Below are 129,936 nucleotides of genomic sequence, written 5' to 3'. Positions count from 1 at the left end.
CACACACACACACACACACACACACACACACACACACACACACACACACACTTGTCTATCCCCTCCGGAGTATGAAAGCTCCTTGAAAGCAGAGTCTGCTTTTTGCTTTGACTTTGTATCCCCAGGACCTAGCACTGAGCCTTGCATATATAGTAGGTGCTTAATAAATAATTATTGGATTGGGGTAGAAGAAACTAAAAAAGTGGTTATGCAATGAATTTCTTCCATTTCCTCTTACTCTTATGGCTTGATCATTCACTGAATCCAACACTGAGAATCTCAATTTGATCTCTAGCCCCCAGATAGGAGGCTAAAGATGACTGGGTCAGAATGTAAACTGTGGGGCTCCAAGTGTTTTCAAAGTTGCAGGAGCCAGGGAAGGTGTTGCTTTTGGCATGAAAATGTGTACTTAGGATGCTGGACTAGGACTATTTAAGTGTAGTACATACTCTGGAGCTACTCTCTCCAAAAACGAACTGGCACTGTTACTGGTACTGGCAGGTTGGGACCTCAGATTTCAGCTGCTGTCCTCCCCCCCACACATACACCCCAAGCTCTAGGAGTAATCCACAGTATTTATGTGGTCTCTTTCTAATGTTCCGGTTCATGAGCCCCCACTGGTGTACTCCCCCCATGCCCCTTGATTATTAATTGATATCAATTAATCAACCAAACAATCTTTAAAAATGGTTATTTACTATGGTGGTGGAGTTGGTACCAAAATCCCCCAAAAGTCTATGACCCACTGTCCACTAATACATAAAAAGTCCAGGGGGAAATTCAAGTTTAGAGAACATGTGGCAAAGGGGATAATTCGCAGCTCCTGGAAGTGCTTTTGCTGGAGTTCTCAAGGTATTTCCTTTGGGTATTATGTAGCTTTTCTGCTCGGTTCCTTGCGGTGCCTTGCATCTCTCTTTCTTCATACTGTCCAGTCCCAATGCAGATACTGCTGTCAGCTTTTCTGGGGTTGTTCAAAGGCCCCAGTTGGAAGCCCTAAATCCTCTGGACCCTTCAAAGCCCACGAGGCCCACCTCTGTCCAGAGTGTAGTGGGGAAGAGACTGGGATCAAGGCTGAGACACTTCTGTTCTCTCTACACCCCCTCACTAAGTGATTCCTTCTCAGGGGCTTGGCTGGAGGCTTCCAGGGGATGGAATCTCTGGGTTCTAAACTGGTCTGTTATTTTATACAAAACTCACGGGGGTGACTGAGGCTGCTCAATCAATCCAGACACACTTCCTGCATATCACTCCAGCTCATGCAGTGACTTTCAAGTATATCCAAATTGATCAAAGATGGTTTCCAAACTTAGTCTAAAGCCTATGATTGATTAATTCACCCAATGTGTTCTCACTTGGTTATGGTATCAAGGTTTATCATCTGGTCACTTACTTTAGGTGGGGTGGTGTGATTGGTTAATTCAGTCAACCTCATCCTTAGAGAAGGACACAAAAGAACCCAGGCTGTGAAGAGAATAGGCCCTTCAGCTGAGTCCGGTGGCTGCCATCCCAGGACAGAGTCATAAAGGGCAAAAAGATTCTTTTAAGGAATTACGAGGTAGATGTGATGTGGTGGAAAAGTACAGGGGCTAGGGACACAACCTGATAAGAGGGATAAAAAGAACAAGGAGAAGTACTGCTAGATGGTACAACAGAGAGAGTGCAGGAATGGGAGTCAGGAAGATCCAAATTCAAATTCTGCCTCAGATGTTAGCTGTATGACTAAGAAATCTGAGTCAACCTTTCGGTGCCTCAGTTTCCTCATCTGTGAAATGGAAATAATAATAGCACCTACCTTATAGGGATTAAAGAATCAAATGAGTTAACAAATGTAAAATGACTTTGCAAACCTTAAAGTACTATATAAATGCTAGCCAAAAAAAAGTGAAAAAAACAAACAAACAAACAAGTGATTTAAATTAGAATGGGATGGAATAGAATAAAATCTTGGAACTAAACCAGACCCTGGAAGGAATCAAGTCTAATCTCCTTCCATGTTCCACAAGTTCTCCCTTTTGATTTGGACCGGGAAAGGAGCATGACAGGAGCAGAACTCACGTTAAAGACTGGCAAAAAGAGATGGTTCACCCTGGTGCTTCTGACTCCTAGGTTGGGTTCGTCTTTTACAAACCCCACTGAACCTTGTGATAATAGCTAACCTTTATATAGTGCTTACTATGCGCTAGGCACTGTGCTAAGTGCTTTATAATTATTATCTCGTTTGATCATAGCTTGTGATCATATCCACTAGGGCCGTTCCTTCCATTCTCAGACTATAGAATTGTGATTGGTTTGGGTTTATTTTTAGAGAAGCTGTTCCACCCTTCAGATCATTTTGTTTCCTTCTCTGCACTTTTCCCAACTCAGTTATTTATTTAAAATCAAACAAACAAAAAACAAATCATATCTTTGTCTTTTGTTTTTTGTTGGGTTTTTTCCAATTCTAGTCCTCCAATGGATCTCCTCAATGCAGGTACTCCCTCCAATAATGCAGATCACAACCCATTCATGTCTCTCTAACTTTTGTTCATGCCATCCTTGCTTTCACCAGGCTACCAGTCCCCTCCTCTTTTTCAATTATACATTTCTTTTTATCACAGCTTTTACAGTACAGTTGTTACAGTAGTCATTTCCCAATAGAAATATACCTGCTATTGCCCCCATCCCTCACCCCAAAACGTTTCCTTTTAAGAAGAAAAGCAGTCAGGGTATACACCATCTGGCATCTCTAGTTCCCCACCTCTAGGAAGGAGACATGTTTCATCATTTGTCCTCTAGAACCTCGGATTTAATCCAGCTCAGTTCCTTCTTTCAGCTCACTCTTCTCCTTTCAACCAGGGTTTTTGGCACCACCCGCATTTCCATACAGTTGTTTATCAGTCATTAGTTATAGAAAGCAATTTCAACTTCTCCCTCTCAGACAATTTCTTATCTATGGCTCCCTCTTAATGGTTATTGACATTGGCTTCAGATTTCACTTGAAACTGCTGAAAACTTCCACCAAGCCATCAAACTGGAGATTTTGCTCAGGGCTTTCTGATATTTTCTTCTTTTTCTGCATACCAGTCTGCTACTGTGTATAGTGGAGATTCTCAAATTTTGCTGCCTAGGATCATTCTAAATCTATGATATAAACAGTATTATATACATTTTTATTTCTGTACATTCAGTGTGACAGATTGTGAGTGGATTAGAACACAGTGGGGCCCAAATCAGATTCAAATGTAATTGAGAAATATTTAACAAGATAAATAAAAATACAATAAGACATAGATAGTATCACATTTTAAAACACAGTCATTCTGTGGCCAACAGCATACCTTAAGGATGGTTTGTTATTGTTCAGTTGTTTTCAGGCATGTCTGACTCTCTGTGACCCCATTTGGGGTTTTCTTGGCAGAGATACTGGAGTAGTTTGTCATTTCCTTCTCCAGCTCATTTTACATATGGGGAAACTGAGGCAAACAGGGTGAAGTGAGTTGTCCAGGGCCATACAGCCAGTAAGTGTCTGAGGACGGATTTGAATTCGGGAAGAGTCTTCCTGACTCCAGGGCTGGTGCTCTATGCGCTATGGCGCCACCTAGCGGCCCTGTATGTGGTTTAGCAGCCCCTGTTTCTATTTGAATCTGGCCCTACTGGAATGGACGGTGTTGCCAAAAGTTTCGGGGTTTTTTCTTTCGTTTTCATGTATAAATAGCCTCCACTACAACCCTTCTTTGATGTGTAGCTTAGAGGCGATGCTGGGCTCTTGGAGGTTCTGTTACTGAAAAACAAACTGTGGCAGGTTTTCAGGATTCAATCAGTAAGCATGTATTAAGTGTCTACTGTATGCCAGGCACTAAGGATTGAAAGACTAAAAGGAGGTTACAGTCTATCTGGAAAAACCTGTATATAAGTCGGGAAATACCAGATATCTACAACAGGGGTAGAACGTAGTTTTGGGGGAGGCATGAGCAGCTATGGGGCTCAGGCAAAGCCTCATTTAGAAGGTGGTGCTTGAACTGAGCTTTGAAGGAAAGTAAAGAGTGAAGTGCATAGAGCATCAGGCACGAAGTCAGGAAGACTCATCTTCCTGAGTTCAAATACGTCCTCAGACACCTACTGGCTGTATGGCCCTGGACAAGTCATTTCACCCTATTTGCCTCAGTTTCCTCACCTGTAAAATGAGCTGGAAAAGGAAATGGCAAACCGCTTCAGGACCTTTGACAAGAAAACCCCAAATGGGGTCACGAAGAGTGGGACTCAGTGCCCTCCAGTGGCAGGCAATAGTCACATTATTGTATGCATTTCTATTCTATACATTCAGTATATCCAAGCTACATAATGGAGCCAGGTCAGAAAGGCCTTCGCATGCCAAACAGAGGTACTTGTACTTGATTCTGGAGGCACCACCGGAGGGTACTGAGCAGTGGCTAACATGGCTGACAGCGATGTGAAGGATGGACCAAAGGGGGAGAGCCTGGGAGACGGACATGGAGAAAGAGGTTCTTTCTAGAGTCCAGGAAAGACGTGCTGAGGGCCTGAGCTGTGGGAAGGGGGTGGGTGTGAAAGATGTGTGGAGGGAGGCATGAGAAGATTGGGCAGCCGAATGACTATGGGGGGAGGCGGGGCCTGAAAATAGCCTGTGCCTGTCATCGGAGAACTAGAGCCATCCTTTTGACCTTAACAATTACTGAAGCTCTCTACTAAGAAGACACTTGAAGTATCTAAGTATAGATCTTTTTTCTTATTTAATATTTTATTTTTCCCCAAACAAGTATAGATCTTAAAGCCTGGTACAGCAGGAAGCCCATTGCACCTGCTGCTGTTAAAGGTCTTGGGTTCAAATTCTGCTTCTGACACTTATTGCCTGTGTGACCTTGGGCAAGTCACGTCACTTCCCTGGGCCTGTTTCCACCACTGTGGACTAGATGGCCCTATTAGCTCTAAATCTACGAAATATCTGTACCTGCTACCCCACCTTGCTTGCTACCTATCCCACCCTTCAACTTTGCTACTCTTGCACTCTTGACTTAAACTGTGCTCTCAGAGGTCACCAGAGAATTCTGGCCTGTTCTAATAGTTTGGGGATCTATGCATGCTTATGCACTTTTCTCAGTGATTTCATGTGTCTTGACCACTCAGAGGCTGTTGGACACCTTCTTCTCTTGCCGGAGACAGCCTGCATTCTCCTGGGTCTCCCTTCTTCCTCACTGTTCCTTCCTTCTAGCTGGAGCATGTTCTTGAAGTATCACCCGTGGCCATCTCTCTCTCTCTGCTCTTTTCCTCAGTGGCCCCATTACTCCCCCAAGCTCCCACTAATCACCTCTTTGGAGATGATTCTCAAATCTGCCCCCAGGCACATCGGACAAATCACCCTTTGTGGGTGGGTCTCCTGCTTCTCTTCACCTTGGTAATATTATTCTAGATGTGAAATGGGGTTAAAATGCACATCAAAAACAGCTTCGAAGGGACAAGCCTGGGGAGCTGGGTCACTCCCCACGATAGAAAATATAAAAAACAATAACAATTCACCTGAGTTTTTCTTTTCCTGCTGTCCAGCCAGAAAAATGAAACTAATTAGCTTAGTTAGTTTGCATTTCTTCTTCATTGTTGTCATTTTTGTAGAGAATGGGGGACCTGCCATTTCTGAGAGTCAGAATGGCATAATGCATTAACCCCTGGACCTTGAGTTGGAAAGAATGAGGTTCAAATGCTTCCTCAGACACGTACTGGCTCTGTGACCCTGGGTAAGTCACTTCACTTCTACTGAGATGTGCCTTCTTCACGTGGAAAGTGAGAATAATCATAGCACCCACCTCCCAGGGATGGTGGGAGACTCCAGTGTTCGTAAAGCACTTGTCAGACTTCTTATTACTGTGACTCAGTATTTAAAAAGCATCTCCCTACATTTCTGCAAAGTAACGCTGGCTATCAGTGGGTCCTGACAAGGTCACCGGCTCACAAAATCCTAGATTTACAATCGGAAGGGATCTGAGAGATCATTACATTCACCTTCCCCCGCCCCCTCGCTCCATTTTACAGATGAGAAAACTGAAGCCCAGAGACGTTAAATGACCTGTTCACAATCACCTAGGAAGTAAGCAGCCAACATAGTTTGGAACTCCTCTGACTCCAAATGCAGCACACTTTCCACCACACCCCTCAAAATGATAGCATCCTTAGCAAACACTCTGAGAATTGGGCTCTGTGTACCAAAGCATATGCACAGTTTTGTTATGCTTATTGTATATTGCCAGATTGATTTCAATGATGATTGTGCTCATCCTTAACTTAACCAACAGCAGAATGAAGTGGCTGGAGGAAAGAAAGAACCAAAAAAGTCCCAGCTACAGATGGACCCTGTGGAGAGAAACCAGGACTTGTTCAGAAATCCCTTTGAAAACCATTCTGTTCTAAATGTGTTTTAAAAGTTAAGTGCACAGAGAAGGGTCCCAGGACACTGGGTTCAAATTCTGGCCTTGAGCACATCACTTTCTCTGAATGACAGAAAAAACCATCCTCGTGCTTATCACATGCCATGTATTGTGCCTTACCCTAGGCTCCTTCCCGCATCACTGTACATCTGGGTATTCTCCCCGGGGATCAGAAGCCCAGGACCTCTGGGTAACAAAGAGGGGATTGCATAGATGCTCCCTTCCAACTCTGAGTCTGTGTTAGCTCCCCAAACCTTCCTCTGTGATCCCGTGGTCTGGGATTTTTCTAATGCCATCCATAGCTCCCATTTATACCCAGTATAAAGAGCCAGCTAGAGCCAGCTCATGCCAGCTTGAGAGAGATGATTATTATATTTTCAGGAATTTTTCAAGCCTGTTGTTAAACATAGCTATTATTTTAAAATTTAATTATATAAACATATAATTAAATTCTATTAAAAACAAAAGTAATAAATACTCAAAACTCATCACTACCTAATTATTTTACTACATTTTACGATTATTTATGCTCTTGAAGTTATTTATATTTATTGTGTCTGTACACTGGAAATACTATATAATGGGGTACCCCGGTGCTTCTCTTCCCAACTCTGGGTTCAGTGGTGTCACCGTGATAGCTTTAAATAGGCCATGGTAGGCCCCTTTACATCATAAAAACTGACAAATCAGGGCTTGATTTATTCTTTTGTTGATTTTCTAAACTTAAAAAAAATGATGGAGAAAATGTTAATAATAGAGATTAAACTTTTAAGTATCATGTCACATTGAGAGTAACACACAAAAAATCATGGACATATTCTTCCAGTATTTGACAATTATTATCTAATTCAACAAAGAAGTTGCTCAGATCATTGATGAACATCACAGTACATCTTTGTTGTTTTGCTTTCATCTTACTCATTAACATAAACAAAAATATCAACCAATATTTATGTCAAAATGGCACTGGTTCATCCACAGCATGAGCAATTTCTTTGCGGAATCAGATAGTAATCAAGCATTTATTCATAGTCTGATTTTGTGACACTATTGTTAGCAACAGAATTATAAAAACTGATGGCAGATTTTGCAAGAAACAGCAAGTTTGATTGAAGTTAGAGGCATAAACAGAAAAAACAAGGTGAGTTAGTTTTAAATGTGTTATTTCTAAAATTGCATAAAGACATCATTTACAGAAATTTACACCCTCAAGTGGTATTGGGAATTGTACTAACGTAATATAAACATATTTCTCAGATTCTGCTTCCTAAAATAGAAGAATGACAGAGTGACCTATTGAGGTTTTTTTTTAATGTGAAGAAGATGAACTAACAGAGAAAATAATGATAGGAATGAAGATTCCTGTGGATCAAAGCCAAATTTTGAATCTGGTGAATGACCAATCACTGGAGAAAATTCATCATGTTTGTCAGAGGAAGAAATAGATAAATCTTGTGCTTCAGGATTGTTGGAATGAAAATAAGCATATTTATAGAACAGCACAAATGGCTTGAAATGAAAGGTAATTTAGGATGTTCTAAAGCTTGCTCAACAATTCCACATTTAAGGGGTAGCTAGGTGGCGCAGTAGATAGAGCACTAGCCCTGGAGTCAAGAGGACTTGAGTTCAAATGTGCCCTCAGACACATAACACTTACTAGCTATGTGACCCTGGGCAAGTCACTTAACTCCAATTGCCTAGCCAAAACAAACAAACAAAAAACAAAACAAAACACAATTCCGCATTTAGAAACAACAGCAGGAAAGCATGTCCCTATGTTCAAGGAATGGAATTTATATTTAGTAACCCAAAGGACAGTGATAAAACTACTAGGCAAACTTCTCTGCGGAATTTGTTTTTTTTAGAGAATATGATGTTTCTAAAGCCCAGACTAAAATTCAAAATATGTTTTTAAAAATTGACTAATGGAATTTGGAACTCGAAGTTTTAAAAATGAATGTTAAAAATTGTTTTTACATGCAACTGGGAAATAAGATATACAGGCAATGGGGTACAGAAATCTATCCTACCCTGCAGGAAAATAGAAGGGGAAGGGGATAAGAGAAGGGGGGGTGATAGGAGGGAGGGCAGATTGGGGGAAGGAGTATTCGGAATGCACGCTGTCTTGGGCTGGGGGGAGGGGAAAGATGGGGAGAAAATTTGGAACTTAAAATCTTGTGGAAGTGAATGTTGCAAACTAAAAATAAATTAATTAATAAAAAAAGGAAAAAAGAAAACATGGGAGGAGAGACTAAAAAGAAATTTACATGATAACTTTATTATATATTTAAAAGCACTAACAAATTGTACATAATAGACTTGCAGGTTCATGTGCAACCATCTTTTTTATTATACTATATTATGGAAATGCTTCTTTTATTCCACGAATTAAAAAATAAAATAAATTTAAAAAATAAAAAATGACTAATGACTCAACTTCTAATTTAGTACATAAATGAAATAATAAAATAGTGATAATTAAGTAATGAAAATACCATAAAAGTTTTCCATACTGTTCACAGCTTAATAGAATATAGTAGGCCTTTACAGGATATTGAGGTGGCAATCTTACATACATAAGATAGTGCAAAGCAGAACATACTGCACAAGAAATTGAAAAGAAAATATTTAAGAATATTATAGAAGAGAATGGGGCAGCTAGGTGGTGCAGTAGAAAGCACGCTGGCCCTGGAGTCAGGAGGATGTGAGTTCTGATCCAGCCTAAGACACTTCCTAACTGTATGACCTTGGGCAAGTTGCTTAACCCTGTTTGCCTCAGTTTCCTCATCTGTAAAATGAACTGGAAAAGGAAATGACAAGCCACTCCAGCATCTTTGCCAAGAAAACCCTAAATGGGGTCACAGAGAGTGTGATACAACTGAAACAACTCAACAACAACAACAAAGAGAATACCAAAATTTGTATCATCATTGACAAGGCATCTACAGTTTGGAAGAAAAGTACCCTAGCAATTTATCTTCAATGTACAGTTTGATCAGCTCCATCATCAGTAATGTTCTTTGTTGCTTTAAATGAATCAGCATCAACCACAGCAGAATGTATTTGAATACATTATTGTCTATTTGAAATAATTGTGTCTTTAACAATGAATATTTGAAAGCAAACTTCACAGCATTTTGTTCTGCTGGTGCTAATACAACACAGGGAGAAGGTCTAGAGTAGCTACAAGGTTGTTTGGAAATTTTCCTAAAATCATCAGTTGGCATTGTTTAAATCATTAGTTGTAATTACCACTTGACAATTAAATATCTGAAATAAAACAAGTTAGTCATTTTTAATATGTTTGGATAAAATTTATTCTATTTATCATCAATCTAGCTAACAAAAAGCAAACTGAACTAGAAACGGTAGCTAAAGAACTTGAACTTGAAATTAGGAAAACTGGTCAAGTCCTGGGACTGAGATGGGCAGCATGCAGCTTAAGATCTGCTACTTCTGTATGATGTGAATATCCTGCATTTCTCCTTTTCTTTTCTTTATTATGGTTTACAAAGTGATTAGCTAATATCAATGTCTTGTAAGACATTGCTGTAACAATTGACATTCTTAAAGCATTTTCATTGCTTTTAACTGCACTGCACTCAAGATCAACTGAGGTTTGGAAAACGAAAAAATGAATCAAATGCACTATACGAATTTTGGGGAATTTGCAGACTGGCACTGGAAAGCATGAATCTCAAGGTGAAGATCTGGTAAGTCTGGGAAGTTTAAAGATATTCCATTTAATAAAAACAATAAACTGAAAGCTCTTCCTAGGAATGTCACTAGAAAATGTAACCCAACACATGAACGTGTCTTTTACTGGATGGAAACAATAATGAAAATATTTTCAATTATTTATTAGAATCCTCTACGTGGCCTTATAAAGAACTAACTTCACCATAGCTATCTGGGAAAAATAAAAATGTATCATTTAAGAGAACTTTTCAAGCATGAAATTAATTTGAATGATTTTCAGGATTTTGTAGATAATAATATAAATCAAACCATGTTCCAATCCCTGTAACTACACAAAAGGCCAACAAGATCATTAGCACTACTACAGTCAGTAGTGCTGATACTGGAAGAGGTTTCAGTTTAATGAATATAATTTCTATGAGGATGACAAATAATTTAACAGCAGATCCCATATGAAATTTAATGACAATAAGCTTCATGGGAAAAGAGCAAGAGGGCTGGGATGCAACTCAAACATTAAATGTACTATCAAATCATAGATGAATCACAACCACAGCTTAGCTTTGGATACAAGAATTCAGCAAAAATCACTGAAAGCATTCTGTAAGAATCAAGTGGCTCTGTGGAATTTACAATACAGAGTACTGTATACTTATTTGTAAACTGTGGCTACACATCCTTCGTATCAGTAAAATTTATAACAAACTTATGTTCAAAATAGATGTGTGTATGTGTGTGTATATGTTTGTGTGTGTATATATATAATATATATTTTAGAGAACTACTTGTTAAACATTTACCAGCACACCACTGTTTATATAGCACTTAAGATTTGCAAAGCACTTTACATCCATTATTTCATTTGAGCCTTATGATAACCTCCTGAAGGAGCTGCTGCTATCATACCCATTTTACAGATGGGGAAGCCGAGGATAAGAAAAGTATCTGAGGCTGAATTTGGTCTTCCTGATTTCAAGTCCGGCACTAAGCTATGGTGCCTCTAACCAACAACCACTACAATAACAATTCCCATTTCTGTAACATTCTAGGGTTTATAAAATACTTTCCTTATTGCAACCCTATGAAAGAGATGCTACAGGTATTGTCACCATTTCACAGATGAGGAAATGGAGACTCAAAGAAATTAAGCTACCTGTCCATGGTCCTGCAGCTATATGGAAAAAAATGTTAAGCTCAGAACAAGAAACTGTTTGGCCACATCTAAAAAAAGTAGAAGCAGATTTGAGGGGATTTGAGGGAATCTGGGAGTCTTCCAGAGTCCAAGACATCAGGAAAAGCACTGATTTTTTTAATATAACTTTTGGGCTTCTATTGACCTGAGTTTCAAATGGAAGAAGAATTAGATCAGATGGAAAGAAAGTCTCTTCCTGATTGGAAGAAAACAGTCACAGAGAACTATGACCAGTATGTAACTGTGATCATTCATTATGCTTCTGATGGTAGAAATGGAAAGATAGATTTTGTCCAAGGCATACAAGAAAGTAAGTTGTCTATTTCTTTCCCGAGATGAGCAGAAAGCTGTCCCAGGTAAGTGATTTGAGGGTCTATGACAATTAGAGCTAGTAACAGAGGGAAAACAGCCTTGCCTAGCATATGCCAGAGTCCCCATGGGGTTCTGTAACTCTCCATCTCCCATCAGTGGCTCTGCTCTCTGTGACTCCAGGGAACATCCTGCCTCCCCCAGGATAGGCTGATCACCTGAAATCTCACCATCCCGAAGATTGATTCGTTTTTGATCCTTAACACCTTCTCAACTCCCTCAGTTGTGTTTCCCCTCTGATTGGAGGCCTGGAGGACAGAGCGGTAAACCCCTCCCAGTGCCTTCCTCGTAGCAGAACTTTCCAGGTAATTCCACTTTCCATCAGCCCCTCAGTCACCAGTTGCACCCTCATGGTCATCTCCGCTACCACAATTTGCCTCTTCTGTGCATTACCTTCCCGTTAGACAGAAAGCTCCTTGAGTCAGGAACTTTCTTTTTCTTATTTATATCCCCAGAGCTTAGCACAGTGCCTGGAACATAATAGGCAGTTAATAAATGTTTACTGAATTACTGAACTGAAGACTAGTGGGAGAAGCCTTGTGGTGTAGTGGACCATGAGCTAGACCCTGAGTGACAAAGACCTTGATTCAAATCCCATGTCTGACAAGAATCAATGTCGTGACCATCTTCTAGTCCAAGGGTGGGGAACCTGCGGCTTCGAGGCCACGTGTGGCCTTCCAGGTCCTCCGCTGCGGCCTTTTGACTGAGTCCAAGTTTGACAGGACAAATCCTTTTATTAAGGGGCTTTGTTTTGTGAAGTCTAGATTCCGTCAAAGGGCTGTACTTCAGGACCTAGAAGGCCACACGTGGCCTCGAAGCCACAGGTTCCCCACCCCTGTCTAGCTACTTAAGCTTTGTAAGCCTCAGTTTCTTCACTCATAAAATGTACCACCTCTGCCCCTCTCCCCTCCCCCAGGTTACTGTGAGGCTCAAGTGTGATGTTAAACTCTAAAGCATTATATCCATGCTACTATGATTTCTGCTTTTCTTTGCCTTTGGGAATTTTGTTATTTTAGCAAACCCCTGCCTAACTACGCAGGAAGCTAGAGATTGATGCTGAGCACAGTCTACCCTGCCACCCCACAAATCATTCTATTAAAAAGTTCAATAAATCAACAGATTTCTTCAATACATCAGAAACAGAGGGCATGAATGTTTTTTTCCCCTCCTCTGACTGCTTGGTTTATTGAGGCTTCACACTATACCCAAGTGTAATCAGAATCCGACTTCACTTTGCTCAGAGAAGTCCGGAAGGGAATGTCATCAAGAGAATTGTCCTTATCGGTGCTTTCCAAACGAAGAGGCAGCCAGGTCTGAGTTGAAGCTTGTTTGACTCAGTGACCAGAGCTCCTTGTTCTTTCTCCTTTCTTCCTAACCTGGGCAGTAGCCTCTGTTCTTGGAAGAGTTAAGACTGTGAAGTGAACAGCCCAGGGAATTTTAGGAACAGAAGTCGACCTTTCTTCCATAAGCTGGTCTGTAGATTTTGATTTCTAGAAAGCAACTTAACTCATAAGACTATAACACAGACCGAGAGCTGCCAGGGACCTCAGAGGCGATCCAGCCCAACACTTCTCATTTTATAGACAGCAATTGGCAAAGCCAAGATTAGAGCTTGGCTCCTCTCAGTTCATTGCACTTTCCACTGTACCATAATGAAAGTCTTGGTCAAGGATGGCATGGACCTACCAGGGGGTAGTAAAAATATATTTGCCTAAAGTCCTACAACTTTAATCAAGGGGTCTCTAACCTGAAATACACAGGTTGAACTCAAGAGCCAAATTAACGCAAGGAGGCAAATTTGCAGATAGCACTGAGATTTATTGGGAATGATTTCTATCCTGATTCTAACCTGCTTGTAACACTTCTAACGCTTCTAGCACGAATGAACAAAGAAGAAAAAGTAAATGAAGTAGAAATAATACTAATAATAGCTGGCATTTTTAAAGTGCTTTAACGTTTACAAAGCACTTTATGTTTTCATCTGTATTTCTAGTACTTAGCACAATGCCTGGCACACGTTAAGAGTTTAATAAATACCTGTTGACTTGGCTTTATGGATATTATCTTTTGATTCTCATAATAACTCTATGTGGCATTATAGTTACCATAATCCTTGTTTTACAGATGAGGAAACTGAGGCTCAGAGAGGTTAAGTGACTTGCCTATGGTCACACAGCTATTACGTATCTGAGTGGGATTCCTGGATCTTTCCTTTTTTTCCAAGCCCAGTGCTCCTTCAACTATTGAACCCTATTTATTAGCATTCCTGCCACAACCCCCTATTAAATGTGAGCCCTAGAATGTCAAGAAACCAGTGTGACTTATCTTTGAGGCCCTCTTCTCAATTCTAGCAGCCCCAAGCACAATGTTCTGTGCAAAAAACCCCCAAGCCCTCAATACATAGTGATCACAGCTGTTTAGAGGAATCCCAAGAACCACAGGAAGCTGCTTTTCTGCTTTGAAAGTTGTTTCAGTCTGTCCTTCAATAAAAGCAAGTTTACTACATTTAAAAGTATTTCTTAGCATCTCTTATCTACTAAGAGTAATTCCGTTTCTTTGATTCCATCGACCGTGTTTATATTCTCGCATTGGGGCGGGGGGGGGGGGGGGGGGGGGGTATATGTCTGCATACTTCTAAACGGCTGAGCTTCATCATCTTGTCCTGAGATGTCCCTTCCAGTCTCTTCCTTATTGATTTATTTTGTTGTGATTGTTCCTTCAGTGTGCCTACGATCCATTTGATTGCATCTTTCAAAATTTCTAGCTTTGTTGCCAGTGCTTTGGCTGGCTGATAGTGTTCGAGTACCTTTTTCTTTAGACACTTTTGCTTCTCCTTTAAAAGATTCGTCCCTTTTTTCATTGTATTGGTTTCATTTTCTTTGGCTTGCTCGTGCTTCAAAGTGATTGCATTTTTTTTTCTTTTAAGCATTTCTTGTAGTTGTACTTTTGCCAGTGTGGGGGAGGGGCATTTCTGTTGCTATTTTTGAGGGGGATGTTAAGAAGGTCAACTATTTCCCTTGCACCCTCTCACTCTGTCATCTTCCCCCAAGTCTTGAACCATTAGGAAGTTGGCAAAGATTATAAACCACTTATCTTTCTGAATTCGGCCTTCTGGAATTGCTTGTTGGTTCTGACCTTTGGGGTTCTTTCATCCACTTTATGTTGGCAAACATACTATACATTAGCATTCTCTTTGGGGTTTAAAAACTCTACTGGATTCCAAACTGCCTTCTAAGTCACTGAAGATATTCAAGGCCATGGTTCCTTGCCTTTTGGCTAGTTCCTTTTTTCTTTTCCAGAAGACTTTTTTCCCTCCTAAACAAAAACTAAAAGCCATACAATAAATACTCAGTCTAGTAAAAAAAAAAATTCCCACATTGGTCATGTTCAAATATGAATGTCTCATTCTGGATCTTAACTCTTTCTGAGAGGAGGTGACTGGTATGATTCATGTTCGGTCCTCTGGACTTATGGTTTATAATTCCACTGATAAAGTTCTAAAGTTTTCCAAAGTTATTTTTCTCCATAATGTTGTCTTTATGTAAATTGTTCTCCCAGTTCTGTTCATTTCACTCTAAATCAGTTCATAGAGGGCTTCCCATTTTCTTTCAACACTATCCATTTCATTATTTCCTATGGCACAATAATATTTCATTACATTCACATGCCATGATTTGTTTAACCAGGTGGGCAGTCCCTTAGTTTCCAGTTTTTTTACTATTATGAAAATAGTTGCTATAAATATTTTTGCATATTATGAGGCCTTTCCCCCTTTCTTTGATCTCTTTGGGAAATGGCACGAGTAGTGGTATAGTTGGGTCGAAGGGTTAGTAACTTTTGAGGCAAAGTTCCTAACTGCTTTCCAGAATGGTTCAACTGATTCATAGCTCCACTAAGAATGCACAAGTGTTCTGGTTTTCCCACAGACTCGCCAACACTTGTCATTTTCCTCTTTTGTCACTTTTGCCAATCTGATGGGTGTGAGACGGAACTTCAGAGTTGTTTTAATTAATTTGCATTTCTCTAATTAGTAGTGATTTGGATTTTTTCATGTGGCTGTTAATATCTTGGATTTCTTTCTTTGAAAACTGTTCATATCCTTTTGACTATCAATTGGAGAATGGCTCTTATTATAAATTTGAATCAGTTTCTTATATATCTTAGATATGAGACCTTTATCAGAGAAATTAATTGCAAAGGTTTTCCCCAATTCCATGTTTTCCTTTCAATTCTAACTGAATTATATTTTTGTACAAAATCATTTTAATTTTAGGTAATCAAAACTGTCCACTTCCTCTTCTGTGATCCTCTCTCTTCCTTGTTTCATCATGAATTCTTCCTGTATCATGAAAGGTATCTCCTTCCTTGGTCCTCTAATTTGTTAATGATGTGACCTTTTATGTCAAAGTCATACATCCATTTAGAGTTTCTCTTTTGGGAAGTCTTGAGATCAAAGAGAAGGGAATGAGGTGTTTGGGTGCAAATGGACAGTAGACTTTTCACTGAACTGAGCAGGGGGCAGGTCTCCACTCTGCTATCCTCCAAGGGTGCTTGTTGGGAAGCTCAAACTAGAACAAGTCTCTGTCTGGTGAGGAAGGTCTTATAGGCATCTCATCTCTCTACAGACATTCAGGGAGGTTTAAGTGACTTGTGCAGAGTTGTGCCTGAAACTGACAAAAATCAGGTAAAGGGGAAAGTGGAGAAAAGAGACATAACAGAGAGAGTGAGGCCTAGCTTTGGTGACCTGCTTCAGGCTAAGGCTTCAAGATTTACTAGAAGTCAGTCTTTTCTTCTGCAAAAGCCTGGGGCATTACTAGCTGTGTGACCCTGGGCAAGTCACTTAACCCCGATTGCCTCACCAAAAAAAAGCAAAAACAAAACAAAACAAAAGCCTAGGGCAAATATAACTCTAGTTCTTTTATTTGCCCACCTTGTAGCCTTAATCATTTGCACAAATGAAAGTGACGGCTATTACCAAACCTCAGTGCAGTCATTAGCTTTGATCTCCTCTCTCACCAAACATTTCTTCCAGAATGGATCAGAAAAAAAAAAAAGGTTAATTGATTATAGAGTTTCATCTCCTTTCCCTTCTCACCCTCTGGTGGTGTTTACCAATAGTGAAAGACTCAAGGGGTAGAGAGCAGGAGGCAAAGACAACAAAGAAAACGAGATCATTTACGATTGTACAATTTGTCAAACACCGTATTTTTCCAGAGTGAATAGTTTAGTGGCAAGATTACAGAATGCCAATTGTTTTTCAAGTTTAAATATCTTTATCTTTCCAGAAGGGCAGCTAGGTGGTACAGTGGATGGAGCATTCTAAAAGGGCCCCCGCTCCTCTAGGTCAGCAAGTGATACTATGACCCAGAAGTAGATATAGGCAATGGAGCTAGCACAGGGGTCCCCTGGAGTCTCTTTCCATCAAGCTGCCAGATCCCCTTGCTATCTCTGAAGCTGCTGCTGCTACATGGGCTACAGGCCAGCCTCCACCCCAGTGTCACAGACCTCTCCTTCTAACCTCCTAAGTTGCTTTGGGCTGGGAAAACGTAAATGAGATATGTAAAGCACTTTGTAAATCTTCAAGTTCTGTGTAAATGGCCGTTATTTATTAAAGAGTCAGCTGGGTGCAGTGCATAGATGGGAAGAATTGTTCTTGAATCCTGCCTCGGACACATCCTAGCTGTGCGACCCTGGGCAAGTCACTTAACCTCTGATGATTAGTTTCATCATCTGTAAAGCGGGGATGACAATATCCCTAGGGTATTTTCAGGGTTGCTGTGAAGTTTAAATGAGTTCACATATGTGTAACTGGAGATTGTCCCTATCTCAGTCTGAGCCAAAATAAGAATAGCTAACATTCCACAGAACCTATGTGCCAGGCCCTGGGCTAAGCACTTTACAAGTTTTATCTTGTTTGATCCTCATGACAACTCTGGGAGGTAGGTGTTATTATTATTATCCCTGTTTTACAGATGAGGAAACTGAGGCACAGAGGTGAAGTGACTTGCCCAGGGGTCACACAGCTAGTAAGTATCTAAAGATGGATTTGAACTTAGGTCTTTATGACTCCAAGCCCAGTGCTATATGGGCACTGTGGAGCCTCCTAGCTGGCAGCATGAAGCTGAGATGCAATTCCCCTGTGGACTTTGGAGTACGTGAAGACTCTGTATCTGGTTCCAGTCCGTTAACCATGTGGTGAATAAGAAGCCTCTTTGGCTGTGACTGTGTAGTTGGAAGTGGGGGCCAATTCTAAAGGCTACTAGTCAATCTTGTCCTTTCTCTTGGCTTGACTTTTTCCTAATGATTGGTATTCGTGTGTATGTGTGTGTGTGTGTGTGTGTTGTGTGTGTGTGTGTGAGAGAGAAAAAGAGAGAGAGAGAGAGAGAGAGAGAGAGAGAGAGAGAGAGAGAGAGAGTTAGTTTTTAGGATTTTGTTTGGTTGCCTTGGGAACAAGGGCCTAGAAATGCCCCTTTAGCTAATAATAGATGGAAGAGGTTTCTGGCACTTGAAAAAATCCTATGCACCCTCCTATGGCACATTATTCTCTAGGTAACAGCTCCTATTGTTTTAAGCCCTGAGCCTGCAGTCAGAGGACATGAATTGCAATTCCTATTATGTGACCTTGGGCAAGTCACTTCCTGGAATCTTTGAGCTAAAGGGTCCCAGGTGGCCATCTAGTCTGAGCCGTACCGAGGAAGAATGCCACCAAGCAGTCTCTACTTTGAGATCTCCAGGGAATGAGAGCCTGCCATGTTCCTAGGAAGGCAGATCCACTTTAATGAATTTAAACCAGCTCTAATGAATGAGAAGAGCAGCTAGGTGGCACTGCAGTGGACAGAGTGCCAGGCCTGAAGTCAGGAAGACCTGAGTTCAAGTTTGATCTCAGACACTTCCTAGCTGTGTGACCCTGGGCAAGTCACTTCACTTTGCCTCAGTTTCCTCATCTGTCAAATGAGCTGGAGAAGGAAATGGCAAACCACTCAAGTATTTTTGTCAAGAAAACCCCAAATAGGGTGACATAAGAGTCGGACATGACTGAAAAACAATTCAACAACAAAAATGAGTAGGTTTTTCCTACCATCAAATCAAAATCTGCCTCTTGGCAAATTCCCCCTATTTTTCTGGCTTCTGCTGTGTGGTTCCCAGCAGTACATGTGTGACCCCTTTTCCACGTGACAGCCTTTCAAATATGGAGAGCACTACCCTGCTCACCTCCATTTTCTGGTCTCCAGGCTAACCATTCTCATGTCAGTCACTTGTCACAGTTCAAGGCCCTGAGGCCCTTGAACATTCTGGTTGCTCTGTCCCAGCTCCCCCTCCGGCCTCATATCCCTCCTCTGTAAAATGAGGGGGTTGGATTAGATAATCTCTAGTCTGGATTAGGATTATTTGTCACCACGCTATGTATGATGCTTATATTTAGTGATAAATGTTTGTTGGAGGGGCTGAAACATCACTTACCCTTACTTTATACTTTTAAAGTCACTTTCACACCTATCATGTTAAAACCTGGACAAAAACCACATGCAGTGTAGATGGTGACCCTGCCACTGGCTGTTTGCAAACAGGTTTCTGTTCTTTGGACTTCCAAGAAAGCCTACAAAATGCCACGTGACCAACCTTCTGGTAAAATAGGCACCCCAATTCTCACCATACTGCTTCAAGGCTCTGAAAGCCTGGCTGTTCCTACCCCCAGTACAGACTACATCATCTAGAACTCAGTAGACAGTCTCTGCGAGTTGTTCACCACCACTGGGCCACCCCACGAACCTAGCTGTGCTGATCCTCTCTGAACCTAGCTGGGTAACTCAATCCATCACACTCCCTAGCTCAAAGCCCTGTTGGCTTGGCTGGACGTGACAGGTTTATCTGTGCCCCTTGGATAGTCTTCAGGCACACAGGGACTCTTTCCACACTACAATGAGGCATCCAAACAGAACTTTAATGGTGCAATTTATATCAATTCAGCAAGCATTTACTAAGTATCTACTGCATGCCAAGTTCCTTACTAGGCCCTAAGAATACAAAGACAAAAATGAAACCATCTTTGTCCTCAAGGGGTTTACATTCTTTTTAAAAAATTAAACTAACAGGCATTTCTTTTCTCTTCTTCCTCCCAGGAAAAACAAAACAAAATCCTCCTAACAAATATGCACAGTCAAGCAAAACATGTTCCTACAACTGGCCCCATCCCAAAGTGTGTGTGCCTGATCCTTGGTATTTACGCCACCATTTCTGTGTCAGGTGGATAGGATACTTCATCAATGGTCCTCAGATCTTCAACTGGAAGGATACATGGTCTCAAGTAAGTAGATGCTAACTATGTATAAAGTAATTTCAAGATGGAGAGAGGCCTAAAGACTGGAGAAATCAGAAAAGGCTTCAAGTAAGAGTAACATTTCACTTGTGCTTTGTAGGAACCTAGGGATTGGGGGAGGTGCAGATGCTGTTCTTTCCCCATTTCACACATAGGGGACCGCTTTGTGCAAAGCCATGGAGGGAGATGGAACATCGTGTATAGGGAACAGCAAGCAGGTCAGCTTGCCTTGACTAGAGTGGAAGAAAACCAGTAATATGATATGACTGAAAGGTAGGTGGGAGCTAGATTATGCTACATGCAACAGGGAGCCATCGACTTTTGAGTAAGGGCGTGACATAATCAGCTTTTAGAAATCTCACTTTGGCAGCTATGTGGTGGGCAGACAGACTGCCCAAGAGAGACTGGAAGCAGGAAGACCAGTTTTTAGGAGTCTATTGCAATAGCTGAGGTGAGAGAAGGTAAGAAAACGACTATGGTGCCTGTGTGAGTGGAAGGGAGGGGATGAACACTGAGAGGTGTCATGAAGGCTGGCTGGATGACACCTGATTGGCTCCAGTTGGCCTTCAAACCACTCAACTGGGATGCAACAGGGTTGACCACTGAAGGTTCTCTGTCTGAGAGGACATCTCTGCCTGCATTTCAGAGAGCAGCCTAAACAACCAGAGGGTCTATGTCCACTCTCTTAGAACACCATATTCATGGAATCTTAGTGCTAGCCAGGGGCTTGGAGTGCTTACATTCCGAGAAAGAACCAGCACTATTTGCAATACAATCATCAAGGGAGTACGGAACTTTTGCAAAATTGACTACTTATCAGATTCCTTAAATATGGTTTCAAAACTGTCAGCCCCCTTATATAAGCAGAAGGGTGTGTGGAGGGGGGAACCCAATCTAAGGGGAGAGGCCATTGAGAGGAAACAAACAATTTATTTGGATCTTGCAGAAGTACAAAATGTTCTCATAGAATTATTTGCTTGTTATTAGCTTAACAATAAATAAGCATCCTAATACAGGTGCATGCAAGGCAAACCAAATACCCATACCCTCCACGGGGAGGGCTTCTGAACTTCCATGTACCCCCTTTTCTTTTTTTTAAACATTTTGATATCTGCATTTTGACAGTTTCCTTTGTAATCCTATATGTTTTATACATTTAAAAATATTATTCTGAGGCCTCCCTGGACTGCCAAAAGGTGTCCATGACACAAAAAAGGTGTAGATCCCTTGCTCTGTGGGGACATTTTCCTTCAAGCAGGGTTTCTGGGTAAATCACTTATCTGGGCAACCCTCAAGAAACAGTAGCAGAGCAGGTGTGGCCCTGCATCTGTAGAGGGAGTTTCCCGATTTGAGAGTTCCCCATACCAATGAAATCACAGGTCTTGGCTCTATTTTTATCCTATCCCCAGCTCCTAATAACACATTGTAAGTGCCTTACGAGACGTTGGTAGAATGAGAGTGAACTGTGGCTTTACCGTGTTGGGGTTAAGATGTCTGCTGTTGCCCTCTTAACTCACTGGTCCTCACCAAGGCTGTTTGTCTACTTGGCATTCCTCCTTGACCACGTCCAACCTGGCATCACACAGCTGCCCCCTGCCCCCACCCCATCACCTCATCCAGAACTGAGCAGCTCAGGCTCTACTTGGAGAGGGCATTCTAGCAACAGATTTTGCGAATGACTTCCATCAAATAGGTCAGTTTTATTTTTATTTTATTTTTTGCATCTTTAGGTTAATTTTGTTGCAATTCAGTGAAGTCGGAGATTGGAATCCAGTAGAGTGAAGTTCATTTCAGAGTTGTGATGGGAGAGAAAAGCCACGACCTCCCTTGCAATGACCCCTGCCCATGCTAGAGAAGACGAATGCCTCCAAGGCCTTCTTCTCTTTGTCTCCTCACAAAGGCTGAGATTTTGGCACCATCTAGAGGAGATATGTTTAACCAGCTAAATAATGTATGTATGTGGAGGAAAGAACCAGGAAATTTCCCTTTGGTGAAAAGCTCCAAGTCACGCCAGGTATCTAGTCCAGGGACTCTAGGGAGTCCCCTAGGCCTGAGCTCCTAGGTTAGCCCAGTAGTTACTAAGTGTGCCCTGTCAGAATGGCAATGTGCCATGGGCTATCAAAAAGCAGAGGACCTGCCGAGGGCCAGGAAACCTAGGTTTGAATCTCACCCCCGGACACTTGCTAGCTACCCAGATGGGACTATACACTTCAAAAGCCTCAGTTTGCTCATCTGTAACATGGGGCTAATGATGCTCACTCACCTCAGGGGTGACAGTCATCATCACGCCATCACAATGACGAAGGTAGCAGCAAGAAGGGCCTGCACTTGCTTTAAAGGTACGGGGCAAGGGCAGACAGTGGTCAGGTTGATGGTGCTGGTGGGAGGCACCGTCGTGAGCTCCAGAAGTGGCAGAGGGGGATGTCCGTAATTGCAAACACTGGGCCAAGAGCCCCCCATTCCCTGTGCTTTTAGTTATTGGTGTCCAGCTTCATTGCTCAGCTAATCCCTGCGAAGTTAGAAACTGATTCCTCCCAGGTGCAACTGCATTTTTATAGGGAACTGCAGAAAACAGAAAAAAAAACCCAAACCCCTTCATGAGGCAGTGAGGGGACGCCACAGTGCACAGAGCAAGAAGACCCAAGTTCAAATCCAGCCTTAGACACTTACTAGCTATGTGGGCAAGTCACTTCATCTGTTTGCCCCAGTTTCCTCATCTGTAAAATGGGCATAATAACAGCACCTTCTTCCTAGGGTGATTGTGAGGATCAAATGAGATAATATTTGTAAAGTGCTTAGCACAGTGCCTGGCACATGGTAAGAGCTATATAAATATTAGCTAGTATTATTGTTCCTGAGTTTATCATGGGTGGAATGAAAGATGAAAAGGTTGGCATTTATGGGCAAATGTCACCTACTCTTTACTCAGAAAACTCAGTGCAGGAAACTGGATCTAGGATGGTAGAAAGAGTAACAGCATGGGAAGAGAGGGCGAGGAGCACCTTCCCTCGACCCCCAGCCACGGCTCTTAGGGTGGCTACTATATTCTCAGTGGTCTCGTCATGCCTCTGGCAAAAGGCTGTGTCATTCAAAGGAGTGTGGAACTTGGGGGTATTCCCAACATTCCCATGCTCTTAATGCCACCTAGTTTTGAACACTGTCTCAAATCAATCATGCCACACCACACTGTTCACTCAAACTGAATTTGCAGTCCACCAAAACCACAAGGGGCCGCTGGGTGGTGCAACAGTGGATAGAGCGCCAGGCCCGAAGTCGGGAAGCCTCATCTTCCTGGGTTCAAATCCGGCCTCAAACACTTCCTACCTGTGTGACCCTGTGCAAGTCACTGCTTCTCTGTACCTCAGCCTCCTCATCTGTATAATGAGAGTTGAACTCAATGAAATCAACGGCCTCCAAGTTCCCTTCTGGCTTAAAATTTATGATCCTCCATTTTGTGCTTGCTCAGTTTAAGATTTTACATTTAACTATTAAATCCCATGGTGCCCTTCCAAGTCTTCTCTCCTCCAAGCTAAACACACTCAGTTCTCTCAGCTCTAAACCCAGACTTTTACATCTTGTTTAACAGTAAACAAGACCCAGCTGGAGAGCTCAGGAAGGCACTGAGTGGAAAAAGGTTCAAAACAAATCACCAGCTCTCAAAACAGTCATAATGGCACAGACGCCTTGGAGCTGAAACCCCCTTGCAGTAATTAAACACTTAGGTATCTAATCCTAGAACTCTTGGGAAAAACAAAACAGCTACACCTGTGTAGGAAATCAAGGAACTTTCTGAAGTGTTTCAAAAAAGCAATGGAAACCTCAGAAACTCATGATCTGACAGGAAAGAGCACCGGGCTCAGAACACGTGACCCTGAGTAACGCCTTTACCCTCAGAGAGCCAGTCACATGTCATTTGCCAAACACAAGTTCCACCTCTCAGAATTCTGATGAGGAAAGAGCTTTGCACCTGCAAAGGGCTCTTAGTATAGCTGAACAGTAGGAAGAGGCTGGGAAAGTACCTTCATCTGATTTCTTCAGACCTCTGCACTCAAATGCACGACTCCTCCCTAGGTATGGGACATCCTTCCTCCCCCTTCCCCCAGGGCTATGGCTCAGCCCTCACGTGGCCAGCTGAACTGAGTCTGGGGAAGGCTCACTGGGAAAGCATTGGGATGCTGTACCATAGCCCACTTCACAGGAGGGTTATGCTTGGGAAAGACTGATCTAGATGCCTTGGGTCTACAGAGCCACCAGACCCTGGCCTTTAAAGCAAAACCAAGAAGGGGAACTTCTTCAGAGCCATTAGAAGAGGGCCTCACCGCCCACAAGCTTGCATCTAGAACTCCCCCAAGGAGGCATTTCCCTACCCCTGCAACAACTGAGAAGAACAGCAACTTTTCAAAGATGTGGGGAAGACAGGCATCTTATTCTTAGGATGGCCTGGGGTATGTGTTAAATACCAATTTCACAGAACATCAACTCAATGCTAAAATTATATATAAGGCATTTGCAGTTGTGGTCAGTCACTACATCTGATTTTCAGTGGCATTTAAATTCAAAGTACGGTCAAGAGGAGAGAAAAAATGCTTGATATGGTTCTTGAGTCAGCTCTTGGTAGAGCTAGGGGCTTGACTCTGGCCCATCTGATTCACTGCTGCCTCTGCTAAGGTCAGGAATGAATATGTGTTTAGAGTTCTGCCAAGTAAAACTCAAAGCTACCTTATTTCTACACTCATCACTTGGTAGGGAGAGGATTTCCCAGAAGAACATTTAAAAAATGTTAGTAGCCAATTAATTCTGACAAGACTACTAACCCAGAGGGGTTCCCAATGCTAACTATCTTTTCTTTCAAATTAACCACAAACGCTTTCAGGAAATATTTATACCGGAAACCCTTAAGCTCCCAGGCAACTCTAGAGCAACAGCCCCGAAGTCACAAGCCGAAGGCCCAGAAGGCCAAGCTGCCCTCCAAGTCAAAGACATGAAGTCAGAAAAAGAAACTGGCTGTGAGAGGATTGCCAGCCAGATGAACCCCGGACAGAGGGGTACACCAGCTTAGCTGGTCAGCAGACTCACCGCACAGTTACAAAACCTGAGCCTAGAGGGCCCAAGCCCAGGACAATGAACACGTCACAGTTAACAGGAAAAACTAGTGATAGGGGCCAAGCTCTGTGTGAAACATCCAAGGGCCAGACTAAGCCTTGGCTTCCTGGCAAACCCAGCCATCCACAACTCTCCACCGTATAGGCATACTTTGTTAACTGACGTGTTTGTCACCTGTTGCTCCTGAGGCCTCTCTGACTTTACAGACTGAAGATGACTATGGTAAGTACTGTAAGAAGGTCTTGTATCCAAGTAGTCATTTTGCAACTCATTTTCAACTATGTACCCTTCATATACAATAATGCCCCCAGAGTCCAATTCTGAGCATTCTGGTCCTCAGTTAATAAACTCTACTTACCACAACAAATTCAACTAAACTGATTAACACAGTAGTTAGAGAACCGTAGAGAGAGAAAAGGGGCCTTCAAGATAACCCAGTCCAATCCCCTCATTTTCAGATGAGGAAACAGGCTCTGAGTGGGCAAAGGGCCTTGCCTACGGGTCACCGAGCTAGTTTAGGAACAAGGCTGGCACCAGAAGCCAGGTGTTGCAGGCCTGCTACGAGAAACCTGAGTCATCTAAAAACAAAATGACATTTACCAAACATTGGGGACCAACTTTTAATTATACATTTTTACTTTCTGAGACACAGGCTAACCGTCAACACCACACTTGGGGTTCATTGGTACAGTACAATATTTACAAAGTCTTTCAAATTCAGCAACTCAAACCAAAACAGCTTAATTTTGGAAAACTCCAATGCCTTAAAAAAATGTAAACAGTTCATTTTTACATTGTTGTAGAAAAGAATTTCTAACGAGTTCATCTTCATTTCTTTTTAAGTGAGCTCTCACAGAGCCTAGTGCCCACAAATAAGGAATGAAGTGTTCTTTACATAGAAACATTGTGCTCCAGTGTGCAAAAAAGAAGAAATGCTATTTCTATATACACATACAAAGAAAACCCTAAAATCCACAACAAGTTGGGCCACAAAAACAATTTGTCCTCAAATTGAGAAATTTATGAAAACATTTACACATAGTTGTTGACCTACTGGAAACCTGTATCACCTTCTCCAAGTCACTCAAAGAGTTCAAAGGTACCACCTTCAAAAAAAAAAAAAAAACCAAAAAACGGAATTCTGTGCAAAAGAAAAGATTTTTTTTTTTTTTAACTCTAAACCAAAACCATTTTCCTGTCATTGAATGGCCAAAAGAGCCTCTGAAGAACTGAGCTGTTAAATTCAGGGCATGTAACCAAAAAAAGGCACACACAGGAGATTCATAGATGAATATATTTCATGCAGAAACCTTTGCATGTTGACAACTATATAGCAAAACCACAACCATTTTTAAAATGTCAGGCCAACCACTGGGCAATTCTCTTCTTGCACGTACGTGCCCTTTCTAGTCTACCTGGCCCAGTTACTAGCTCCTTGACACTGCCTCCCAAAACATATTAGATCTGAACAGCTTAAAAACAATGTTAGCCTGCAACACTACTCCAATGTTTTTTCACTCAGGATGCCTACAGAAATGTACTCATCTCTGTTTATTTTGAATTGCTTTCACACAAGTCAAGCTACAAATTTCTTTTTGTTGATAAACACTTTGATTGCTCCAGTGAAATCAGCAGACAGAAGAACTTCCGTATGGTCTGTCTTCAGGGCACCTGAAAAGCATTAAAGAAAAAGTGTTACTGAATTCTAAAGAAACGGAAAACCCAAAGCCTGAACGGCCCGTCATTCATAGCCTTCTTCCCTTTCCCTCATGGCCTGGCATACAACACAACTCATTCTACCTCTTGGGGGAGAGGCCACCAGATTCTTTTCTCTGGAAGCCCTTCACTTTACCACAAGCCTTTCTTTACCTTTTTTGGTGTCCTGACCCCTGTTCCATGGTCTAGGGAAGTCTATGGCCCCCTCCCCTTTCTCAGAATGTCTTTAAAATACAAAAGGTCTACAAAGGAAACCAAAGGTCAATGAAGGCCCAAGGTCACAGATCCTCTGAAATCTATCCATGACCCCCCCCCCCTTAAGGTGCCCACGGACTCCAAGCTAAGACTCCCCTAGTTTGCTCATCATCAGGGGTTTACCTTTACTGGGCTTTATCTTAGTCAGTTTTCAAAGACCTGCTGAGACAAGCGGCATCTTGCTACAGTAACCATAGTTTCTAAACCAAAATTTGGAACACAGAGTCCGACAAAAGTCATTCCTCTTTTGCAGAGTCTTGTTTAAAAAGCCACTAGCTTTCCCTGAAATTGGGACCGCCCCCAGAAAATGGAGGCTATTCATACACGCAAAGGTACATAATCCAGAGCCCTCTCTCTTCACCCCACCCACCCCCACTGCCCCCGCAGAGTCGGGACTGACGCTAGGGTTTGCTACAGCTAACCACAGTTTTGGGTTTCACAAGATGGCAGGAAGCTGGAGGGTTTCTCAGTCCTAAGAGTGGGGGGGGGGGGCGCGCCGTGGTCCAGTTGGGTCTCATGACCAAACTGAGCTCTAGCTTCTGGGTTCTACTTGTCCGTACTGAAACTGGAAGGAAGATTCAATGCAGCCACTGTGAGGGACAGTGGCTCTGCACCTGCTCACAAGTCAGTCTGCTCAGTCTAATCATGTTGGATCACAGACTCGAGAATGCTTGCAATCCACAGGGGAAAATCAGTGCTTCATGAAGAAGCTGAATGGGACACAAGGGAGCCAGTTCCAGTTAGCCCTATCACACACATGTCCTAAGGATCTGAAAATACTCTTTCCCTTTCTTTCAGCCTTGAATCTCTGGAATGAAGGGCAAAGGTCTTTGGGATATGTGAAAGGGGAAGAGGGAAAAGGGAAGCACAGGGATCAGATGAACTGGAGCCACACTTAAGTTTCACTTTTCCTCCCAAAACGTGGGCTGCCAGGAGGAGAAAAGAAAGAAGAAAATCAGATATAACTTTTTGCGCCATACCCTGGGATCAGTCAATCGCCCCTAGTCAGTTGCCAAGAAACAAAAAGAAATCCCAGCAATCTATGAAAAGTTCTGCCTCTTAAAGAGACCAGAAGATCCCTGATATCCTGGGAAGTACTGAATGTGGAATCGGGTCTCAGTCTGAATCCTGCCTTTGCCACTTACTACTTTCTCTGGGCCTCAGTTTCCTCTTTTGGCAAATGAGGGGATTAGACTTGATCAGAGGCTCATAGCCTGGGGTCCAAGGAAAGAATTCAGGGCGTTCCATGAATGTGGATGGGAAAAGCAATTATATCTTCATTTTCACTAACCTCTAACTCAAATGTAGCATTTCTTTCAATTAAGAATGTAGGAAACAAGCAGAATTCCAATCAGGAGTGAGTGCAGAGGCTGCTTCACTAGCCTGACGGAGCTAGAAAGGTGAAGGACCCCTCCAAGCTCCCTTCAGTCTCTCCAGTGAATGATCTGGTGAAAATGGCGCGTCAAGAAAAGTCGGCCAGCTTAGATGGTGGGCATTGGGGCTTTTCTCATTCTCTTTTAAGATATAGAAAGACTCCTTCCTGATTCATGCCAAAGAAAACCACGGCTCATAAACATGTGGAAGGGATGAAAAGTAAAAACAATGACAAGAGATGCAAACATTCTCGATCAGCTGAGATGGAATCAGGGAAGAAACTAAGTTGAGAGTGTTTATCTAGACATGAATCAAGTAGAACCTCATGAACTAATTCTATGAATTTGAAGTGAATGATCATGCTGACAGAGGCTAATCCGATGGTGACTTCTGCTGGAGAGCAATTATTGATAATGGAGATAATATTGCAAAGGAAATGTTTGAAATTCTTAGAAAAACAAAAAGTCTCTAAGTGACAAAATCAGGATAGAGTTCAACAGGTATTAAGCACCTATGTGTAAACCACTGTGCTAAGAATATAATTTTTTCTTTTTTAAGGCAATTGGGGTTAAGTGACTTGCCCAGGGTCACAAAGCTGTCCAGTGTTTAGTGTCAAGTGTTTAGTCTGAGGCTGGATTTGAACCCAGGTCCTCCTGACTTCAGGGCCGGTGCTCTATCCACTGCGCCACCTAGCTGCCCCTAAGAATATAAATATTTAAAAAATGAAATGGTCCCTGCCCTCAAGAAGTTCAGATTCTATTAGGGAGAGGGAGAGATACACAGTAAGCAAATAAATATCAGGCTACTTGAGGGAGAGAACACTATCAACTAGGTGCGGGCAGCTGAACTGAGCCTTGAAGGAAGTGAGGAATTCTGAGAGTCAGAGATAAGGAGGGAGTACATTCCAGGCATGGGGCATAGCTTGTGTAAAGCCATGGAGGTGGGAGATAGAATGCTGATTAGTACAGCCAGCTTGACTTGGGCCTTGGTGGGTAAGGAGTCTGGAGGGCTGGGCTGGGGTCAGACAGTGGCGTGATCTACATGCCAGGTGGAGGAATTTGTATTTAATTCTAGAGCCACGTGGGAAAGCTTCCTCTAGGAAGCTTTGGGCAGCTGTGGGGCAGGTGGCTTGGGAGAATGAATAGATGGAAGGAGGGAAATGATTACAATAAGCAAACCTATCAATTTGTTTTGCTCAATTACACTGCTTTGTTAACAAAGGAGAGCTGGGCTTCTGCTGGGGAAGAGGGACAACTGGTGGGTAGTGATGGTGACAGAAAAGGAAAAGAATGTCAACAAAACATTAAAAAACACACAAAACAGAGCAGAAGAAAGAGAGTAGCACTGAAAGTTTTGTTACTATCATTTACATCCAATATGCACCTAAGAAAAACACCCTCCAACTGTTTTGTTCCCCATACAATCCTCTTTTTGCGCCCTCTTCGAATCTTGAAATGTTCCTGTTTGATGATGTCTGTCAAGGTCACAGTAAAAGGTCCAACTCCCAAATGGTCCAGTTGAGAAGGGCTTGATGGGCCTAACCTAGGGAGAGGCGGTGGGGATGGAATGAGCAAAGAGCAAGTTGGGAGAAGGGGCTCATTTGTTCTGTTCCGTTTTGTTTTAGGGGGAGAAGATGAGGTGGTTTGGGATATACTAATGGAAAGGCCTGACTATGCTATCCAGCAGCTGGCTGGCAACGTGAGGCAGGAGTTCAGAAGAGAGATTTTTTTTTCCACAGACCTATGATTTCCCTGGTATTGGGAACTCCTGATGAGGAAATTCCCATTGCCAATGTAAATGAGCACTTCCCACGCAATTTCTTGGTTTAGAGTGCTCCCTGGGGGCACTGAGAGATTCAGGGACTTTTCCAGGGTCAAACAGCTAGTAGATGCCAGAGGCAGAATTTGAACACAGGTTTTCCTGACTCTATGGTGAGTCCTCTACCCACAAGGCCACACTGCCCCTCATGAGAGCTTAAAGATGGACATGTAGACTTGGGAATAATGAAATAGTGAAAACTGAGTTCATGTTAGTGGATGAGATCAAAGGAAAAGAGAAAGATGCAAGTGTAGAGAGAAGGGAAGAAAGCCCAGGACAAAGCTGTGCCCTTGGCGAGAGGAAATGGGTGATGATCCGCCAAAGGAAAAATACAGAGATGAGAGAGATTGAAGGGGAATAAAAAGTGAGGTTGGCCTTAGCAAGAAAGGCCACCTATTGCTCAGAGACTGGAGCCAAGGATGGTCTTCATTTCCCCTGTCAAGCAGGGAGTGAGACAGATACCAGAAGAGGCCTTGAAGAGACAGCTTTCACACAGTCATGGAGAATGATACTCAATTGAGGGAAAAATACAATGATTATGGTAGAGCACTGAGGTCTCAGTTGAGATTAGATAGCAGATTAGGAGTGGGGGGCCTAGTCAACAGTGGTGCAACTTCCTCCAGAAGCACCTAAGTAGGAAGAGATAAATGAGACGGTAGAGCCAGTTTAGGGCTGGGCTCTGGTTAAGGTGTGAGTGTGATACAAGATAGTCAAGATTAAAACTGCACCAAGACTTTGGGGACATCCTGCCTATAGATAAATTAGTAAACTACAGGCTCAAGTTTACGGAGGTGAGGCACTGAGGCCAGAGCAGGGCTAACGTGGCAGGATAGTGTTTATCGAAGGCCGTACGGTTTGCCAAGCGTTTTACGCACATTGTCTCGTTTGATGCTCACAACGATGAGCAGTAGGTGCAATTATTATCCCCATTTTACAGATGAGGAAACTGAGATTGAGAGGGGTTAAATGACTTGACTTGCTCAGAGTCACACATCTAGTAAGTGTCTGAGGCAGATCCCGAGTCTGGAGCTCTATCTACTTGTCAGCCTAGGGAAAACAGGAGAGGATGGATGGATCTGAGATTACAGTGATGGTAAAGAGTAGTTTTAGGAGGAGTGAGACGGGGGGTGGGGGAGGGGGAGGAGAGGGACAGAAGAACAAGAAGTCACAGGGAGGGACACTTCAAAGTAGGAGATTAGGAAGGCAGCAGAGTGATGGTCTACTCTAAGGCACAACCACCCTATGAGTGGCTGGGATGGTACCCTGAGAGTTAAGGGGGTTAATGAGCCAGGAAGAGATCAGGTTGTTGGAGGAGTCAACCAAATACATCCTGGGGCAGCTAGGTGGCGCAGTGGATAGAGCACCGGCCCTGAAGTCAGGAATACCTGAGTTCAAATCCGACCTCAAACCAAACACTTGACACTTACTAGCTGTATGACCCTAGGCAAGTCACTTAACCCTAACTGCCTAAAAATTAAAAAACAAACAAACAAAAAAAACCAAGTACATCCTTAAGTCCTCAAGCATAAGGGCAGGTGGAGATGACTAAAAGAGCCAGGCCTCAAAGGTGGGTGAGAGAGCAGCCAGCTCAACACCGAGCTGGTCTACACTTACCTAACTTAAGAAAATTGTACTTTACAAGCTTTTCTCTAATTCAAAAAGCTTATTCTTTCCAACGGCTTTGCTTCCAGTTAGGTGCCACTTGGGAGACTTTACTATATTTCTTTCTTCCAATTTCTACCGTCTTTTGCATCACTAACCCTGTCACACCCAGCACATTCAGGGGTAGATAGGAGGTGCCCAATAAATACTGCTGACTAATTCCTCTCGATTCCAAGGCAGAGTGTTTTCGCTCATCCCAAGGAGGCACAGCCTATGTAACAAGTAGCCCCTGATGTCACACTGCTAAGGAGCTGCTTCTGTTCTGTGACAGAAGGGCCGCTGGCAAGGAACGGGTCCAACCTCCTCCTACTTCTCCCTGTGGCTCACCCTTCCTAATCTATCTCCTTTTCCTCTGGCTCCTCCCCCGCTGCCTGCACACGTGCCCGTCTCTTCTCTCCTTCACTAGACGCTGCCATCCGCTTCAGAGGCCAACCAACAGCTTCTCCCTTCTGCAGCTCAACTCCTAGAAAAGGCCATGTGTACTCCCTGCCTCTACTCACTCACTCACTCACTCGCCTCTCAAGCCCTTGTAGTCTGGCTTCCAACTCTGCCCCTCAACTCAAGCAGCCATCCCCACGCGCCCCGGGATCTCCCAACCGCCAAATGGAGCAGTCGTTTTTGGTCCTTCCCCTTGACTTCTCTGTGGCCTCTGACACTGCTGACTCCTCCCAGACTTTGGCCTCTTTTTTTTTTTTGACACGGCTCTCTCCTGCTTCTCCTCTTAACCGCCTAAGTGCTCCTTCTCAGTCTCCTTTGCTGAGCCATCCTGTGTACTCCAAGCTCCACCCTCAATGTAGGGATGTACCGCAGGGCTCCTCTCTATGCCCTCTCCCACCAACAGCCTATGGCACAGACATCTCTAGATGGCCCATGGGCAATTCCACCTCAAAGTATCCAAATGAAAATTCTCTTCCCCCTCACACTCACCTCTCTTTCTAACTTGCTTATTTGTGTCAGGAGTACCGCAATCCCTTCCATCAGCCATGTTTGCTAATTCCAAGTCATCCATGACTCATCGCCCACATGCTGCCATCTATCCAATCAGCTGCCAAGTAACATCTCTCAGAAGTGTCTCTTTCTTTTCACTCAGTCCCCACTCTTGGACTCTCAACACCTCTAGCCTGGAATGAGCAGTGGCCTAAGTCGTGGTCTCCCTACCTCTAGTCTCATCCCCTTTCCAAGCCATCCAAGCTGCCAAATGGATCTTCCCAAAGTACAGGCTGAGCATAGCACTGCCCTGCTCAAGAGGCTGCAGTGGTTCCCTATGGCCTGCAGGATAAAACAGACTCCTCTGTTTGACTCTCAAAACCACCCCTAATCTAGCTATCATCCCAGACTGATTTCACATTCCTCTCCCTTACACATTCTAGGTTCTGGGTCTGAGCCAAACTGGCATCTCCAGCTTCCGGGCCTTTGCCAAGGTTAGCCCCCATTCCTCAGATGCTCCCTTCACAGCTCAGCTCAAGCATGGACCTCCCAACAAGAAGCCCTTCCTGATCCCCCAGCTTTTAGTGTTTTCCCCATTGCCTCTTAAGACTTCATAATCACTCTGTATTGTATTACTCTTGTGCTATCTGCATTATTGTTGTCTTTACTGATCTGTGTACCTGCTCTTTCCCCTAAGTAGAACGTAAGGTCCTTGAAAGTGGGGCCTGTTTTCTTTTTATCTTTGGACCTCCAGCACCTGGCACGGGGCCTGGCAACGAATGAGTGCTTAAATGCTTTCAGAACTGAATTAAAAGTGGATTTCTGAGAAATATAAACCTGAGAGGATGAAGACATGCTAGGAAAGTATTCAAGGCTTCGTAAATTCCCTGCATCCACCAAGCAGGGGACACAGTCTTCATAAACACCCAGGTCCTATCAGGTGTCCCCTTAGCTATGTGGGCCTGGGAAATACCAAAGGGACCAAACCGGTCAGGCCAAATTCAATGTAAGCACCTACCAGAAGGCATGGCATCTGATACTTGAGAATCATTATCTTGATCATTAGCTTCAGCCTTCTCAGATGGCATTTCCAACGATAACATCAAACTTGGGTTTGGAGCAAAGATTGCTGATGTGACAACTGCATTGTGTGCTAGAGGAAAGAAGACATTTCAGGAAGACTAGTACGTCATCAGAAAACAAAGCCAGATTTTGAAACAACAAATGTTAGGGTGTAAATTATACCACATTTTTGCTAAAACGTTCTTCAAAGTAAGCATCAGAACTAATTCTAAAAACTAGGCTATTAGAAATTCTTGAAATGAACTCCTGAAAAATTTTTGATATTCCAACACTGTCAAATTTTAATGAACTCAACTGAGTTAAGATTAAAGTCTTTCCACTTTAATATTTCTAATCGAAGCTGATGCAACAAAGTCTAAGTAAGTAGACTTACCAACTAAAATAACAGCTTAACTCAAAATTGAGAACTACTAGGAGCAGGCTTACAGTTCTCTTAGAGACACAGAAGCAGGATTTTACCTTTAATTCCTTCCCAGAAGTCATTGCGATCTCTTCGGACTGATGTAAACTTGCTTAGGTCGTGGTAAGTACTCCAAATATAAACATATTTATCTTCTGAGCCACTAACAATGTACGTAAAATCATGGCTAAATTTAAAAAAAAAAAAAAAAAAGAACCCAATACAGTTAGTATCTAGCAACAGGACTTTTTTTTTTTTTAAAAGACAGCACTGTAAGAGGAAGTAATACAGGCTGTCCCCAAAGTCTTCCTTTTACCAAATCTGGCTTTGGGGACATCCAGTATGATTCTGAAGTTTTCCTTTGGCTGGCTATGAGGTAGTGCTTTTATCCTCAGAGAAACCACCTCTACTATGTAACCAGGCCCAGACCTATGATTCATCCAAGTAGAGAACTCCTGGTATAGAAGCTTCCTACACTGGCTGGGGATTGGTAACTTCTCACATTTACAGGCTTCATGAGTTATTGGGGATGCTAGGGGATTAAGTGACTTATCCACAGTCACTCAGCTAGTATGTGTACATAGTTATATAGTCACAGTTAGTATAGAGGCCCTGAACTCAAATCTTACTGACTCCAAGACTGGCCCTCCATCTACTACTTTGGTAATTTAGCTTTATACATTATGGTTTAATTTGAAGGTTACAGATTTAGAGCCAGAAGACAGCTTACAGGCCACTGAGTCCAACCCACTTCCCTCATTTTGCAGATGAGGAAACTGAGACATATAGAGGATAAGTGACTTGCCCAGGGTCACATAGCTAGTAAGTATCTAAGGCTGATTTGAACCCAGGTTCTCCTGACTGCAAGCCCAGGCTACGAGTCACTGCACCGCACTGCCCCTCACCTCACCTACCCTACCCTACCTTACCTGAAGAGGGAAGTCCAATGGACACAATGTACTTGGATTTATGTTGGTCACTTTCAGGCTTCGGTTTTTCAGATTAAGTGACATCATTTACATAGTGCTTCCAAGTTTGTAAAAGATTTAATAAACATTACCCTGTGAAGCAGGTGTTCTGGAGGTTTATATGATCTCCGTTTTATAGATGAGGAAACTGAGCCTTTGCCCATAGTAAGTCATCTAGCTGAAGTGTTTTAGGATGAAAAGCATTCAAGGCCTCCATTGAGAGGAAGTCCCCTCTGCAAAATCTCAGAATATCCGAGCTCATCCAATCCGTAGCAGAAGCAGGCGCCGGCTGGTGCCCACAGGTTCAGTTACTTGCCTGAGACTGCCCAGAGAAGTTGGGCAGAATTGAAAGGTGCATACCTGGGGGGTACCCACTTCCAAGGCTGGAGCTCATTTCTCACCAAGAGGCCTTGGGTCCACTCCTTGCGGACACAAGTGGAAAATGCAGGGCCAGAGCCTGCAGGAGCTAACTTGGATTGTATCCTCAATCCTGTCAGAACAATCAGTATAATCTGGGGCAAGGCCAGCCTTCTCTGGACCTCAGTTTGCTCTCTCTACAAAATGGGGATAGTTCATTGCCTACCCACCACTGGATTTGGGGAGGATAAAAAGAGATCAATGATGTGAAAGTGTTTGGAAACATCAAAAATACCTGATTTCTAAGAGAGGGGGGAATGCTCTGACCCCTTCTGGGCATTGGCCATCACCAGTTTACCTGAAACTTGCTTTGATCTGGCTGCTGCTGTTGACATAACCTTTGTATTTCATAGACAATGACAAATCTCTAAGGTCATACAGTCTAATTCGGGAGTCGTTGGAGGTCACCAGGATCTAAAAGCACATCAAAGAAAAAGTTAGATTGAAGGATTAACTTTTTTGGGGGGACTTAACTCTGGGATTTGCTCCCATGGAGTAAATCCAGGAGAATGTAAGCTTGTGGAGGACAAGGATAGAGGGCTATTTCCAGTGTCTTCATAGATGTTTCTTGGAAAGACAAGTAAGGCAATTGGTGGCATTGAATTTACATGGCAAGGATAAGGGATGACAAGTGAATAGTGCAAGTTACCACTTTTATTCTTGGGATAGGCAAAGAATAGATGCCCCATTGAACACATGCATCCCATTCTTCAACAGAAGAAAGGGAAGAGACTCTCCCATAAAGCCCTGAACTTTCTAGTGGATGGCCCCGACTGTGGGCACACATTTGGGATACAAGTATACAGTACCTTATTTTCTCCAGGCAACGGTTCAATGCCAGTAATTTTTCTTCCAACCCTGTTGCGTCCTCTGGTAGATCGTACATGTATTTGCGTATGATATTTCAAATGCTAAAAGGAGATTTTGAGTGTCCCTGTTAATTGTGATAACCTTTTAAAGTAAAAGCCAACATTTTCTAACTTCCCACAATGAAACGGTCACCTCTTGATGCCACCATACCAGCAAAGCACTGACCTCAGTGTCATAGAAAATACATCGTCCATCATAGGTGCCAATGACGGCATATTTGCCATTCTGACAGAAATTGGCGGCCGTGATCAGCTTGGTTTGGCCATCCACCTCATTCCACAACGCCACTTTTTTGTCAGGAATGTTCCAGAGTCGGAGTTTTCCATCCAAGGACCCACTCAGAAAATACCGGTCGTCCTAAAAAAGAAGAGAGCTGACCTCTTACTTCAACAAGTGCCCAACTCACACAAATATTCTAATTGGGTGTGAAGCAGTGCAAGGCAATGGAAAGAGTTAAGGAAAGCACATCTGAGTTTGAATCCTGCTTTCTGATACTTCAACTATCTGGCTATGGATAAGTCATCTAGCTTCTCTGTGCCTCAGTTTACCCCAGAGGACTCATTATGAAATAGAGAAAATAGATTATAGTTGATAAAAAAAATAATAATAATAAAATGAGGAAAGTTGGATTTAATGACCTTTTAGATCCTTCTAGCTCTGAATCTATGATAATCTTTGGGAGAAGAAAAAATAAAGCTTAAGAACGAGACTAACAAAATGGGAACCGGAGCTCTTGCTGTACATAAGCTTTGCTGAAGACTTACTCATTCATGGAACTAATTTCCAAGAGGGAAGCTCATTTTTATCAACTGTCAGATCATAGATTCAAAGCTGGAAGGGATATGATAGACCAAGCCTAACTCTGTCATTTACAGGGAAGGAAAGTGAGGCCCAGAGACTGGCGTGACGTCACCCAAGGAGGTCTTTGGATTTCAATCCCAATGTTCTATCCAGGGAAGAGTTCACAGTAAAGCTTGTCTGCATTGCTCTTGAAATTCTCCACCTTGAAAACCAGATTCTTGTGAATTCTCTTAGCTAGCTCCGACAACTCCCGGAGATACCTGGTTCACTTTAACTGACACTGTAATTTAAGAAAATGTCAACTAGAACCCAACCCAGCCCCACTGAACCCAAATTTTCAAAACAAAAACTGGTCTGAAGTTCTAAAAAATTAAATAAATACAAGTTTGTCAAAATAATGAGCTGTTTGTGATGAGCCCCATCAGCCAGCCGCTAGAAGGATCCACATTCTGCCTGCCCCTACTGATGGGCATCATTGGCCATCACATGACCCCCTTCCATCTGGGAACTTTTAAGGGCTCGACGGTCAATTCTAAACAAGTATGAATAAAAGTGATTTAATTTCTATAAGAATCATCTTCATAAACACAGTCCATTATTCAACAGCTCTTACCAAGCCTTCCAAAGTTCAGAGAACAGAACTAGAGCTGGAAGGAACCACTAATGTCGGCTAGTTGAACTCCTACAGATGAGGTAACTGAGGCCCAGAGAGGGGAAGGGATTTATCTGAGGTCACACAAGTGACCTCTGGCACAGCCAGAATTTGAACCCAAGTCTTCTGCCTACAAATCCAATTTTTTTTGTTTTGTTTCATTTTTTCTCACTTAACCACTCTATTGTCCTTTGAAACAACTGATGCCTGTGCAGCCTTGCCAGAGAGGAAATTTAAGACGGAAAACAAAACAAAACAAAAAACCAAACCCCAAATCTTATTTCCCTCTCAAAAATGAGATGGACAGAAAGACAGAAGAGATGGAAACAAAAGTACATCTAAACTACATAGAAGTTCAAGGCTGCATCAAAATTACAATAAAGTTGAAGAACAGAGTTCTCAGATCATTAAGCTTTGGGTGGGGAGGGGCAGTGCAGGCCTGAGAACCAGTTCCACTTGTTGGCTTTCTTTCAACTGTATCATGGGGCGAGTATGAAGAGGCAAAGCTTGGGAAACCTCAGGACAGCTCTAAGCAGCTCACAGCTCCATCTTAAAAGGCCCCAAGAGAGTGCTACAATGCCATGAAAATATATCTTTTTTCCTTTGAGAAATGGGTTTCAATTCTCCCCACTTTCCCACAGATAGTTTGGGGTTTCTATCGTTGAAATGAAAAAGGCAAAGGATTTTAACACTAAAAAGACCTGCATTTCTAAACTTTCAAGTAGGAATGAATATACGTTCAAGAAATCCTGGTCTCAGCTTCTCTTCCTCTTCCTCACTTGCTTCTGTCTCCATCTGTCTGCCCCAAGTCTGCCTTCCTTAGCTCTCTACTCTCATTTTCTTTTAGCTTCCTTGTGGCCCTGCCCCCTCCAAATATTTTTATTTTATTTTGTTAAATATTTCCCAATTACATGTAAATTTTTTCTAACATTCTTTTTTAAAAATTGAGTTCTAAATTCTCTCCCTCCTGCTCGCCTTTCCCTCACCCATTGAGAAGGCAAGAAATATGATGTCAATTATACAGATGAAGTCACGCAAAACTTTTTTCCATATTACTATGTTGCAAAAGAAAACACACACAAACAATAAAGTTAAAAAAAAGTATGCTTCAGTCTACACTCAGAGTTCATCAGTTCTCTCTCTCTCTGGAGGGTGACAGCATTTTTTCAACATGGTTCTTGGAATCATCTTGGATCACTGTCTTCATCAGATGATGTCTTTCTGGTATCAAGTCTTTCACAGATGATCATCCTTACAATATTGCTATTACTGTACACAATGTTCTCCTAGTTCCACTCACTTCACTCTGCATCAGTTCATATAAGTCTTCCCAAGTTCTTCTGAAACCAATCTGCTCACCATTTCTTATAGCACAATAGTATTCCATCACAATCACATACCACAACTTGTTCAGCCATTCCCTAATTGATGTGCATCCCTTCAATTTCTAATTCTTTGCCACCACAAAAAGAGCTGCTCTAAATATTTTTGTACAAATAGGTCCTTTTCCCTTTTCTTTGACCTCTTTGGGATACAGACCTAGTAGTGGTATTGCTGGGTCAAAGGGTATGTAGACTTTTATAGCCCTTTGGGCATAGTTCCAAACAGTTCTCCAGAATGATTGGATCAGTTCACAACTCCATCAACAGTACATTAGTGTCCGAATTTTTCCACATCCCCTCCAACATTTATCATTTTCCTTTTTGTCATGTTAGCCCATTTGATAGGTGTGAGGTGGTACCTCAGAGTGGTTTCAATTTGCATTTCTCTAATCGGTAGTGATTTAGAGCATTTTTTTCATGTGACTATTGATAGCTTTGATTTCTTCTTCTGAAAACTTCTTGTTCATGTCTTTTGACCATTTATCAATTGGGGAATGGCTCATTTTTTTTTATAAATTTGGCTCAATTCCCTATGTATTTGAGAAATAAGGCCTTTATCAGAGAAACTTGTTATAAAAATTTTTATCCAGTTTCTTGTTTTTCTTCTAATTTTGGCTACATTAGTTTTATTTGTGCAAAACCTTTTTATTTCATGTAATCAAAATTGTTTTACTTCCTGTGATCCTCTTATCTCGTTTGGTCATAAATTCTTCCCTCATCCATAGATGTGACAGGTACATTTTTCCATGCTCTCCTAATTTGCTTATGATATCACCCTTTATGTCTAAATCATTTATCCATTTTTGACCTTATCTTAGTATATGGTGTGAGATATTGGTCTAAGCTTCATTTCTTCTAAACTACTTTCCAGTTTTCCCAGCAATTTTTATCAAATGGTGAGCTCTTACCCCAAAAGCTTGTATCTTTGGATTTATTAAACACTAAATTACTATGGTCATTTATTACTGTGTATTGTGTGAACCTAATCTATTTCACTGATCCACCACTCTATTTCTTAGCCAGTACCGGATTATTTTCATGATTACTGCTTTGTAATATAATTTGAAGATCTGGTACTGCTAAGCTACCTTCCTTTTTTTCTCATATATATTTTTTTATCATATTTGCTCAGCCTACCCATGATCAATTAATATTTCTCTAATTGTTCAGATCTGTCTTTATTTGTGTGGAGAGTGTTTTGTAATTGTGTTCATACAGTACCTGGGTTTGCCTTGGCAGGTAGACTCCCAAGTATTTTATATTGTTTATAGTTATTTTAAATGGAGTTTCTCTTTCTAGATCTTCCTTCTGGGTTTTGGTTGATAATATCTAGAAATGCTGATGTTTTCTGTGGGGCAGCCCTGCCTTTCTCTCTCCCCTTCCTCCTCCTCCACGCCATCCTACTCTGTCCCACCTTTCTCCTGTAACTTTGACATAATAGACAGATAAAGTATTTTGTTGTGTTATATTTACTGACTACTTTTAGGTTAGCTGTGCTCAAAAATCAGATAAAGCAGAAAAGGTTTTATACGTCCATCCTAAGAGCAAGAAAGTACTCGCCTATACCTGCCCCGTGCAGAGCAAAGCTGCTTTTCACTTAAGAAGTCCTCAGTTTTTTTCCCATGTGCCAGTGAGTTCAACAATCCTGGCCCTCGATTCCCAGAGGAGAGAATAACGTCAACCCACACTTACTCTTGGATGGAACGCGATAGCGGTGACAAAGTCTATATGTTGAAAACAGCAGAGGCATTCTCTTCTGGAAATGTGCCATAACCTGACGGTTTTATCCATGGAAGAAGAAAGCAAGAAGTAGTTCTAGGAGAGAAGCCAGTAAACGTTTCAGTGCTCTGATGAGAAACTATGCGCATAACACAAGGTATCTGCATATTTGCACACATGCTTCTTTCTAAGGTACTATCAGCAAAAGGATTATGGACATAACCAGAAAGGGAGATGAGTACAGGGTTCTTCTGTTGCATATTCCAGGGGTTACTAGGACAGAGCATGTGAGTGCCCGCCCAAGCACAGAAGTAACTTTTCTAGTTCCCTCACACCTATTTTCTTAGACCAAATAGTGACTTTAAAAGAAAAAAAAACCAGATTATGAACTTTTCCTCTAATTTGGCCCATCAACTGAGTGGTCACTAAAAGACTCTCTGGGGGCAGCTAGGTGGTGCAACGGACAGAGCTTCAGTCTTGGAATCAGGAGGACCTGAGCTCAAATCTGGCCTCAGACACTTACTAGCTTTGTGACCCTGGGCAAGTCACTTAACCTTGACTGCCTCACCAAAAAAGAAAAAAAAAGAAAAAGAAAAAAAAAAAGACTCTCTGTCTCCTGGAGCAACCATCACGATGCAGAAAAATGCCAGTGAGAGAACTTGCACCACCAATGCGGGGAAGACCTCCTCAGCAGCTGCTTGCCTTACTGAGTTGCCAGGGGCACTAGCGACAGGTTGGTTAAGTGACTTGCCCAGGGTCACACAGCCAGGAAGATACGGAAGTTGGACTGGAGGCCAGGTCTTCTGACTCCAGGACCAGCCACCATCCAATATACCATGTTGCCATTCCAAAGTAATGAATATGGATCATTATAAAAATGATGACTGCTTTCTGATGAGGAGAAACAAAAATCATCTTAGAATCTTGCTTGAATCTATTATCAAATTCCAAACCGAATTTTTCTACTTTAGCAAACATTTTCAGAGCATAATGTTGACACGCTGGCTGATGGATAGAGAAGAGACATTTAAAATGCATGTGGAATAAGCAACCTGAAAAATCATATACCCTAAGTAATATCATTGCTGGGTTTTCAACCCTTTCCATTTGGTGACACTCTTGGATATTTCCTGACAAAAACCCATGGTGAGAGTGAAAGGCAGCACGTGAGTGAGTCCACTCACGTTTCAGTCCGACGTGAGTTCCAAAATCGTCTATGATTCTGGAAGCTGGAGAGGGAGTTGTTACTGACGGGAGAGTGAGGGAAAATGGATGGGGTAGAAGCAGAAACAAGCCCAGGAGTTACGGTAGAGATTAACTGGGGCCACGATGTCCCGCTTGCCACAAGAACCACCAGCATGAGGTCTTAGTCACAAACTAGTACACGTGGACACTGAGCTAGAAAAAAGCCAGGCACTTTCACCATCCGTGACAGGATTTGCTAACTCAGCTGAAACTTCTCAATTAAAAGCTTGTCTGTTTTTACTCTTTAATTTCTTAACAGACCTTGCAACTTGAAGGAAAGCAAAGGCAAGACAGGTGATAAGAAACATGAACAAATGCCAAAACCACATAATTTCAGTGGTCAAAATGACCCTGGAAATTCTGAAATCATAGGAACAGCTCTCATTTCACCCACTAATTTGTGCACTGGGATGTGAGCTTCTGAGAACCAGGGCAACCCCGAGGTGGCTGCAGGGCCCTTGCTGCCTTCCTTCCCAAGTCCAACCTGGATCTGTACCTGAATAGGAATCATCTTGACTACCGCCAAGCCAGTAGCAGCGAAGGCCCCGCCAGACTTTGCTTGAAGACCTCCAGTGACGGGGAACCCTCTCCCTGTGTCCTGTTAGCAGGCCTGTGGACAGGCCTCGTGGTAATCTCCAGCTGCTACTCTATGGTCTGTGCTCGGGTACCAAGCACAGTGAGCCAGGTTACCTTTCACAGGACAGCCCTTCAAACACTGGGAGACAGCTCAGATGGTCCTCCACACCCGCTCTTAAGAAACTTCAACCAGTCTTCCCATGGTATCATGTCATCCAGCTATTCCCTTGGCCATCTTGCCATCATCTTGCCATCTGCTCTGCTAGCACCTGGACCAGGAGATTCTAGACTCCAGAAACCATGCCTCCAGTCCTTAGGGGAATGAATCCAAGAATTCATGGAGCAACTGCTCTGGGACCGAGCTTCCCCGATTGGTGAGTGAACCAGACCAGCCTGTATATGTCATCAGTGCTCTGCCGCTAGACCGTCTTGTCACCTCTCCTCTCCACTTGCTTTCCACCCTTTGCTCTGGGCACAGTAACCACATGAACAGTACCACTGCTTCTGGAAAGAGTATGTGGCTCAACAGGCCTTAGGACCGACGCACCACCCCCGCGCCTCCCCAGACTGAAACTCCCCTCCTTGGCCAGCAGTCTCCTCCTCTTCATCATCTAGCACGTCTGAAGTGGTAGAAGGGCAGGGATTGCCTCACTCTGGCATTTGTATCTCCTGTGCTAAGCACAATGCCATGGCACACAGTAAGAGCTTAATAAATGCTTTTTCATTTATTCATTCTCATTCATCCATCTCAAGGCTCTTCACTATTGTGTTTGCCCTCCCCTGGACGGTGTCTGGAGCTTGTTCATGTCGTTCCTAAAATGTGGAATCTAAAACCGAGCACAACGCTCCGTGTTTGACTAGCAGCTCTGCATACCAGCCCTGCCCCCTCACCCACCACCCTATGTGCTTTTCTTAATGTAGCCTAAGATCATAGCCAGTGCTTGAAATGAGTTACCAAGGCCAAGAAAACCACCCAAGACTTTTTCAGATGAACCACAGCATTTAGCCATGGCCCCCTAGCTTGCACCTGTAAATCCAATTTTTTGAATGCAAACTGAAATAGAATTTCATCTGATTAGATTCAGCCCAATGTTCACGCTTATATAAGATCTTTGGGGATACTGGCATCCAGTCCGCTTGCTATGCTGTCTAGCTTTGTGCCATCTACGCCGCTGATAGGGAAGCATGCCGACAACGTCTTTACCCAAGTCAGTGAAAAAATGTCAATTAGTGCAGGGCCATTCACCAAGTCACGAACATCTAGTCCATTTTTCACCGGCGTGTTCACATGAACAACTTGAGAAACATTATCAAATGCTCTGCCACAATCTAGAGCCCTGATAACCCAGGCTAGTGAGCCCATTGGAAAAGGAAACAAGGCAAGGCTGGCATTGCCTGTTTGGTTGGTGAGAAGGCCATGGGGGTGGCTCCCTGTGGGGTCACCGCTCCATTTTCTAGATGTTCACTAACCACTCCTTTCATAATTCTACATTTCTGTTACAGAGTTCTGCTAGGAATCTAAGTCAAGCTCACTGGCCTAAAGTTCACAGAGTTGACACTCTTCTGTTTTTTTGGAAAATCAGGTTATTCGCCCTTCTCCAGTTTGCCACAACCTTTCCAATATCACTGATGGTGTTTTGGCAATCACATCTGCTATTTCTTTCAGGACCCAAGTATACTGCTCTTCTGGCCTTGGGGCTTCAAACCTCTTTGCCAGCTAAGCATTTCCTTCCTACTGTCCTGCCTTCTTGGGTGCATCGACTCTCTAATTAGCTCTTTTGTTCTAACTTTTCCAGTATAAAGATCATTCTCCTTGGGAGAGACAACAGAAACAAAATTGGAGCTGAGCAGCCCTGCTTCCTTTTCCCACACTAAGGCCTTTTTTCTTGTCCTTAGCTTGCCTTACCAGCCTCAGTTTGTCCTGAGCTTTAGTACTTGTGGCACCCCTCTTACAGGACTGGGCCAACTTTCTGTATTCATCCTCTACTCTCACAGTTTAAGTAGGTCAATGAGTACCCAGGACATTTGTATTCATCTCCTTAGACTCCATCTCTTGCTTCCCCGCACCACTTCTTACTCAATGGAATTGTTTCTCTTCATGTTTTCATAATTTCATTCTTGACGGTTCCCCATCCTTCCCAGGCTAACTTCCCACGTAAGGATCATTTTAGGCCATGAGATCCTATCTATCCTCTCCCTAAATCCGCTAAAAACTTCTCCCCCCAGATCGAGAGGGCACAGCAGGCTCTCCTCTCTGCTCTTTCTCCTCTCCAAATCCTCTTCCTCACCTTCCACCATTTCCACCTCAGCAACTAGCTGCTCCTTTGGGATAAGAATCAGCTTCCACCAACTTTTGAAGCATGGAATTAGCTTCGAGCCTGGCCAGACACTTTGCACATCAGCCCCAAGAGGAGCTGCGATTTGCTGTTTATCTTGGACTTTGCATGGTGGAATCCAGATCCATTTTGATGAAGACTACAGTCATTTTTTAAAATTAAAACAGGCAAAAGGGATAGGAATATTTAGGCAGAACTAAAAGCCAATTTGTGAGACAAAAGTAACTTAAGAGTCTTAAGCTTTTGACTGTATTTTCTTTGTAGCATAACCACAAGCAATAAACACATAAACATCCACAAACCAATAAGCACATGAACATAGATTTCATCTTTTTAAATAATCACAGTAATGAAGAACATTTGTTTAGTTGTCTTAAAATCCAAATGACAGGAGCAAGGCTGTGGAGTTGAAATAAGCTTTTCTTACTTTAGACCAGGAAAGATCAAGAAGATCTGCCGTGTGTCCTTTGTATTTGCAAAAGGGCCTCTGCCGAAACGGTGCATTCTTATCATCCGGGTCCTCATCAGCACCGCTGTACACCTATTTAGGCACACAAGCACATAAACCAAGAGGCAAAATTTTACAACTTCTTACATCAAATAGACAGATGGCAGGCCCTCACCCACATAACCCTAGCAGATGTCAGTCTCCTCCCCTGCTGCCCACTGCCTTCTCCTACCTCCTTTTGTTGGGACACTGGGGATAAGCTCACCTCCTTCCTGGTTACTTCCTTCTATTCTGTGGCCCTAACTGCCAGCTGGCTCATTCTCCTAGAGACCACATTCCCCCTCTGCCCCATATTCTGCCCTACCCCAAAGTCTTGCCAAGGCCCTTGGTTGGCTTTCAGTTATGTAATCTGAATTCCCTAAATTAAAAGCAACATCTCACCCATGCTGGTTAAGCCCATCAAACAGAGATTCACGCAAGAAAAGTATTTAATTGTTCATGTAAACTGCAAATATGCTCTAAATACATACCACGTTGGTGTGTACAGGCATGTATATGTATGTATATATATGCATATACACACACACACACGTACTAACATATACTAATCTGAATGTCAAGGATCATGAAGATACTTTCAAATTTCAAAAATATGCATAGTACATTTATGGCAGGTATATGAAGCTTTACATAGTCTTAGAAACATTCTACCATTTATAATATTCCATAGCAACAGAGTTCTTAACCTTTTCTGGAGCCATGGATCACACCCCTCCTCACTTTGGCAGTCTAGTGAAACCTATGGACCCCTTCCTGCTCAGAATCATGTTGTTAAATGCAAAAAATAAAATACAGAGGAATACAAAGGAAACCAATTATGCTGAAATACAGTTACCAAAATATTAGAAAGAGACAAGTTCACGGACCCCATGTTAAGAACTCCTATTCTATACCATAACAACATTCTCCATATAAATTTTTTTTTCAGAAACAGAAAAAATTGCCTTTTAACTTTAGCTCAAGGATCCAACTATTATCAGCATGTCTCTCTCCTAAATGCCCACAGGAGAGCACTTTACCGGAAGGTTCTGCTGGCACCTAATGTCACCTATCCAAATGCCAGTTCCCTATCCTATTCCCTTAAATGGGCAATGCCTTTTGACTGCTGACTGCCGAGGGTACCACTCCTCACTCCTGCTTCCTTGTTAGAAACCTATGAGTTAGGCCGGCCTCTTGCCTCCCATCACTGGTTATCAAAGACTGTCAATTTCACCTCATCTGTCAGATCCAGTCCCTGCTCTCTGCTCCTGTTGGTCCAAGCCTCATTCAGACTCTCCACCCGCCCCCTCAACCTGGTGGTCTAGACGAGCCCCGGAAGGAGGATCTTCCCAATGCCACTCTCTCCTCCTTCCAATCCAGCTGTCAAAATTCTACCAGAATGACTGACTTCATGTATGGAGGTTTAGCTGTGCCACACCTCCGCTCAAAAATGTTCACTGGCTTCCTATTGCCCAGCATGCCAGGCCCTCCATAAAGTGGCCTCACTCTGGCCAAACTGGCCTGCATGCCTCAGTTCCCCCTGCTCCCTGTGCTTGCAATGGCCTCCCTGCCTCCTCTCTGCAGCCTTTGGGTAGCACTGTATTTTGTACCACTTCTCGTGGAACGTCCTAGCCCACTCCCTGTCAATAAGTTCCATAAATGAAGACTAGGGCTTATGTAAACTTTTGTTTTGCTCAGTGCCCAGCACATAGTAAGAACTTGATAAATGTTAGCTGAAATGAACTGAAATCCTTTCTGCAGTTTATAGCAGGAGACAGCATGGTTTAGTGGAGGAATGGGCTGAGAAAAATAAGGACACCTAAATTCTAGGTGTAACCAGATGAGTGGACTTGGGAAAGTCACATGACTTAAGCCCAAGTTTTCCCACCTCTGCTATGGGGAGTAACAACCTGTTCTACTTTACTGGGATTTTAAAGGGTTATATCAGATGGACAGCGGTCCTTTAAAAGCACTGAAGAAAACATGAAGTATTACTATCATGGCCAGAAAACATCATCGGAAGAATTGTTACATGCCATCGCTACATGACAGTAGCCACATGGCAATATCCAACCAGCCTGTGGACCCCAAACATTTACAGTCATCATCTTTGCTCTCACGGGGCTCATGGTCCAGATAAGGAGAAAAGATGAGTACTCAGGAAATGAGCAGAGGACATGAGCTATCACAGCAAGTTACTGTTTTTTGTGGCCAGGTTCTTGGAGTCTATACCATAAAGCAGACTGACACTTTTGGGTTAATATACACTTAAAGTGACCCATTATCATCACCAGAAATGGCAGAGTACATAAGTTAGTTGTGTGAAAAAATGTCATCACTCTGTTAACCAATGAAAGAACAGACAAAGGTAGCTTAAAAAAAAAGGGACAGCTGGGCAGTGATTAGACAGCATCAGATGCAGAGATCAGTCAAACCCCAGAACTGACTACACATGATTAAAGCCTAGAGCAGTGGGAGGCTTCCACAACATGAAGGGGCTGGAGCCAGGACCTCACAAATGGACATGACTCAGGTCAGTGACGAAAAAGCAACGTAACCAAGGCATGCCGGCAGGGATCACCAGCACCAAGAGAAGGCCCCAGTACCAAAAACCAGCCAAGAGTGACAATGAGAGGCAACATACTCCTGCATCGGTGTCAGATTTGGATGAATTCAGACTTTCTTGAGAAGGTGAAGGGGATACGCGTCCTAAAAAGAACAAAGAGAAATGCTGAAAAAGACACACACGTGGGAACCACTGTGAAGCCAGTATAGTCACCCCTCGTTTACCCAGCATTGTCAGGGAATGAGATAGATCCTCTGATTGAATGAGGGAATCTTTACAACTGATTTAACCTTTTACACACCAAATTTTGCCTTAACCACCTAGAATGAAAACCCAAACCTTATTCCCTGCCACAGTAAACAAAGGCTAGTAAATCCTCATTATTCACAGTGTATACAATCCTGAGGGATAAATACTGGTATGCTAAAAAAAAAAATTTAGACTGGGGCTGGACACTAAGAGACCAGGCTTCTATTCCCCGGTCTACTGCTAACTAGCTGTGTGACCTTGAACAGTACATTACTAACCCTGTCCAGGCCCCAATGTCACTCCTCTACAAAAGGAAGGTATTAGACTAGGCCACCTCTAAAGTCCCTTCCACATCTACCACTCAATGAGTCTAGAACCAACAGGGCCGAATGACCCACCCAGTGAATTGGGATATATGAACCTGGGGCCTAGGTACGGCTTTGTTGGGGTCACTAAAGGTGAATTCTCCTTCACGAGGTAGGACCACAAGATATGAAATGGCTGATAAGGGCAAGGAACAGCAAGGACTTGTTGCACTCTCAATCTAATCTGACCATTTCTTGACAATTCAGGTGATTACTACAAACATCAGCTATTACACTGGATTGTGCTTACTTTAGGGTTTGAGTAGCTAGACTGTTGGACTCTGAGAGTCGCTAAGTCTGCTGTTTCCTCCAGGGCAGCCTGCTCTCTTCTCCACTGTCACTGGGCCTTGCCTTCCTGCCTCTTCCTCTTTTGCACCCTCAGGTGTTTGGCCCCTGGCTCTCTCATTTAACCCAAGAGCAAAAGGTTGCCAAAGGAAGGCCCATCACCTTGGATACAACATCTGGGCAAGTCCTTTTTAGTCTGTTGACTGAACGCTATTCTGTTGGGTTCCCAAGGGCTCGTTTTCATTTCCTTCAAGCTAAATGTCTAGGGTGGAGGCTGTTCTGGCAAGGAGCAGCTGCTACAGTGAGGGGACTTTGGGGGAGAGACAAGGTAGCACGTTACTGCACTGAGAAATCCAGGCAAAATAAGGCCCCTGTTTAAAGAAAACACCAGCAGAAAGTGTCAAGATACCTTCTGTATTGTATTTCATTCGCATGTTGTTGAAATAATCAAAAGCATTTTTTAATGCCCATATCCTCACAACGTTGTCTTGTCCAGCTGAAGCAAGTAATCGTCCACAGTGTGAAAACTTCATGGTCCAAACCGCTCCCTAGCAAAACAAAGGAAGATGCAAATTTAACAGGGAAAAAGTTGACATAGCCACTACACTTTGGTCAAATATAAAGTTAGAAACTATATCCTTTGGGATGTGTGCTAAAATACAGTATACCATCACTACCATGAAAGGTGGCAAGTTTGCCCATTGTTGTGGCAATTCAAGGACATGTGGCAGTGATAGAAGGGAAGGTAGAGACAGTCAGGCTATACCAGCTGGCACCCAACACAACCTAAGACTAGAAGACCCAAGGCCTTGTGTCCAAGGTACCACAAGCCCAGCTGAGCTTCCTAAGTGGTTTGAAAACACAAATGATTAATGATCCTAGTCTCAAAGGGGATGGGGGGGGTGGTCCTAGCACTCCTGGGGGGGGAGGGGTCAGAGAACTAGATTTCCCATTTGAGGAGCAGCACCCCTACACTCTGGGGCTGATTATGGATAAGGGGGCAGGATGGGGATTGTCCTAGTCACTTCTCCAGAAGCAGGGTTTAATACCATGCGTCCTACTATCCCTAGGAATTGGCATGAGGCAAATGAGCCCACATGCTTCAAATGGACAATCTTCAATTAGGTTCAGGGTAAATAATGTTATGGCAAAGAGCACTACAACCAAAGTCTCTTCCTAGTTTTTTAGGCAGGCAAAATCTCTTGGCAAGAGTCGCCAAACTGTAGAAAACATCATTCAAAGCATTACTGCTAGCTTTATGGGGAAGCACTGATCACCAGTCAGATAGCCAAGCAGCCTCTCCATCTGTCGTGTAGCATGAGATGCTGTTGGAGGTGACAGGGGACCAGCCTCAAGATACTTTTGCCCATAACATATAGGTGTTGCTATACAGTGACCTTTCGTAAAGTCTCCATCAGAGTTGAATTCTGTCTTAACAGCTGAAAGTAGCTGGGTTTGATGGCAGCTGTGCCCTGGACACTGAAAAGGTGTTTCAGGATCCTGAAATGGCCATCGGTACTAAAAAGTTCTGCACTGTCCTTGGGTGAGGAAACAGATCCTGCTTGCAGTAAACAATGTTTTCTTAAAATGACTCAAACCCGTAGTTTGCTCAATACTTTGCTTACTTAATAAAGAAATTTATTCAAAGATTTAATTATTATACAGGAAGAAAGTTTCAGAAATTCAGTGTCACAACTAATAAACCCCTCTTTTCTTGAGCCTGGTTCAAGAAATCCATGTTCCTATGGAAGAAGGCAAGTTTTTTTTTAATCCACCTCTTTTTCACTGAAATGAAATTAATCTTAAGAAATCACTTGAAAAAAAAAAAGTCACTTGACATCTTGATAAAGATCTTGCCAAGTGAGGGCACTAAGAGGCATCTAAAGCATGGCAGCTGAGTTAAAAAGATTGGGGGAAGGCCTGGCTAGATAGCAGTTTGTCTGAAAAAGAGCTGGAGTTTTCAGAGGACAACAACAGTTCATTAGGAGCTGGCAGTGGGATGGAGCAGCCGCTGCACAAAGGCTAAGGTAGCGAGTGATCTTGGGCTATGTCATGAGTGGCAGATCTCCTGGGATGAAGGAGGTGATGGTCCTCTGACCTCAGCCCTGCTCAGACCACATCTGAAGCACTGGGTTCAGTTACAGGGGCATCAGTTCAGGCTGGACAGTGCTTAGCTGGGGGAGGGCAACCTGGATGGGGATGGGCCTGGAGTCCTGTGCTACATAAGAATCAGATGAAGGAACTGAGCACAGTTAGCCTGAAGCAGAGAAAACTCCAGGGGAACATGACAGCCATCTTCATGTATCTGATGGAAGTGGGATCACACTTGTTACATCTGGCCCCAGAGGGCAGGACCAGGCAGAAACTCTGAAGAGGCCAACATACCTGGATATCAGGAATCGCGTCTTACCAGTTAGAACTGCCCCGAAGTCGACTCGGCTGCCTTGGGAGATGGGCTCTCCCTCGTTAGAGGGCTTTAAGCAGAGGCTAGATGAGGACCTGGCAGATATGTTGTTGTTTTTGTTGTTGGGAAGCTTAGTGATGCCAGAGTGGATCATCACTGGACCTGGAGTAAAGACTCATCTTTCTGAGCTCAAATCTAGCTTCAGACACTTCCTAGCCATGTGACCCTGGGCAAGTCACTTAATCTCGTTTACCTCAGTTTCCTCATCTACAAAATGATTTGGAGAAGGAAATGGCAAACCAGTCCAGATCCTTGCCAAGAAAACCCCAAATGGGGTCACCAAGAGTCAGACACGACTGAAATGACACAACAACAAAACTGACCTTGAGATCCCTTCCAAGTCTAAAATTTTGTGAGCTTACCATGTGTTCACCACTAAGATCTTGAACCACTTTGATCTGTTCGAAGTCATAAGGTCCTTTGAATCCATGGGCCGCTTTGAATTTCACTGGTCTTGTGTATGGCATTCCTTCATCATCACTTGACGAAGGATCATCTTGATCAGTATGGAACACTGAAGAGGAAAGAGAAAGAGAAATGACCGCTAGTCATGATCTCAAAGCAATCACCTCCCACCGTCTAGATCTACTGCTTAGGACGACACTTCAGTGAACTTAGCTCCACGGTGCAGAGTGCTGGGCTTGGAGCCAAGAAGACTTGAGTTCAAATCTGGCCTTGGATGCTTACTAACTGTGTGACCCTGGGCAAGTTACTTAACCTCTGCACTTCAGTTTTCTACCATTTGTAAAACAGGGATAATAATAACACTTATCTCACAGGGTTTTTGGTGAGGATCACATGAGATAATATTTGTAAAAAGGACTTTGCCAACCCTCAAATCCTATACAAGACGTCCCAAAAGTCTTAGGGCAGGTTTAACCTTTAATAGCTTCAGAAGAGGAAGTGCTACAAGATTACGAAAAGCAATATTTGAAAAGTTAATTATTAAAATGTCTGAAATATTACTCAGTTTCTTATTCGAATCCAACCTATCGCCTTGTGCAATACGTTGCTCTAATTCATTTTCGAACTTTGCAAAATCTTTCATCAGCTGCTGCTGTTCAGGGACTGGAAGGACAGCATTTGCAAACTTCGCATCCAAAGAATGTGGCACTAATACCTACCGGACAGTTTTGATGTGACCCCTGCCTCCCCCACAAGAAAATGGGATGGAAATGGAGACCAACCAGGTGACTGAAGTGGCCAAACAGGAGGACTGCCTCGACTGAGCCACCAGTCTGAGAAAGGGTCACCCTGAAACTGTCATCTATGCAATGCATAATGACAGGCTGCTCCAGCTTGTTAAAATTAAAATAAAAAAATTGTTATTCACAGTTCATAAAACTAAATAAGCATAAACAACATTCAAATAATTAAACTTTCAAATGATGTTTGTGTTAAGTTTGTAGGATTCATATGTCTGAAGTTACTAAAGCATAAAACTGCACTAAGACTTTTGGGACAACCTGTGTAAATGCTAGCTATTACTATTATTAATAACAATAAATTTGAACTTTAAACTTCACAGAAAGATACTAAAGTAAAAATAATTTCTATTACTTTAAAATGCATAATGCCTAGAATTTGTGCAGATCTCATAATTCTACTTCTTAATGGGAATATTAAAAAGTTGGCCTTGACCTAGGTTCAGGTCCTGCCTTGGACACACACTGTGTGACCCTGGGCAAGTCCCTTACTTCCCCCTTCCCCTCTCAGTACCCTAGGCAACTCTCTAAGCAGATAGGATACATTGGTTAAGGGAGCTTCCTTATCCAGGGATCCTTACGCTAATGAAATTCTAAGTCTGATCCAAAATCCTGATGGGAATGACAATTTGTAGCTGCCATCACATAGGTGGCGTGGCACAGCACACGACAGAGGAAGACCAGGATTCCAGTTGGCCTCTGCCACTTTCAGGCCCAGTCAGGTCATTTTTCTGGATCCCAAGGCAATCACTAACACTTCAGACAGAGCAGAGCTGCTGTTCGTGGGGAGCTCACAAGCACCCCAACAAAGTACCCAAGGCACATTAATGCCATCTTCGTCTTCACACACAGAACTCGGAACTGAACCCACATTTTCCAACTCCAAATGCAGGCTCTTTTGGCCATGTCATGGTTACCCCAGATATTTTAAGACAAAATATTCACGAAACAACAAAGTCAAATGATTTTTTTTTTTGCAAGTGGAGACCATTAAACACTTACTAATGAACCACGTATGTTGCTCAGACATCATGTCTTCAGCCATAAAGTAGTTTATACACAAAGGAGATAAAATGTATATAGCCACAAAGGTATCTAAACCTCCCCCTCATTAAGTGCTTTGGGGATGGGATTATATTATGCAATTTCTTTAAGTAATGGAATTCTTAAAAGAGTGACCAAAAAAGCCTGATTCTTTCTCTCAGAATTCATGTGGGAAGAAATCAAACGATATGCTAAGATGGTAAATTTGGAGGAAGTGAGTGGAATCCTCAGTCTAACTAACCTCTAAAACATTCTTTCGCTCACCTTCGTCTCGAACGCTTTTAACTTTATTTACAGCACGCTCGCCATATTCTTCAGCAAGGTGTTTGGCTCTTTTCACTGATTTTCCTAAGAACTTTTTGAGCTGAGTCCTAAAAAGCAAAAATGATGCCTTATTAATTCATTGGGTCTCCAGAGTACAGCAGCTCATGCTTGCATCTCTATCCATGCCCTCTAACCACTTAAAATGCTGAGGTATAACTTAACATAAATGAGTAACAACCACATCCCAGCAGCCCATGCCGTCGGGACTAGGTGCATTCACCCTGGATTATAAGGTCAACCTAGAACATCTCTATTCATTTGTCGAAAGTCTGCTCTATGGAAGTGTGTCAATACTACACTGTGACACGGAAAAGGAGGCGATGGCTTTTCTTCCACACAAAATGGGGAAGATCTCTTTTCCTATCTGGGTTCCTATAGTTCAATACTGAGCTGGGTTGAGTTAGCTCACTTTGCTCACTGCAATTCCACTTCTCCCCCCCGGCCCCACCTTCTCCCTCTTTCACATTTCTCACACTCTATTTCATACTGCTACAACTGTGTTCAAAGTTCTCCTTAGACTGTCAAAGCTCCCTGAGGGCACACAGTAGGTGCACAGGAAATATTGGCTGAATTACTTGTTGAATTTTCATGGTTGTAAATCTCATGCCCAATTGTCTATCGGGCTAATAAGAACAGATCAACATTCACAAAAGTGTTTGATTTGTTATACAAAAACCACGAGTCTATTATGCTTTAGCTCACATTGTTATCCAAACCTAGGGAAAACCCAAATGGCTGGCCTATGTGACTTGATTTCAAGGCACCATCATTTTACCCAGATACAATTACCTAAACCAGACATGTTGTCTGAGAAGTTTACCAGATTTGATAACATCAGCAACATCTATTGAAATGATGATAAACACAGTCTTTTAACTGTTTTCTTGCACACTTAGTTATACGCCATTGGTACCAATTTATAAAGTTATAATTATATAAATAACTATATAAATTATGTTATATATAACTTACATAAATTAAATAGATAATTGTATAAAATTTTAAATTTTTTCAAGTCAACTCTTGGTAGGATTATTTTAAAAACAATCTTGGCTCACTTTTTTTTTTTTTGAACATCCATTTAGATGTGATGGAAGACTAGCCAATAAGCCCAGCCCTTATGATCGCGCACAGAGTGCCCAGCTTCCATAATAATCCCCATGAGGACCAAGAAGCACATTTAGATATTCTGTATCTGATCCCAGTCTGTTAACCATGTGAACAGGCAGACTGTTGATTGGTGAGTACCAAGAACTGGGTTGCACTCAGAAGGCATGAGTCCACCAAAATCTGCCTTTTGGGCTCAATTTCTTCCTGCTTGACTGAATACCAGGGAGAGAAGAAACAATGCTACATGAGGAGAGGCCTTAGGCTCTCCCAAACCAACGCTGACGTGCAACCGGGGAACATGGGCCTCTCTGCTCATTGCCACTCTTGAGTTTATCTTTCGTGCTTCTTTCTAGACAAAGGAGATAGGAGGTCACAACCTTGTCAACTTTGAGAGACCATGTGAGCAAACCACTAGGAGGTCTGAGAGTGGGGACCATGCTGGGTTTTGTAGGCAGCCAGCCCAATACTGATGCCTCTCAAGGAATGCCTTCTCTGTCCCAGGCCAGCAGTATTGAGACATAGTTCCATCCAGCAGCTAGGCAGCATTTGGATGAAAGAATACATGAATAAAAGCATTTATAAAGTACTTCCTATGTGCAAACCACTGTGCTAAGCTCTGAGGATACCAACAGAAAACTCCAGTGGTCCTTGCCGTCATGGAGCTCCCATTCAAATGGGGAGACAGGGCCGCTGCAAGTCAGACAGGAAGGTACCATGGTCCTCAGATAGTAATGCCACTTCTTCAATGGCATTTCCACTAGTAATCATGTGACAGTGGCAAGGACTAAGAACTTCCGGATTTTCAGTAGCTCTGCTCATAGTACTTGCAGGAACAGTTGCCAGGCCACATGACCCCAAAGTTCATTTCTTAAGATGATGGCCGAGGGCACTGGGCTGGAAGAAGTGCTACTCCCAAGGCTCCTGGGTTGTCCCCTTCCGAGTCTGAGAGGAGATGGTGGTGCAGGGAGTGGTGGTTGGACTTGTCTGGGACATGCTGCTTCCTATCTCTCCCTCAAGGATCTTGGCTACTTCCCCTAGGTTGGCTTGCCTGCCCCAGAAAGAGGAGGTAGGTTGTAGTTTGGTAGTCTCCAGTATCACATCTCACTGTACCACCTTCTGAGAAGGGTCCAGGCAACTCTACTGCGCCACATGAAGACTACAGCCATCTCCTAGAAGATCAATAGTTCCTGACTAATGCACTGTTGGTGGAGTTGTGAACTGATCCAGCCATTCTGGAGAGCCATTTGGAACTATGCCCAAAGGGCTATAAAACTGTGCATACTCTTTGATCCAGCAATACCACTTCTAGGGCTTTACCCCAAAGAGATCACACAAATGGGAAAAGGACCCCCATGTACAAAAATATTTATAGCAGCTCTTTTTGTGGTGACCAAGAATTGGAAATGTAGGGGATGCCCATCCACTGGGGAATGGCTGAACAAGTTGTGGCATATAAATGTAATGGAATACTATTGTGCTGTAAGAAATGATGAGCAGGTGGACTTCAGAAAAACCTGGAAAGACTTATATGAACTGATGCTGAGTGAGGTGAGCAGAACCAGGAGAACGTTGTACACAGCAACAGCCACGCTGTGTGATGACTAACTTTGATAGACTTAGTTCTTCTCAGCAATGGAAGGATCTAAGACAACTCCAAAAGATTCATGATAGAAAATGCTATCCACATCCAGAGAAAGAACCATGGAGTCTGAATGCAGATGGAAGCACACCATTTGCTCTCCTTTTCTTCTGTTGTTTTGTTTTATTTCTTCTTTCTCGTGGTTCCTCCCATTGGTTCTAATTCTTCTATACATCATGACTAATGTGAAACTATGCTTGATATGAATGTATTGCCATCTTGGGGAGGGGGGAGTAAAGGGGGGAGGAGGAGAAAATTCACAACTCAAAATCTTAATGGAAGTGAATGTTGAAAACTAAAAATAAATTTAAAAAAAGATCAATGGTTCCTGAAGGGCTCTGATTGTCAGGAACATGGGGCTATTTCTGTGTTTACAGAACTCGCTCCTCTTAGGGAAGAACAGAGCTGGGAAGGCAGAACCCGATACTGACCCCCCTGCCCTGGATTATGAACTTGTGAGGCTAATGTCATATAGAAACTGAGTTAAGTCTGACTGCTCTACTCCTAAGGATGGAGATAGTCTAGGGGGTAACATATGCACAAGTGCTGGGGACAGAAAAGCTTATACTTTTATACTTGTTATATCTCCTAAGTAAATATTCTTTTGTAGACGTGAAGTGATATTAACTGGTCAAATAAAACTGGAATACTAATCACTGGTAACTAACAGCGGGGGGGGGGGATACACTGGAACGGGGGCTTGAGCCAATGGCTCTAGAGAAAAGAAAACCCATCCTCTTAAGGGCACCTCTGAAACTCTGAGGGGGAGATGTAGCCGGTTCAGTGAGGCCAGAGCAATCACTACACTGGTTACAAAGGTTGTTCTCCCATGAAAAATCAATGAGGGAAAGGGCTGCAGAGGGCATCATGACTCTGGGCCTTCTCCCATCCTCCACCCCCAGTCCCCGGGAAATAATAAGGGCTTAGAAAATGATGGTTCAAAGTGTGAATAAGAAGGAAGGGATGGGTACAAGAGAAATTTCAAAGGAAGGACTGATAGGATTTGGTGATTGGTTGGTTATAAGTGATGAGTAACAGGAAAAAACTCTAGGTAAATTCCAAGATTTTAAACTTGGAAACAGTTGTACACAGAAAAGCTGAGAGGGGATCAGGGTGGGGAAGGTGGGGTGGTGACAGTTTTTTAGGGTACGATGAGGTTGATGTCATGTCATGATATGCAAATGGATATATCTAGCAAGCAGTTGAAGATATGAGACTAAACCTGGGGTGAAGGTCGGATACAGAGATTGGGGATTTCTTAGCATAAGAACAGATGATTAAGAACCATCAGATAGAATCGGTTTGCCAAAAGAAAAGGTCTAAGTGCCAGTACATAGGTATGCCTGTCTTGGCCATGAGGGTGACTTGGAATTAGGGTTTAACCCTTTGTTATACATGGGAGGGTCTGATGTGACTCTTGTTCATTAGCCAGAGAAACTGGATCACCAGAGCTCTTTCTAGTACCTATGTTAGTTCTGAACCCATATCAGAGAGAAATAGAATAAGACAGAGAGGGTAGTGGAAATTAGCATCAATGACAGTGTCAACCAGATTCTGGGGAATATGAAGCATCGTTTGCCAACCAATGCAGCCTGTCCCTGAGGGACAAACAAGTTGAAACAAACACTGGAGACTGCAGTTACAAGATGGAAGCCAATGGCCTCTGGAAGCAAGGAGGTGTAAAGCCTAGAATACGAAGTGAAGATGAGCTAATGCCAGGAACTCTGGCTGCCCAACAAGGTCTCAAACACCACACTTGGCAGCTAGAAATCCTGGGACCATAGACAAAGGCCTTACTTCCCATTACTGGGGCTTTAGGCACTAGACCGAATACCAAGAGGGCCAGAGCACCAAATGTCAGGCTTGACATGGAGTCAAGTGCACGTGCCAAGTGAGGATTATCTTCTGAGTATGCATCATCCCCTCTCATTGTGGGCTAGGATGTAATTGCGGAGCTGACATCACTTGTAGCTCATTCTCATCTTGGGGGCCCTGGATTTCTGGGCTACCACATCTCCTCCTGACCCCACCGCCAAGTGTTTAGAGAATGAACATTGCACTTACATCATCTCCATCCGCACAGGATCCTAAGGAACCCAGAGGTTCAATCCAATCTAACAAGTATTTATTAAGTACTTACTATGGGGCACAAGGCACTGTGATGGGCACTGGGGATACAAAGACGACTCTACTGTGCGAGGTGAGGGGCACTGGCGATATAACATGCAAACTGAGAGGCACATACATAATTACGTGAGAAAGAGAGTATGGTGGATGCTAAAGAGGAAAGGCTCCTTATTGGGAGGGGCATGGGAGCGCAGAGTTTTGCTATCAAGCTTGTACCTTCTGTTCCCCCAATCCCAGTGACTCTGAGTCATCACCTTAAGGGACCAAAGACCCTGTCCCCTGCTACCTCTCCTGACTCTCTCATCCCCATTTAGTTCAATCACATTGTACCCTACCGCCTTTCCTTCTCTGCCCTTTCAAACAATGGCTCAATCATCAACAAGCTTCCTTGCATCTTTTGTCTCTTCTCCTCACACTCTTAATTCTCTTGTAGTCGAGGAAACTTGTATCTCTCTGAGACACCTCTGATGCCTCCCACTTGCAAGTAACCCTACACACTAGGCCAGGAGGTGGGCTCACAGTCCCCCCTTCAGCCCAGCCTCGGCCTTTGTCCGCTTCCCCTCATGCACTGTGGCCTCCTCAAGCCCCGTGGCCTAGAGCTTCACTGTGACTGATTCACCACATACAGAGGTGGCCACATGAAATCTCCTTGTCACCTCCAACTATGACACCTCAATGAGCTTCACCTCCGAAAGTCACCTCTCTGATCACTATCCTCTGGCCTTCCATTACTTCCTCATTCCTCTTCAAACTCTTTTTTTTTTTTTACCATCCCTGCAACTTCCAGTCCCTCCAGCCTGTCCTGTTCTTCCTATCTATCACCACTATTCTAGCCTTCTATTCTTTTCAAAGATAGATTCCTTTTCCCCTCTAATATAATGTCATGCCTGAACTGCTGATTCCTTTAAAATTATATATATTTTTCCTATTGGCAAAATTCCATCTTCTCTCTCCCCTCCCCATGCTGAGAACAAAGGAAAAATAAAACCTTTGTTACAAACATGTGTAGTAAAGCAAAACACATTTCTGCATTGGTCATGTCAAAAAAAAAAAAAACAAAATCCAAAACAAAACCAAAAAAGTCTGTTTCATTCTGCACTCTGAGTCATTCCCCTCTTTGGCAAGAGGTAGGTAGTGTATTCCATCATTAGTCCTCTGGAATCAAGGTTGGTCGCTACACCGCTCAGAGTGCCTAATTCTTTCAAATTACTATATTGTAATACTATATCTGTCATTACTATATTGTTGTCTTTGTATAAATTATTCTTCTAGCTCACTTCAATCTGCATCAGATCATTTAAATCTTCCCAGGTTTCTCTGAAACCATCCCCTGCATTATTTCTTAACTCCAATTCATTGATTCTCCACTGAAACTCCCAAACTAGTAGACAAAGTCACACGTCTGGGTTAACTGGGTCCAATACACATTCATGATACCAAACTGCCAAAAGGGACACTCCATGCTTACATGGCTCTGTCTCACATGCCTCAATTCCTGCCCAATCATGTCTGTCTTATCATTCTGGCCCCATCTGGCACTACTCACCTTTGTGAACTCAATGTTCACAAACTGTCCTCCTACCTGTTCCTCAAATAGACTATATCATCTCTTGTCTCCTTACATTTGCATAAGTTGTCCTCCACTTTAGGAATGCATTCTGCCCTTCTCATCTCTGCCTCTCAGAATTCATCTCCCTTCAAGGCTTGGGGCAAGTGCCTTATTCCATGAAATCTCCTCAATCAAGACTTCTGCTTGTCAGCACACCCTCCCCCCCAACCACCATTTTCTTGTATGAGACTTAATGGTGTTAATGATATTAATACTGCCCCCTCACACCACAGAGAATCTAAAGCTACTTGAGGGCAGGAAATTTTTTTATTTGTGTCTCTGTAGGTCCAGAATCTTGCAGAGGACAGACATTTAATAACGGGTGGTTGAATTGAATCGATCAAGCTTTCATGTCTCGGAAATCTACAAGCATTCGCCTCTAGATTCTGCTGAGATGGAAGACGGCTTCCTGCCTTCACAGCAGTTATACAATGGAGCAGATGGGCTCAGCACAAGCTCTCTCTTGGTTACAAATCAGGCACTCTTTTTAAGCTGCTAAGGAACCTTTCAGTGCATTGAAAGCTTAATGACTAAAGTCCACTAGTTTTTTCATGTTTGGAAAAAGCTCAGGAATATTCTACACATGAAGGGAATCTGGCTTCAACACAGACCAAGGGGAGAACTGCCTAGTTTCTGCCTTCCTCTCCCAAGAGCATGAGTCAGAAGAGAAGAGGAGGCATGTGGATGGCTTAGGAGCTGTACCACTGGAGGGAGTGCCCATGGTGGGATCACAGACCCACTCAAGTACACGACTCTATACAATTGGTGATAAACTTCTGGCACTCATCACTTCCAGAGGCAGGCCAAAGTTATAAGCTTAGAAAAAGCATTCATAAACCCCTCTTCCCCCATAGCAATATTCTTAATCATTACCCTGGCAAAAATTTCCTGAAGTCAAGAAAACTACTCAGCATGGCTCTGGCTGTATCCTTAAAATAAAAAGAAGGCCAGTCCTTGATGAACTAACTATTTCAAGACAATCCTCACTTTACATAGGTGGACCGTTCTAATAGACTGTTTCATCAGAACTCTATGTAAAGATGTGGCTCTGCTTTCCTCATAAGAGTACAGTGCCAGCATGCCATGCAGGGCAGTCTTGTGCCAGTGTCTCCCATATCTCAAACGATTCCAAGGTTCTTCAGAGACCTTGAGAGTCTCCTTGCATAACTTCTTCCTATTCTCCATGTAAGCGGTTGCCTTGTGAGTTCTCCATAAAATAGTCTTTTAGGCAAACATACATTTGGCATTTGAACAATATGGCCAACCCATTGGAGCTGCGCTCTCTGCAATCAAGTTTGAATGCTTGGCAGTTCAGATCGAGAAAGGACCTCAGAGTCCAGTACCTTACCTTGCAAGGTGATCTTCAGTGATTCCATTTCCTGGCATGCCGCTGGTAGACTATCCAGGTTTCACAGGCACACAACGGGGTCAGCACAATGGCTCTGTAGACCTTCAGTTTGGTAGGCAGTCTAATACTACTTTTCTTCTACGCTTTCCTCTGGAGCCTCCCAAACACTGAGCTAGCTCTGGCAATGTGTGTGTCAACCTCATCATCTATGTGGACTGCCAAGGTAAGTGAACTTACTGTTTTATTATTTTATTATTTAACTATTTTATTATTTAATAGTGAAGTAGTGTTATGGAGAAGGTAGTCCACTTGTACATTTTCATGAAAATCTTCCAGACAGGTAAGGTGACCTGGGCCATTATGGAAAAGAAGTAGAATCTTGAAAGAAATGCTATTTTCATTACTTCAGGAATGAAGCAGTGCATAAACCATTTTTCAAAGATGAAAAAGGTTCCCCAAGCCTTAGGGGTGGCGAAGTAACAATGGCCAGGTAGCGTTGCCTGGCGGATTCCTTTCAATGCTCTGGGATTTTCTGCTTGGTACACAAGAACAGGTTGTAATGTGCAGGTGCAGATACATTCTCTCTAAGTAGAAGACTAACTTTATTTTTAGAAGCTTTATGCCCCTGCATAGTTTCTCTCCCCCACCTAGTTAGAGGCTCAAGATGGCATTCTCCTATAAAACAGGCCAGTTTTGTCTACTTTTAAGATTTGCTGCAGCAAGTAGGGACCTTCATCTATTATTTTTTGCAGGAACTCTGGGAACTTCTTTGCTGTGTCAATAGCTCCGCTAGCAGCCTCTCCTGACACGTGCACATCATGAAATCCTGTGCAATTTTTAAATTGTGCAAAGCAACCAGTGCTTGCCGTAAATACCTATGTTCCTTTTTCAAAGGGGCTTCGAGCCTTGGCTTGAATTGTCATCAAGCTTAAAGGAATCCTCTTCTGAGCCTGGGCTTCTATCCACATAGTCAATCGTTTCTCCCTCACTAGAAATAGCACCTTCTCTTTGTTTCAACAGGTAAGTGGCCTGCATGCAAGCACTGCCTTCTGTGCATGCCTTCACTATGGTGTTCACATGCTACTAATCATAGTTTTTGGTCTCCTTCATATTTCTCATTTTTTTCATTTTTATTTCCAAGTCTATTGGCTTACATTGACCAGACGGTTCACTTTTCCCCTCAAGAGCACTTTGCCACCCACCATGGTGAAAACGTAAGGATCACTACTGAACAGAGGAGAGAGGTACAGAATCATTCACTGTCTGCACGTGGGAAGTGACCTCGTGATGCTTCTCACCTTCCCACCACCATTTATGTTGTCTGGCATTGGCTTTGAGTAAGACATTTTCATAATTTTTTTGGAATGGGGATTTCTTTCAGAATTCTTTATGTAAAGTCAAATTTGTGTAATGCAAATTTATGTAAAGTAAGAACTGTCTGTATTAAGGGATGAAAGAAATATATGATTGACTTTTAAGGCTGATTCCTTGACAGTTCCACCAAACATGCTTGGTGCTACTGGCAGCTCGGTGGTGCTGCCTGGAGTCAAGAAGAACCGAGTTTAAATATGACCTCAGACACTTACTAACAGTTACGTGACCCTGCACAAGTCACTTAACCTATGTCTCCTCATCTGCAAATTGAGGATAATAATAGCACCCACCTCCCAGAGAAGTCATGAAGACCAAATTAGATAATATTTGTAAAGCACTTAGCACAGTGCCTGGCAACACAGTGTTATATAAATGTTACTAATATAACTGCTATTATACCACTATTATTGTTATTGTTATTGTTACTGTCAAGGAAAGAAAACTGGGGAAAATGCAGATGTCACAGAGTACAGCGATTCATATTTTTTTTTATCACTTCCCAGACCAAACTTACGTCTTCTGTTTTAGCCTTCCGCCGTCGGTATCTGTTTGCTGGGACTGGATCTTCTCTTCGTCATCTGACTGTGCTGCATCATTACTGGAGAAAAAGAAGAGAAATAAATGATGCCGTTTTTAAAAATGTGTAACCACCATCTTTTTCATTTGACCTTTACCCTCCTCTAGAACGAGTCCTCAGCTGCCAACTGTCATGTAGGTTTTCCCATTATTAAGGGGACCAGGAGGCTAAAAGAGGTCAGAAAATCTGGAGGCCTGTTGTCTAATCCAGGGTCCAGTGTAATAATAATTACAATAATGACCTTCCTGGAGCACCTTAAGCTTTGCAAAGCACTTTATCAACACAATCTCATCTGAGCTTCACAACAGCCCTGTCAGATGGGAGCTCTCATCCTCCTCATTTTACAAATGAGGACAAATCAGACTGAGTGAAGCTGCGATTTGCCTGGAGTCCCAAAGCTAGTGAGTGGCAGAGGAGGACGAGATTCCTCCCAGCACACGGGCTGTCTAGTGGACATCCCTCTTCACCACATGACCAGACATTTCCCTGATAATATACAGACTCTCCCACGCCCCATCCTTGTGATGTAAATTGTTTCTGAGACAGCTATATTTTTCTCCAAGTCAATTAGCTCCCCTAAGGTCATTTCTTTGGCCTAAAGAGATGACAAATTAACCAAGATCACTGGATCCTAAAGTCAAATTTCCAAGAGGAATGCACTAAGTCCACTGGAACTGTGATTCTCCCTCTAGTCTAATAGATCAATGACATTTCATTAGGTGGCTCAGTGCTTCTTTTCCAGTTTTAGAAATTAGACCTAAACCAAAGATGACTCTTAGGTCCTTTTCCATTCGAAATCCTAGGAACTATGAACTTCATGCACTGATTCAAGTATAGGCTATTCTCCTAAAAGGCCATCTCTTTACAAGGAAATACATACATACATACATACATACATACATATGTTTATACTTTAAGATAATTGCAGTTATATTAAAATAAACGTTTACTGTAAATTGCTTTCAATTCAAATCAAGACATTTTATATATTTTCATTAAAAAAAAGATTTTGACAAAACAAATAGATGGACTACATTTTAATTCCAGATATATAAACTATGCAGAATAAAATTAAAAACTAAAGAAACTGAAAGCATATAAAAACATTTTCTATGTATTGATTGGTTTCGCTAAAAACTTTTCTTTTTTCTTTAAAAAAATTCTTTATTATAGGGAATGGCTTAGGGGATGCTGTTCAATTGGGGAATGGCTGAACAAGCTGTGGTATTTGATGGTGATGGAATGCTATTGTGTTATAAGAAATGACAAGCAGAATGCTTTCAGAAAAACCTAGGAAGATTTATATAAACTGATGCAGAGTGAAGTGAGCAGAACCAGAACACTGTACACAGTAACAGTAATATTGTATGGTGGTCAACTGCGAATGTCTCAGCTATTCTCAGCAATACAATGACCCAACACAGCTCCAAAGGACTCATGATGGAAAATGCTATCCGCTTCCAGAGAAAGAACTATGGAGTCTGAATACAAACTGAAGCATACTTTTTTACTTTCCTTATTTTTCTTGTTCGTGTGTGTGTATGTGTGTGTGTTTTCTTCTGCAACAGTGCTGATATGGAAATATGTTTTGCATGACTTCACATTTACAAGAAACATCACATTGCTTGCCTTTTCAATGGGTGGGGAGAGAATTTGGAACTCAGAATTTTTAAAAATCAAACTTGAATTTTTTCACATGTAATTGAGAAATACTTAATGAAATAAACAAAAAGTAGATTTTTTAAAAAAGGGATGGTTCTCTGCGTGTGGGAGGGGCAAGAGGAGGGATACAGGGGGAATTTTAGGTGGTACAAAAACAAGAGATGGAAATAAAAATTTATTTGAAAAAATTAACAAAATAAAGTATATGAAAATCCAGCAGTATACCCCAACCATCCATGCACAGGCATCCATCCATCTCCTATCTTGACCTGCACCTTGCCCATCATTAGTGCTTAATGCTTAATAAAGGTGTGTGGGGTCAACTTGATTGTCCTGAATTCTCTTTGTTTAAATGCATTCTTCAGCCTGAGGCTAACTTTGTGGACAGCTTCCAGTTGATAATACATATTTTTTTAAAAATATTCTTTTAGGAAACTCAGGGTGACAGTCTTAATAAGTCATTCTGAGAATTTCTTTGGCATGAATAATGCTATTTTGTTACTACCCTGTTAAATTTAATAAAAACTCTCTAAAAAATAAATTATGTAATGGAGAGTCACAGTTTCCAATATGATCCTTTTTTGGTTCTTCTTTACAAACTGGAAAGTTTGTTGTGTTTGTTGGTTTAATTCAGAATAAAAAAGAAAAAAAATTAAAAGTATTAAAAAAAGGAAATCTTTCTCATACAAATGACAAAGAATTGCAGTAAGCCATACCTCACATATTCCTTAGTCCTTCTCATAATGTGTAGGGTGAGCGGATTAATCCCTGTAGGCAATTTCTCTTCTGCAAGGCTCAAAGGTATTTCTTCTCCTGTGTCAAGGTTCTTAATCATTACACTGGCCAAAATTTCCTGAAATCAAGAAGAACATTTAGTGCCAGACCACCAATAATTTCCATATTTCTACTTGAATCTTTCAGGAGAATTCTTTTAGAAAGGACAGCCAGAGACATGCAATGCTGCATACTTAAAATAGAAGAAACATCGGATATACTGCTTGAAAAACACTCAAAGTAGGGAGTAGAAGCAAGTAACACTGGCCAATGTTCACAGTATAATAATAAAGCTACCAAGGATGAAACCAGTCCCACAATATGCTGGAATAAATAATGTCACAGAAATAGTGCCTCATTATAAAAGTACTAAAAAGAACAAGTCACCCAGGCCATGGAGAGATTCAAAGATAGATAGCCTTTCTTCCTATATCCTATGTATAGCAAAAATCTTGACATCTCACTTCTTTTTGCAATGACGCAGTTTAGTTTCTGGATTACTGCTCCTCTGCTCCTCCACAGTCACCCTGTCCTCTCTCCTCTTCTCCATTTCCCTGACTCTCTGTTCTAGACTATTCTCACCATGGCTACAGTCCAACCACAGGGTCCCTATTCTGGTCCTGATTACTCTTCTCCAATTTCTCAGATCAGTTCATTCCTTTCTATTTTGGATGAAAGCACTCAAAAACAAAGTGTGTACACGCTGCGTGCTATGCGGTATGAACAAAAATATATGCCTGTAGTATTGGGTACTTAACTTTAGAACTAAGTTGACCTTCTGACATTCCTATAAACCATGGTTCTTATTTTTTATTACATAATCAACACCATTATATGATACTGACTTTTTAAAAGAATATATCTTCACCATCTTTTTTTTTTAACTTACTATGCGCCAGACACTGTGCTGAGTGCTTTACAAATATTATCTCACTTGATCTTCATAACTACCCTAGGAGGTGCTATTTATTACCCTCAATTTACAGATGAGGAAACTAAGGGAAAGAGAAGTTAAGTCACTTGCCTAGGACCATACAGCTATTAAGTCAAGGTTACATTTTCCCCTTATGTCAAATAATGAAAGGAAAGTTACAAGAGATGCCCCTTTAAAATAACATTGAAGGGACACTCCAATGTCCTTCATTTGTTTTGCATTATGATGCTTTTAACCATTAAAAAAAAAGCCATTTCAACTGTTACCTCATCAGTAAGTTCTCTTCCAGAATTGGACCTTGGTCTTTGAGGACCCATCATCTCCCCTGCTACTGTCGGCCCATCAGATGCTTTTCCATTTTCCTGAAATTATAAGTTTATAAAAAGCAAACCCAACAGACAATTTCAGAGAACTTTCAATTAGCCATTACCACACACAGCTGTGAAGAACTTCAATATTTCTGATGATGGAGTCTATTAAGATGGAAAACGGAAAACATCCATTTTAGAGACTTAATATTCCTAGCATGCTGAAGACTGTCCTTTCTGACCCCTCCATTACCCACAAAGTGAGCTGTCTCTTTAACCTTGACAATAAAGAAATGTGCTTTAGCACTCTACATGGGGTAGGGTAACAGAGAGAAAGAGGATGGCTGCTGAGCAGGCCTAGAAGGACTGACAGCTCCAGGGGAGCCAGACCAGGCAAGCATTCCTGTATTCTGTCACCCTTTAAGCTCTGCCACCTGTCGGGTTTTATGCACGTTCACATTTGGCACACCCTGAGCACGGCCCCACTAGCTAATAGGCAGGTTTTCATGTTTTAAAATATATTGCAAAAATAACCCCCATTTGGGCAGAACTGGGTCAGGAATGTGAGGTATTTTCAGTCTTCTTTTCATCATCCCTACAGTGACGCTAAGGCAACCAGCTGGGTGGGGGTGGTATGAAGAAAGCACGAGGTGAAATATAATAAGAGGAACCATTCTCCAATAGATGAGGGTACTAAGGATGAGAATAGGCAGTTCTCAAGAGAAAGCCAAGCTACCAACAAACATAAGCAAAAAAAAAAAATGTCCCCAATCAATAATTAGAAAAATGCTAATTAAAATAAATCTTGATTTTCATCTCATATCCATCAGATAAGTGGCAAATATGGTATCAGATGAAAATGATAAATGTCGGCTGTGGGATGCACCAGTGATGGAAATATAAATTAATGAGTTTAGCCTTTCTGGAAAAGAATTTGGATTTACACAAGGAAGTCACTAAATCATATTCTAGCAATTCCAGTACTAGGCATATACCGGAAGTGGATCAAAGACAGGAGGAAAAGCCCTTTCTACACCAAAATTTTTATAACAAGGAACTTCCTTTCCAGTTCACCACACTCACAGGTTGAGACAAAACCCAACAAATACGACAGGTTCAGGGAAACTTGGAAAGAACTATCAATAGGTGTGGCATTAAATAAGCCAAATCAGGAACACAGTTTCTACAATGCCGCACAATAACAAAGAAAAAGAGCCTCAAGAGACATCAGAACTCGGGTCAACGTAGTGACAATCCTGACCTCAGAGGCCTGGCAAAGCCAAAGGACAGAAAGACACACACATGGCCAGACATGGCCAGCATGTGGCTGATTTTCTGAACACTAATTCTTTGTTATAACTCGGAAGTCTATTTGGGGGAGTCAATGAGGAGTACAATTTTTTCTCAACATATACTAAACAAGTATTCAAGGCAGGATTTGATCTCAGGTATTCTTGGAGTGATCCATGCTACACATGTGCTTCAAGGTAACTCTTACATACACAAGTCATCATGTTTCCACAGCACTGTTCTAAAAGGTCAATGTGTTCTGACGAAAACACAATAGTGACCTCAATTTCAATTGTTTCCATAGCTTCCTCTCCTTTTGGTAACCTAGAACTCTCTGTTTAACAGTAGACGTGACTTCTCTGTGTGAGGTCAAAATAGAAAGCAACAAGTCAAGATCTTCTGTCTCTGGCCTAGCTTCAGAGAAGTGATCAATCTTGCCTCAGTAGATCTGACTGCACTCACCTGGTCAGTGACAATTTTCTCTCCACTGGTTGCACTCGCCAAATCAAGGGAAGGTTGTGCATCCTTGGGCTGGCATTCGGAAGACGTACCAGGAGTCAAGGCACTACCAGATGCAAAATTCTCTGTAGGAACTACAACAGACTCAGTATTAGGGAGAAAACACCGACATCATTCCCATTAACCATCCCAGCAGCAACATTAGAACAGGAACTTCCAGTTTCCTCTACTTAATATGACATGACCTTCAATGTCCAGGACAACTATTACTTCTGCCTATCTATACTGCTCGAAGCTCCTGGTCTCTAGGCCTCACAGGGAGCCAAGAATATACTTGCCTTCTAGCTCTGACGATTTCAGAGTCTCCAACTCCAATTCATTTTTCTTTTTCCGGGGCGGAGGATTAGGCCGGGCAGGAGGGGGGGGTCTGGGTGGAGGGAGATGGGTTGGGGGGGGAGGCCGAGCTGGGACAGGCTTCTTAGTGCTTGCCACGATATCGGGCTCTACAGGAATATGCCTTGGGGGCTTGACAGGAGCCGTTTCTTCTGCTGCAGCTACATCTTTGGGAGGGAAGAAGTCCGTGGATACCTGTTCTAAAATGTCAGTCTGTTTTATTTCTTCTTCATTTTTGGTTGCTGCTGCTTCGGTTTCCATTACAGTATGCTCATCAGTTGAACTGACTTTTATTACCTGAACAGTTTCACTAACTTGCTTCTCAGAGACACTTTCATAATAAGCACAAGGATCTTTGCTAGCATCGGATTTGGTTTCCTTAAATGTATTCTGCTTTTCTCTTTTTTTAACATCTTGTGACACCTGATCTGTGGCTGAAAGTCCAGGAATATTGCTCAGAAGGTCTGTTCCAACAACCAGAGTACTTGTAGTTGATTCTGGATCAGAATGTTCTATTCCCTTGGAATCCAAAGGTTCATCTTCAAGCTGCTGGACCTTCTGACTCTCCTCAATAATACTGTCAATAATCTGAAGAAAGAGAAAAGTTGAGATTTTTATGAAAGCATTCATTGAACTTCTAAGCCATTTCAGATTGTCCTTGTAGTATAAAAAAAAAAAAAAAAGAGTCCAACCAACCCTAGAAATTAACTAAACCCAACCTTTCTGTTCATTTGCATATTTGTGCCAAATTAGTTGAAATAACTGTTTAGAGATTTACTAGTCTAGTTAACCAGATGTCCAAATACCTACTCTAAACCTTAATAACAATAAAACTGACATTTATATAGTGTTTTAATGTTTATAAAGTACTTTGCTCACAAAAGTGTAAGCATTATCTTCATTTTACAAGTGAGGGAACTGAGGCCAGAAAAGTGCAATGACTTGCTCACAGTCATACAGCTGGTGTCACAGCAGGATTTGAACCCAGGTGGCACAGTGGAAAAAGAGCTGGACCCACAGGCAAGGAAGCTGAGTTTCAAACCCTGGCTATGTTGTATGACCCTGGCCCAATCACTGCATGTCCTGGGCCTTCACTTACCTCATGTATAAATGAGGGGGTTGGGCTGGATAACTCCCATAATCCTAAGATTTTACCCAGTACTAATAATATTGGCGAGCATTGATACAGCACTTTCAGGCTTGCAAAGTGACACACACACACACACACACACACACACACACACACATATAGAGAGATAGAGAGATAGAGAGATAGACAGATAGATAGATAAAAATAAACACATTTGATCCTGATGTCAACCCTGGGAGGTAGGTGCTATTTTTATTCCCATTTTACAGATAAGTAAACTGAGGCAAACAGGGTTAAGCAACTTGTCCAGGGTCACACAGCCATTAAGTGTCTAAGGCCAGATCTGAACTTAGGTTACCCTGATTCCAAGTCCGTCCAGTGTTCTGTTCACTGTGGTGCCACCTAACTGCTGGTACAGAAAGAATTCCAAGCTTCTGGCTTTATACACCTGCATTAATGTCCCTAAGGAGAGGGTAGGAAACCCAGAAAGGTACTAGAACTGAAATGAGAACGAAAGATGCCAAGCTCCAAGTAGGTCTCCTCTCCTGCAGGAAGGCCAAAGCCAGGTCTGGCTCAGCAATGCTTCTCAGACAACAGTAAAAACTAAGGGCCAAGGAAACCTGAAGCCTAGGCAAGGCTGGAAGAACAGGAGCATTCAATTACAACTGAGACAAGATCTCTAATCACCCAAGTCCAGCTGGAAGCTTGTCCACCAAATTCTTTACCGTTCCATGGTATTCCTCGATCGAGAACTGGCAGGGACCATCTGGTTCAACCCCCTCATTTACAGAGGAGGAAACTGAGGTCTAGGGAAGTGATATGAAGACATTAAGCCTGAGTTCTCTCTCCATCTGTCCAGTCTTCCTTTTCTGTCTGCCCCCTTTCTCACCGTGCTCTCCTACTATGCTATTTTAGCTCACGTTCCTGACTCAAGAAGCAAAAACTGTTTCTGAAAGTAACAAGGTCCGGTCAGTCAGTTCTGTCTTTCTCTGTTAGTTCCCTACATGTGTCCCAGTCTGGCCTTTGTCCAATGTTAGGTTTGTGCTGAAGCCCATGCTCCTTTACTACCTTCTTTTACTAGGAGTTAAGTAGGAGTGGAATATTATAAAACAGTCCCCAATTGCAATCGGGGCAGATCACCCATCAAGGGCTCGGGCATCAAGAGTACTTCCATGACACTGCGCTGACCTGATTCTCCTCCTGCCCCCCAAGTCCAAGCCTTGCCATGTCTCGGAGGGTGGCCCGTTGCTCACAGCTTTGGCTGTGATCTTCCAAACCCTTCTCTCAAGTGCTACTGTTTCAGGAGGGCCCCAGGCAAGTTCGGTTTTTCCATTGCTTTACAAGACATTCCCGTTAGAACTAAAAACATTCCAATGGAATTTATCATCTCCCCCCACCCACAAACAACAACAGGCTTCTCTTGCTCAATTCTCTCTCGTTTCTGTTTGCCCAGCACAAAACAGGCATCTGATAAATGTTCAATTCAATCCTCCAACTCCTCTGACTCAGAAACGTGGGTTAGCTTTCTCTTCTCCTCTGTCGTCCCTACGTAGGCACCAAATCGATTTGAAATGTCTCTTCCACGCGCCCTCAGCACCCTCTGCATGTCTTATGACAAGAGCTTCTTAAGGAGCCTCCAGCACTCTCCGCACGTCACAGGCAAGTGTGGCACTAGGGTCCCTTGCAGCTCCGGGACTGAACAATGACTATTATACCCTGATGACTCAATACAGTTAATCTGCTTCAAAGACTGCTTTCATCATGTCACTTCCAAGACTCATCACTAGCTCCCCAATGCCTACTATATCAAGAACAGAATCCTCATCCTGACATTCAAGGCCCTCCAGAGTCTTTCTCACTATTTCCATATATGAACAGACCTCTCCTCCATTAGCTCAAACAATCCTGTAAGCTCATTCCTGCTCCCAAGCCATGGCTCATCCTCTTCTCTCTACTCCAATCAAATTCAATTTAACCTTAAAGGGCCCAACTCTGGCTGTCCCTCTATAAGGCCTGCCTCATAACTCCAGTTTACCCCGAATTCTCTCGACTCTAAATGCCTATAGTTACTTCTAATCCTATAATGTGTTACCTAGTTTTTGAAATATATTTATAATTACTTGTGTGATCAAGTCTAGAAGAGACACATGCAGAACAAATGCAGAGGGTGCCATTAAGTCTATCACCTCCGGGAGCTTGTCCCTTCTCTCATTCCTCAACACCCAGTTCACTTTCAATCCGTTTATTGGCTCTTTCCCTCCTGCCTACAGATGTTCTTAGGCCTACTCCATTCTTGAAACACTCTTCGTTGGCATTCCCCTGGTGTAATCATCCTGTATTTCGCCTCTCTTTCACCTCCAAACTCCAAGAAGGAACTGCCTTCTTTCACTTCACTGCCCATTCACTTCTCAACCCTTTGCTACTGAGCTTCTGATCCCACCACTTGCTGTGGCTGATACCAATGACAACTCCCTTCCTCTTGTATACTCTCTCTTCCCATAGCTCTCTCTTCACTTACCTCTTATCTGGAACACTTTCTGTCTAGAAGGGCTTGGGAGAATGGATTCCTCACTATACCACACTAGTCAAACCCTTCCTGGAGATGAGGTTGAAGCAGCAGGACTGACCAAATAATTTCAGTGACTAGCCAGAAGGGTTATGGCTCAGTGGATAGAGTGCCAGGACTGGAGTCAGGAAGACCTGAGTTCAAATCTGGCCTCAGTTGCTTCCTAGCTGTGTGACCACGAGCAAATCACTTAACTCCATTTGCCTTAGTTTCTTCAGCTGTAAACTGAGCCGGAGAAGGAAACGACAAGCCACTCCGGTATCTCTGCCAAGAAAATCCCAAATGGGGTCACAAAGAGTCAGACATGACTGAAACAACTGAACAAAAACAAAAAGCCAGAAGGGGCTGAGCTCTAGCCTTGGATACCCAACTGACCTAAGACGGGTCTCCTTACAGCTTCTCTCACCCCTGAGAAGAACCAAGGGTGAAGTCTAGGTTCTTGAATGATGGTCTGGTCACTGGGAGGCTCTTGAACTTTGACCCCTAACTTAGGAGTCCTCTTCTTGAGGTGGCTGAAGCCAGCTTTGTTGCTTTCCACTTACATCCACATCCTCTCTAGCTCCCTTCATGGAATGAACTAATAGCAAAGCTCACCCAAGGGGCTCGGGAAGACAACCCCCTACTTCTCTCATGTTCCCCTTTAGACTCCAGCTCCTAGCATTTCATAATCTACCGTGGAAAACCTAGGGCCTCAAACACATTTATGTAAACTCTAGTTTCTACAGCACTGCTATCTCCTGACCAATTACCTTCTCTCTCTCCAAACTTTTTTTTTTAATTAAAAAGTTAATTTAAGGGGAAAAAACTGAAGCTAGAGAGCTGCTTTCCTAAGAACTAAGACGTCAGGTTAGCTCAAGAATTCTCCCAAGTCTCAAAGGGAACAAGATGGCCTCCAGTGTACTAGGTAGTAGATCCACTCCAAGGAAAGAGTGAAACTCCTCACTCCTTCTGTGGCATTCAAAGCCCATCACAGTGGGCCTCTGGTCTACCTTTCCCACTGCTATCCCTTCACACATGCGACGCTGCAGGCCAGCCAGCGGACTCTGGGTTCTTCAAAGGCAGCCTTCCATTTTGCCTCCCTGCGCATTAGCACAGAGACCCTTCTACTCCTGGAATACAGCCCTCTTCAACTCCTCTGTTTCCAACAAGATTCAACTTGAGTGCCACGTCTTATAAGGAGAGCTCTCCTGCTCCCTAGTTGCTCATGTCCTCTATCCTCAAATTCGATCCTATTTATTTTTTCATTGAAATGAGGAAGCTAGAGTGGATAGAATGCTGGATTTGGAGTCAGGAAACCCTAAATTCAAGTTCTGTCTCAGATACCTACTTGCTGTGTGACCCTAAGCAAGTCATTTAACCTCTGCCTCAGTTTCCTCAGCTATGAAATAGGGATAATACCATCACCTACCTTACAGGGTTGTTGCGATGATTAAATGGGATACGTGTGAAGTGCTTTAAAAACCTTAAAGCTCTATATAAATGTCAGCTGTCATTACTGCTATTATGAATGTTGTAAACCCCCTCCTCCTCCCAAAAATGTAAAGGTAGAGACTTCTTTTTATTTTTGTCTTTACATCCCCAGCATCTACCCCGGTACCTTGTACACAGTAAGCATAACATACTTGTTGAATGAATGGACAAATAAACATCTGGTTCCTGCACATAGTCATGGACTAATAGCATCTTAAAAGTAGGACTCTATTAATGCTCAGACAACACAATCCTCTACTCGGTGATTTTTCTTTAGAGGTAAATCTGCTTTGGTTTCAAGCAGCAGGGTTGAGTAATTTTTTTTTTCTGAATTCGTTGTGTGCATGTGAATGTATGCTGTGTACATATATGTATGTGAAACACGCATATGTGCTATAACAAATATGTATATAGCATGTATATATCCCTATAGGCACATGTTATATACACGTACACACACACACACGTATATACACCTGATCTCCTCTATAAGAGTGCAAACACAAGGAGGAAGGGACCATATCTGACATGTAACGTTTGTCTCCCACAAGATCTAGTCAACTGCAGTATTTCAGGCTTGTTCTCCATTGCCAGGTCTCTGGTTCTCTCTGATATGAAGTATTTGAAGAGCAAAGGAGTAAGCCCAAGGACTTGACATAGACAACCCTGGAACCCTGAAATCAGGAGTCTAGGGTACTTCTCACACGTTGTACTTAATGCCCAGTTTGAATTCCCATGTGGCCCAAAGTTATTCTAGTAAAAACATAAAATACTACATTCCTACTCATGCACTTTTACAAATACTCCATGTGTCAAGTAGAAGTTATTTTAATAATAAAAAATGAGATAAGCTTAAAGACTGACAATTTTAAGAAAAATACATTATTTCACATCACTAACAAATTCTAGAAAAAAATTTATCAAATAGTCATGTTGTACTCAACAAGATACTAGAAACACACTGGTGAGGAAAAACCATTCTCTTATTAAAGTTGGCTATCCTTAGTGAAATTTAACTGACCTTGGAATCATCCTGTTTCAATTCTTGAACAACGGACTCATTTCCAACCTTATGTTTAATGCTATCTGTCTCCTGGAAAAACAACAAAATGACAAACCTGAGTGAGACTCCTGTCTTTAAAAAAGAAAATCTGGATAAAGTAAGCACGGATCAGAAAAGCTGGTATCCTTATTCCTAAAGGCCGTGATTTATATGTTAAATTATAGAAGTTTTAAAAACTTGAGAAGTCAACACATCAACATTTTTCTGTTTTCTTTTTGGTAATCTTTAACACAACTATGCAATTCAGGAAGTGGGGATGTGTGTGTCTGTGTGAACAGGTATGTGTTTAGGATGACAAAAAATCCAAAGCAAAAACCTTAACATTATACCTATTTTATACTATTTTACAGTCATAAAATTATGGCAACATTAATGAAACTCCTAACCCTAAAAGGGATTGCAAATTATGAGTCACCAAGCTATATTTGGCATTTGGGAGCAGTCTCCACTCAATGCTCTGACTGATCTATGAGCTAAGCTTGTCAGTGTGGGTAATCCTGTCATCAAGGCAGATCATTTCCTATCCATGCCATCACATCCCATGGGATTCACAGCCTTGACTTTTCATAAATTCTCCAGAGAATCTACCCAATGCAATCCCAACACGATCCAAAGTTATTCTAAGTAAAAACATGAAATAATACATTCTCTTTAGAATGCAGTCTAAAAGACTTCTTTTTAGAGGTCTTTTAACATTTGTCAGATACGAAATAATATCGATAGATAGAACAAGCATTTATTAAGCACCATGTGCCAGGTATTGTGATAGGTGCTAGGACAACAAATATAAGCAAAACAGTCTCGGCCCTCATGGAGCTTATACTCTAATGGGGGAAGACAACATATAAAGGGGAGTTGGGAAGGGGTACGGATAAGAGCCCATGGTGTTTCCTGGGGTAGGATCCAACTTTGCCAAAAGGAGGAGGTAGAGAAAATGGCCTGAGTGGAAAGCAGCATGGCTTATAAACGGCTAGGAAGTACAATATTCTAGCCAACCATCTGTTAGCTCTTGCTGTTGATACTGCCTTTTTCTAATCATACATGTCTTCGAGAATGTCTTACAACACTTCTTCCTCAAGTTATCACTGGGAATATACCGAAGCTACTGATATTCACAATGCAGTTTTCCATTACTCTTTAGATGCCTTGTACCTTTGATTCTTTTAAGATTCTAGTGTTCAATGCGTCTTTAGGGAGCAGTTTAAGGTTATAAAGGGTTACTCTCCCACTGTGACCCACAGTTTAAGAAGCACCATAGACCTAGTCAATTCCAGGGTCAGCTCATTTTCCATTTGCATATGCCCAAGATGTATATGTTGTTGTTGTTTTTCATTCACTTCAGTCATGTCCAACTGTTAAGATACTGGAGTGGTTTGCCATTTCCTTCTCCAAAGATATATGTACTGATACAATGAATGGAGAGGCTTCCCAATAAAATGCATGTCACTATCTGTGCAGCATTCCTTCTTCATTTATTTGGGTTTTGCTAGGTAACCTGCTGGCCCAATCTACTCAAGTCAGCAGCATGACCAACAGCACACAAATCCCTTCCCTTCTCTGAATGTCCTTCCCTTGCTATGGCTAAGTAAACTTCCTATTTGTTAACTGCTACACAGTGTCTCATTTCATTCCCATCCGAAAGTTAAGGAGCCGACCCAGCATGAGCCAGGTTTTAGCCTTTTAAAGCAGAGAAGTATCTTAAGTGGAGAACTTTTTTTTGTTAATTCAATTTTATTTTCAGTTCCAAATTCTCTTCTCACTTCCCCTCCCCAACCCACTGAGAAAGCAAGAAATACAAAACCCATTGCAAAAATGAAGGCGCGCAAAACAAATTTCCTACTAGTCATATTGTAGGGGGAGAAAAACAAGAAAGAAAAAATGCTCCAATCTATGATCTGAGTGCATCAGTTCTCTAGGAGGTGGACAGCATGTTTCGTCTTGAGTCCTTTGGAACCGTAGTTGGTCACTGTGTTGATCAGAATTAATAAGTTTTTTTCACAGCTGATTATCTTTACAATATTGCTGTTACTGTATAAATTGCTCTCCTGGTTCTACTCACTTCACTTTGCATCAGTTCATATATATATATATATATATATATATATATATATATATATATATATATTCTCCAGGTTTTTCTGAAACTATTCCCTTCATCATTTCTTACAGCACAATAGTATTCCATCACATTCACATACCATAACATGTTTAGCCATTCGCCAAATAATGTGCATCCCTTCAGTTTCCAACTTTTTACCACCACAAAAAGAACTGCTCTAAATATTTTTGTATATATAGGTCCTTTTCCTTTTTCATTTTCAGGTACAAACCTAGTAGCAATATTGCTGGATCATAGTTTTTAGGCATAGTTCAAATTGCTCTTCAGAATGGTTGGTCTACTTCATAGATCTACCCACAGTGCAACAGTGGGTAGATATTTTCCCATATCCCCTCTGGCATTTACCATTTTCCTTTTCTGTCATGTTAGCCAATCTGATAGGTATGAGGTGGTACCTGAGAGTTATTTTAATTTTTATTTCTGTAATGATTAGTGATTTAGAACATTTTTTCACATGGCTACTGATAGCTTTGATTTCTTCTTCTAAAAACTGCCTGTTCATATCCTTGAGCACTTAATCAATTGGGGAATGGCTCTAATTCTTATAAAATTAGCTCAGTTTCCTATATATTTGAGAAATGAAACCTTTATCAGAGAAATCTGATGCAAAGATTTTTCCCCAGTTTCCTGCTTCCTTTAATTTTAGCTACATTATGTATAAAATCTTTTAAATTTTATGTAATCAAAATTACCTGTCTTACCTCCTGTGAACCTCTCTACCTCATATTCGGTCATGAATCTCTACCTATAGATCTTATAGGTTACTTCCTCCATGGCCCAATAATTTGCTTATGAGATTACCCTTTATGTCTAAATCATGTACCCATTTGGAGGTTACCTTGGTATATAATGTGAGACGTTGCTGTATGCCCAGTTTCTTTCTGACAGACTTCTTTCTAGTTTTCCCAGGTGTTTTTGGCAAACAGTGAGTTCTTACCCCACTAACATCTACTAGTTGGGCAAAACTGCTGCTAATAAATAATTTAATTTCGTCTTCATTGGTCGCACATTCACCCTTTTCATTCTAGATACTGGTAAACTGGGGTTCTTTCTTTTTTTAATCAACTTATTGATTAATCAATAAATAAAATAAATCAATGGTTTATCTATTTTATTGTTGTTGTTTTTTATAAAACTAGCTCCTAGTTTTACTTATTAGTTCAATTTTTTTTAAACTTTCAATTTTATTAATCTCTCCTTTCATTTTCAGTATTTCTATTTTATTGTTTAGTTGGGGATTTTTAAATTGTTGTTTTTCTAGTTTTTGTAGTTGCCTGCCCACTTCACTGATCTGCTCTTTCTTTCATATATAAGATATAAGAATTTACAGATATAAATTTCCATATAAATGCTTTGGATGCATCCCACAAATTTCGGTATGTTGTCTCACTGTTGTCATTATCTTTAATGAAATTGATTATTTCTATGATTTGTTCTTTGACTCACTCAGTCTGTCAGATTAGGTTACACAGTTTCCAATTAATCTTTAATCTATGCTTCAAAATCTTTTACTTAATGTATTTTTTATTGCATTATGGTCAGAAAAGATGCATTTAATGTTTCTGCATTTGTTTGTGAAGTTTTTATGCCTTAATGCACGGTCAATTTTTGCGAAGGTGTCATGCACAGCTGAAAAAAACAAAAGATTTGTTCCTTTCTATTCCCATTCAGTATTCTCCAGAGGCATAACATATCTAACTTTTGTAAAATTCTATTCATCTCTTTAACTTACTTGTTGTGGACTTTATGGTTAGATATATCTAGGTCTAAGAGGGATAAACTGAGGTCCTATATTAGTATAGTTTTACTGTCTATTTCCTCCTGTAACTCTTAACTTTTTCTTCAAGAATCTGGATGCTATGCCATGTGGTACATATATGTTCAGTATTGATATTAATTCATTGTGTAGGGTACCTTTTAGCAAAATGTAGTTTCCTTGTTTATCTTTTTTAATTAGATCTATTTTTGTTTCTGCTTTGTCTGAGATCATGATTGCTACCCCTGCCCTTTTTTACTTCAGTTAAAGCAGAATAGATTCTGCTCTAGCCTCTTATTTTAACTGTGTGTGTCTTTCTGTTTTGGGTGTGTTTTTTGTAAAAAAACATATTGCTGGATTTTGTTTTCTAATCCATTCTGCTATCCACTTCCATTTTATGAGTGAATTCATCCCATTCACATTGACAGTTAAGATTATTAACTGTGCATTTCCATCCATCCTATTTTCTTCTGATTATCCTTCTCTTTTTAACCCTGTCACCTCTTCAAGGGTCTGTTTTGCTTTTCACCACTGCCTCTCTTACTCTTCCTTCCCTTTTATATCACTCCCCACCCCTGTTCCTTTGCTTAGTCCCTTTCTCTCCTACTTCCCTATTGGCCAATATGAATTTCTGTACCCACCTGTGGAGGAGAACCTTTAAGACTACATTTTTTTGCGGTCAAATGCTGTGTGTGTGTGTGTGTGTGTGTGTGTGTGTGTGTGTGTAATGTACAACTGCAGGATCTTGTATTCCTTACATCTTTCTGTCAACTAAGTGAAATGAAGATAGGAAAGATATCTAACAGAAAACAGTATGTGGAAAAGATCGTGCCTATTATTTTTGTCAAAGATCCCCTTGGACCATTCTCAAAGACTTTAAGAGGGTGAGAAAGTCAGCATCTGAGTCAATAGCCACTGAAGTCACATAGCAGCTAAGTGACTGGACAAAACTGTGGGCCCAGGTTCACGTCCAAGTCCCTGGTTCTAAGAGAAGAAGCGTGATGTGGATATGTGGAAGGCTGTTTCATAGAATCCCAATAGGCAGATTTATTCCATATATGCTCCAGGTTCTCTCCAGTGCATAACAATCTTTGTTTTATATATTGGTTAATGGAATACTAATTTTTAAAAAATTTTTTTTATTTTTAGGCAATTGGGGTTAAGTGACTTGTTCAGTGTCACATAGCTAGTAGGTGTCAGGTGTTCGGTCTGAGGCCGGATTTGAACTCAGGTCCTCCTGACTTCAGGGCCGGTGCTCTATCCACTGCACCACTTAGCTGCCCCTGAAATACTAATTTTAAAAGAAAAAAAGTATCCTTGTCAAGATGGATGAAGAGATTCCCCTCATACACACACCCCAATGTAATATAGTAGGAGAGGACTGGGCTTTGTGTCTGAAGAGATGGGAGAGGAGGTGGTCAAAGGTTGGCTGACATTTACTAGCTCTAAGAACCTTAGCAACTTGTTTTATTGCTCTGAGTCTCAGTTCCTTCATCTGCAAAATGAGGATAATAATAATAATTCAATGCAACAAACACTTATTACTTGTACAACTCACCTCAGAGTTGTAATGAGAACACTTCTTTGTAACCATTATAGATCTACAAAAATGGAAGTGGTTACTAGAAGACATAACTTGGCATACAAAAGCAAGCTAGATGGTCCCCGACTTCAAAGAGCTTACATTCTAATGGCCAGCTGATCAGCCTCCAAACCAGGAAGCATTGGTTCAAGCCCTGCCTCTGACACATACTCTTGACGACTTGTTAAGACTCTACATCAGAGAGAAGGTGCTTCCCTGGATTGGGGGCATGGGGGGCGGTGTGTGGAGGGGGGAACAATAGTCCTCACCAAGAAGGTCCCTACACCAAGGAAGTCACAATCCCAGTCTTTATCCCTACCCTATATTAGCATGGAATATTTAGGCTCAGACATTTCTAGAGCACATATACATCCAGTAATAAATAATATTTTTTAGGACAGGCAGCTTCATATATTGGATAGAGGGCTGGCTTTGGAATAAAGAAGACCTGAGTTATACCAAACGTGTGGCCATAGGTAAGTGGCTTAACTTTGCAGTGTCCCAGGGGTTACTCTAGAGTTGCCAATCTGCATTAGGGAAAGAAGTTTACACACTAAGAATTCCTTACACTGATGAAACCACAGGCCTGGACCAATAAATAAAAGAACAAATAACCAAATATTATACTAGCTGACAGTTGGGTAATGCTTTAATGTGTTTGCCTCACAATGCTGTGAGGCAAGCCAGGCCGTACTAAGGACTGGAGGTCATGTTAATGCTGTTAGGGAGTAAAGGATGATCTAGAAAAAAGCAGAAAGGAAAGAAGGAAGCCTGGACAACACTGCACAAAATCTGGAGAAGCACAGGTATGTTTCACAAAGTCCAACTTACCTTCAAGGTTGGAAACCCAATCTTTGTTGGGGACCTGTTGATGAAACAAAAGCAAAAAGAAGTAAGTGGGCAGGAAAAACTCTTCTATATCTAATAAGGCTCCTATACAGACTCTATTCCAAAATACAAAATGGAATTTTCAACAACATGTTATTACATGTGACCCGACATTCTAGTGGCTGGGATTCTTTTTCAATCCTGATGGTCATGTGCTGTGTTAGCACTCCCTCCCAGCTTTGTGTCATCTAGGGATGCAAGTATGCCAGCTAAGCCTTTATCTAAGATCACTGATGAAAACGATAAACAAAACAGGGCCAAGCACAGATTTCGAGGGGCCATCCATTAGAGACCTCCTTGAAAATGGCCATTTATCCCTTAACAATTACATGTGGATTCCTATTACTAAAGCAAATCACCACCCATTCTGTGCCTTGCTGGAGAGGCTTTAGAGAATTGTAATGGGTGAAAAACTCATCACCCTGTGACCAAACCAGTGATGAGCCTCTTCCAAATTACCTTGCCTGGTCCTAGCACCACAAACCTATGGGTCATCACCAGGCTCATGTAACAGTAAGATATTTATATAGGGCTCTAAAGTTTAGAAAGTGCTTTACACTTTTTTTAATCCAGTCAGGCAATTAGCAATTATCATCCTTATCTTACAGATGAGGAAACCGAGGTTCGAAGAGGTTCTAAATACCTTATCTACGGACACACAGGCAGTAAGTATCAGAACCAGGACTTGAACCTACTTCTCCTGACTCCCATTCACTGGACTATGACATAACTGCCTTTCCATTCTTCCATTTTTAGTACCTGCTAACGTAGCATATGACTTATTTCCAACAAGAGCTTCATCACTATAAGCTGACATTTTTTTTTTAGCTTCAGCAATTCATAAAACCATCTAGTAAGGCCTGAGTTCATAATCTTTGTCATATTACGGACCACTCTGGCAATCTGGAGAAATCTATGGATCTCCACTCTGAATAATACTTTAAAAATCATAAAATAAAATGCATAGGATTACAAAGGAAATCAGCTACAATAAAATACAATTATCAAAATACATTTTTTAAAAAACCAATTTCATGAACTTTAGGTTAAGTACCCTTTACTAAGGTGTAGAAATTTTCTATTAAGAAGTATAAACACTGAAGAAATCATAATAATTTAGGACAACTTCCAAAAATGAAGCAACATTTCTACGCAGTAAATATGTGGTTTCCCTAAGATTATCAGCTTCAGTTCTAGAAACATACACATTTCTTATCATAGATCTCAAACTGTTTCCTACATACATACGAGGCCAAAACAAGAGTTTGCAATCTAAGAAGCGAGCACAATATCAAATCAGTCCCCAAAAACAAAAAGATCCCCGCCAATGGAACACTAAGCTTCTAAGGCACAGGACTCAGAGTTACAAGGAACCTCTGAGATCGGCTAATCCAAACCTCTACATTTTACAGAGAAGTGAAATGACTTGTCCAAAGCCACACAATGAGGAAGCAGGAGAGTTGGGAGTCTGAGCTACATGCCCAGGAGACCATGGCTTTCTCCTGCATAAGAATACCAGCAATAACATTTGGGTAACAGCAACCGGAAAAAACAAACATTCAAATATATGTCACTCCCATAGGAGGAGACAGTAAGAAGAGAAGGCAGAAGGGAATGAGATGCTGGCAAACGAGGAAGGTACAGAAGTGCATGCACAACAGGAGAAAGGACCCCCACCCCAGCTCACCTAAAAGAGGGCATGAGATTTCTTAACTGCAGCACACAGAAGAAGTTGGTGTATTCTGATGATTTTGAGAGGGTAGAAGACCATCACTCGTTTCTCATTACTGACCTTTCAGGGCTGACGTAGGCCAATCACTGTCCCAGAGTTTGCCAGTTCCCACCTGGCACCAGAGAGGCTACCTCGACATGGAGCTGGCTGTGTCACCTTAACGTGGTCACTGCTTCCTAACTCCTTGTGCCGTACTTTGTGCTGAGTGTGTACAGCTGTGATCTTGCCAGTAGGAGGAGCTCCTGGTGAGGAAACTCCCTCTACCCATGTGGATGGGGCAGCTCTTCTCCAACTTACGAGTCTTGGAGAGGAGGGTACTTAGGGCACTGAGAGGATTTGCCCTGGGTGGCCCAGCCAGGGGGTGTCAGAGGTTTGATTGGAATCCTGGGCTTCCTGACTGAGAGGCTCATCTTTAATAAACTATATGTGTCTAAGGTAAACAGATGGCCTTGCTCCCTAAGGAATTCATCCCAGGGCCTCAGGAGTTCTCGGGCAGCTGGTGCTCAGCTTGGAGTCTGGGGAGAAAGAACCCACTTCAAACTTGTATGGTTCTGCTCTTTTTGTAGTCAACACTAAGCCTCATGCTCAGATCTGACATCTAGAATACTGGGGACAATTTTACTTGAAAATACACAAGTGTTTTTTTTCCTTGCCCTTCATGTGTATCCAATTAAATAAACACTGAGTAAGTGCCTACTAATACGCAGAACACAACAATAGATGAAGATCTGAAAATGAATCAGACAGGATCTCTGTCCTGGTGGAGCTTACATTCTAGGAATTTGTTTTACTAGACCATTAAGGTGAAAAGAAATAACAGCACCAAATAGTATCACTTAGTTTGAGTACCAGTAGGCCCCAGCTGGAGGTTTCTAGGGTCTGAGGCAGGCCCTTACTTGCCCCGGGCCACGCTTGAGTTTGGGTCCTAGAGGGAGAGGTGCCCAAATAGCCACAAGAACTCCCCGAAAGGCCTGGCTCCTCCCACCATGTGTGGCCCAGGAAATTCCCTGACAAGATATGTTCAACAACCTCTTTTAAGCCTGGACAGAACAATCTTCAACACTTTTCTGTAAGCTCTCACAGTCACCCGGTAGGGCTTTCCTCTTCAAGATGGATGCTGTCTCGTCCCAACCTCCCAGCTAGAACACTAGAGTAGGGAATCATCTGACTACGTTCCAGGTTGGCTCCTAGATGCAAAGTAAATTCAGTGAGACATCCACTTGGACATTTTTAACACTGGCTCCACGTCATAATCACTTTCAAATTATAAACCACAAATTAAAAAAAAATGGCTATTTTGTTAAAGAGGGCATAATTAAGTTCTCCTTTGATCCATCAAAAGAACATTAGTTTCAAGTCAAAAGTAGGGGGAAAAAACCCTAATTTGCAAAGGTGACCAAAGGAATTTGTATGTGCCAAGAGAACCAAAGAGCAAAGAGAATGCCAACTTATTGGGACTGGTCCTAGGTAGATACTCTTTTCCTAAGTTAGCAGTCTTTTTTTATTAGCATCTTGAAATGAGAGCTTATGTAATTGTCTGTTTCTGAGGCTAGCTAGGACTGCACCAGTCAAAGCATTTGACGGGTTCCAAGAAGATCAAACAGATTAAGATTCGATACCTTTGAACTCATCTATTGACAAAACTCAAGTAACATAGTGCTTGTTCACAGCAAGCACTACCAGGGAAGAGAGTGCTCCACACAAACACACACTTCCTAGATGACTATAACTTAGACCTTTAAAATATCCAAACCTTTTCTATTTTAACTAATTTTAATCGAATCCATCTAAAATGGATTACACAGATTATACAGGCAGAGTATAACAACACAACTTAACCGTTTCTCAGTGACACATGGTCATTAAATTAAACTATTACATTAAATTAAAACATCAATTATTCTCAAATGGCACCTTTGGCTGTTACTGAGCTCTGAAGCGTTCTTAGATTTTATAATAAACAGTCCCAGACCACTATGCTTTGATTTTGTCTCCTCTTTTGTTTTTGGATTATCAATTGTCCCTTCCTGCTGTCATAAATGGTGCCTCTGAAAAATGACAGATTCTAATTTCTTGCTTCCAATCTTTTCTGGGATGGAAAAGCAAATAACTAATATAGGTTAGGTTTGTGTCACAATTAAGATTTGATCAGATCTTAGTGAAGGCATGAGGGCCTCCAAATACATCAGCTTAAAGCACAGTGCCCTGCACACAGTAGGTACTATATAAACACTTATTCCTTTCCTTCCCTTTCTTCTTAAAAGACTATGTGACTTCCATTTTGGTTACTCAGAGGCCTTTTCCCTTATTGCCCAATTCTTGAATTTGTACTGAATAGGGGGACAAGCCATTTCTTGCTGTGTCTTTTCAATTTCAAGATGGATAGAATGCAATCATGGGGTTTAGAGCTGGAAAGAATCTTAAAGATCATCTCATCTGTTTCTCCCACCCCATTACTCATTAAAAACAGAAAAACAAAAAACCTAGAAAGGTCCAGGGACCTGCCCATGGTCACAGAGGTAGTAAGCAGAGCTAGAATTTGGCTCCAACTCTTCAAACTCCAAATCCAGCATTCTTTCCTCTTGAGCCATGGCATAATACAACAGAAAGAGCAATGACTAAGCTTGGAATCAGGAAGGTCTAGTCCAGGGATGAGGAACCTGTGGCCTGGAGGCAGGCTCCCCACTCCTGGTCTAGTCACTTAGCCCCTCAGAGCCTCTGTTTCTGCAGCTGTAACAACACCTCACAGAAGTGCTTTGAGGAACAGATAAGCTAATATCTAGAACTCATCTCCTAACCCTTCAAGGCCTCTAGACATGAGCGCTATTGGCAGAACTGGTTCAGATTGTTAGGGTGCAGAAGCACAACTCTCACCCAGAACAGAGAAGGAAGGGCCCTGTTAGAGTCAAGTGACCTGGCTTCTAGTCTTGGCTCTCCCATTGTTGAAGACAAGTCCTTGGAACTTCCTTATTTGTAGCACATGGAGAGGCAGCTGGTGCAGCAGAAAGATCATTCAACCACTTGTATGAACTTGGATGAGTCACTAGACTTCTCTTGGAGCTCAGTCTCCTCTTCTTCTTAAAATGAGAGGGAAGAACTACATGAAGTCCCTTCTAGTCCTGAATCTATGATCCAATGACCAGATGATCTCCAAGGTACATCTGAAATCTAAAAGTCTATGGTTTTCATGGTATTCATTTAAAAAAAAACTGTTATATTGATTCCTAGAACCAAGATCAAAATTAATTACTTGGTGTTATGTACTCCCAATTCCTTCCTCTCCCCTGAGCTGTAGAAGTGGCAGGAGCCAGGAACAGGGAATAAAGAGGGGAGGGGAGGCGGAAAATGAAAGAGTTGGCCCAGACCCAAGGCTCTCAGTAATTTCTGAACTTCACTTCAGTAGCTGTGGTTAATCTCTGGAACAGTTTAGCCTTAATAGTATTTTTTTATAATCATTTAATCTCAAGAAACAGGAAAGCTTATGAGAAAGAATTCTCTCACTACAAGGGGCAGGGAGAACTTTTCTTTGAAGCTCAAAGGAATGGCAAACTACTGGGTACCAGTCAAGGTCAATCAAACAACAATCATTTAGAAGTGCCTACTATGTGTGCCAGGCACCACGCTTGATGCTGAGGATACAGACAAAAGTGAACCAACCTCTGCCCTGGAAAAGCTTACATTTTAATGGGGGAGACAAAATGGATAAATATAACATATTCAAAATGAATACCATGGTTATGGGAGAGGGAGTATACTAGCAGAAGCCTGAAGGACCAGGAAAGACTTTATGTAAAAAGTGTCATTTGAGCCGAGGCTTGAGGGAAACCAGGAATTCCAAGAGGATGGGAGGAGGGGGGCAGGGAAAGCATTCTAGACATGTAGTTGCTACTTGCACAAAGGTACCCAGATGGGAAATGGTCTTTTGCAGGTGGAGCATAGAGCTCATGAAGGGGAATAAAGTGTAAAAAGACTGGAAAGGTAGGAAGGGGCTGCGTTCCAAAGAGCTTTAAATGCCCAATGGGCATTTAGAGCTCAGCTGAGAGGCAGCAGGAAGCCACTGGAGTTTCTTGAGCAGGAGTAAAGACATGATTAGATCTGTGCTTTATGAAAATTGTTTTGGCAGCTATGTAGAGGAAGGCCTGGAGAGGGGAAAAACTTGAGGCAAAAAGGCTTGAACTAGGGTGGGAGCGATGCCCATGCAGAGGAGGGGATGTATGAAAGTGACATGCAGGAAGAAGTTTGGACCTGTGAGGTGAATGAGAGTGTGCAGTTAGGAGTCAAAGATGACAGAGAGGTTGCAAACCTAGGTGATTAGGATTGTGGTGCCCTATATGGCAACAGGAAGTGGGTGGGAGAAAGATTATCAATTCTGTTTTAGACACGAATTTGAAATGCCTATAGGAAATCTGGATGGAAACGTCTGCAGGCAGCTGGCGATTCAGCACTAGAGCTCAGGAGAGAGGTTAGAGCTGGATGCACAGGACAATCATCACCAGAGATTGTAACTGAACTCAAGGCAGCCAATGAGATCACCAAGTAAAAGGGTAGAGAGAGAAGATAACAGGCCTAGGTCAGAGGGCATGATTCCGATGGTGCCCAGTGAGGTCACTGCCAGCAAGACACAGGAGTTTGTTTTTCAAAGATCACACTGGGCACACGGTAGGCCAAAGATATTACAAAAAAAGGTGAAAAAAAGCAAGATATCCTTGACCTTTGCTTGGCATCTGGGTAAGAGAGGAACTCCGTGGAGATGCGAAGGGAGAAGAATATGCTTTGGTAGATTAAAAAACACCTTCAATTTTAGAGAATGCAGGGGATTTTAACCCTGTTGCATTGCCAGCTGCTAAACGGAGCTACAAGTATTTAGATCAGTGGTGGGGAACCTTCAGCCTCTAGGTCACATATAACCTTCTAGGTCCTTGGGTGCAGCCTTTCGACTCGGTCCAACTTTTACAGAACAAATCCTTTTATTAAGAGGATTTGTTCTGTGATATTTGGATTCAGTCAAAGGGCCACACTTGAGGACCTAGAAGGCCACATGTGACCTCGAGGCCACAAATTCCCCACCCCTGATTCAGATAAACCCAGTTCCCATTATACTTAGGACCCCGGTGCCATGATGTACCCAGGGGTCACACATAGATCACTGGATTCCTTTTGTTGTGGGTTATCCTACATGAAATATACAAATTAGAAAAGCATATGTAGAGGCAAAATTGGAAAGGTATTCTACTTTTATATATAAAAAATTATCTGGGAAAACCTCCAATGAAGAATTTCCCACGTAGAGCAAATTAGATCCCATCTTCTTATGGGCTAAAGATCGGTACATTTTCCTGGAAAAATGCCCAAATCTTTGTTGTAACCTCTGTCATCCCAGCTGAGCCGATGTTTCTACTAAATAAGCGCTGCAATTAACTCCAGTTATGTTCCAAAGTATAGTATGCCCCACTGGAAGAAAATGCCACATGTAAAAGTTGCAAACTATAGAAAATATATAAATATTATGATTTATATTCCAAAAAGATTAAAGATGGAGACCCTACAAACAGGACAGTCATACTTGGTGCATTTCAAATACCATTTGACCAAATTTGCTTTATCTCACTTTAAAAAACATAACAAGGGAGCAGCTAGGTGGCACCGTGGATAGAGCACCAGCCCTGGAGTCAGGAGGACCTGAGTTCAAATCCAGTCTCAGACCAACAAGCATTTACTACTTTAAATAAAGTCTTGTGAGTATCCTTGGTTTCTTCCGGCAAAGGTAGCTCTAGACTGACTCACTAAACCTCCAGAATCCTCCATTTGTCTTAACTGCTATAGCTCAAGGGTAAAGCCAGTTTGTGATGCTGCTTCCAGAGAAAATCTACATTAAAAATAAATCTTGGTCAATTTTGGGGCTTAATTCCCCATCTTTGTTGTACCTATAGGTAGCGGCACACTTCAATTAGCATTTATTAAGCACCTACTACGTGCAAGGTCCTATGCATACAAGGACAACAAAGAAAACACAGTCCCTGCCTTCAAGGAGCTTACAATCTGCCCATTTACACAAATAAGATTGTCACCAACAGCTCCAGAGCAGGTTGTTTGCCCAGTTAGAGCAGCGACCAAGCACGAGGTTTTGTTAACACCATGCCAACAACTGCTGCTCCTCAGACAGGCCATTTGGTCTTCTGGCTATGCTCTGCACAGGCTGTCGCCCACACTTGGAATGCTCTCCCTAGTTCCCTTTGGGGCTCAGCTCAGCTGCCCTTTGGATCTGCCCAAATCTTTCCTGATCCTTACCTAAGGCTCTGCCCATTACTTTGTAAAAATTCTGTAATGATTTTTTTAGATCCTTGTATCTCACCCAGTAAAACTCCCATAGTTAAGAAACACTTGAATTACATTGCGTGAAAGAGAAGTCTTGTATAACTTTCAATTCAACTGAAAGTATCCCTGACATTGAGGCATGAAGCAAGGGTACGTCTATGAGCCTTTGACCTCTCTCCTCGAATATTTTTGAACCATATTTCTCTGACTCCTTATCATCATAGGATGCTAGATTTGGAGTTGACTGGGACCTTCAAAGTCAACTAGTCCAATATTTTCAATTTACAGAGGAAGAAACTGAGGCCCAGAGAGATTAAATAACTTGCCCAGGATTACAGAGGTATCAAAGGCAGGAAAGGAATAAGCATTTATTAACTGCCTACTATGTGCCAGGCACTGTGCTAAGCATTTTATAAACATTATTACATTTGATCCCAACAACAACTCTAAGAGGTAGGTGCTATTATTATCTCTTTTTACAACTGAGGAAATTGAGGCAGGCAGAGAGGCGGGTAAAGGTCTTATCCAGGTTCACACAGCTAGTGTCTGAGACCAGATTTGAACTCAGGTCTTCATGAACTCTATGTGCTGTGCCACTTAGCTGTACCAAAGGAGCATCTATTAAGGGCTTGCCATGTGCCAGGCACTGGAGATACAAAGGAAGGCCAAAATAATTCCTGCCCTTGAGTTTACATTTTAACAGGAAAGGCAAAATATAAATAAATAGGTAGATGCAAGATAAGACAGAGTAGGGGGGAAGGTAATCTCAGAGGGAAGGGACTGAAAAAATGCTTCCTACAGGCTGTGTTTCAGCTGAGTCTTAACAGTCGAGAACTGAAGAGTCTAAAGTGAGGCGATAAAACATTGCAGACGTGTGAGAAAGCCAGGGCGAAGGCACAGACATGGGAGACAGTGCTGTGTTCAGGTAGGATTATAGAGCACGTGTAGAGGGCGGCAAAGTGGAAGAAAACTGGCAAGACAAGAAGCTCAGGCTGTTACAATCACTCAGGAAGCTATGCCCAGCAGAGCTGGAGGTCGAGATGGCACAGAGATAGAAAAGCCCGTTAGCATCCACACAGACACTGGCGGTGCAGAGATCGCGTAGGAGCCTGTTGCAACAGACCAGGGGACAGATGATGAGGAAGTGAAGTAGGGAGGCATCTGTGTGAGTGGGGCGGAGAGGACACAAGGGATATTATGAAGGTAGAAACACCAAGGTCTGACCATGGCTTGGATAGGTGGTGTGAGAGTGAGGAGTCAGGCAAACCCCAGAGATTGTGAGCCTGGGGGCCTGGGAAGATGCTGCTGCCCTGGACAGCAAAGGAAAGTTTGGAAGGGGAAAGAGGAGTTCAGTTGTGAACATGCAGAATTTAAGATATCTATGGGATATCAAGTTCAGAATGTCTAACAGGCATTGGAGAGGTGAGGCTGGAGGTCTGGAGAGAGGTTAGGGCTGTGAAATAAATCTGGGAGTCAACTTCAGAGAGACAATCGTTGAATTCATGGAAGCTAATGGGGACACCAAATCAGATAGCAGAGATCAAAAAAAGAAGAGGGTCCAGGACAGAAGCAGTTAAATAGTAGAGTTGGAATTCCCCTTCCGGCACCCCGCTGTTCACTCCATCCCCCCAAAATGTCCGCCTTTGCACTGAAGTCACCCCAAATATTAACATATACACTGATTTGGTTTGGAGGATTTGCCTAAGGTCTTTGATGAATTCCTCTCTCCTTATCCCCTATAACATATGTTGGGGTGTAAACCACAATTATCTTAGGGGTAGTCTTTCTTCTTACACTTGTCTAAACATTATGAAATGAAATGACAAAATGTCCCATGGTCTAGTGTTTCTTCAGCACCCTTGGGAGAACCTGAGCACCATCCTTCCATGTAGTGGCTGGTTCCTTTATCTCTTCTGGTTTCATTTATAACGAGGATGGCAATATTGATAACATGCATTTTCCCCAGTAGTATATCGACTTCTTGGTCTCTGGACAAGGATCTCACATTGAGAATAACAAAAATAAAGTTAATGTTTAAAGATGGTCTAAAAACTGGGATTCTCAGGACCATCTGCCCCTCTTCCTGCCATATGGCTGCCATCACTGCAGAAACAGAAGAAGGTCACACTGAGCGTTTTCCATTATGAAGAAAATGCCCAGGACAGCCACGTCTTCATTCCTCCCTGGGATCCACTCTTGACTCTCTGGAGTTTATCTACCATGACACCCTGGAAAATTCACTCATGTTCAGGATCCCATTTGGGGTTTTCTCGGCAGAGATACTGGAGAGGTTTGTCATTTGCTTTTCCATTTCATTTTATAGATGAGGAAACTAAAGCAAACAGAATTAAATGATTTGCCCAGGGTCACACAGCTAGGAAGTGTCTGAGGCCAGATTTGAACTCAGGTCTTCCTGACTCCAGGCCTGGAGCTCTATCCTCTGTCCCACCTAGCTGTCCTAGAACTTCTCATGTTCACACTACAAACAGCTCTCCAGACTCACTCCCTCTCTCTCACACTGGTTCTCTCTGTCTCCCTCTCTCTACCATATCCTACTTCCTTCATCATAAGCTCCTTGAGGCAGGGGCTGTCTTTCTTTCAGCTAGAATTTGTATCCTCAGGGTTAAGCACAGGGCCTGGCACATGGTAAGTGCTTAATAAATGCTTGCTGATTTGACTAAGGGTGGGCATTTTGTGTTTCTTTGATTCAAGAGTAGCTACGACCACAGAGTTGTTTTCCAGTGTCCAGACAAGTGATGAACCTCTCTGTACCTAGCTGTGTGAATCTTCAAACAGCAAATAAATGGTCAATGGGGCCATACATAAACTATTTCCAGTATGGTAGACTTTGCCAGAGTTTATGCTCCATTGGCATAGTGCATGAGACCACAGAGTCACCTCCACACCATGATGCAGCAACTGAGCAGGACTTTTATGAAGGGCAAAGCCCTGTGCTAAAAGCCAGCATCTATTAAAATGCATTGTGTGGAAGCAACCACGTTGGCGATGCAATTGCTCCAGGTAGTCGAAAGGGCTCCAAAAGCCTCACCACAATGCTTTTCCAGACGGATCTATTTCACGAGTACTAATATATGTATACACACACACACACACACACACACACACACACACACACATATACATATATATTTTTACATATTATCCTCATTTATCAAAGGCTCAGGACAGCAAAGAAAGGTTTTAATGCTTGCTTTACTGGGCTCAGCTCTTGACAGCCATTGTATCAAGCAGGCCCATCATCTCAACAGACAAATGGAATCCTATGTATTATTCATAAAAGACTCAAGAAGTTAAAAGGCACTCAGTGAATGTGTACAAAATGAAATTGAACTACAGACAAGCCAAATACGGATTTTTAAAAACCTGTTTTTAACTAAACAAAGTTATGTTACTCATTAGCAAAGTTTATCATGACACGTACTGTCATTCTGAGAATCACTCAATCCTGAGATAGGATATGATGGTTGGAAATCAGACAGTCAAAGGGCCTGGGATACAATCTCAGCTCAGCCACTTTGGGGGCCAGTAGGCCCTCAGGCCAACTTCTTCAGGCCTTTTTTCCTCTGTAAAATGAGAGGGCTGAACAAGATGACTTCAGAAGTGTCTTGCAGCTCGATAGCTATGATCCTATGAAACGCTTCTAGGATGAGGCCCCTTCAATGACAGAAAAGTTGCATCTAAAGTCTGTCTCTGCATCTCAGTCAGCTCCCCACTAACTGAAACAAAGCAGCAAAGGAGCGGGCACCCACAACTTGTCTAAGGTAGCAGGGTCTGAACCGAAAGAGACTACTAGTTACATGCAGGGAAATGCATTTGAAAAAGAAGTTTTCACGGGCTAAAATGAAAGGGCTAATTAATGAGTGGTAAAAATCTGGGAGATTCTCTCCTCTGTGCAGTTTTTGAAAATCAAACCTCGTAGTTGGGGTCCCTGGATTTCCTGGTTCTTAGGACTACCTATTTACATCACAATAAGCCCGGACCCGTGGTGAAAAGGCTAGGTTTTTAAAGGAAGCTTAAGATAGAGAGCCAGCTTTTGGGGGGAGGGAGGAGAGAGGACGCTACCCCCAACTCAGACTTCTCATGCCAGCTGCAACCAGATCCTTGTTTGGACAGAGAATGGCACTGGCTGGAGGCCATGGGTCGGAGGGGAGTAATCCCAGGTAGGGCTACTGTTTTCGAAAGTCTTGGTGAAAGTGCAGGAGAGAAATCGAACTGAAAAAGCCCCCTCCTTGGCCCTTCGATATTGGGGAGGAGAAAGGTGCACTGCTGGTAGTAGCACCAGGTTTAAAATACCTTCCTTTCGTTAAGTTGGTTCCAATTATAAACTCTTTGGTCAGGTTATGGTCTGCTTGGTGGACAAAGGTGCCATCCATCTCAAGTTATTCAACACAAACTGGCCATTGATAAGGAAGAAGACAGAGTGCAGCAGGGGGCAGGAAGCCAGCTGGCTGCCCGGGAAACCATTTCCTGGCTGGAAAGAGACCACCGGGCACAGCATTCGAGACATTCACTAGAGGAGGGGGCTTTTTTCACATCTGTTTTTGCCACAAAGCAAACAAGAAAAACTCTGAACAGGCATCTAAAAAACTCTGCTCCGTGGAGCAGAGAGGCTGCTGGTCCAAGGAAGGTGTTTTGGAGCAGGACAACCAGAACTGAGGGCTGAGTTAAAGGAATTAGAGTGAGAGGATTTTGGATGCCTGAAGCCAGAAAGAATAAGCTTTTGACACTAAGCCAAAGCCCCACCACCAACAAGAAGAACCTGAGCTGGGAGCCCCAAGGTTCCAGATCCCACAACAAGGGTGTTTTCTGCTTAATTCTAGTTGGGGAAAAAAGAAAGCCTGGTAAGCAGTGATCAAGAACACGTGACGTACAGAGCAAGATACCAGATCTTCCCTGAGCTTTCAAAGTCCTTCCAATCTTGTCCTAAGGCCTATCTTGTCAAGTTACTATGCAAATACTGATCACTAATATTGAAATGTTTATACAGATTTTATTAAAGCTACTCTTATGGCATTAATTGACTGGCTCATATTTTAAACGCTCAAGGCAACTTGACATAATAGAAAGGGCTTCCAAAGAGGAGAGACCTGGGTTCTTCAATGGCTTCAATACTTTCAAGTTATGACCACGGGCAAATCCCTTCCTTTCTGAGCCTAATTTCCTCATCTGGACACTTAAGTTAACACTCACACTACCCACCTTGCAAGGTTGTTGGGAAAAAACCCTGCCCCAAAAATAGCAATTCCTTCACGACCAGGAGTTGAGGGGGCTAAAAAGTACCCCAGCAGCCAATCTGATGATCTCTACAAAATTAGCTGATAAGAGAGGTGGTGAACTACAGATCTCAGGGCAGCTAGCTATCAAAGTGCTGAGCCTGGAGTTAGGAAGACTCACCTTCCTGAGTTCAATCTGGCCTCAGACACTTTGTAGCTATGTGACCCTGGGTAAATCACTTCACCCTGTTGGCCTCAGTTTCCTCATCTGTAAAATGAGCTGGAGAAGGAAATGACAAACCACTCCAGTATCTTTGCCAAGAAAACCCCAAATGGGGTCACAGAGAAAATGACTCAACAACAACAAAACTACAGTTCTGGAACAAGGTATGCAGTTAAAGACACTGTTTGGTTAAACAAAAATAGAAAAAGGAAACCTAGCGCAGGGCAATTATTATCACATCATTATTTATTAAACTAGATTGTGATAAGTCACTCCCAGTAATAATTTGAATTCATGGGGCAGCTAGGTGGCGCAGTGGATACAGCACCGGCCCTGAAGTCAGGAGGACCTGAGTTCAAATCCGACCTCAGAACAAACACTTGATGCTTACTAGCTGTGTGACCTTGGGCAAGTCACTTAACCCCGAATGCCTCACTTAAAAATAATTTGAATTCATTTCTGATAAAACTTGGACAAAAAGTACACTGTCACTGATTTTATATTCTTTTTGGGGGCTAACATGACACCATTCTGACATCATTCTGAAACAGGGAATTCTTTTTAAAAAAAAAAAAAAAGAGGCCAACATTCTTACACTTCTGAAAGGATCAAAGGAGATAATGTTTGGCATCTGGTAACCCTTCAAGTACCACCTAAATGTTAGCCATCTTGGCTTCCAAAGGTAAATCAAGAGCTTTGTTCATATCTAGCCCTGAAGGCAGGGAGTGCAAATATGATTGTCAGAAACCTCAGGATGAGCTATCGCTTTGGTACATGCACAGAAGCAGGGATCAGGTCCCAGGTTTTTTTGACGTCAATCCCAGTACCGGGCTAGTCAGGTTGATTTGCTATAGGCAGATTACAGAAAATTTATCCAGTTAACATGCTATGACTTTCTATATTTATCTAATAAGTCATATTTCATGGGAATCTGGCCAGTAAAATTACTGGCAATTTCTAAACTCATGATGAAGATAAACAAAAGGGTTGAAAGAAAACATGGCAGGTGTCTGGCTGCCACTGGTACCTCTGGAACCAAATGGCACCTCTGCCCAGCAACACCAAAGCAGTCAATTACATTATTCAGGTCCCGCCCACTCCATCGGAAAGGCAGCAAGGCCCCATACTTTTCTCCATTCTCCCTCCAGTCATCATTCCACTCCTTCATCAAAGGATGGGTGAGGGGATGAAATGAAATCCATTAGATTGTATTCTGTTTGGTGATTACCTTAATAATCCCCAGCCTCCAGGTCCCTCGATATGGCAGGTAATAGAAAACTGGAGATGTTTTAGTCAGACATCATACTGCAATGATGTAGAGCATATCTACACATCTGTGTCCCTGCTCTTTATTGCCATATTCTTACCTCAATACCTTAAATTGCTAATATATAAAAAAGGTATTTTCTAGCAATATAGCAATTTCCAGCGAGGTTTTCCCATTAATTTGGGAGACAAACGATCTTAACATTACTTTGTAGTTTTCCAATCCCACCCCATCTTATTATACAGATGAAGAAACTAGGGCTGAGAGAGAGAGAAGTGTCATCCATGCCCACAATCACCAAGAGAGAAGGAGAGTAGAGATTCCAACCCAAGGACTGCTTCCAAATCCAGGGCACTTTAAAAATTAAAACCCTTTGCTCCCTTTCATTAACAGTAAAAGAGATATTGGAGCTGCAGGTAGAATTAACCTTACAATAGAATTTCAGCAGTTCACACTTTAAATAATGAAATCAGAGCAGCTTCAACACTTCTAGAAAATTTCACCTCGAAAGGGTTTGCATCTTCACCGAAGGGCACCAATTGATCCGTGTGTACTTGGTGGAGAACGGCCATGCAACACCGTTTATTACAATCACATTGGTCTTAGAAGAAATTAGCAACATAAAGCAGTAGTAAGACTACAATGAAGTCTCCCCCAAGGCTTCAATGGTGCTATTTAACATGCATCTATTTACTAAGCATTTACTATTATTAGTAAATTAGCATAGTCCCCTTCTTACATACAAATCACATATACTACTAGCAGCCCTGGCTCAAGGGAGTGGCTACCACGGGAGCCAGGGTTTTTGTGTCTTTTTAAGACCATAAGACAAAACCCCAAACACAGTACTGTCAGAGAACCTGGGGGTTCAGAAAAAGGAAAGGAGAAGCCATGAACAGAACAGGAATAGCTTAGGCGAGCTGACCTCAAATACAGACACCTGGGTTCCAAGGCTCAGCTTTACACGAGGGCTGGCCTGCCTACACGAGAACCCTCATTTACCCAAAATACCTTTGCCATGTCCTCCTTAAAAGGGTTTCATCAACTTCTCTGTTAAGAGTTTACACAGACAGAGCAATGGGACCTTTGATCTCATCCCAACAGGTACTTCCCTCCGCTGGTTACAAAGAGAAGAAAAATTCCCTCATTTGAAAACCCTACAGCAGAATGCTTATCACCTAGCTGAGTTCTCTGCTTTTTTCCTAAAGCACAAGTAGGTGTGGGAACTTCCTGAATTTGCTCATGCTGTCCCCATTGGAAAACTAGAAATGTATTATTTAACAAAGTGCTGAACGTTTTGGTAAAGCACGCACTTGCAATAACTATGTATGTGCTTATGTATACACACACATATAATTACAGATATGCATATATACTATCTATCTATAGATACTATGTAATCTCATACATTATAATCAAAATTTTTTTAAAAACCACATACATTATTAATACCAAAAAGACACAAATGAGAGAATGACAGCTATTGACCTAATCATCTACTTTTCCACCTAACTAAAATGGACACGAGCTTCTATATGCCCATAACTCCAGTGAGAACATTAGTAGGGAACAGGCAGACTTTCACAAGAGATATTCTACATTCAGTGGAATTCAGTCACACAAGTGACTGAAAAACATAGAGGGCACACAATCACCCTGTGCTGCTTTTCTGTTATAAAACAGCATCTCCTATCCCGACATCAGAATTATTGAAAATTTCTTGAAAGCTCTAACAGACAGAGCATAGCAGGTGAAGCACAAAACAAGAAACCAAATCGAATGCTTGCCAGAGGCAGCTGCTACTTTCGTTGAAGACATCCACTTCCCAGTCTAAATCAAAGAGGGTTTTCCTAAGGATGGTGAAGTTTTCCAGATGCTTCCGTTTGTGAAGGACATCATGCTGGTTTTGCATCAAGCTCCAAAAGAGGCTCCTCAAAGAGACCTAGAAGCACTTTAGAGCTCGGCCTAACTATTCACATGGGTAAAATCAAGTGATTAAAGACTGACAATTTTCTGGATTATTACACGAAGTTAAATGGACAACTCATAGCTCCTCCACCAGTATATGGACAATGTCTTGGACAGAGAGAACAAACTATCGTGTTTGCCCCTGAACCAGAAGAGAAGCCCGCTGGTTAGCCTTCAGGAAACTTCGAAGCTTCTTTAATGACCCCAAGCTTTTCCCAGAAACAGAGATCCAGCTTTTTGATACCAATCGAGGTCATGAATTAATGATTTTGAGCAAGAGCCAGGAATGTCTTGGGGGGCAATAGCAGTTAAACTGTGTTACAGGGAGGAGAAGGCAGCTAGGAGATGGATAAAATGCACAACCTACCACTTTAATATAACAAAGAGATAGATCAGCATAAAAATATGGACTTCTTTGCTTGTACAAGACAATTTTTACACTTATTACAGGCAAAACCTTTAAGGATAAGGACAATTCCTTAGGTCTCCCTGTTGTTATTATGGTTTTTTTAAATAAATTTTTAGTCTAATCTTTTGATTTTTTTAATCACCCTCATTTGCCATTGTATCTTTCCCCTGCCTCCCCCAGAACAGCCATTCCTTCTACTAAAGAGGAAGAAGGGGTGGAGGGGGGCTCTGTTACAGGCAGTGCTACACACCCATGGTCCCCTCACCTTTCCCAAGAAGGGAAGGGGGTAGGGAAGAGGTATCTTTTCATATCTTTTCTTTGGGGCCAAGCTTCATCGTTATAATCTCACTATTCAGGTTCAGTGGTTCTGATGTTGTTTTTTCCAATTACAGTGGTGTAGTCACTGTGTAGATTATCTTTGCGGATCTGCCTAATTCACTCTGCATCAGTTCACAGACATCTTTTCTGGACTGATCATGTTTGTCGCTTCTTACAGCACCCATGTTCATCTGTTTACCCATTCCCCAATAAATGGGCCTCTACTCTTTGTATCCAGTTCTTTGCTACTACAAAAAAAAAATCCCCTTGTTTCAATAGAGACTTTTAGGGTCCAAGTTAAATGGAAGAGAACACAAGAATGTTATGTTTACAAATGGCATTTAAGATTCCTGCCAAAAATATCACCCATCCCTTTCTCCACTACTTGATAACTAAGATACCTGCTTCTGAGAAAGTAAGTTTGGATATAGCAAGAAGCTCTAGGATGGGTTCCCTAGAAAGTTAATGTGGAGTTTACAGAAAATGCAGACAATTCAATTAGTGTTAAAGTGGCACATTCTATTAACGTTAGGGTATGGCCACTGATACAGGTAAGAGCAGGCTGTCTCCCAGAAAAGGTATCCAAAAAAAGCTTTATCTAAAGCTTCCAAGGATGTTATACTTTACCTCACTCTACAAGATAACTGGGTGTGAACTCCTCATGATTAAGACTAAGACTATCAGAGGGAGCAAAAGTATAGTTCATAAGCTTATATGTATAATTAAAAGAAGTCTGGGTTAGAAGTATAAGCAGCATTTGACCACAGCTTACCCTAGATTTAAAGTGTATCAATTTAAATTATAATTTACATCAGGACTCAAAACACTAGGCAGGAAGACTTGATTTAATCCACTTTCTGTGTATGTAACCTAGGGAGCTGGGTGGTACACTAGACAGAGCGCCAGGCTTGAAATCAGGAAAGCCTGAGTTCCAATACAGTTTCAGACACTTTCTAGTTGTGTGACCTTAGACAAGTCATTTAACCTCAATTTGCTTCAGTTTCCCCAACTGCAAAATGAGGATAATAATATCACCTACCTCATAGGGAGTTGTTGTGAGGATCAAACAGGATATACTTATCAGCACTTAGCACAGGGCCTGGCACACAGAAGGTGCTTCATAAATACTTGTTCCCTTCCCTTCCTCCAACATAACTTTAGCTAATCACGGTGTCTCTAAGCCTCAGTTTCCTTCTCTGGAAAAAGGAGGTTGCAGAAAAAAAGCACCACGTAACCATTCAAAGGCCACCAAAATCTGTCTCCCAAAGGACAAGCTGCTTCCTATCTTTTTAGCTTGAAGTTTAAGTAAATCTCGGTTTAAAAAAGCACATGCCCTCAGGTTCTAAAAGAGTAGTGGTTTTGACTTTTTTCAGATGAAAAAGCAATCTCATTCAGTTCTCTGATGTAATGCTGTATTATTTACCTAAACTAATTAAAAATGGTCAAGTCACTGATGGATTCACTGCCTCGGATGTAATTAACAGAGAAGGTGAATCGTGGAGAATCAGGGGATTATTATTATTATTATTTTTTTTTTGCTGTGCTGTATTCCAACAAACAGCCACCAAATGATAATTATTTAACTGACATGTATTTCACTAAAACAAATGTTAATGAAATAAATTTATGTTCTGAAAATTGTAACAAAATGAATGCACTTAAATTGTTAAGCTATTTTTAATGATCTGATATTGATTTCAAACGCCACAGTGTAATTTTAAAGACCAAAAATTGAATGTGAAGTAGGTAATACTGAGTTATAGGTCAAATTCAATCTTCATCTTCCTTTCCTGTTTATTCAGACACGAAATAATTTGCTTTTTCTTTTTGTCAACTCCTAAATACTTCACCAATTTGGAATGAATTGATGCAAAGACAAACACATTTTCTCTAAGTATGCAAATTACTGCTATTTCAAGCTGGATCATCACGTCATTGATTATTAGGTCTGATGACTCCCCAAGTTCAAGGAGGTGACTGACCATCTAAAACCTTCCCTTAAATGCTCATCCCCTTGAACTTGAAAGGTAGTAGAGAGGGCCACATCCCTGGTGTAATGAATGCTGGTATGAGCAAAGGGCTATGTTTTTTCAATATGGAGAAGGGAAGCAGGTGAATCCCTCTAAGAGTTGTTGGCCCTGTCAAGCAGAAGCTCCAGTTGCCAGGCGAATGCCAGGAGGGCCTAGAGAGCTTTAGCATGAACCTGACTGAAGACGTAGTAATGAGGACAAACAAATCCTGATTGGGGGCCAACACGAGAGGGGATATTTGGTCAGAGGCCACCATAATGGTTTTCGGTCTTTTCAGTTTTGAACAAAGATTGAAAAAGTAGCTCCAGGGGCCTGAGGAGAGAAAAGGACTCCTACCAAGATTGCTGAGTAAGCTGTTCTATCTAAGTCCAACTCCTCTTCACCAAAAAACAAGAAATACAACAAAGATCCAAAATTCTTCAATATAGAAATGATCAAAGGGTAAGAATAACCACTTTTTCAAAGGAAGAAATATAATCAGCAATCATCTGAAGAGTGCTTAAAAAAACAACCCTAACGAGAGAGCTACAAAACAAAAACTCAGGTACCTTGATGCCCATCAGAAAAGATGGGGGGGAGGGCGGCTAGGTGGCGCAGTGAATAGAGCTCTGGCCTTGGAGTCAGGAAGACCTGAGTTCAAATCCAGACTCAGGCACTTAACACTCACTGGCTGTGTGACCCTGGGCAACTCACTTAACCCCCACTGCCTCATCAAAAAGCAAAAAAAAAAAAAAAAAAAAAAGATGGGGGGGATTTCCATGTTGAAGAGGCTTTGTGAAGAAAGGCACACTAATTCACCAATAGTTCCCTACCACTGCAGACCTATGAATTAATCCAACCAGTTAGGAAAACAATTCCCAACTATGCAATTGAAGTTAACAAATTGTTTACACCCTTTGAACCCGAAATCATACGAGGTCGTTGCCCCAGGGAATTTTAATGATAGCAAGAATATAAAAAGATTCTGAAAGTGTGATTTTTAATAACAAAAAGCTAGAAATGAAGTAATGAAGTATGTGCCCAGGACTAGGTAATGGCTAAATACATTTGTAATGTGAAAATAAGAGAACGGACATTGATGCTTGACTCTGTTACCACGGTGAAGTCACGTGCCTAACCTCCATGGTCCATTTACAGTTAAAGAAGGCTACATTTAGAACCTGTACTTACTCTATTATGTTGATTTTTCCCTCGGTTCAGAAGGATGCATTACATGGTTGAGATAAGGCAAAATAAGGTCTCGAAATGTTTTTCTATCAAACACAATGAAAATCAAAGTTAAACTGACGCTAAGTGATCATTTATCCATCACCTTAAGGAAGCTCTCTCAGAGTTCTCCAGTCACACACAATGCAAAAAATCCACTAAAAGAAATGTTGCTTTCCATGAACAAGGACACGCTTCAGATGTCTATTCTAACAGGAGCATCAGCACTTCCCATCAAGGCAGCTAAAGTAACTTTTTAATTTTTTCAGGCCAGACAATTCTGCAAGATTAGCTTAGCCTCAGTTCACAATGCTGAAAAAATGGGATACGATGCTCATCTGCTATTCAAAGCTAAGCAGGATAGATTATTTTCAACCCCAAAAGAATTAAAAATGAAACTCCAGGCAAACACAGAAACCCTTTGCGCCCAAGGGCCGAACAACATCAACCTACAATGAGGAAGATCAATTGGCAGAAGTTCGAGGTAGCCACGTAGGCCCCAAGGACGGGGCACAAAGTCCCAGGCCCCAGCTCCAGGAGGTGCCGTCTGAACAAAAGGCTTTGTGCTAGCTCTGGTTAGACCCTCCGAGGGGCTCAACAACCACATAGGAGCTCAGGACAGCTAAGCCAAAAGTGGAAACGCCCTTGCGGCACAGGCACTAGCCTTTTTTTTTTTCCAGGCCATCAAAAAGAAGTCGGGCCACCCCTAAATAAAGTTGGGAGTGACTGAAAGTCCTCCTTTCTACAGACCCAACGCAACCGCTCAAAGGCCTCCGGCCTGGCATCTGCAAATCAATACTAATTAGCAGCAGGGCCTCTTTAAGGATATACAACTCAACCAGCTGGAAATGGGGCTCAAACCATGACCTGAAAGACAACAAGCTCCTGAAAGTGCGAGGCAAAAACACGGTCCTCACCCAGAATACTGAAACCAAATGCCTGGCGGCAGCAATAGCATTCAATAAGAGAAATCCTTGGAAATAGTCCAACGCCCTCATTTTACAGAAAGAGAAACTGAGGCCCAGAGAGAGGAAAGAACTTCCCTGAAATGCTGAGACAGTGAGTTTACCGTGGAACAAGAACCCACAGCTCCTGACTCCAAATCCCGGGCTCCTTCCACTCCACCACTTTGTGTCCTGAATTTTGACAGCTACCCCTTCCCACTTCCCATCCCCAATCCATCTTCCGGGCATCCATTTGCTTAAGTTAACCATACCTAGGCACTTAGTCAATGTTTGAAGTGAGTTGATGCAAAACCACTCAGTTTAGAATAATGGCCTCTTGGAGTTGGCAGGGACCTGAATAGCTGCCCTAACCCAGGCAGAAATCATTTGACAATTTCCCAGAGACGTTGAGCAGGCTGTGTGAACACTTCTGGTAACAAGAACCTCCTATTCTCAAGACAGCCGACTCCATTTTGGGGATATCTCTGCTCTTCCCTGTATCGGAGTCCAAACCTGCCTCCCTTTCCCAGTCACCCCTGGGTCCTAGTTGTGCCCTCCCCAGCTACACTGGCTGCCCTCCCCATGACAGTCCTCCACGATGGCTGTCACTGATAAAGGATCAGACTGGCTCTGCTTGGCCCCAGAAGGCAGAACTAGGAGCAACCAGTGGGTGCAAGTGGCAAGAGGGCAAATGCTGAGGGAAAGACAAACTCTTCCACAATGAAGGCTGCCCCAAGTGGAAAGAGCTGCCACAGATCCAACTATCCTCTCGACACCAATGATTCTCAGCTTACTCATCTAGTCCTAACCTCCAGTCTTGAATCACCAGTTGCCTACTGGACATCCCAAACTGGATGTCCTGTAAACATATAGAAACTGAATTTATCTTTCTGAAAATATTCTCCCCTTTTGACACTGCCAAGAGCATCAGCAGCAGCAGCAGCAGCAGCAGCAGCAGCACCACCACCACCACCACCAGCACCATCACCACCATCATCATCATCATCTTCATCCTTCCAGTCTCACCCAGGCCCATAATCAAGCTGTCATCCTCACCTCCTGGTGCCAAGTCCTATGGATTCAACCTTGGAAACATCTCTCATATATACCCCCTTCTGACTTGACTCTCAGAAAGTAGTGAAATTACCCATCCCCAGAGACATTTAGGCCCAGACCAAACTGACCACTTGCTGGGCATGCTGCAGAAGGCTTAAAGAATCCTATGCTCCTCAGGACTTTTTCCAGTCTGTTCATGTCCCTCTGAAAATATGGCTGTGCAATACTCTAGATACAGACTACTCAGTGAGAACACGGCAGGCCTATCATATCCCTTGTTCTCTGAGTACATTGTTAGGGCAGCCATGTTTCACTGTTCCCTCACTTTGGAGCTGATGGTCAACTAACTGTACAGGCTATACCACCTCTCCCTGTATTTCCTCTTCAGGAAGTGAAGGAAAAGGCCATATATCAGGAATGTAATTTTCCCCATTACAGAACAGGGCGGGGTCAGGCAAGGCCTGTTGAGCACTGTGACAATCTCACAGCTGTGGTCTAAAGAATAAGTGTGGACAATAGAATCTAAGCTTAAGATGAGTTCTGAAGGATTAAATCCTGTGAATGTTTAATAAAATAAAATCAAGAAAAATTAATGGCATTGTTGCCAGAGCCACTGGGCGAGCGAACATGTCTGTGAGCCCAGTTTCCCCAGGTAGGATATGAGAAGGCTGGCCATGATATCCTAGATCTCTTCCAACCCAAAGTTTCTTTGACTCTATGATCCTCATTCCTCAAAGGACAACAATACTGAATGCCAATATACCCAATACTCACAGGACCTGAAAAAGCTGTTTGCTGCCAATACAAGCGACAAGTTGAGAATAAGACTGAGAACAAGGTCTCAAGGTTCTGTCTGCCCAAAGGGTCCGGACCCATGTTTTGCTCTCAGGCGTCCAGTCTAATGGTCTGCTAAGAAAGCTCCCTTCCAAAATGGATTGTTTTCATGTAAGTATATGATATAATAGCAGGCCTCACATATATGATTCTGGGCTTTTGAGCATTTTCAGAAGTCAGAAAGCATCTCCAACCTTCTCAGAAAATTACAGCACATTAGAATTACATGTGGGGAAAAAAACTCAAGAAGTTAACTTTAGACAAAAAAAGTTTTATGTAATAGAATTGGGTTGATTTCTCAGTCATTCAGTAAGTATCTTCTATGTGCTAGGCACTGGGAATATGAAGCCAAAAATGCAACAAGATCATAATATCAGAAATTCAAGGATTTTGGAAACCGTCTGGTTCAACTCTCACTTTTTAAAAAACAGATACAGACCTAAGAACCAGAGCAGTGAAGGAAGAAGAGGCAAAGTTCAAAACCGACTCCAAATCCAATTCGACATCCACTCCAATTAGACAGTCCATGATGACCATCACTTTTAGTTCACAATTATTCAATTTTTTAAAAAATTATATCTCCAAACAAAATGGATAGCACAGAATGGTTTCTGAAGTACTCACATTTAACCTACTACTCTCTAGAGGTTCATCCACTATCTTGGCTCACACCAAGTACCAGGTAGGCTCTGCTTAGGACACCTACCTAGTGATCTAGGAGAGGAGAGAACAAAATGTCCCTGCCTAGTACTGGGGACTCTTTTGATTGACTCCTTGGGAGAAGTCCCTGGAGTTCCAAGGCCTTCTTCCCTTCTCTTGCTACTGCTACTGCTACAACAAGGAGAAGTGAAATCCACACACGGACAACACTGTGCAGCTCTAACTACAGAACTGCACATGGTGAGGACTTAAGGCAGGTTTGGGTTAAAAATAGGAAGCCATGTCCCAAGAGACATTTACTTCTCCAGTACCAGAGGATCAAAGAGCTTGAGAAGTTATGGTGTCCCAGGGGGAAGAAATTATTTCACCAACTCGAACAAAACTAGCCAGTCTTATTTTGTTGGTAAGGTAAATGAACCGACTGGTTAGCCACAAGTTCTGGAAACTATCAAAGAATCACAGAATCAGAGGGTTGGAAGAGACCTCAGTGGCCATCCAATCCAACCCATGCACAAAAGGACCTCCCCCCCACTTCTGTTCAGCCTCTGCTTGAAGACCCTTCATGTGACAGCCCTTGAACACCTGAAGTGATCCCGCCCCTCCATAGTCTTTTCTTCTGTGGGATAAACATTCCCAGATTTTTCAAATGATCCACGGCCTAAAAGCCCTTCACCATCCTGGGTCCCCAGCTCTAAGACACTTTCCCGTTTATCCATGTCAATCCTAAAATGTGGCCCCCAGAACTGAATACCATCTCCAGATGAGGTCTGAGGAGGGCAAAAGGCAGTGGGACCATCACCTCCCCATTTTTGAAGATCAGCCTCTCATTAAAATGGAGCCTAAGATTACTGCATTCCTCTGACTTAATATTTTCAAGAAATTCAACAGTCACTTCAAGAGTAAACGGCTTTGTACAGTGGGCAAGGAGAATGATGCTGCAGCAGCTTCAGACTGACAGCTGAAAATGGGAGAGACTGGTACAGTACAAAGGGTGCTGGGTTTGGGATCAGAGCACTGGGGTCCAAATCCCACCTGGCCACTCCCTCCTTACCTGGGTGACCTTGGCCAAATCACCTCCATGGGTGTCAGTCCCTCATCTGTCACAGGAGAGGCTTGGCCTGGAATGCCTCCGGGGTCCTAACTCTAAATGCAAAGGGTCGAGGTCTCTGGCAGAAACCATTTTTTCAAGGAGGCAAACTTTAAAAACCTTGATTACAGAAAGGGAGAATGTTTGCGGTACTCTTTGATCTGCTGATGCACCTGTCTCAGCCCCTGAATTTAAACAAAACAAGACGCTCCAACCATTTCACATCAGTGGTTATCACCAATCGATTTCAGAATGGTGTTAAGCACACAGAGAACAGGAAGAGCTAAGGGCTAAGCAAAGCGTGTACACCTTGGAGCTGCCCAAGAAGACGCTTCAGTAGCTTGGGCTCTGGCCGCAGCTGCACCATCTGCATATTTTAAAACTGCACATCTTCTGTGTCTGAAGAAATGTAGTACCTTTCCCAACAAAGGTATGGAGAATGCATTTGAACTGGCATTTATACAACATCCGTCTAACACCGGGGCAAGCACAATAGGTACCCGTACAATCAACAGTTCCTATTTACTTAACAAAAGAGACCAAGGCAGTCGAAAAGGCATAACCGGACAAGTGACAAACATGCAAGGTGGAACAATTCCAGTGCCAAACAGCTCCTGCTCCCATACAACCAAGGCGGCAGTGAACTTCCCTTCTCTCTAGGGAGAGCCTGGGGGGCTTCAAGTGGTTTTTGAAATCAATGAAAGAGCCCCAAGGTCCAGAAAAGAGAGGCAAGTGCTAAGGACCTATTCAAAAAAGTGAATATTTAACTACAGTAGAACTACTCAACATCTTTCTTACAGATTCTCTGTCACCAAAACATCCTGCAAAATTAAGGCGAAAGAGCACAAAGCTGTGGCTGTGCCTCCAACCACCAGATTACTCAGCACTTGTTTATATCTCTTAGTTGACTGGGTGTTGAGTACATTTATAGTTATCTCGTCTCCCCCTTTATTTAGATCGCCTTTTCCCCTACAGTTGGAATCTAGTGGTCAATTCCCTTTGCCTCCCAGCAGTGCTTAAGACAGGGTCCTGACAGACAGGACCATCAGTTACCAGCTTCTGGGAGAGGCAAAGCCCTAACGTTTCTCCCATCCCTGGCCTCAAGTGCACTGCAGTGGATGGGAAAAAGTTCCTTCCCTCTGGACTTACAAGGCAGGTTAACAGCTCGAGGATGAGACGAGCCAAGTGCAAGCTCTGGGCTCCTTAGCCCTTCACCTCAATCCTCCCGGGGCCAAAGCTAGAGCGATTAAAGCCAAGCCCTGGGCACCCCGAGTTAAGGCGCACCCCTAACCCGTTCGGGCCCGGAAGCGGGGTGGCCAGAGGTAGAGGGGGGAAGACTTGAGCGAACCTCGCTCAGGAGTCCGTGGGCGCGGGAGGGGGAGCAGCTGGCCCTCCCAGCAGGGGTCCACGATCGGGACTCTCAGAGGGGAGACGGGGCGGGCAACTCTTGGGGTCAGGAGTTCTCCTTACCCGGCAGGGTAGGCACCCCCCAGGTGCACGTCCTCGGGGGCATCGTAGAACTCCTCGGTGTCGCTGTCCGACGCCATTAGTGGGACACACCCCGGGGGGGGGCGGGTCCCTCCTCCTCCTTCTTCTGCCCCCGGCAGCGGAGAGACAGCGGCCCGGCCCGCCGGGACTGGGGAGGGGGAACAGACGGACCGCCGGAGGGAGGGAGGGAGGGAGGATGCTCCGCCGGCGGCGGCTGCGGGCGGACCGCCGGGGAGACTCAGCCCGGGGCGACAGAGCCGCACTCAGCCGGTCCCACGGCTGGCGGGGGGGCGGCGGCGGCCGAGGACGCGCGGGGGCTCCCTGCGGCTCCGGCCCAGAGAGGAGCGGGGAGAAAGAGGGGGCGGCTCCGACTCGGGCTCGGACTCCGCGCCGCGGGGGAGGGCGGGGGCGCAGGCGGCGGCTCCGGCTTCTACCGCAGCGACAGCGACAGCGGCGGCGGCGGCGGCGGCGGCAGCAGCTGAGAGAAGGGGCCCCTCAAGATACAGCCCGGCGCTGAGCCTCGCGAGAGTTTGAGGGCCGGCCGAGGGACGACCTGGGCGGGGGAGGAGGGAGGCGGAGGCGGAGGCGGCGAGCGGCCGCGCTCGCACCGCTCGTTCCCGGGGAGACGGGGAAGTCACTAGGCAGGACGCATGCGCGATGACGGCACCAGGTGGAGCCGGAAGAAAGGCGGGAGGGGCGGGATAGAATGGAGCGGAGAAGAATGGGGCGGGGCCGGACCTGTCCAAGCTGGCCGGGAGCTGGGGCGGGGTGGGGTGAGGGGGATGGAAGGGCCCACTCAGGGTGCTGGGGGGAGTTCGTGGCGGGAGGGAGCGCGTACCCCTCGAGAGAGAGATGTCACGGGGGCGGGGGGGCGGAGCCTTGCGTATCTTCAAAAGACAAACTAGAAATAACTTTTTTAAGTTTGAAAGCTCTCTGTGGGGAAAGAGCTGTGGCGGGGCGGGGAGGGGGGCAGTCGTTTCCTTGCTTCTTATCCTCTTTAAACTTTTAACCAGCTGGAAAATTTGCCCTGGGGGCTTATCCTGGAGGCCACCCAGTGGGCGGGGCCGAGAGACCTGCCCCGCCTGTAGCCACCCCTAAGTCATGCCTTGAGATCCCTCCCTGGATGTTGGGGGGTGGAGGCCGGGGCTGAGCCAGCCACATGCCCCTAAGAGTGCAGTGCCTGGCCCTAAACCCCCTCGGTTCCTCGGTTACACTGAGGCGAAGCCCTGGCACAACTTGAGTTTGGGTCTGCATCAGTGCGATTCAAGGATGCCACCACCTTGAATTAGAGCAGACTGCCGCACTGCCCAAGATTGCCATCAGTAGTCAATGGGCCTGTAAGGCTGTCACTTTCACCCGCTACCTACCTAACCACCATATTGGTCAATGCTGAGAAGAGAAAAACTGGGTCAAGAAAGCCATCAGGAGGGAGGCAGTGTGTCAGCAAGCCTTGTATATTTAACGCTTTGTGGCTGTGAAGTTACACCTTCACCTCAGACTTCTAGAGCAAGAGTCTGTGTTAAGAGCTTACTATGTGCCAGCCTCTGTGCTAAGTGCTCGGTATGCAAAGAAAGATAAAAAACATGGCTCTTTACCTCAAAGAGCTCACATCCCAATGGAGGAGACAGCATGAGAATAGCTGTGTACATACAAGAAATATCCTGCCTCTGGGCTTTTGCAAGGCTGGCCTAAACTGTGGATTTCAATTACACTCTCTCCCTTCCTCTGCTTCTTAAAAAGCCATACCTTCCTGAAAAGCACAGTTCAAATGCTAACTTTTTGCTAAGTATTTCCTGATCCTGCCAGTTACTGTTCTCTCTCTCTTGAAATTTCTTTGTATTTGAAGATCACGTGAGCTTCTTAAGGGCAAGGACAATTTGGTTTTTGTCTTTGTATCTTCAGTCAATAAACATTTATTGTCTACTATGTCCCAGGAACTGCATTTATTAAGTGTCTACTGTGTACCAGGAACTGGGCTGAACTGAGAATACAAAGAAAGGCTAGGGACAGCCAGCGAAAATGCCCAGAGCTGAGAGATGTGGGAGTGTCCTGTTGAAGGACTTAGCATCAGTGTCTTGCGCCTACCGGACCCTCAGTATTGGTCTAATTGGATTAAGTAGGAACACAGGTTACCAGCCACAAAGACCATACAACTTCCCCATCACTAGAGGGGATTCGTGCTTTGAATAGAAGTTAACCTAGGTGCACTTTCCTGACTCAAAATCGGTGGCACTCAGACACTCAGAAATGCTTACAGCTGCAGCACAGGCTCCACCGGGCTCCACGTGGATTCGTCCAATAAACATTCAACAGATACTCAACATCTCCTATGCTGGTTGTAAGAGGCAGCACTGAATGGTGAATATTATTCCAACTATTATTGGTGGTACTCCAAGCCAGCGAAATCTGGGGTCAAGTCCTGCTTCTAACACATACTGGCTGTGTGACCCTGGACAAGTGACTTGACCTCGCAGTGCCCCCACCCCCCAAGACAGCTTCTAGGCCTCTACATTGCAGAGAAGGTACAGAGTAGAGGTTTCTTGGCTCTGGAGTTGCACAGAATGAATGAATCAGATCCAATCCCTGTCCCTGTCCCTATGCCTTTGTTGGTTCTGGGAGATAGCACAATTAAGATAAGCTAGGGTGCCTGCCTTCCCAGTGTTTATAGTCTAGTAGGGGGCTGAGACAGACAGAAACATGGAAAACTATACTGTGACATAAGTACATGAAAACATTACAAACCAAAGTGCTGTGAGAGGTCCTGGGCAAATAAATATCACTGTTGCTCAAGAAGGCCTCACTTAGAAGGTGCGGTTTAAATTGGGTTTTCAAAAATAAGTAGGAATTCAATAGGTGCAAAGAGGAGGCCTCTGTAGCCCCAAAGAGCTAAGGTTCTGAGGCAAGAGAGGATAGGGCATGTTGGGGGTGGGGTAGGAGAAAGTAAATGTCAAGTGCATGGAACAGTGTGATATGAGGTAAGGCCTGAAGGAGCAGATAGGACTAGAACACAGGGAGGGCCTTTGCTGAGGAATCAGAACTGTATTCCCAAGCCAATAGTAGGAAGCCCCTGGAGATTTCTGAGCAGAGAGGTTCTATGACCAAGAAGGGCCTTGACTGTCAGTATTTGGAAGGGTGGGGAGGTCACAGGGCTTGTCCCTCTTCTGAGGATAGGTTAGAGGATGGGGAATTGAGTGGAGGCAGAAAGATCCATTAGGAGGCTATTACAGTAGTTCAGGTAACAGTGACCCATGTTTGGGTAGTGGCAGAAGGAAGAGAAAGAAGAGAACAAATATGAGAGGGCTTTGGAAGGCATGAGAGTTGAAAGAGTGCCGTGGGCCTGCACACTGGAGGCAGGATGGAGGATGGGCTCTCAAATAGGAACAGTGACACCTGAAGGAGAAACTGGGGAAGGGTGAAAGGTAACAAGCGCCCTCATCAAACTGGTGGCCTTGTTGGAACCAGTCAAGTGGAGCGGTCCTACCAACAAGTGGAGATACCGGTCTGGCACCAGAAGATAGTTAAGGACAGGAGAGCCAGCTTCGCAAAGGTGCTAGCTGACGCTGTCAGAGTGAATGGGATGGCCAATCCATAAGCAATCATTTCTGAAGTACCCAAAGTATACATTGCTCGAGGTACTAGGAGAGAGCATAGAGAAGAGAACAATCTACTAGGGATTCTTAAACCTACAGGGCAAGAAGGGACCCTCTAGGCCACCTAGTTCAACCCCTTCATTTGACAGGTGAGGAAACCAAGGCTGGGGGCAGGAAGGCAAACCATAACTGAAGGAAATGTACTGCGGGTCACTTCTCGGTACACTTGCAAACAGCCCATCGCATGTTTGTCCATGTTCTATTAACTCTGCCTACTTCATGGGTCCCATGTTAAAAAATGGTGGCTATCTCTGCCCTTGGGGTGTGTCAGTTCATATTCAATAAACTTATTAAGCAAGGGCAGTGGAGAAAAGCCTTTGCCCGGTCGAAGCCCCATCCTTGAAGCCAGCTGGTTGCAACTGTTTTAGCTTCTAGGGCTCTTTCTTAAGAACTAGTTGTTTTCGTAGTACTTTCTGATTAGTTGAGGGACTATCCACAAGATCTTGGAATTTCTTATCCTGCTGTGGAAGCCTAACCCCCTAAAATCTTTCTTACAAATGACATCACCGTACTATCTTTTACTATAAACAAAAACCCAAAAGGTACAAAAGCTTTCCTTTTGCTCCATAGTTGGTCCCTTTAAACTATAACATTGATATCAAAAACACAATGGTGGCAACTTTTGTGGAAAATTCAATGTGTTTCAAGGTGTCTTGGGTGATGATGTTGGCCATGGGGTGGCATCTAACCATTCTGGATCTCAATTTGGAATTGTTCAAGAAAAATGGCCACATTGTCCATACTCTTTGGCTCCACATTCTCAATACTAGATTTATGCCCCCAAGAAAGTCAAAGGCTGAAATAAAAGTCGAATATATCCCAAAACGTTCATAGTAGCACTATTTGGAATAGGAAAGAATTGGAAATAAAGTGGGTGCCCATCAACTGAGGAGTGGCTGAAAAACCTGACTGTAATAAAATGTTAGTGTACAAAGAAGTATGAGACATTAAGAAATGGTTAACTAGTCCCAAGGAACTTCCAGGCAAATTGCAGAGAAGAGACTCAGAGTTTTCTTTAATGAGAATTTATTATTAATTAATAAATTGTTTGGTAATGTGAACATTGTTTAGTAATTTGAACATTGAGCACAATTGTTTGGTAAATTTCCAAACAATTGCATTCATTTCACTTGCCAGCAAGATTATGCTTAAGATTCTGCAAGCTAGGCTTCACCAATATGTGAACCAAGAATGGAAGAGGCAGAGGAACTAGAGACCAAATTGGCAACATTCACTGGATTAAGGAGAAAGCAAGAGAGTTCCAGAAAAGCATCTACTTCTGATTCACTGATTACACTAAAGCCTTTGACTGTGTGGATCACAGCAAAATGTGGCAAATCCTCAAAGAGATGGGAGTACCAGATCATCTTGTTTGTCTCCTAAGGAACCTATATGCTGGTCGAGAAGCAACAATTAGAACAGTTAGAAGAACAGAACAGTAGAACAACTGATTGGTTTAAGATTGGAAAGGGAGTATTACAAGGCTTAATATTGTCACGTTACTTATTTAACTCATATGCAGAGTACATCATGCGAAATGACAGGCTGGATGAAGCAAAAGCTGGAATTAAGGTTGCTGGGAGAAATATTAACAATCTCAGATGTGGGGGCAGCTAGGTGGCTCAGTGGATAGAGCACCAGCCCTGAAGTCAGGAGGACCTGAGTTCAAATCCAGCCTCAGACCAAACACTTGACACTTAATAACTGTGTGACCCTGGGCAAGTCACTTAACCCCAATTGCCTAAAAATAAAAAAAAAATTAAAAAAAATCTCAGATATGCAGAAGATACCATTCTGATGGCAGAAAGTGAAGAAGAATTAGGAAGCCTCTTGATGAGAGTGAAAGAGGAGGGTATAAAAGCTGGCTTGAAGCTTAGCATCCAAAAAAACTAAGATCTTAGCAACTGGTCCTATTGCTTCCTGGCAAATAGAAGGAGAAATAATGGAAGCAGTATCAGATTTTATATTCTTGGGCTCAAAGATCACTGCAGACAGTGACTGCAGCCATGAAATTAAAAGACAGTTGCTCCTTGGAAGGAGAGCTGTGGCAAATCTGGACAGCATACAAAAAAGCAGAGATATCACCTTGCTGACAAAGGTCCATATAATCAAAGCTATGGTTTTTCCAGTAGTAATGTATGGCTGTGAGAGCTGGATCTTAAGGAAAGCTGACAGCCACAGAATAAAGGCTTTTGAATTGTGGTGCTGAAGACTTTTGAGATCTCTTGGATAGCAAGGAGATCAAATCAGTCAATACTTAAAGAAATTGATTCAGACTATAAGGTCAAATACTGAAACTGAAGCTTAAATCCTTTAACCACATAATGAGAAGACAGAACTTACTAGAAAAGACTCGGATGCTGGGAAAGATTGAAGGAAAAAGGAAAAGGGGACGGCAGAGGATGAGATGGATAGAGAGTGTCATGGAAACAACAAACATGAGCTTGGACAGACCTCCAGAGATAGTGGAGGATGGAAGGGCCTGGCATGCTATGGTCCATGGGGTCATGAAGAATTGGACACAACTGAGTGACTGAACAATAACACAACAAAAATAAATTGTTTAATAATAGCATTTAGGTGGCACAGTGGATAGAGAGTTGGACCTAGAGTCAGAAAGACCTGAGTTCAAATCCAGCTTCAGATATTTATTAGCTATTTACTAGCTTATTAGACCTTGAGCAAGTCACTTCACCTCTCTCTGCCTCAGTTTCCTTATCTATAAAATGGGGATCATAATAACACCTACCTCCCAGGGTTGTTGTGAGGATAAAATGAGATAATATTTGTAATATGTTTTATAATCCTTAAATCACTATATGCATGCTAGCTGTTATTTAATAAAAATACATAAAATAAACCACCCTCCCCCATTAAGTGCTAACTGAAGGGTGCAGCTAGAGAGGACTTCCTGAGATAAGAGTAGGCATAGGTCACTGGAGGATGAGGATGGAGAGCTGAAGAGGAGCTTCCCAGAGGAGGTAGAATTTTGAGTTGGGCCCAAAGGTTGAGCAGGATTAGCTTACAATAGGAGTAGGGAGCAATGGCACTCCAGGTGAGAGGCAGAACCTAAGCAAAGGTTTAGAGGCAGAAATTAACAAAGCATATTGTAGTAGAAATGAATAGAGCAAGCAGACTAGAACTGTGGTTGCCAGGTAGGAGAGAAGCTTACTCAGCTGAAATGGGACTAGATGGTGGGCTGAACTTGAAAGCAAGGCAGAGGAGTGTGTACTTCATCCTCTGGACAAAGGGAAGCCCTTGAAGGGTGGAGAGCAGAGAGTGACATGATGAAATTGCAGAAGATTGAGCCGGTAGCAGTGGCCAACAGAGACCTAGAGGAGGAGAGACTGGAGGCAGGGAGGTCCTTACTAATCTGTTGTGGTAGACCAACTGTGAGATAATAAGAGCCTGAAAGAGGGTGGTTTTTTTTGGGGGGGGTGGAAAGAGAAACACATCAAAGATATTACAAAGGCAGAGCTGACTGATGCTAGCAACTGAGCAGATATAGTGAACAAGAGAAAGGGAAGAGTCAAAAGTGACTGATATCTTGACCCTGGCTTACAGAGAGAAGAATAGTATTAATTGAATAAGGAAGTTAGAAAGGGGAACTGTTTTGGAAGGAAGATGAAGCCTTTGGTCCCAGCCTTGTTGAATTATAGCCAAATACATGTGAAAATGACTAAGAGACAGTGGGAGACATTGCACTGGAACGCATTCCAGAGGTTGGGGCTAGAGATCTGGAATATGGAATATGGCTGAGTCTGCGTAGAGGCGAGAGTGGAAGCTGTGCCAATGAATGACCTTTCAGAGGCTGAGTGTCAAGAGAGAAGCTTCTTCTCTGGCTTACCTGACATTGAGCTAGTTCAAAGGCTCAACCTGGGGCCCATCATTTTCATGGAACCCGTGAACTTGGATGGGAAAAAATGTACATCTGTTTACTCACTAACTTCTAACTGAAATTTAGCATTTTCTTTAATTATTTAAAAATCATTCTCTGAGGAGGCATCCACAGGCTTCTCCAGATGGCCAAAGGGGCCCAGGACACACATGCAAAAGGAGAAGAACTCCTGCACTTAGTGTCCATAGGTTCCTAATAGGAACATTTATTAAAGGTTCTGTGCTAGGGGCCAGGGATACCAAAATACAACACAGACCCTGAGGGAAGACGGGAACCCTGGGCAGAGAGTTCTTTGGTTTGGCCGGAACATCGAACTCATGAAGGGGAGAAAGGTGCATGAGCTAAGGCTGGAAAGAGATTGGAGCCAACTGTGAGGATCTTGATGAGATGTTTGTGCTTGATTTGATAAGTAATTGACAAGTTTTGAGTAGAGGAGTGGCATTATCAGAGCTGGGCTTCAGAAGAATACCTGGGCAGCAGAGGCAAGAAACCGGAGTCAATTAGACCCATTAGGAGGCTATCTGAGAAGTGCGATGTGTGGAGTGGAAGTAGAAAGGAAGGGACAAATGGGAGAGATGTGGCCAAGACATGACTGGTGGGACTTGGGCAATTTTTTGCATGTGCACTGTGAGGGAGAGGGAGCTAGAAGAGGTAAGAAGAAGCCCAGCTATGAGCCTGGGGATAGAGTGGTGCCATCCATTGAAACTGAGAAGAGGGGGCAGCTAGGTGGAGCAGTGAATAGAGCACCGGCCCTGAAGCCAGGAGGACCTGAGTTCAAATCCGGCCGCAGACCAAACACTTGGCATACTAGCTGCGTGACCTTGGGCAAGTCACTTAACCCCAATTGCCTAAATAAAAACAAAGCAAAACAAAACAAAACAAAAAAAAAGAAACTGAGAAGAGGAAGAGTTCAGTTTGGGCTATATGGAGTTTGAGGGAGCAGGTGGACATCCACGTGGAGATATCTGGCAGACAATTGGAAATATGGGACTAGAGCTCTGAGGACAAGTCAAGGGGGAGACACATGGATTTGGGAGTTATCTGGGTACAGGTGACAACTGAAGCCAGTGGGAGTTCCTGAAGTCTCCAGTGGAGAGGATATAAAGAAATAAGAGAAGGGGCAAATTCCAGACCTTTGCAAACCACTAATATTTAAGTAGAAGGGACAGGAGATGAGAAGTTGACAAAAGAAATAAAGTAGACGCTAATGGCCTTGGAGAGAACTGTGTCAAAAGAGTTGTGAGGCCGGCAGAGGGAGGGTGGAATTCAGATAGCAAGGGCTTGAGGAATGAGTGGGTGGTGAGGGTCACAAGAAGCAAATGGTAATCTCTCTCTCTCTCTCAGTTTGTCAGTAAAGGAGAAAAGAGATAACGGATGGCAACTTGAGAAGAACAGCAAAGTCAAGGGAAGGGTTTTTTGTTTGTTTGTTTGTTTGTTTGTTTTGTTTTTTAGGATGGGGAAATCCAAGTATGTGTAACTCAACAAACATGTTCATAGACAGTAGATACTGAAAGTCCATCAGGGAGAGAGAAGGGTTCTTGGAGGAAGGTCACTGGGGTGCATGTGGAAGGGGTAGCTTTAGCCAACAGGAGGTCCACCTCTGCCCCAGAGATTGAGCAGGAGGGAGGGAGGGAAGGAAAGATATTAAGAGATTTAGAAGAAGGGATGAGAAGAGTTAAGGAAATTCTCCCGTGATGGCCTCATGACATTGGGCCGGGCACAGTACTAGGTTTTGGAGATGCAAAGACAGAAACAAAAGTCTCTACCCTCAAGGTGCCTACATCCCATTTTGGGAAGGGGAGAAATAACATCTATTCACATAAGTAAATACAAAATATGGCAAATTGATCTTTTTAATAAATTAGGAGAGTGAGGGGGAGGGGTTTGAGTTTAATTTGAACATGAGCTGAATATTTCTGATCTTCGATTTTGACTAAAATGTAATTCAGTCAGGTTGTTAATGAATAATAATATTTAAAACACTTCATTTCAAGAGCAAATACCCTTTGTGTTATCAAAATCATGAAGATAAGAGTAATAACTAATGTGATAGATGTCAAAATTAGGGCAAAAAAACCCTCAGAAGTTTGGAATGACGGGGTAATTCTAAGAAGATAAGATTTAGTAGGAATAAATGTGAAACCTCACAGTTAAGTGAGGAAAACCAAGTGTCTATGTACCAGATGGAGGAGGCTAGGCTAGAGAGCAGCTCTCATAAAGAGGACTTCAGGATTTTAGTAGATTTCAAGCACAGCATGTCAAATGTTTTATATGAAGGATTGGAACTTGACCTTGATTTCACTGACATAAGAAGAAACTCCTCTTAACCAATGCTGGTCAGCACCTTGAGGCACTGTGATCAGAAGCACTGGGGCTGGATTCAGAAAGACCTGAGTCCAAATCCAGCCTCAGACACTCACTAGCTGTGTGACCAGGGACAAGTCACTTAACCTCTGCCTGCCTCAGTTTCCTTAACTGTAAAGTGGGAATAATAACAGCACTTACCTCCCAGGGTTGTTGTGGAGATCAAATGAGATATTTGGAAAGCCCCTAGCACATAGTTTTCCTATATTAGGAAATTATTTATTATATATAATATAATAAATTATATATTATATAAAATATATATAATATTCAGTTGGTGCCTAAAAATGTTTGCTTGCTTCCTTCCTTCCTTGTCTGCAGTTTATAGTCTTGGAAAGTTGCCTAGAACAGTGAGAGGTGACATAATGTAGCAGGGTCTCACCCATAGAATGTGCCAGGGGCAGAAGTTGACCCAGGGTTTCCCACTCCCACTCTGTCATGGGGGCCGCACAGTTCTCTATGATGCTCTGGTGATCTTAGTCTGCATCGAGGAAAGGATAACATCCACAAGGAGGTCAGTGATAGCCCCCTATATAGATTCCAGTCAGACCACGTTGGGAATATTGTGTTTAGATCTGGCTGCCCAATTTGAGGAGGGACATTGACAAGTTAGTGTACCTCCAGAGGATAGCAACCATGATTTGAAATCGGGTTGTAGGAGAATAGGTTGAAGAAACTAGAAAACTTTATCTTGGAGAAAAAAAGACTCAAAATTGTCTTTTTACAATTCCTTTCTAATTAGGAAATCCAGTGGCCTTTTCTCAGTCAACTAATCAATCGACAAACATTTCTTAAATACCTACGATGTACCAGGCACTGTGCTAGGTTCTGGGGATGCAAAAGAAAGGCAAAAAAAAGTTCATGCTCTCAAGATGCTAATGGGGGAACACGAGATATAGACAAAGTAAATAGAAGAGAACCTTCAAGGGAAGGGCCTAGCAGTTGGAGGGAATGATGGGAAAGGCCTGGGAAGCCATCTTCATTCTTCTTGATCTCTGATACTGAACAATGTGACTTTCTCAACACCCTCTTTTCCCTTCGCCTCCAAGGCACTTCATTCAGCTGGTTCTCCTTCTACCTCTTGGACTGTTCCTCCATGATCTGGCCTCAATCTACTCTTCCAGCCTCATTATTCATTGCTACCTGTTAGCCACATTGAACTACAACTCGATGATTTAAAAAAAAAATTAATTCTGATCCTAACCAACACTAAAAAACAGCAATAACAGTATTTCTTTATACCAATTAGAACAGGAAAGGGGGACTGTGTGAAACTGCAAATCTCTATTAGGTTCAACTTGCTTTTATTCACACACACACACACACACACACACACACACACTTATTTACTTTCAAAGCTATCCTGCTTGTCTGTGCTTTCTTCTGAATTTCCTTCTCTTCTCTTTAGTGATTTTCCAAAAAAGTTTCAATGATCATTCTCATAATATTAATGGCAACAGTATCACTGGCTCCCCTCTCCCTCCCCTGTCCCCCGACCAATCTGTCACAATCCATATAACAAATAAGCATAGGCAAGCAAAATAAATCCCCCCATTTGTCATATGCAAAAATGTCTGTCTCATTCTGTGCCTTGACCTAGCCGTTCTGCCAGGGGTGGGTAGCATGCTTCCTTGTTGGTCTTCCAAAGTCATTGTTTTGGGTTTGTTTTTAAAGGTTTTAATGATACTTTTTTGATTGCTTTTTGTGTCACTTTCACTGCCTGGTGCCCTTAGCCATAGAACCCTCCCTTGTAACAGAAAGATTCTACTTTTACTGCTAGTATCTTTTTACTGATCATTTTTTAACTTTCCCCATAGCCTAGATAAGAGTATAATTTCAGAATCCCATTCTGTCCTCCAGACCACTTTAATGGTGACATTTGAGTTAAAAAAAATAGAAGTTCTCTTTTCTTCTCCTCCCCCTCTCCCCTTCCCCTACCCCCCTCCGCTCTTTCCTTCTCCCCCTCCTCCTCCTCCTCATTTCTTTCACCTTCCAGGTAATCTAGTCCTGGCAGTCCCCTTTCCCTCAAATTCCTCCCTCAAACTCCAGGCCCTTTTGTTCTCAATGACCTTTACACTGGGAGAAATTAAAAAGCCACAGTAGACTTATCACTTCCTTGCCACATGTAAACACTGAGTCATCCTTCGTTCATTACTTGCACAAAAGTAGAGATTATCTTGTTAGGTTGAAGGTGTTTGGTCATTCTGCATGTCAAAGATTGTGTGCAGTGCTGGATTTCTCCAAAGGAAAGAACTAGATTTTCTTTTTTCCCCCACTTAATAGTATTTTATTTTTTTCAATTACATGCAAAAAAGTTTTCAATATTCACTTTTTTAAGATTTTGAGTTCCAAATGGCAAGGAATCTGATATAGGCTATACATGTACAATCATGTTAAACATATTTCCACGTTAGTCATGTTGTGAAAGAAGAATCAGAGCAAAAGGGGGGAAAAAAACCATGAGAAAGGAGAAAAAAGAGAGCAAATAGTATGCTTTGATCTGCATACAAACTCCATAGTTTTTTCTCTGGATGTGGATAGCATTTTCCATCAGGAGCCTTTTGGAATTGTCTTAGATCCTTGCATTGCCGAGAAGGGCTAAGTCTTTCAAAGTTGGTCATCGAACAATGTTGCTGTTACTGTGCATAACATTTTCCTGGTTCTGCTCACTTCACTCAGCATCAGTCCATACAAGTCTTTCCAGGTTTTTCTGAAGTCTGCTTGCTCATCATTTCTTATAACGCAATAGTATCCCATTACATTCATATACCACAATTTGTTCAGCCATTTTCTAATTAATATCCAATTCTTTGCCACCACAAAAAGAGCTGCTATAAATATTTTTGAAGGAATTAGATTTTCTGACCTCTTAAAAGAACAATTGCTTTCTCCTGATAGAGTGTGACCATTTTCACTACATAGGTAATTTGGGTGTACAGGCCAACTTCCCATTCTTTTCAGTATATGGGCTTCCAGCTTCTCCTTTAATTTCTTTTCATTAAGAAGTCTTGTGCAGTTCAAATTTTTGCCTCTTAAGATGTGAATTGCTTCCTCCATGCAGCCTTTATGCTTGCAAGAGAAAACTGACACAGTAGCACTGAAATTTGGTGACTATTTTTTGCGGGTAGAGTTTATCTGAAGAGTCTTCACTACCATGTGACTTCTATATGTTTGCTTTGTGTCCCCTGTTTCAAATGGTTCTGGACAGTTTTCTGATGGGAATTCCTGTGAAACGGCATTAAGACTCTTTCCTCCTTTTTATTTTTATGAGAGATCAGTAATTCTTAATCTTGTTGAGTTTTCTCCTACAGCTCTGTTGTTTTAGTTTATAGAGATCTGAAGTTTTCCTCCAGTTTTTGCCATTTGGGGGCTTTTTTTCTGTTAATTATTCTTCCACCAATGCGTTTCTTGATTCTGCCTGAACTCCTCTGAAAGTTCCTGCTTCATTGAGATTTTTCCATCATCTCTTCTGGATTGTTGATTCCCATATCCATTTTCTTAAATTCGACGTCCAACCTTATAGATATCACGTCTCTTACTGTAGTGCCAAACCACTCTGATAATTCTTGCAGGATGTCTGTTCTCTCTTCTACAGGCAGAGTTGTTGTTGCATTCTTGGTTTTTTTTTCCTTTCTGGAGATTTCTCCTTGCTTTCTTTCACCTTGTAGTATTTCTTCAGTGTCTTTTTTTGCTTACTCATTTCTTTGACCTTTCTGTTAGTTTTCCTTTCTATTCTCTTCTTTGCTATGGTTGATGTTCTTTTGTTTTGTTTGTCATGTTTGTTGATGCTTTGACTTGGTTTAGCCATAATCACTCACTCTGCCATCTTTTTGGATCTCTGGAGGAAGGTTTTTAGTCACCATTAGGGTAAACAAGAGTGATGAAGAAAGCCCCATAGTGGCAGGTAGGGGGAGTACTCATGACTGTCTACCTAGGCCAGCCTTTCACGTGTGAGGAATAGATCTCAGTTACCTCCTATACAATGTCTTTTTTTTGGGGGGGGGGGGGGTGAGGCAATTGGACTTAAGTGACTTGCCCAGAGTCACACAGCTAGTTAAGTGTTATGTGTCTGAGGCTGGATTTGAACTCAGGTCCTCCTGACTCCAGGGCTGGTATTCTATCCACTGTGCCACCTAGCTGCCCCTAGGATGTCTTTTATGGTTGCCCCCAGTAGTTAGTGGTCCACCTCCAAAATATTTTGTACTTACTTTGCATATGTTTTACTTATCAATAGATACATGTTATTTCCCCCCAGTAGAATGTAAGCTCCTTAAGGGCATTAAATTCCTTTTGGTCTTTGTATTCCCCAGTGTCTTGCTCAGTGTCTGGCCCATAGTTAGTGCCTGATAAATGCCTGTTGAATTGTTGACAGGGATTAGCCAAGTATCCAAAATTCATACTTATGCTGACTCTGCCAGACTGGATGGATCCTGCCGGCAATTAGATATGATGTCTATTCTTAGCAGTAGTTAGGTCTCATATTTCCTTGGAAAAGAAGTATAAAAGGAGACAGGGAGTGGCAAAAAAAGAAGAGCCTAGATGCAAATCACAACAGCTAAAAGAAATTAGTTCATAAGGTTTAAACTCTTAGAACAAATTGGATGTCATTTTGTCGATGCTGCAAATGCTTTCTGGAATTTCATACAACTAAGGAACTAGTGGAATATCTTGTCTTCCAAAAAATAGGCAATTTTATTTTTAGATCAAAAGCCAATATCCCTGTCTATAGAAATACAAACAAAATATGATGCTATTAGGCATGTTATGTATTGTGGTATTCAAGTATAATAGGAAGGATTAAGAATAGAAAATTTCAACTTTAATTTATAGGCTTTAGGGTGATAGAGACAGATCTTTATAGTCATTTATATATGGTTTTTTTCATGGTTTAATTTTAACTGTGTATTACTGATCCTAATTCAAATGTCAGAGTCTTAGATTAAGCAGCCAAAGAGGAAGTAAATTATGGGTCTCTCTGCTGTTTGCAGCTTGCCTGATTTATCAAAAGCAGTAAAGCCTGAATTATAGCCTTGCTATGTACTCTAAGATCATGACTAATAATAATAATGGTTGCCATCCCTAAATCAGTGACTTGAGTGGAAATGAGATTTAGTCCTTCCAAAGTGAGAGAGAGGAGGAGAAAATGGTAATTTGCATGTAACTTAAGGAACAAGATGCTGGGGTGTATTTGTGATGTTCAGTGCCCTGTTACTTAAAAGGCATCACATAAAGAAGAGAGAGAAAGATTATTTTGAAGACTGGGAGAAAACCAATGAAAAGAAAGACTATTTCATAATGCAGAAAATGATGAGAAATATGTAACTAGATGGAGAAGAATGAGGGAATCAGGATCCTCTGGATATATCGAATATGTGTCTATTCATGTATATGTTGTCCTCCCCCCCCACCATTAGAATGGAAACTCTGTGAGGGTAGGCACTGTTTTCGCCTTTCTTTGTATCCCTAGCACTTAGCACAGTGCCTGGCAGGCTATTGTTGTTCGTCCTTCATTTTTTGAAGAGGACCAATGACATCACAGGTGATGTCTTGACTTGCACGTGAATTAGGTGTAAGTGAGGCAGAGTGGCACAAAGTCATCAGCCTGGCACACAGTAAACGTTTAATAAATATTTGCTGGTTGACTGATTTATTGATGGGCTAGGAGTCTGCTTATCTCTGAGATGAGAGAGAGAGAAAGAATTGAGAGAGAGAGAGAGATTCAAACTGGTATAGTTCCCACAATTTTAGGTAGCAATTATAGGAATACTGGACATGGAAAAGGTTTAATATGTTTAAATACAGTTCTGGGTTAATATGCCAGAAAATTGGTTACTACTCAATCCCTTCCTTAACCACTCCCGTCAAGTGTTCTGGAGTAATCAAAGGGATCTCCTTTTCTCTGATCAATTTCTCTATACTTTGTGAATAACAGAAGATAGTCCTTTCTTTTGGTAAGTCAAAGGCTAATGGACAAAAGTTAAATTTGGTTATTGCCCATAACCCCTATTTCCAGGACCTTTGTCTTTATTTTTGATCTTTCACATATCTTCCTTAAAGGGGAAAGGTTTTAGACTGGAAGAAATATTATTTTTAAATTTTTTTTCTTTTTACAATTTAAATGTATCTTTTTAGCTCAGTCTTTGTTATACTTCACAAAAATCCCTATTTCTAAAAGTTAATGGGAGTCGGGAGACTTTTTTTAAGCACAGAAACTTTTTTTATTCTTTTTTTTTTAATTCCAAATTCTCTCCCTCCTCCTCCCCTCTCCCCCTATATTTTATAATTGTGTTCATATAGTTTCTGGGTTCTTCTTGGCAGGTAGATTTCTAAGTATTTTACACTGTACATAGTTATTTAAAATGGAATTTCTGTTCCTATTTCTTTCTGCTGAATTTTGTTGGTAACATACAGAACTGCTGATAATTTGTCTGGGTTGTTTTTATGTCCTTCAACTTTGCTGAAGTTATTGTTTCAACTAGTTTTTTAGTTGACTCTCTAAGATTCTCTAAGCAAACCATCAAATATCAGCAAAAAAAGTGATAGTTTTGTTTCCTCATTGCCTGTGCTTATTCCTTCTATTTCTTCTTCTTGTCTTTCTGCTATAGCTAGCATTTCTAGTGCAATATTGAATAGTAATGGTGATCATGGACTTCCTCGCTTCGCCTAAGATCATATTGGGAAGGCTTCTAGCTTATTCCCATTACAGATAATGCTTGCTCTTGCTTTTAGATAGATACTACTTATCATTTTTAGGGCAGTAAGTTTATCTGGTCATGACTTTTTTTTCTCAGCAAGTTCATTTATGGCTTGTTCAATTTCTTTTTTTAAGACAGGATTCTATTTCCTGTTCTGTTAATCTAGGTATTTTATATTTTTGTAAACATTTAGATCATCAATTTTATTGGCATATAGTTTGGCAAAATCTCTCTTGATAATTGTTTCGATCTCCTCTTAATGAAGAGGAAAGCAATAGGTTGTGAATTCACTTTTTTCATTTTTGATATTGATAATTTGATCTCCTTTCTTTAAAAAAAATCAAATTAGCAAATGGTTTATCTATTTTATTTTATTTTTTCAAAAAAACAGCTCCTAGTTTTATTTATTAATTAATTTTTTTTTTTACTTTCAATTTGGTTAATCTCTCATTTGATTTTCAGAATTTCTATTTTGGTATTTAATTTAAGGTTTAGAATTTACTGGTTTGCTAGTTTTTTTTTTTAGTTGCATGCCCAGTTAATTGATCTGTCCTTTCTCTCTTTTATTGATATAAGTGTTTAGAGATAAAAAATTTTCCCTAAGTACTGTTTTGGATGCATTCCATAAATTTTGTTAGGTTGTCATTATCTTTATTTCATTATTATTATTTCTTCCTTCAATCAGACTAGTGGAACAGATTTGCCAGCCAGCCACAGCCTGCTATAGCTCAAGGATTCACGGAGGAAGAGCTCACAGTAGAGGAATATGATAGTGATGGAATCTACCTGATGGTCAGATGCTCTTTGGCAGATTCATTTCAATTTTATTCAGTGGTAATGAAGTTACTTGAATACAGTTAATATGTTTTCAGTGCTATTGAAATGACTGTATTGTTAAAAGTCCCCTTGTATGGTATACAGTCTGTTTGATTTTGTTTTCTTTTTTTGACTAGGCAAAGAGGTCATTCTCCGCCTCGTTTATTACCTAGCCTTAATCACTGAATGGGTGTGGCCTCAGTCAAAACCGGGTTCAGTCCTGGGGAAGACTATCCTCTAATTATGGGGATTTGGCTCCCTTCTCTCACACTCATTGGCTCATTAAATATCATCCCAATGTCCTGGGAACAATGTTATTTTTTGGTTCAAGTCTAGCCCCACCCCCCCAAAAAGGCCCCTTAATGTACAATATAGAATGGGTATGAGACAGAGCCTGTTTCTCCTCACAAGAAGGCATGCTAAACAGAGAGAGAATCACAGTGTTCATTAACATAATGATTGAAACAGGACTCAGTAACTTAACTGATAACTAGTTACCATCAGTTGGGAGGCATCTGATGTTTCATCGATTTCTTCAGTGACCAAACTCTCCAAAGCAGAAAATTCCTCTGCATACAGCTACTGCCACTCCAAGAACATCACCTCTGCTGCGTCCCAGGCTTCCCAGGATGTTCAGAATTTGAAAGGTCATTACCAGTCTTGGACACGCACACCTTGAGATGCTTGTCCACCTATAGTCAGGAAAGATCAAACCCAAAGGAGTCAGAGGAAGTCAGGTGCTCACAGAGGTATGCTGGCCAGGTGGGAGACAATCCCCTGTCCCCTGGATTCTTCCAGCAGGTGGAGTCCTCAGGCTTCATAGCCAGAAAGGAAGAGGAACTCATACAGCCTAGTACCTCGCTTTTGTACATGCCTAGTCATCAGCTCTTTGGAAATTATCAGCTCTGAATGCTTTTGTCCAACCTCCCGAGTCAATCAATCAGTGAGTATTTATTAAGCACCTACTATGTGTCAGGCACTTGCTAGGTGCTGAGTTCAGCCCTCTCCGGACAGCAGCTTTCACTGGCTGGCTCTAATGAAATCAGTCTTTTGAAAAATCTTGTAACTCATATCCCAAGGCATCTCTGAAGCTAAGAACATTGTTAAACTTTTTATAATGCTTGTTAAATAATTAATTAGGGAAGTGCTTTGAAAACCTTAGCTATATGAGTGGGATGCTGTCATTATCATGGTTATTAATCCAGCAAACATTTAGTAAGCTCCTACTATGTGCAATGTACTGTGGCTATAAAGGTGTTGTCCCTGCCATTGAGGGACTTAAAATTAGTAATTAAATTAAATTTAAGGAGAAATAATACAAAAGCTAATTACTATGAGAAAGTCTTGGCTCTAATGAAAAGGAATCTAAATATAAGACTTAAGCCTCTCTTATAGGAGTCCCCAACCTTCTTCACCTTTCTGAAGCATTCAACACTGTTAACCACGCCCTCCTTCTGGATACTCTCTTTCCTTGGGATCTGTAACACTGTGTTCTCCTGGTTCTCATCCTAACCTGTCTGATATCTCCTTCTCAGTCAATACCTTCTCTGGTTCTTTGTCCTCCTCCTGCCTCTGATATGTGGGTTGTGCCCAAGGCTCAGAACTAGGCTCTCTTTCCTTTTTGTCTAACCTTATCCTTATTGACTTTATCCACTCACAAGGTTTCAACGATAGGTCTCTATGCAGATGCCTGACTCACTGGGCCTGGAGTCAGGAAGACCTGAGTTCAAATCCAGTCTCAGACACTTCCTAGATGTGTGATCCTAGGCAACTCACTTAGCTTCTGATTGCCTGACAAAAGGATCCACTGGAGAAGGAAACTGGATAGATCTACTGGCATGTTCTACTTGCCCCTCAAACTCAACGTGCTCCAACCTGAACTCATCATCTCCCTTTTAAACTAGCCCACTTTGGTTGGTACCACCCGGGCTTGAAATCTCCAACACATCTTTGAGTCTGCTCTGTCCCTCACTTCCCATATGCAGACAATTGCCAAGGCCTATCAGCTCTAACTCCAACATATCTCCAGCATTCATCCGCTTCACTCACATAGCCATCACCCTAGTTCAGGTCTTCTTTTATTACCTCTCTTGGAAAACTGAAATGGCCTTCTATTCTTCTGATCTCTCAACTTCCAATCTTTCTTATCTGCAATTACTTGTTCATAAGGCTGCCAAAGTAATCTTAACCATGCGACTCCCTTAATCAAAAACTTTACTTGGCTCCCTATTGCCTATACCAGAGGTGTCAAACTTGGGGCTAGTGTGGCATAGAGCCACATTAAAATGTAATTGGGAAATGTTTGTCCAAAAGAAATAAAAAAAATGCAATACAACATGGATACTGCCAATTTGTGATTTTCTAAGTCAATAGGCTGCCTGCAGGGATCCCTTTCTATTTGACAGTATTGGCCTATATGGACTCCTCAGCCTGGCATTTGAAGCCCCCCCAAATCTGACTCCAACCTACCTTTCCAGCTTTTTATGCTACTTTCTTTCATGTGGACTTCTAGTACAAGTTCTAATAAAACTGGACTACTTGCTATTTTCTGAATTATCTTGCCATCTCCTGCTTCTGTGCATTCGTATACCATCCCTCATACCTGGAATGCCCTCCTTTTGTTGAAATCCTTTTCCTCCTTTGAGGCCCACTTCAGGCGCCTCCTCCATGAAACCTTCTCTAATGCGCCAGCTGAGAGCATTCTCTCCCTCAAATTTTCCTGCTGTGCTCTGTCTGGGTCTCTCCTTTGTCCCCATGATACCCTACTTTCATGAAGTCTGCTAGGCCCCCTGGTAGACACCTTGCAGGCAAGGACCATAGCTCCTGCGCCTAGCCTTGTACATAGCAGGTGTTTAATTTTGTTGCCTCAGATATTATCAAATTGGGCCATGAGACCAAACCACAGAATGAAACTGAAAATGCAGTCCCCCAGTTCAGGCCAAACTGGCTCCTCACTCCTTAGCCCTACGAACAGAAACCAATGTTAGAACATTGGCCCCTCCCGACCAGTTGTCTTGAGGTTTTACAACTCACCGACTAGTTTCTGTTTTGTTTTGTTCTGTTTTGTTTTTGGTATCATTTTCCTCTTCTTTCCCTGGACACCTGGGTCCCATCTTGCCTTTCATCTCACCTTCAGTAGTACTTTCCGATGGCTCCTGGTTCACCCAACAGAAATGAACAGAAACAGAGCAGCCCAATCACTTCCACTGAATTCACTGACTCTGACATTCAGTCTATGAAGATGCATCTATAATGGGGCAAAGAATTTCCTCTAACAAGAACAATGAGACTGAATCTCATCCACTTAACTCCAAAGTTAGG

General features: G+C 42.4%; 1 protein-coding gene across 3 annotated transcripts; it reads right to left on the bottom strand.

Moving 5' to 3' along the window:
- Positions 1-25,699: 25,699 nt before the first annotated feature.
- WDR44 (WD repeat domain 44) lies at positions 25,700-109,365 on the bottom strand. Of its 3 annotated transcripts, none has more exons than XM_027837317.1 (20): positions 109,175-109,365; positions 82,365-82,398; positions 76,035-76,106; positions 69,833-70,475; positions 69,498-69,628; positions 67,704-67,799; positions 66,446-66,582; positions 64,005-64,088; positions 54,224-54,330; positions 52,073-52,224; positions 49,656-49,794; positions 48,426-48,490; positions 45,722-45,835; positions 41,111-41,233; positions 36,749-36,940; positions 36,523-36,624; positions 36,012-36,127; positions 34,388-34,515; positions 33,864-33,998; positions 25,700-26,764 (listed from the first exon to the last, which is right to left on the bottom strand). In XM_027837317.1, exons 1-20 carry the CDS (start codon positions 109,249-109,251, stop codon positions 26,670-26,672), a joined length of 2,742 nt encoding a protein of 913 aa, XP_027693118.1. In that variant the 5' UTR covers positions 109,252-109,365; the 3' UTR covers positions 25,700-26,669. The 3 variants fall into 3 exon arrangements, with proteins under 3 accessions (XP_027693118.1, XP_027693129.1, XP_027693138.1); XM_027837328.1 differs by having other exon boundaries at positions 69,498-69,619; XM_027837337.1 differs by lacking the exon at positions 76,035-76,106.
- Positions 109,366-129,936: the final 20,571 nt, after the last annotated feature.

Source organism: Vombatus ursinus, unplaced genomic scaffold, assembly GCF_900497805.2.
Source record: "Vombatus ursinus unplaced genomic scaffold, bare-nosed wombat genome assembly UNPS02004533.1, whole genome shotgun sequence".
NCBI lineage: Eukaryota > Metazoa > Chordata > Mammalia > Diprotodontia > Vombatidae > Vombatus > Vombatus ursinus.
Note: the sequence above shows the minus strand (reverse complement) of the source record. Positions and strands in the feature narration are given on the sequence as shown.

What these genes read in the sequence shown, in the direction of transcription:
- WDR44 (XM_027837317.1), bottom strand. Translation starts at nt 109,251, where the DNA reads ATGGCGTCGGACAGCGACACCGAGGAGTTCTACGATGCCCCCGAGGAC. An exon ending in AATCTGACACCGATGCAGGA is followed by an intron (nt 45,836 to 48,425) that starts GTATGTTGCCTC and finishes GTGCCTAAATAG; the next exon opens with GTGTACAGCGGTGCTGATGA. An exon ending in GTATTTTCTATGACACTGAG is followed by an intron (nt 36,625 to 36,748) that starts GTCAGTGCTTTG and finishes ATCTCCTTTTAG; the next exon opens with CATTTGAAATATCATACGCA.